Consider the following 141,165-nt stretch of genomic DNA (forward strand, 5'->3'; position numbering starts at 1 on the left):
ACCTGCAACAAGCGTAAACAACTGGCATTAGTGACTGGGGCTGCGAGTACGATGCGAACAAACAATCCACATACCGTATTCCACTGCTGGAAGTAATCCTCGCCAACGACTTTCTCCTTCTCAAAGAACTCAACCGTATGCCAGAGACCCATGGCGCCGGCGGCCAGCAGACAGGTGACCAGCAATAGTATCGATGTGGCCGTTATGGCGCCCGAGGAGCGCTTCCAGCAGCCGGATAGCCCGGTCCAGAATGCACAAAATATGGTCACGAAACTAATTATGAACAGCGCAATGCAGGAGCGTGCCAAATGCAGACGTGATTGCGCATCCTCATTGGATATCTTGTCGTCCTCCACTTGCGGAAAATAATCAATGTTCGAGCAGTGCGTCTCAATTGGCGACAAGTACGTGGGCACTGCACAAAGAACACGCAATTCAAGTAGTTTAGCTCAAGGCATTTTTCTGGACTTATTTTGGTTTAGTTACCTGCTGTTACCGGCGGACGCTCCTTGGGATAGCATATTCTGAACAGGCCGCGGGTTCTCGTATAATAATAATACTTGACATTCAAATTGTGCAGCAGCGACTCCGCATCCGAGTGCTTGGCGGCAAAAGCCTGCGAAAATCAATTAAAATCAAATTATATTATTGAATTAACCTTCTCAAGGGATTAGCTGTGTGTGTGTGTGTGTGTGTGTGTAAACTTCCAACACCTGAGCTGGTCTTCAGGAGAGACACCTCGCAGAACCAGTTCCGAGTTTCGTGTTCAAATATATAAAAACTAAACTGCTCGACTAGCAGATACCCTGCGCCCAATATTCTAACCCCCCCTCTTTTATACACATGTGTATACTCGGTGCCTATTGTCCGATCTGTTTGAAATTCAATAAATATCGCAACGCAAGGCTCTTACTTTAAGAAATGATTCGTATTAATTATATTACATACTCTACTATATACTCTTATATACTCTTTTTCCAGCTCTTGCAATTCTCGAACCATGCCTCAAAATCGATATTTATCGATATTATGTATATGAGTTATGGAGATATCGAAGCATAATTCAAGATTTCTAGCTTCCGATATCAACTAAGCCAAACGCAAAAAATACAATTACCCTTATAGAGGGTATTATGATAAAGTCATTCAATGTGTAACGCAGCCTCGAAGATTATTAGATCAGAATCCTATATGCAATAATATTTCTATAATAGATTTCAATTCTTCTATTTCTAGAGAAAAAAACAAGTTTTTTGCTAAACGATTTTCTCTGGTATCCAAAGTATTCTGTTAGACCCTTCAGTCATATCGCTGGAAAGGGTATCAAAACTTCGGTATGCTGCGCATTCCGTCTGTTTCTTGTCATTGTTATGGCTGATGTGTTATGTCTCGATCATCATCCGGTCATCTTCCGTTTTATTTCGTAATGACACGCAAATGTATATAAATATCTGTATATAGATCTGACAATGGGCGTCATGCTATTATCGTGGGAGTCTCCCTCTCTCTCTCCCTCTCCCTCTCTCTCTCTGTGTGTGTGTGTATATTTATCAGATCAAGTGTTGCCGTTAAACACGTTCCGCAGTTCCCATACGTCATTAGTACATGCGATTCATTGCGAATCGAGCCAAGACTCGGCTCTTACAACTGAAGGTCTCCCATTGTCAACTTGTGCTAATCATGATTCGAGGCCAAGTACTCAGTTGGGTCTTGAGAATGTGAGTTCTGATTTATGAAAACTAACTAAATCGACATGAAATCTAAAGCAAAACACAATCTTGAGCTTAAACAGAAACGGGAACCTTTTATGCGACTAGCTTTCTTTATTCCCATATTTCGATATCGATTTTTATCGATTGCTGACAGACGGCTCAAGTTATCGACTATCGATAACAAATAATTGTAACTAAATATTACAAGCGATATCAAATATCGAACATTGTTTCGTTGAACACAAAATCCAAGAACTTTGCAGCTGTCACCAAGTCTGCCCCGCCCCGAAAACGAGTTGGAAGCCCCATAGGGGCTTGTAGATTTGGCCACTTTCTCGTTGACCCACGTTCGACCTTCGCTCGTCGCTTTCTTCGCTCTATTCGACTTGCCCAGTTGGGCGTAACTGAACAATTAGCTTGGCCAATTGATGCTCTCATTTCCAGGAGCTTGGCACATGACTGATTTCTCGAGGCGTTTTATAGCTGAATGATTTGCCAATGCACTCCCGAGAGCAACTCAATCCCCCCCCCCCTTTTTTTTCAACCGAGCTATGCTATAAATTAAACGACTCGAACTGCACAGCTGGTTGGGCGGGGGATGGCTGGTCAAGGGGAAAGCCCTTAATTGCTCCGCTCGCGACTTTCATAAGAAAGTTACAAAATAAATCCGAGGGCCGAAACGAAGCGAAAACATTTCGTAAGACAAAACTGGGCGGGCGGCACCTTCCCAGTTTCCATTGAGTTTGTGGCGTTGCGTAAGCGAAAAGCTTTTTTCACAAGCATCCAAATTTACATAAGTCCAGTTCTTCAGTATGAACAGATACCGCCCCGCCCCGCCCCGCCTCGCACCCCACTCTCCTTCTCTATTTCTGTTTCTCTGTCTTGTCAATAAAAATTTGTTAAGTTTTCTTTTGGGCCGTCGCGTTGTTATTTAAGTACCGGACATCAGGTAAAACACGTTTGGTGGTTTTTTCTTTCTTTCTTTTTCGGGCAGCGAACAAAACGCTTTTCTCTTTTTTTTATTTTTTTTCTTATTTTTTTTTTTTAGAGGGGTGAGCTGCTTCTTGGCTAACATAATGCTTATTGTTTAGCTGATTAACATTTTAACCAAATATGTAGAATTTCATGTGGCAAACGTGCGGAACGTGATGCCATTCCAAATTTTCGGATATAGACACATTTGTGTTGTGATCCAGGAACGCTGCATCTATATACGGTACGTCTCGGTTGCATGAGAGTTTAGCATGTGAGACATGACATGTCCGAATGTCTCGAATTACTCGCAGATCGCAGTTGATCGAGCTGATCTTTGTGCAAATGATCAGGCAGCTTAATCGAGAGATAAGCTGTGCAGTGTGCCACAGTAGCTAGCACGATCTTCGGGATAAGAGTATATTAATCCAACTGATCTGTATTACAACCGATCTCTCATAACAATAGAAATCATTTAGAAAGCTAAAACTTGATCGATCTCCAGTTAAAAAAAGGAGTCAAAGTGATCTGCAACCAACCAAACTCTATTCCATTAAGTTGCTCTAAGGGATCATTGAGCGATCGATCTTCAGTTATAAAAGCAGCTCTTTTCAGTTCTGGCGAGCTAAGAGTCTATTAATCCAATTGATCTCTATGAAGGTAAGAGCTCACAACAGTCGAAAACATATTAAGATCTACAACTCGCTCTGAACGATCTTTGAACGATCAAATGGAGTCAAGGTGATCGTAGAGTCTTTTGATCCAACTGATCTCTAATATAGTAGGTGGTTTTAACAGTAGAAAACAGTTCAAGATCTACAACTCGATCTAAGGGATCGAGCCTTAGATTTACTACAAGAGAATCTATCTGATCTCTATTACTATAAAACTTATCGAGCTGCATCCAACCGATCTGTGGTCAATAGAAAACCAGACAAGCTATGAAATCTTTTCAGCTAATACACAGTCGAGTCGTCTATTAGCTGATCGTTCGACTGGAACTAACAGAACTTCTGATAAACGGATCTGTTCATCTTTGTGGAGATAATCTTAAAGAAACTTTTTGTTTAAATCCTGCCGATTACCGCACAAAATTCAAGCGAAGATCGCTAATTTTGGAATGAAAGATGGTCTCAGTTAAAGCTACAGATCAATTTGGCTTGCTTTGCATATACTGAGAGTTTAATAGCTGATCTTCGTAGACGCACTTTCAGAGCTCAATCAATCAATTATGTTGCTTTCAATCAAAGTGATCTCTCAGCATAGAACTCCTGGTTTATCTGCATGACCTGGCCACAAAACAACAGATCTCCAGAGAGCCTTCAACAAAGATCGCGTGAAATCGTGCAGAGTAAATATGTTCTAACAAAAGTGAACTTCGGGGAGGGGATCAATGCGAGGACTGCAGCAATGCGAACTGATCTCAGCAGCAGCAGAATCTGCGATCGCAACCAAAACGAAAACAAAAGCTTACTTAAACGATCGATCGATCCATTTGATATCTAGACAAATTGATATATTTGAGCTTAAACTGAACTTGGCACATGCTGATTGATCACAGCTACGCAGTCTATGCCGACTGTGGATCAGCTTACAGTTTGTGCGATCAGGAAGCAATAGCCAAAGCCTGTTCCAGACATGCAGTGCACATAGTTTGGCTATGCCGATCGAGTACTGTACATGGAGAGCAACAGCAACAAAAACAACAACAACAACGATATATCAGACCCTTGGCTTGGGTTTTCTATAATATCCAGTTTTCAGTTACTAGAGCATAGAGACACACAGATGGCGCCCGGTTGGCTTTGCGCTGGGCAGCTGCGCGTTGTTCAACAGATATTAATAAGGCGCAAGTATTTTTATGATACAGCCAAACGGGTTTCGCTGTACGCGGCCAGCGGATGTTGTTGATTAGCCAATCGTCAACTAAATCCAAGATAGACTGCAAACAGCACACGGTGCTACGTGTCCAGGATGCCAAAGAGCTGAACATTGTACATAGCTCCAAGGCCGCGTGCGAGCTCTTCGAAAGATACATATGTCAGTCAACTACAGAAAAGGCACCAGACTTTAGCTTTAAGCTCGACAACAAAAAAAAAGCTGTCAAAGTGCAGGCGACGTTTAATTTGGGTGCGGTTAATTAGAAAAACGCGAACGCAGATCTGAGCGTGCGACTAGCTCGACTAGCTGGTTATCCTGCACAGATCTTGCTTGTGCATATACCCAAGCGCCAGGCTTTCAAGGGGTATGCGTAAGTTATGCCAGGAGAAAACTATTTCTTGTCTATATATAATAATATAGTATAGAATGCCGTAAGAGTTCTAGTTCCTAGTTTCTATAAGCTCTGAGCTATGCTCAATCGTTTTGATCGATCGCTATCGATATTTATCGATAACACAGCTTTTAAAGATATTACAGGGCATTGCATGCGCTTTCGTAAAGCGTTTCTAGCACCCTTTTTATAGTTACAGGGTATAAAAAGCGCTATCCAGCCGTTCTAGGTGATTAAAAAAATAATAAAAAAAAAAAAAATAAAACAACAACTTTGGAATGTACAAAAAATGTTGTGGTGACAATTTGTTGTTGTTAGTGTTGGAAATACTTTAGCCGGTTTGCTCAATTCTGGTTGCGGACCTGACGTTGTTTTATAGCCAAACGTATTTCTAGTTTTTGCTTTGTGCTGCCCAAAAAGGTCGTGGGAGCACGACATTGACAACAGACAACAGATCTTCAGACGTTGTTGTACTTTAAGACAAATCGAAGCAATAATAACTATAATCAAGACAAGTTCAAATGCGGCGCAAAGTACGCGGAAGTCTAGTTCCACAAAAAAAAATTAAACCACCAAAAGCAAATTTGAGTTGAGCAAAAAACGATTCAACTTCAACTTGAACGATTCAATTTCAATTATTTGTTTACCCGCACACGAAGAAGCACAGAGAAACAAATACATAAATTCATACATATATGCTTATCGAGTTTGTAGGAAGCGAAAGCGTTTCAAATCGCACGCTCAACTGGCCAAAATAATTGCAATTTAACTGGGCTGCAAATTCGTGTGAGAAAGATTTGGAATCTGTGCTCCAAGAACCTCACAAACTTATGATAATCAGCGTGGCGAAAGCGCGCAAATTAACGCCAAAATTGTTCAAGAATCTTGTTATAATTTGTTTTTTTCTTCTTTCTTTTTTTCAATTAAATCAACAAGCGAATTTGCTAACAAAAAAAAGGGGAGTTTTCTTGGCCAGCAATTGAATATTAAATTGAAAATTTATTGCATTCCCTAACATTTTTGAAGGTTTGCCGAATTTTAGCAAGGAACATGACAAAGAGCAACAGAGAAAACTTCTTTTATTTAAGATTTTTTGTCATCTGGCAACGCCATGGATTTGCAGTGTGCCAGTTGACAAGCAGTTAAACTAGCAGTCACATGAACGCACGTTATTTTGCAGCTCTTTGGCATCTGTTTTGGTTTAACAACCACATTGACAAGCACTTGTCTAATTTGACAGTAGCATTTCACGGGTAGCTCACAAAGCCTATGAAACATGTTCACAGTCTTTTGACAGCTTCAACTAAACTGGCGTTTGGCTGAACTGACAACTGATTGTCAACTTTGACAGCGACATTTAAAAGTAAGTAGAAATAGTTGGTGCTCAACTCATTCGGTCTAAAGTACTTGGAGATGCTGGAGATTGCCGAAGACTGACAACCGATTGTCAACTTTAACAGCGACTTTCAAGAGTTGGCTCTCGGTCAATGCAATGCTTAACTTTAGTTCCTATTTATGCTCATTTGGTTTCAAGTTCTTTGAGATTCTCGAATACTGACAACTGGTTGTCAACTTTGACAGCGACATTTAAAAATGAGCTTATGGAAAATGCAGTGCTCAGCTGTAGAAACAGTTTATGCGCAATTCATTCGCTATAAAGTTCTTTGACATGCCTGAGATTGTCGAATACTGACAACTGGTTGTCAACTTTGACAGCGGCAGTCAAAATGCAGTAACTGTAGTAACAGTTGACGGTCAATTCAATCGGTGTAAAGTTCTGTAGAGTTCAGTTACGACACACTTTAAGAGTGTCAATCCGGTTGTCAACTTTTAACAGGAGCATGCGAAAATATATACTTTGCAAAACTGCACACTTGACTGTTGAATCATTTCTATAATCAGCTCGCATTCACAACTGTTTTTTGCTGTTTACTTTTTTGTGATCAGTTACAACACTCGTGAAGAACTCAAGATGTATTTGTACACACATTATCCGGCCCAACGCCCGCCTCTGCCCGCTTGGACACCTGTAAACAAGAAGTAATCGCCACACACGAGCTGCTGAATAAGCCAGTTGGCAGTTGGCATTGTTGCGCGGTAACCCGACGCCAAAATGCAATTCACTTTATGCAAATGGATTTGAGTTCTCGCCACGGCGAGACTACATTACGGTAGTTGGGAGAGGCAGGTGATAAACCAATTTGGAATTTCACATGATGTCAGCAAATAAAATACAAATTAGCCAAACTAATGATGAACACAGCGGACAGCAGACAGTCTCCGTTGCGCTATATTAGTCTGATGACGCCTCAATAAATGATATACGAGCTAGAAATATGTAAACAGCTCGTAATGCTCGGCTAAAAGATGGCAAAAAGCAAAAAGCTTTCTATGTCGACTGGCAAATATCCTGTATAAAGAACCAAATAGATGCGTGCTCCTATAGCTTCAATCTGTTTGAAACATAAATGTGAGCTGTAAGAAGAAGCTGGTGATGGAGCTGCAGATACTATGCAAAAAACTATTACTCAACTAAACTAAATACAACAAAAATCCAAGCTGTAGCTCAGCTAAGGCCACAATTCAATTGTCAATGCTTCGATAACTGAAGTCGAACATGTCAAAAAAAATTAATGAAGCTATAATTCCAAAAGCTCAAACAGCAGATTTTGCTTTCGACTTAAGGCCTTTCATGCTTTAACTTGTTGAGAATTACAAGCAACGAAAATTACAGCGAAAATTATGCCAAAAAAGGCCACTTGAAAGCAATTGTCAAGATCTTCTAGACACTTTTGACAACTTGATGCATTTAACCTGATGTTAAATCTAAAGTTAGTTGACAGCAAAAGCGAAACTTCACAACAAAATTATGCTGAGTCTTCAAGAAGTCTGATATACCCTATCAGTATAAGCATATATACTCAAAATAATATACACATATGTAGAAAACATATAAATAAGGGCAACACAATGGAAATCGAATGTGCTGCTGCTGGTCACACATGGCGTATGAGTAATTTGGCAAGAGCCTAATTAATAATTGCAGTCTGAAATTAACATGTGTTTCGCCTTTGCAAGTTGACAAATCAAAGCGCTTACTGAGCGTAAAATCAAGCTATAAAATGAAATTCATACATTGACGAAAGTAAGGAAAGAAAAGAAAATAATTAAGCAATGATATGATGAAAATGAAGAGCCAAAACTTCAGAAACAACATGTGGAAAATAAATGAAAAATTTATGGTAAAAACAACGGGCAAGTTTTCAGCTTTTCATTTCATTTTTGCTGTACAAGAAACGTTGACGTCTATTGCAGTTGGCTGGCCGTAAAGAAACGCCAGACTGTGGCCAAAACAAGGCAAATGCAGCAAAACGAAACGAAGCGAAAGAAATGAAAAACAAGCGAAGAAAACAACAACAACAACAACAACAACAGCAGCAACATCAACAACAAAGGCAAATGCATTGGCTGATAGGAAGGGTTTTCTCTTTTGGCCAAGCCAAGCGAAGCTGGCAAAGTTTCATCAATTGGATTGGCAATCGGTTGAAATCGTGGGGATCGGGATCGTGCATTCGAATCTGGCGACAATAAAAAGCACCAACAACAACAACAACAACAACAGCAGCAGCAACAATGCCGACTTAGGGCTGCCGGCGATCTGGCAACCCGGCGGGCGGCCGGTCGGAGGAGGGGGGCTGTGAGGCGGGCCATGGGTATCGCATACCAATTTTGAGAGACTTGAAAACGTGAAACGAGTGAAAACTCAAAACAGGTTCCCCACACACACACGAACACACCGCCCGCAAGCCCCGCTGCTCCGCTGCGTTGCCGCCCCCTTTGGCCAAATGGCTTTGGCTTTGGCTAAGGCAACAAAAAAAAAGAAACAAAAACAATTTTTGCTTTGGCACGCAGACAGGTACTGGAAACCAGAAGAAGCTGAGAAGCGTTAAAATAGTTGGAAGTAGTTGCAAGTAGAAGAAGAAGAATAAGCAGCAACAGTTGTTGCTGTAGCTCTTGTTCTTACTCTTGCTCTTGTTGCTGTTGTTGTTGTTGCGGTGCTTGTTCTCTATGAAGCGCTTAAGCTTTGTTTGGCCGCAGAACAAAGAATTGAGCCAGAGAGCAAGAGAGTGGAAGGAGGGGAGAGAGAGAGAGAGAGAGAGAGAGCAAGCGAACAACAAAGACAAGTACACATAATGCTGATAACAGTAATCCGCCCAGCGTAAGTTCTAAGAAAAAGGGTAGAAAGCAAGCATAGCAATAAATATAATGTGTAAAGAATTGAAAAATTGTAAGTGTTGTAAAGTGTAAGCAAATCGGATTACTTTAAGAAGAGAACAAGACAAAAAAGCAATTTTCTAGCTAAACCTTGGCTACCTTCAGAGCTGCTCAGCCGGAAATAGTTAAAATTTGAAACCAATTTAGCCTATTTCTTAGCAACACAACAGTGTTTAGCTATTTTAACATTGACTTGCTTAAAACGGCAGTTGGCAACACTGGTTATCGCTAGATGCTAGCAAAATTGTAGCACTTGTGCCTGTGGCCAGCTAATTAGAAGCCATTAGACACGCCAGCTGCCAGCTGCCAGCTGTGGCCCATTTCATAATGCCGTTTAAGGTGCTGTCGTGTGGTATCGGTCATCTCAAGCGCATTTCGGGGCATTCACATTGATTCGCCATGGCCAAATTCAAATGCAACAGCGCGGCGTTGCCAATTGTGATGTTAAGGCAAGCAAAACAGCAGAAAACAAAACCTAATTACCCTGTTCTAATGTCTTTATAAAGGAAGCAATATACATACATATGCACATTGGCGAGGCTATGTGTGTGTGTGTGTTGTCACTCTCTCTCTCTCTATGTACATATGTCTCTTTCTAACACTGCTGCTGCATTTGACTTTCGACTTTAGCTGTGCGGCGAATTGGCAACGCTGTTAGGATTAACCTTTAAGCGAGCGCAAGTAACAACGCCAATCTTCAAGCGCCAATGTTAAAAACGTGCAAATATGTTCAGCACACGCTGCTATTAGCTTGCTTTGGTATGCGAGGTATGCGCGCACACACACAAACTAACCAACACACATTCAATTGCATGTACAGTTTTGGCGCTCCTTCTCTCTCTCTCTCTCTGTCTCTGTACGCTCTGCCTAAGCTGCACCTATAAGCCCCACTTGTTGTTTTTTTCGTGTGTATTACATGCAAAATGAGAAATTACTGCTGCTGCTTCTTCGTCTCCTTTATCGTCTTCTTCATTGCTCCCCCACCCTCCCTTTCCCCTTAGCCAACAGCTAGCGTCGCAGTCGCGTCGCTTGGCTTGGCTAAGCGCTCGCGTAGAAAGTTTTAGCGTTAACGGCCAAACAACCGCCCAGCCGCTTGGTCGCCCCTTTGATCATGCGCTGCCGTTGTCGCTGCGCCTGCCTGTTGCTGTTCGCTTTCGACCTTTCTTCTTTTCATATGCCTCACACGCTGCGCCATGCCCTTATTTCTTCTGCTGTACGCTAAGCAACAACACAAGAGTCTGTTACTGTTAACGCTGCTGCTGTCGACGTCGACGTCGACGTCGGTTGCCGGCAGCGAGCAGCAGGCACAGGCACAGTGGAACACAATTATGTGTTTTTATAGTTGTTCTATGGAAAAATATGTTTTCTTAATACCAGCATTTTCTTAACGCTGTGTTACTTATATTTTCTTGTTTACAGTTTGCAATAAGAAAAAGCTATGAACAGCTTTTATTGCAAATTGCGTGATTATTTTTTCATAGTTATAAATACTAAAATGTATATAGTTTTGTTAATTGCTAATCGACAAAATGAAATCATCTCCATTCAATCAATTATAAGAATAGCTGTGGGTGAGCTTGTGCGTTAATTCTTCATTATGATTATTGTCATTGAATTATTATTTTCTATATGTGACGAAATTCAGTATCTATTCTATTTTTCAATAGTCTGTTTTTGGTTTTCTAGCTGGTTCTTGAGTTTTCTTTCTTCTCTTTTTATCAGACATTTTACTAGCATCTGGACACTGTCCATGTGTTCTGTTCTTCAAGTGCCTGCCCATTGTGACTTATTTGCTGCCCTCCATTTTGACTTCGGCTATGAAAACTTCTTCGGTTTCTGTTTGGGCAACGGCTTCTGCTTTAATTGTGACCTGTGCATTTGTTTTTTTTTTTTTTTTATTCTTTGACAAGACCTTGGCTAGATTTGAGCCGATTGTTTGTCGACTCGGCGGGGGTGTGAGATACACACACACACACACACACACATGAACGTAATATACTTTGAATGCATGCGAAGATCGTAGATGGAGATATGAGAGACGATATGAGAGCTGCGTCTGCCGTCATTTTGTTAACGCTTTTTACACTAACCTGTATCTGATTACGTCTGACGTCATAGTGCAGCCAATTGTCTGTGGAGAAGGCGATCGCGAGCAGCGCTGTGGCGATAATCGCACAGATAGTCGCTATCGATAGCGTTACGGCCGAGCAGGGCATTTTATTCAATTAGCTGTGTGTGTATATACTGACAACAGCTACTGTTAACGCGCCAGCTACTGTTAGTTGCCGCTGTTACTGTTACTGTTACTGAGCTCCTTTTGCTGCCGCTAGACGGTTACTTTTTTTTTTGTGGAACCACAAACAAAAAATACGGTTGTTTTTTTGTTGCTATTATTATTATTATTTTTATTATTGTTGCTGTTGTTACTTCTACTGCTGCCTCTTCTGTTCACAGCTAGCTTCTGCTTCTTATGCCAGCAACCAGTTTGTGCTGCTGCGGCGACACAGAAAAAAATAACTCGAAAAAAAAAAAATCAACGTGTATAATAATTTAGCAAGCGACTGCGGCAAACGGGAACAAACGGGCCAGCAAGTAACACAGGCACAGTAACCGATACACGCACAACACGCACACACACACACAATCGCACACTAGCACACACGCGCACGTTGAGACGTTGCTAATGCGACTAACGACAACGACAAACTGCGCTCAAGACAACGTTCGCCAGCGGACTGAACGCCAAAACTCTGAGCCCAGTTTCAGCAGCTTAGCTCAAAACGAAACAGGCGACGACAGCGACGCCAGCCGAGACTGAGGCAGCGGCAGCAGCAGCAGCAGCAACGCTGAAAATGCAACCGACCCGGCTCGTCTACCTGCTGGATAAGACCACCACCAACAACAACAGCAACAACAACAACAACATACGCGACAACGTCGGCTGCGGCTGGCAAGCAAGAAGAAAATCACAAAAACAAAAACTTCAACGATCGTCGTCGACGTCGTCGTCGTTGTTGTTGTTGTTTTTGTCTCTGTCGTTTTTGGACTCGTGCATGTGTGTGTGTGTGTTTTGCGTTGTTGTTGTAGCAGCCTGTTGATATTTTTTCTTGTATTTGCTGCTATGGTATTTTGAAGACGTTGACTGACAGGAACAGGGGCTGGGGCAAGCAGTATGTACACTGCAACAAATTTGGGAACGAAACTTCTTTTCCTTACATTTTCTACCATTTAGGCATTATTTTTAGACTTAAATGGATTGAGCTAATATTTGTTTGGTTGTTTCTGAAAATCTTCACTTAAGTCCGGTAACCTTTTTATTAATAATAACTAATGCTAACCTGGAATTTATAAGCAATAGAAATTCTATGTTCTTTATAAAATTAAAAAAAAAATAAGTAAAATTTTCAAATAAAAAATGTATTATCTCCAAATGTAATCAAGCTCTAAGTCTGCTGTTAAGCAATATTTTTCATCAATTAAGGCATAGCTATATACATACATACGTAATTCTTTCAGTGTACTGCCGAATAATGCAATGGCGTTGCAGCTGTGTGCAGCGAATGATGCTGCGACTGCGCTGTTAACGTTAACGTCGCTGCCAGTCGGCGCAGGTAAGCAACAACACACAGCACAGCAAGTGGTATGCGTTTGCTTGTGTGTGTGTGTGTGTGTTGGTTTGGCATTGGCATGCCGTTTCGTTGTTGTTTTCATCAGTTTTATAGTTGTCTTCTATTTTGGGTTTTTGTTATTGCGTGGGTTTTTTTCTCAATTGCATTTTTGGGCGCGCTCTCGACGACGACGGGTGACTGAAATGTGTGCGTATGTGTGTGTGTGTGTGTGTGTGTGTGTGTGACCAAATACCAGAATTGCCTAGATAAGTAACAACAAATACGACTGACAACAGGATAGGCAATTCTCGATTAGTATTATTGTTGTTGTTGGCTGGCTGGCTGCTGGCCAAACATGTCGCTGCCTGCCTGTCAGTCAGTCAGTCAGTCAATTTGTCCACTATTTCGTTTTCTTTTCGCATGCCGTTTGCATTCCACAGCGTCAACTTTGTTGGTGTTGGTGTTGCTTTTGTTGCTGTTGTTGCGAGTGCTGCCACTTATGGCGTGTTGTTGTCGTTGCCACTAGGTTATTATGTATGCGATGGGGGGCATTTAATTCACATTTTAGCACAAATTATTAAATATTTGACAGCAACTACAACAACAGCAACGGCAACGGCAATGAAAGTGAGAGCGCCGCCAAGTGAAAAGACTTCCGCTGTCCGCTGCCGAAAGAATTGCTAATTTATGCGATTATTGGTAAGGCCAAGCCATACACTCAAAAAAAAAAACTATATATATGTATATAATAAAGAGCAAAAAAAAAAAAAAACATCGCTACAGGCTGCCCTGTCGCCGTAGAAGCGTTTTTGTAATTTTAATAACTATGCATTGTTTGGCCAATGGACAAACACAGAAAACGTGTTCGTTGTTGTGCTTGCCGCAGTGAAAGTAACAGGTGACCGCAGCGGTCAACGCCGAAAACGTCGCGTCGCTGTCAACGCCTCCAACAGCAGCGCATCCAACACATACACACATAGGGTAGATACGATGTGTGTGTATGTATGTGTGCGTTGTTGACCCACAGCTGAGACCCTTGCGCATGAAAGTCGCCGCGACGCGTGTGAAAGAGAGAACGTCTACGTCAGCTGTGCTGCACAGTTAAATTTCTACAACTTTTGGGTTATCACTGCCAACATCAACATACATATACATACATTGTCTATGTGTTAATGATTAATTGGCATGATATGGCAGCTTTGAGGTAAAGGGTAAAGGCAACACAACTTGGCGTTTAAACCTGCTAAGCCATAGTATTTTTTATTGATAATTAAGTTTTGCTTCATTAGCCAGCATCGTATCGTTGGGGACAATGTCAGTTACACAAATTTAAATTCAAACAGTATTGCAAATAGCCGCGAGCAGTGCTCAAACAGTGTTGCACAGTGCGATAGTTAGAGCGGCTGGGCATAGCATACTTTTCAGCATTGCGATGTATATCGATATATTTGTGCTGCAAATATCGAATTTTAACCGTAGCAAAAACTCGCACTTGAAACCATAACAAGAATAGATTTTTCACATGCAACAGAATGACGCCACAATATGAACGTTGTGGCGACATTGTGTGGCTGAGCAAGGGTGAGGCGCGCATCTTTGCCTTCAAATGCCTCCACTGCGAGCATCAGACAACGGTCTTTCGCAGCTTCAAGGAGCATTTGATTGCCGCACACTCGGAAGAGCTGCGCAAGCTTGATGCAAAAGAGGAGTCCGTCGAGACAAAAACTGTATGCAACACAATTGACACGACATTGGAATGCCAACAGGAGATGCACAAGCAGGAGGCGCACAGGGAGGAGGCGCACAAGCAGGAGGCGCACAGGGAGGAGGCGCACAAGCAGGAGGCGCACATGCAGGAGGCGCACATGCAGGAGGCGCACAAGCAGGAGGCGCACATGCAGGAGGCGCACAAGCAGGAGACGCTTGTTGAAGTGGAAGTGCAGCGAACATCTAGCCAGAGCAAGCCAGCTGTAATCGAGTCGGAGCTGGACCTGGATGCTGCCTGGCAAGCGCAATTCGATGCGTCCAGCAACAGCAGCAGCAACAGTGACAGCGACAGCGACAGCGATGTGCTGGACACAGTGGTAAGTCAATACATTCTCTGTTTGCCCTCCGACTCAATCTCATTCTTGGCACAGGCCACCGATATGCCAGAGTTTTGGCTGCAGGAGCAGCCCGTCATGTTGTCGCTCATCGAGCAGCTGGAGAGCGCCCGCCCGCTGTGGGACAACACAATGCTGGAGTATCGCAACTACAAGCGACGCGGCGAGCTGTGCGACCAAATTGCACACCAGCTGAACGAACAATACCAGCTGCAGCTCAAGTGCCAGGAGATTGCGGACTATGCCAAAAAGCTGCGCGCTGCCTATGCACAGGAGCAGCGCCGCCTCCAGCAGCAGTTGGGCGACCCTGAAGCTGTGGCCGTGTCTGCGACACCAGCAGCCTGGTATTACCAACGCCTGAGTTTTCTGGCCAACAGCGTGAGGCAGCGGCGCAGCAGCAACCGGGCTGCTGCCGATGATGCGGCGGCCGCTGCGTTGCCAGTGCCACAGCTGACGCATGAGCAGAACATCAAGTTCATAGAGCTGTATCGACGCAGTCAGCCCATCTGGGACATGCAGGATCTGAGCTGTCGGCTGCGGCATGCACGTTTGGCGGCCAAGCAGCAGCTGCTGCAGCTGTGCCGCAGCGAGCTGCCGCAGGCACAAAAACTGGAGCCGGCACAGCTGCAGCGCTACATCAAGCATTTGCGCAAAACCTATGCGCAGGAGAAGCTGCGTCGCCTGGAGTGCGAACGCGGCGGATCGGCATATACGCCAAACATACAATGCTATCAGCAGCTGCAGTTTCTGGACGCGCATCTGGCGCCGTTCCGCTGCACCGAGTGCGACCAAATGCTGCACAGTGTGGATGGCTACAAGATGCATTGTGCCCAGCATAAGGGCCGTTTGCCGTTCATCTGTCCGGTCTGTCAGCGCGGCTTTGCGCGCAGCGACAACTGCACCATACATCTGAGACGGCACACACAGAACTATCAGCTGGAGTGCGCGGAGTGCGGCAAGCGCTTCGCCAATACCACGGATCTGCATGTGCATCGGCGGCAGCATACGGGCGAGAAGCCCTATTGCTGTGATGTCTGTGGGCAGCGCTTTGCCACGTGCTCGTTCTTTGTGCGGCATCGGCGCAGGCACCAGCAGCGACCCAAGGGCAAGTGCCATCTGTGCGGCAAGACCTTCTACGAGGTGTCCGTGCTGAACGATCACATCAAGGGCCATCTCAATGTGCGCGACAAGCAGTGCGATGTGTGCCGCAAGTGCTTCACCAGCGCCAAATATTTGCGCCAGCACAAGGAGATCCATGCGGCGAACAAGCGCTATGTTTGTAAAATCTGCAGCAAGGGCTTTGCCCAATATGCCGGCCTCAGCGGGCACATGAAGTCGCATGGAACGATTGTGCGCGGCAGACCCAAGGCACAGCCCAGCCCCAGCCCAACCGACAACAATCCCGGCACATTTCCAGACGACTTGACGCACTGGGACAGTCTGTCGGAAAGTCTCTAAGCCAACCGAAGAGCAGGAATCGGACTAGTCGTATCAGTCGTATGAGTATTATTATGGATACATTTATTTAAATTATTATATATATACATATAAATTGTTGATCTAAGAGATGTAAAGTTCCAGTCAATAAATTAAAGCTGGGCCCGCTTTTTGTTATTTAAGCGCAACATGCCGAAATTATTCGAGATCCCTATATATCGATATACAGCTGTCTAACTATCGATATGAAACATTGAAACAATCGCCTCTTTTGCACATATCTATCAACAAAACCCCAGTTAAACTGACGCAATTGCTAAACGAAATGCTCCAACAATAAATTCAAGCAACTGTTCTTTGCAAAAATCCAGAAAATAGCGAAAATAGTTTAGAAAAAATGTCCGTTCAGGCCCGAGCCAACTTTCAAGTGCCTATTTCTTGCTTGTGCTGGGAAGAACCTCGCAAATGAGGTCCCGTTTTATTTCAATTGATAATTAATGATAAATTCACGTCTTCGTAGGCTAGAAATTTCATGAATTTGTTGAACCAGGTCAGACGTAGGTCTGCAATCCACACAAAACACAATGATTACAATTTCTCAATTCTAAAACTCGGTCAAACCTCATCTCTCTTTTTGCTTGTGGTAAGGCCGGTCTCTGGATCAAGTTGGCATCTACATTTGGAAACATAATTCTTGGTCAAAATTTATGTTAAAATGGTGCCCTCAATCCTAACCTATTTGGACATAGGTCCAAATTGCCCACCCCCATAGTTGGATATTTCCCATACATTAATCATAACCTCAAAAAATGTATTCCAAATATGCCGAAAAAGCTTTTAAAAATGTGATATTTCATATAATCTTCAGGCGTGAAAAGTATGCTACACATATTTCTGTGAAATCAATACGAATTCGTAACTTGGAACACGTTTGAGAGCGTTGCCGTTGAATACTTTATCTGTATGGCAACGCTGGCCATATCGTTAGCCTGGACACAAGGAAAAAATATATAAATAAAATATAACATGAGTAAATAATTAATAGATCAAAAGAATTCACACATGTCTTGTATATACATAAATAGAGCAAACCAAAACCAAGATGTTCAGATAGGATGGGCTTATGTGTTGCAAGAGATTAAAGGGCGAGCAAAAGGCTTCTGCTTATCAATTTGATTAGCACACTTTAGAAGATATGACCGAGTGATAAGTCGGCCTATTAACCCAAAAAAAAAAAAGAAGCTCATTGCTCAGACTAGCTCCATGTACCCATTGAAAATGGCTTAAACGGGTATTTTGGACTTGTGGAAATGTGTGTAACGGACGGAAGGATATATATTCTTGCTCAGCTTCAACAGCCGAATCGATCTAGTCGAGCGCGTGTGTACGAATGTTATCGATAGCTTGTACTATTTTCATGTAATCGATATAAATCGATGACAAAATTCAGAAGAAACCGAAAAAGAAAGCGGGACTAGTTGTAACGACAGGGCATCTGCTAGTCGAGCATACCCGATTAGAGCTGTGCTGATTGTTTTGGTTAGCTGCCAGTGTAAACATAGATATGGCTGAAAATGGATACGGTTTAGTCGTTGGAGGTAGGGGAAAAGGGGATGGGGCGAATGCCAGCGAGAGGCGATCGTCGGTCAACTGTTTAGCGCATTATCGCCAATTTGTTGGGACTGCCCACACGTACTCGTACTCGTACTCGTACTCGATACCCCGTCCAGTCGCGTTGTATGGGATTTATTTCAGCATTTGTTTTGGTGCGCTTTTATCTTATCGGACAGCCGGTTGCGCCTGGCGGGCGAGCGAAGCGAACCAACCGTTGCCGATAAGAGGCCACACAGCACTAAGAATTTCAATAGTTCGATTCGGGGCGAGAGCGTGAGGAAATCGGAAATTCGAGCTGCATGTGAATTGAAATCATGACCGATCCCACTGCGTCATAGTTTCGCATCGTTTTCTCGCAACGGACGAACGGCATCTGCTCGAAAAAGAGAGAGCGCAACAGTTAGAGTGGTGGAAGAGAGCCAGCGAGCGAGCGAGAACGAGTGTAAGGACAGCGCAGCTTGCGGTTAACGGAACAAGCCACAATACAAAAAAAAAAAAAGGAACAACTACAACAACAAGAAGAGAGCACAGTGGTGCACAGGCTGCCGGAAATAAGCCCTTGACTGAAGCAGCAGAGGTAGGCATTTGCTTATAGGGCTTACAGTGATGCCTGCCTGGGTTGAACCACTCGAAAACTATTCACAAAATAGTGTGTGTTTTTTTCAAACAACTCGAACAATACAAACTCTGAGTTCGTAAAACATTTCTTTAGTATGGGTGAGATATGAGTTTTTTTTTTTTTTGTTAAATTTACAATCTGTTAAGAGTAGTTTTGTCAAGTTTAAACATCTGGTAATTGTTTGATTTGTTTTTTGAAAGAAATTAATTTATCAAAATAAGAAACAGCAACCGTTGCAAAAGAGAGCAAACAAATCGCTGGGCACATATAACCAGGCATGACTGTAGCAGCTGGAAACTACAATGAAGTACTTTATAAGCATATTGTATATACTTATTTATATGGCTGACATTTTCCGCATAGCTCGCACCACGGCGCAACGATAAGTCGTTCGCTACGCTGACGTCATCGACGCGCTTGCAGCAAAGGCAAAGTCAAAGCTGCGGAAGGAGTGCAAGAGGCGGCGACGGCGGACGGGGCGAGAGCATGCGCAGGCGCTGTTACACATGCACGCACATGCACGCACAACAACAACAACAACAAGAAGAAGAGTGCATTCGATAAGCTGAGCCTCGAGTCGAACTCGAACTCGAAGTCGCAGTCGCAGTCGAAGTCGAAGTCGAATCGGATAAGACAGCGCAGTGCAATGCAGGCTGGTGCCAGCAATGGGCCAGTGACGCCTGGCACGCCGGACTCGGCGCACATAATCATTGGCGCAGCTGGCTACGTGGCCCATGAGCGTCGGCAGCCACACCCGCCCAAGCGACTGATGAACTGTTTTCGCGATCGTTCGACAACAACAACCTCCTCGAGTGCGCATTATGCGCGCTCGCACAGCTCAACGGCGGCGGCGGCGGCGGCGACGACAGCGCTGCTGCGTCTGGAGAGCAGCGCCGGCTCCAGCCAGGCGCTAGATCAGGCTGGCATTGCGGCCGCCGGCAGCGGCGCTGGCCGCCCGGAGGCGGTGGTGCTGTTGCGCGAGCTGCGCACCAAGCCAAACAAATTGACGCTGCTGAAGAGCAGCAGCAGCAGAGATTTGACGCGGCTGCTGCTGGACGAATCGTCGACAGCATTGCTGGTATCCAATGGCAGCCTGGACATGTGCTCGTCGAATGCCGCATCGGCGGGCAGTCCGGCGCAGGTGCGGGATCGCAACGGCAGCCGGGAGTGCTGCACGGTGTGCGGCAGGCGCTGGCACAATCTAAAGCAGCGCATGCATACGCTGGAGCAGGATCTGCAGGCGCAGGTCAGCTACAGTCAGGAGCTGGAGCAGAAGCTGGCCGACCTGAGCCGCCAGCTGGCTGAACTTGTGCAGGAGAAGCGTCAACCTGTCGCCGCCTTTACCGCCGGAGCTGGCAAACGTCATGGCGTTGGCGGGGGCGGGGGCGGTGGCGGTGGCATCACGCCCGTACGCCCCTCCAGATTGGTCGCCTGGATGAACTTGGCCAACTGGTGGAAGAGCCGTCCCAGCGTTGAGACGTTGCGCGAGCAGCGCATCTTCTTTGACGAGCCCTGCTTCGACACGGAACTGGAGCTGGTCCTCAAGCACGAACAGCACCGGACTGTGCCGCGCATTGTCATCGATTGCTGTGATCTGATCGAGCAAAAGTATCGACGCTCCTCGCAGCCGGTGGAGGGCATATATCGCCAGTGCGGCGATTACAATAAAATCCAAACGCTGCGCTTCAACATCGATGCCAACGACTATGATGCACTGCGTCGACCCGGCGTCGATATACACACACTAACCGGCGTGCTCAAGCTATTTCTGCGCGAGATTAAGAGCCCGCTGATCAGCGTTAACGAGGCCAAAACCTTCATTGGCCCGTCCAATCAATGGCGTAAGTCGCAACAGCTCCCACTTCACATCGATCTCTAATCCAACCCGCCACCCACCCTCTGCCCCATCCTTACGAATTACAGTACTCACCGAGCAAAACCAGAAGCTGGACACACTCAAGAGACTGATACGCTCGCTGCCAGAGATTAACCGCGACACCATGGATTATCTGTTTGGCCACTTCAATCGGTGAGTTTAGCTATATAGTCCATGTGAGCTCCAGGCATGTGGCCTAATTCTGTAATACTTAGATCACTCTCTTTCACTCTCTCTGTCTCTCTCGTGTAGACTCACCAAGGTACCGTTGCAACAGATTAGCGCCGAAACTTTATCGATATCGATAACACCATCGATATTTCACACTGTTGCCCAGGGTGTGCACATGAATGACATACAGGAGCTGCTGCGCGAGGGCGAAACCCTGGCCGATTGTGTGAGGCTCATGATCGAGTACCAGGGTCGCATATTCGAGTAAGTGGAGCGAGCGCCCCCCACCCCCACCCCCCTTCAATCACGCAAAAAAAAAAAAAAGAAGCTTTTGTACCTGTGGTGCTGGTATCATTGGTGTTGGCTCGTAAAGATCGTTGTTTCCCGGCTCTAAGATGCTTCCGATATGTATAAAGTTGTCTCGAACTTGTTTGCTAATTATTCACTTCGAACAATACCAAAAATTCCCCAATGAAATCAAATCCCAACCGTATCCAATCCGTACTGCTCCCACATCATCTTCACACAGATGCACGGCCGATCGTCGACTGAAGCGTCTGAGTGTGCGCAACTTGAAGAAGACGCTTTCCCAACCGGATTTACTATTTCATAACTTATTCTGATAACGCGATGACACAAGAGCTTAACGTGACCCGATACGCTATACGTATTAGGATTATTGTACATATTGCATTAACGATTTTATATACTGTACATACTACCTATGAATACACTTATGCATAAATATTCTGATATTTGATAATCATTTTTGTTTGGAAAGATGTTCTGAGATTAACGTTCATCTAATATACATTCTCGATGTGCTAGGATATCAAAATCCGACGCTGTTGACGAAGTTAGTCTGTGGCCTATGCTTATCGATAACATGCTAGCGATAACAGTTAATCACAATAGACGCTAGAGATGGCCATCCTTAACTTAGCTATCGATAATTCTACACAAGGATATTCAAATTATCGATAAGTTTTTAATGGACAATTTTGATAGCTTTGTTAAATTTGCGATTCATTTTTCTTTACATATAAAATTGGCTTAAGAACAAATGTTTTATATAGCGAGCGAGTCACGAGAGAGAGAGAGAGAGAGAGAGAGAGAGAGAGAGAGAGAGATGGCGATGCACAGTGCCTGGTTTTAAAGAAATATCATGAAATACAGTTGCTATATATGTATATATAATTATGTATATTTAGATATAAATTTTTGTTTATTTCGAACAGCTGCATAACATTCATTATACGATTTGCGAGTGTGCATTAAAGGGTGTGCTTCAAGTGCAGATTTTAGGTAAGAGCCTATGATTTGTTTACCCTTTTTTTTTTTTTTTTTTTTTTTCGTACAGTCTACATGTCTCTAGAACTAAGTACCATACAATACAGTGCTTAGCCAAATATGTATGGTATATGTATATGTATTTCTATATATTATGCACATATATATATATATATCTATATAATGTGTGTATGCTTGCTTGTTTAGCAATACATTTGCTGGCTTTCATTTTGACTGTTCAGCCTTAACATTAGACTAAGTAATTAATAAATATTCTTGTTCATATATATATATATATATATGTGTGTGTGTATATATAAATATTTGTTTTATCAGAGGGTTGTACATGGTATTGTATTGTGTGTACACAGATGCATATATATATATATATATATAATCTATTGATTTCTGGTATTCAATTTAAAAAATAATAATAATAATGACAAACATTCGTTACACGATCACAATGTTGGGTCTAATATATATATATATATATATGTGTGTGTGTGTGTTTGTGATGTATACATATATATATATATATACTGGTTTATGTTAATGTATGTATGCTTACATGACTCAGAATAAACAACTGAATGCATATATGATAAATATACATACACGAAATTAGATACATATATTAAAGGCACAGGAATCGATACACACATATGGGTCTGAGGTCTTTTTAGAAATTATAATATAATTATTATCATATTGCATTGAATTGGAACTGAATGCAAATGGAAACTGAATATACAAATTGTGAGTGCCATTCATTTTGTTATTCATTCACATACACGTAAGTACATTTGTTGTATGCCAATTTGAACAGTTGAATCAATTTCATTTTCATTTGCCAATGCCCTATTTGAAGAAGGGATTCTTGGAGGCCGACGATTTCATGGTGCACAAAATCTGACGCTCCAGCTGAAAGTCATAGTCGAGTGTTTTCAGCAACGATGAGATTTCGGGCAGTGTAGGCAACTGTTGTTAAAGAAATACATTTCATTATTTTCATCATATGCATACAACTAGAAAACAGGACTCACTTCAGTCATTAGCTGGCTGCGCTGCAGCATTGCATGCATGGCAAATGGCACGCCCTCCAGTTCGGTGTAGGTGCCCAGCGTGCCGATGCCGAAGTGGCCAGCACGGCCAGCTGTTTCAGTTCCAGTTGCTGCTCCTGTTGTCGACGCCGGACGCGGCGGCGCTGGCCGCTGTGGCGAATTGATTTGATAGTGCGCCTGTATCTCCTCATAGTCATGATGTTCCGTCGTCGCAGGCACCTGCGGCAGCTGCCAACAAAAGGGATTCGTATTAACAAACTGGATGAGGCTATCCTCCATTTCGTTCACAAAACAAAGCCCTATTACAATTCCTGTATAGTAAAGAGCAGTCCTTCACTTCTTCTACAAAACGGCAGCTCTTTGCCCTCTCAACAATTCTTAGTTATATCCTAACACAATATATATTACTGACAAGACGAAGGACGAAGGAGCTACTGTCAAGACATCTATAGGAATCGCTATATACGGACTCACCGGTCCACGTGAGTTGCGCTGGCCATGCAAATTGAGACGATTCAGTGCCAGCTCCACTTCACAGCCGTTGCCTGGCACGGGCGGAGGCAGGCGCACCGGAATGGCGCCCGTTTTATAACAGATTAGGACACCATTGATATCGCCGGCAAGCTTAAAGCCATCGGGCGCTATCTTAAGCTTGGAGCAGAGTATTATGTCGGTAACGGCCTGGACAACAGTGCCGCGCTTCGACAGCTTGTAGGCGATCTGACGTTTGCGCCACGCCTTCTGATCGGTGTCCGCGGTGCGAGAGAGCAGCGAGAATTCCTTGGGCGGTGGCACCTTCTCGGCAATGACTCTGCAGGTAATTGCTTAGGTTCAGTTTTGTGTACATATTTTATTGGGCACACTTACTTGAGCGTCTCCACAACGTATTCGGGCAGGCCCTCGGATTTGGATAGGCACAAATAGCGTGTGGTTTGTCGTCCAAAGAGTATGTTATTTTCACGCCAAAGATCCGCATCTGCATCCTGATCATATGTCCGATGTATGGCATTAAAGTTCTTTGGGCAGCTATAAATATAAAATGTAATTGCATATAATTGAGGCTTGATTAATGGCTCATTTATAAGAGGTCACGGAACTAGTTCAATTAGCATAAGTGCAAATTGCTCAAGCGACCCTTAGACAATCTATGGACAAGACAGAGCAGTTCAGTGAACTAGTTCAGCTAGTTCTTAAGACAGTTTAAGGCAACGAATTGAATTTGAGAGTGGCAAAGTTCACGGAACTAGTTCAATTAGCATAAATGCTAATTGCTCAAGCGACCCTTAGACAATCTGTGTAAAAGCTCATCTTAGAGCGAGACAGAGCAGTTCATTGAACTAGTTCAGCTAGGTCTTAAGACTGAAGTAAATGGCTCGCGTTTGGAAGAGGTCACAGAACTAGTTCAATTAGCATAAGGGGAATCGCTCGAGCGGCCAGTTCATTGAACTAGTTCAGCTAGTTCTCTAGACTATTTAAGGCAATAAAGTGAACGACTCGGGAATTAGTTAGGTTAGATCGAAAGTTCGTACAACTACAACTGCCGACTGAAAAAAAAACGTAGTTAGAGTGCAATGAAAGCCCACGCATCAAATTTGATCTATCTAGCATTATAATTTTTGCACTCAGCTTCTCTCGATTGTTGCCTTAACTTATTGAGAAGCGCAAGCAATGTGCCTTGTACTCAGTCGAGAGCCAAAACCACTTGAGAATTATAAGCTGGCAAAGCGAATTGGAAGACAGAGAAACTTTGCTAGGCATCCAGCAAATTATATATATATATATATACTTTATGGTTATAGTCTATGGCAGGACAGTCTAGACAAAGAGAGAGAGAGAGAGAGAGAGAAAATGATTCCACTTACCGATCAAAGTCCTCGACAATGTGCAGTGAGGTAATTGGACGATTGTCTGGCAGAAAGTTCCTGATCGAATTGAACACATTCATGGGGCTGGTCGCCGAGCCGTTTGTTGACGCCGCCGTCTGCGCTGCGGCCGGGCCGAGCAGGCCGTTGGGCGGCAGAGCCGTGTTGACGGCCAGAGCCGTGCTGCCGCTCTGGATGTGCTTGCCGGCCTTGTTCATGTCCAGGCGGCGACTATTGGCCAGCTGTGTGTGTGTGTGTGTGTGTGTGTGTGTGGGAGAGAAAGTCGTGCTTATCGCCGGCTGCCGGATGCGCTGCTTGCGTTCGCTTCGAGCTGCTTGAATAGAACAAAGACACGTGAGCATAGGCACAAATATGTTAGTTATGTATGTATATATATATTTATTTGGAGTCTCAAGTTGTTGACACATTACTCATACGCCTCGTTGCCGACTTCGCTAAAGCCACTTTCAATGACATTTCCAATAAGGCAGCGCGTTCAATATTTTCTGAATGGGCATTTCCCCAGCTCTGATTCATAATCGAGCGGCGCTGCACTCTGTGGCCACTTTCTGGCTATCATAATAAACCAATAAATACAAAAACAAATCTAAAGGCAAACGAATTGTTATTTTTATTGTTAACGCCAAAAGTTTCTCTTTTGCACTTAGCAGAACAAAAACAAACAAATGCGCCATCGGGCTCAAGTGCGCACATTTTTATACCCTGCAAATGGTTAAGAGAGGGTATCATGTTGCTGGGCAAGCGTTTGTAACAGGCAGCTGGCATTATCTCATCTCGATCGAGAAACGATCCAATCGATATTAAGCCGTGCATTTTGTATACATATACATATATCGAGCTTATCGTTAATCGATAATATCTATTTTCTTACTATCGATAAATATCGATGTGAAGAATTTGTTTTTCTCAACAGCAAACTTGTTGAGAAAGCATATTAAACCTTTTGCATAACTTCCGTCACTTGGTCCAGGGTATCTTCTGACCGTGCACGCCCAGCTAGCGCACTCTTGCTATACCCTACCACATGGAGCGGCTGCACCAACTTGCCTATCAAGCAGACCCCTGAAAGAAATTAGTTGTGTTTGATAGGCCAAAATTTGCGTAAACCCCAAAAATAAAAATAATAAAACGTAGAAAGTGCATGTAAATAAACCAAATATGAGAACTGAAGCTTCAATTGTTAAAACAAATCTAAAAAAATATGACTTAAGAGTGCAGAAAAGTGTTATGACAGAGTTCACGGAAAGAAGCTGATGTCATATTTGTAGCACGTTTAGGAATACGATTTCATGTCAAAGTCTCGACAAACACGCACGCCAAATTTGAACGTGATTTGTTGTGCAGTGTATTGACCCCAAAACTATCGAAACCTACAAGAACTGTACCTGATTTTGTTATATAGTTACCTAAGATACATATTTCTTTCAGCAACTAAATAATGCTCATTCAGCAGTAAATATTTAATTATAAACCGATCAATTAACTTATTTAATTTATATTATAGGCATTATCTTTAAAGGGTGTTTAAGCTTCGGTGTGCTGTTTTGTTTGTGTTATCATTGACAAATTGAATATGCAGAAGCGATTTGCTTAGGCAAGCAACAGCGCTGAAACTTGATCAAGTACTATATAAACATAATTAAATTATGCGAATAGCTTGCACATGCATGTTTGTTTACGTTTATTCTGTCTGTGTGTATGCGGCCAGTGCTGCCCAGCAAGAAAAACCCAATTACATATGTGTGTGTGTCGAGCAAAGCTAACAGCACGATTAACTTAACTGTTTTCAGTACTTGAAATGAATGTACATACATATATATCCCAACATATCCCAATAAACCGCACTATTTAACACTATATGTATTTATTATATTTTCAAAGATGACTTTCAGTTGCCAAAACTGCGACTCTAAAGCCATATAATGCGTATTTTATGGCTTTGATAATGAGTAAAACAGGAATGTCTAGCACAGCGTATAGATAAGTATTGATAATTTACCAAGATACATACATATATGCATCATCATTTCGCATTATATTTATTGTGCCACAAGAAAGCCAAAATTCCAATTGCCGCTATTTCTAGCCAGACTTGACGAGATATCCGGTGCATTTGGCAGCACTGGTTTACAGTAACAAGCTAAATGCGAATGCAACGCAGCACAATCTTAAAAGGTCGCAGCTGGACAGCGCAATGAAGAAACCACCAAATATGAGTAAGGTTTAAGTAGATGGACGGCCATGGCGGGGGCCGGGTGGGGGCAAGTGCAAGACAAAGAACAATAAACTGCAGTACGTGACAAGGGCCAAAAGCGTGGTGTAAGACAAGCAGACAGACAGAGAGCAAAAACAGCAGCCGTTAACTAACACTCGCTCGCACTTATGTACATACATACATAAGCTTACCCGTTCACCCGCGCTTGCTTCCACTTCAGCGTACACACACACACACACACACACGCACACGCACAGGCACTAAATAAAAATTACGAGTTTTGAGTGAAAACAAGAATTTTTCGGGCGCATTTCGCAATTTGAATAACACAAAAATAGAAACGTTTTATATAGTTGAGAGTTTTTAGTGTTGTTTCTTGCGCACACAAATCAAATTTGAAGCGTAAATTGCAGGGCAACTAATTGAAAATGAAAGGCAGCAGCGACAGTAGCAGCAGCAGCGACAGCGACAGCAGCAGTCGGCATTGTTGGCGGCAGCATCAGTATGCCGCTGCACACATACATACACATATACACACACAGCATACATAGATAGCTGCACATAATTAGCATTCACTGCTGCTGCAGCAGTTCATTCTTATAAGATTGAATTTTGAGTGAATGCAGACAAAGCTTTGCGCTGCTGCGCTGACAACAACAACCGTAACAGCAGCAGTTGCAGCGGCAGCGGCTGCGGTCGCCAGCAGCACCAATACCAATTAATAAATGAATTTGTGTTGCTCATTGGTTACGTACCTTTTGCACTGTTTGCTTCAGGTATATGAATTGCATTTAATTGTACATTTATTGTTAGCCTTGTTGCTATTTTTAATACACAATTGCACTTTTTTTCGTAGACATAAAACAAATAACAAAAAAAATACACTGCGATTGTTTAGCGCCCGCCGCCCGCACACTCCGTCAGCTGTGGTTAATTAAAATCAACTAATGCCAGTGTGGCCGTATTCAAATCTCTGCACTTTGCTCTGGTTCGATAAAGAACATTTTACTAAGTCCATAAGAACGAACTTGTTCAATGCTGTACGATCTATTGAACTAAAAGAACTTTTTGTTCAAAAGCTCACGAAGTATTTTTATTTTCATTCAATTTCTTTAGCGCATAAAATGTTTAGTTTGCTTTCTTTTAAAACATATCGCGGCTCTAGTTTACCATATATAATAAAGTAAAATAATGCCCGGCTGCGACTTGACCACCCTAAACGATATTTGTACGCCCGCATTGAGTATATCGATATTCTAATTAATCAGCGATTTGTATGCAAAAATCGATACAAAATCAACAAACTCACTTTAACCAGATGCTTTATACGCGGATCTTAAGCAAACAAATTTAAACCAGATGGAAAAGGCCATGGAAGCGATTGCCATACCCAACATTGATGCATATCGGCGTCTGCTGAACAAGGCTGTCTCCCAGCTGCTGCTGGACAAAGGCGCCGCCCTGGCCAGCAATCAATGCCTTGAGACGCTGACCCAAATGATGCAGGCGCGTAAGTGTGAATTATTTTATTATACACCAATGTGTGTATTAAAATATTCCATTTGCAGTGATCGTTGAGATTGGCAATTCGGCGCACAACTACTGCGAGCTAGGCGGCCGCACCATGCCCACCGTGGGCGACGTTAGCTTGGCGCTCATCAACATGGGCATCAACATAAGCAGCCTGGAGCCGTATGTGCGCCGTGTCAGTCATGTGCCGATACCGCTGCCATCACAACAAACCCAACAGCGTCAGTTGAGTCTGCTGCAGGCGGGCAGCAAGGCGTCCCATCCGCATTACGTGCCCAGCTATTTGCCAGCTATGCCCGATCCTCATGCCTATATTCGAACGCCCACGCACAAGCAGCCCGTAACCGAATACGAGGCAATAAGGGAAAAGGCAGCCAGTCAGAAGCGTGACGTTGAGAAGGCGCTGACCAAATTTCTGTGCAAAACAACAGAAACAAACAATCTCTTTCCCACCGAGGACAACATGTTTCCGTGTAAGTAAGCGCTGCGATTAATGGTTCTTGGTTCTTTATTCAAATGTTTCGACTTCTTTTTCTGAATGCAACAGTAATCGCCTGTAAGCCCGCCTTTCCGGCGTATGCAGCTGCCTTGAATCCCACAGATCAGGTATTTGACTTCGAGGAGCTGGAGTACCACTACTTGGTGGCCAATCGTACGGAAGATGTGCCCAGTAAAGGTAGGTCCAAATTGTACACAATAGATATTCCAATGAACACAGGCTCTACTTTCATTTGCAGAGGAGGGCGAGGAGGGTGACAGTGAGAATGAGGAACTGGATGGCGACAAGTCCAAGGAGGAGAAGCCCGAGCTGGAGATCAAGCCCAATTCAACAACAAATAAAGCTATTTTAGAGAATCCCAATATAGACAATCCCTACTTGCGTGCCGCTACACTGCCAAAGCGTTCCAAGCTGCACAGTGAGTGCACTACACCACGCATGGTGCCCTCACGAAGTATACACTCGGCTTCACCCACGACACCGACGCCCTCAACTCTAGAGATAACCAAAAGTAGTGCTTAGTTATAATTATAAATAGATGCATTGTAATTGTGTATAGTTTTTTAAAAAAAAAATATTGGATAAACAAACTCTTTTCTTCTTATCGATAGTTCGTGCTTTTGCTTAAAATGGTGTGCGATGGCAGCGCTGCGGCAACAAACAGCTGTTTCGATATAAAAGTACATTTTACTTATCGATAGCTCGTGCTATTGCATAAAATGATGTTAGGTGGCAACGCTGCGGCAACAATCAGCTGTTTACCAGGCCGCAGCAACGTTACAGTGCATTTTACATTTTACCAAGTTGAATTAATAAAATTGCTTTTTAAAAGTGTTTACTAAATTAAAAAGCCAACAAATTGTTGTTGTTTTCGTTGCTTACAAGCGGCTGCTGTACATAAATTATACATATTAGCGCTAAACGTGCTCAACATGAATTTCCTGCGCCAAACATTCAACGTTACGAAACAATTGACGGCACAAGGTAAGTTTTAACAAAAATCCCTATTTAAAACATTGCGTTGCGGCTATTTATTCAACTTCGAGTCCCGTGTTCTATATACATACGCGCCCACGCGCCTAATTGCCAACCATGTGAGGCAGCCGGTAGCCGCTTGCGCACATCCATTTCCAATTGGTGACTGTGCGCATTTTGTGTTTATCCAAGGATCCTGCGTTCCATTGTGTGCACACAATGATTTGTATTGTCTGTTGTTTGCCTGCGATCTCAACTCTTTTACATGGGCGCGTGGCCGGCTTGCGAGCCTGTCGCCCGTCTGCCAGTTCTCTAGTTGTCGTCGTACCCCCCTTCCCCCTGCCCAGCCCCTTATCGTGTGTCTAGTCTGTGAATATTTTTATAAGCATTTTCTCATGTGTGTTTCCTGTTTGTGTGTTTTAATGTGTCCTCAAAACTGTTCACGGAGCCTACAAAGTGTGTATTGAGAATATATATATATATATATAGTCCATCTGTCCATCTTGGATATTTGTCATTGGAACGGGCGAGCGAAAAAAGGGTTTGTCAATGAAAAACTTATCATTTTCATTATGTGCAACATTTACTAACCAAATCTATTCAATACATAGGTTGGACAAACTTGCCTTCTGTTCTTCGAGATAACTTCAGCAAAGTCTGCCAATGCGATCTGAAGTCCATTCAATTTTTGGCCTAGCAAAAAACGCATTCGTTTTTCTGCTTGTTTTAATTAAAATTCACAACAAAATCCGCATAACATGAGGCCCACCCTCAACAATAGGAATTTGCATGACATGCACACAATAAGGAAAAAACAACACAAGAAAAAAAAATTATGAGAAAAGGACACACACACACACACAGGTGCGTTCGGATCGCGGCAGACAATGCACGGAGCTGTGATTGGCATAGTTCTTGCTGTGCGCCTGCTCCCATTGTAAGCGATTGTCCAGCGTTATGGTAATTATTACCTGTGTGTACGTGTGTGTGTGTGTGTGTGGCATTTAATTAAAAATTGTTGTCGTTTGCGATTTTGGCTGCAGTACAGTCGAGTCCAGTCGGGAGTCCAGCTGAACAGAAATCTGAGCATCAGACAGTCAACCCCCGTGCATGGCTAAAGGTTCTCAATGCTTAAAAGGCTTGAGAACTGCAGTTGCCGCTGACCCACAGCCGCGTCATTTGGCTGCAATTATTTGTGAAAATAACCTTATATATGGATGATATATGGATGGATATGGATGGATATATGGATGTGCGCAGCATAACAATTATTTTGCGATTTTCACAGAGATTAGCCACAACAAAAGGCGAATGGCCATTGTTGCTTGGGCATTTGGAACTGGCCAACTGTTTCTGACCCTTTTGTCATGTTGTGTCCGTTCTCTCGTTTGTGTCAAATGTTTTTAGCCGCTCGCTGCGGCTGCGCTCACACATGCGGCAGCAGCTACCATATACAATTTATATACCAATATATGTACACATATTTAATTGGTACAGTTGTGTCCACTTGCATTGTATGTGTACACTTAACGCACTCTTGCAATTCCGGACAAGTCAAGAGGAGACAACTAGACGTTGGCAATCGGAAATTGGAAGCCTTACAGAAACACTGCGTTTATAACTTGTTCTCAGCTGTTTCTCTCTCTCATCTTGATTACATTGCAGCGCTGCAGAGCAATTATTTGTGTGCCGCATTGCGCGGCATGGCATCGTTGAATCAAATGCATCGCACTGGGCCGCATATAAAGAAGCGTCCGCCACGTCAGCCGCTGGATGGTAAACCGTTTGCCAAGGGCGTTGTGCTCAAGACACTGATCAAGAAGCCAAAGAAACCAAACTCGGCGAATCGTAAATGCGCGCTGGTGCGCTTATCCACCGGCAAGGAGATGGTCGCCTATATACCCGGCATTGGACATAATCTGCAGGAGCATAATATTGTACTGTGTCGCGTCGGACGACTGCAGGATGTGCCCGGCGTCAAGCTGAAGGCGGTGCGCGGTGTCTACGATCTGGCGCACGTTATCAAGAAGGGCCAATGACAACCAACTACCATGTAATTCTCTTCCATAAAAAAACAAAAAAAAAATAAGAAAAGAAAACAAGCCAAATCTTTGAGTACTCTGCTATTCTTGTGCAGCATATATTATTATGATTTTTTTAATGGAAAATTATGCAGCTCAGCGGGATTAGTGTAAGTAGCCAACACACAACAAGTGAGCTCTGGCCTCGCCTCATCCCAACTTGTCTTGCCGTAATCTTAAGTCAACAGGCCAAATTGCGAGCCAAACAATTGGCCAGTGTTGCCAACGACGCTGCCGAAAAAGGAGCTAAATCCCATTGGAAAATAGCTAAAAAATAGCCAGAGCATGAATTGGACGACTGAAGACAGCTGAAATTGGCCAGAATTTGGCCAGAATATAGCTGATATCGCAACACTGCACATTTGTTGCCCACTCGAAATATGATTTTAACGGCATTTTTACGCTTTAGCAGGCAAATCCCTTTTTGAAGAAACGGCCCGTCTTTACTTTTTAACAGAATTTGCTTGCACAAATTTTATGCCAAATAATCGTTAAGCGAAATGGGCGTCGACAGGCCACGCCACATTTTCACAGTACGCAGAGCCTCGCCACGCCTTTGCAACAGGATACAACAAATTTTGAATAGGCACCGACCAGGTTGTCGTGCATCTGGGCTGAACGATAACATCTGTATTAAATCAATCCCATATTCAAGCTTCCAAAGGATTTCGGCAACATGCCAATTCCGCTATTAATCTTTCGGGTTATCCTGAATATCTGGGTAGTCCTAGGTGTGGAGCTGGTGTCGCTTATGGCAGAGCAGCTGAATGCTAACATATACGAGCATAAAAAGTTTCATCAGGAATCCATATGCAACTTGAGGTCCGACCCACTGACGAGGGGTAGTTGAGGATTCTCAGATGTGATTATTATATGTTACTCATTAATTGATGTGGCGGGTAAGTCAAGTTCTCACATAATACATTTTAATATAACGCCAGCTGCTGCTTTATTTCGCGCTATTTATATTTGTTCCTTCGGGTCAAATAACCAAAGATCTCTACTTCATATTTAATGTACTTTATTTTCTGGTGCCGTACGAACTTCTGGGGCTTGCGATTACGTTGAGCTTGTGGGTCTGCTGGGATAAATTGAATTATTCTAAACGCTGGCGTTTTATCAACAATTAAACTTTGCCCTTACCTTACCTTTATCTATCTTTAATTGTGTTTAACTGGCAACGCCATTCCTGAGGCTCACTAACTAGATGGCAACTACGAGAAAATGGCCGCCGTTATACGCTTAAGTATGTACATATGTATGCATATTGATATGGACGTGCGTTGAACGTTGTATCCAACACGTTACGCAACAGATGCAACAGCAGTTAAGACAAACGATCATGATGTCCGCCATGACGAAGTAGCCACTGTGGTATATGCATGTATGTTAGTTACTTCGGTTGTGCACAAAATATAAGCGATCAAGCTTATCTTATTAAGTAGCACTATACATAGTTGCCTTTAAATGCTATCAACTTGTTGTGCAACAGTTGTTTAGCCACGCTCAGGGTGGCAGCCCTGACAAAATGGCCGCCCTGATGTACAAAATTTACAAAGCGCATCTGTGAACACGATATGCAACGGTTATAAATCAGCGATATATAATCAACATGGCAGCCTTACAAGCATAATTATGTTCCGCAAACAAACAATCTGTTACGCAACTGTTGCGTAGCGGATATATACGATCAAGATGGCATCTATCTAAATGTGGCCACCACATTTAATTAATCAGCGACATTTAATCAACATGGCAACCTTACAAGCATCAATATGTTCCGCTAACAAGCAACCTGTTACGCAACTGTTGTGCAGCGGATATATGCGATCAAGATGGCATCCATGTGAATGTGGCCACCACGTTTTTTCTGAATTGTGCGGGTGCGTGTGTAAAATAAAAATTATATATGTATTCCTGTAAATAACGCATTTAAATAACGAAATATCAAACGCTTATACATAACTGTGGGAAGCTCTTCGTCTACTATAACAACTCTTTTCAGAGTAGCGCTGGTAAGTGAATTTTTAGACCCTTTTTTTGTCGGTACCCATCAAAGCCACGGTAAACGGTTAACTGTTAACCAGCTACACGGAAACAGTTAAACAAACACACGTCCAGCGATCGTTTTATGAAAGCCGACGGACATTGCAGTCCCACGATGACATTTCAGCGTTGACCACGAAAAATCCTTTTGGGCCAAAAGTCTAGGCGACACTCGCCTAACAATGGCCAGCAGCGTTACCGTTAACCGTTAGAACAACAGTGTCTGCCTGATTGAGCCATTATGACGAAGCCGAAGACGCAGACGAAGACGCAGACGAGGCGAACGACAGTTTTTGTCGCTTCTTTTGCGCTGCCGTTCTTTGTTTTAGCGTCGTTCGCTGATTTTATGCTGAGTCAAGTTGGCTAACATGCAGCCAAATCCCTTTGTACTTAAGCGTGCATAATTTTTATCAATAAAAATGCCATTGTGCACACACACACACACACATACGCACACACACATAGGGAGAGGCTAGCCACATAGTATATATGCGATAAGCACTAATCATCCTGTTGGCACTTCCGTTGAAATCGTACCGCAACGGTTCTTTGTTTTTTTTTTTTTCAGTAATAACTGTAAAATTTGGCAAAATGACAAATGATTAGCTGGCCAAGGCAGACTCATGCAAATGTTCACACATTCCGAACCTTGAGATTCGGTTCGTAAACCTGATTTTTCACATAATAAGTGTTTTTTTCTATTTCATTATAATCTAGAGAATCTTAATTCATAGCTTATACCCTGCACCCGTTAAAAATGGGCAAATGGGGTATAACGTATTTGTGCAAATGTATGTAACAGGCAGAAGAAAGCTTCTCCGACCCCATAAAGTATATTATATTCTTGATCAGCATCAATAGTCGTGTCGGTCTAGCCAGGTCCGTCTGTCTATCCGTCTGTTTGTCCGTCCGCCCTAGTGCCTGCGCAGATCGAGTTTTTTTTCTTCTGATAATCGAAAACTGACTCCGTTTTCAAGCAATCAATAAAAATCGATATCGACATACTGTATTTTTTTAGTTGGGTAAATACTAAGAACTAGAGGCACCAAACTTAATATTTAAACTCTAGAGTAGTATATATATATATATAAAGTATCTTGAAACGAGCGTGTTGCGCGAGGGTATTCTCCTAGTCTATATGTAATACTTACTTTGTATTCTAAACGCTTGAATCACAAAACTTGGATAAGATATAAGGAAAACGTCTTTGTTTCTGCTAACTATGCGAAAGCGAGTACATTTTCGTTTATTATTTTAAGTCGAGAATAGTTAGAAACCATTTACTAGGGCTTTCGGCTAAGACAGTATTACATGCAGTCACTAACCCCAGACTCGAGCCCAGATTCACCTAAATAAATGACTTATTTGAAGAGCTAAGCTTCTTTGAACCAAACGTACTTAAAGTCCACCTTAAGTTAAAAGCTAAAAACTAACGAATTCCGTTAAGGTTATCATATAACTAAATGCTAGTATAAATCGTTGCCGTGGACAGCGTTTAATGAAAGTCGACTGACCCTTCTGGGAACTTTAATTGCGGTTGTTCTGACATTTTGCTAAAGGGTTGGCAAAAGGATTGCTTTGTAGATTGTCAAACGGTTTGTTTAATTTTCGACACGTGTTCTGGACTTTGGGGTTGATTTCGGTTGCATGAATATGAACATAAAATTGCAACCCCGTTGGTCGTGCGGCAATTTCAACCCCCATTCGTTGCTTGTACAACCCTTGCTCAACCACAAAATGGAGTTGCGCTCGGTAATTTAATTCCTGAGCACAAATGGCGTTTGATATGTGTTTCTTTTTTTTTTTTTGTTGCCGGGTTTGTTTGGCCCGACTAAGCTCCAGAGTCCATGGGGAACGATCGTTATAAGGAAAAGAATGAAGACAACACAAACCCAAAACAACAGCAGAGAGATCTAATTGCCAAATACTTTGTATTCTTTTAACCATTTAACAAGAATAGATTGGCAAGTCAAATAATGATGCATAACCCTTGAGAGGCAAGTGGCAAAAAATAAAACAAAAAAAAAAAAAATAGATGCGGCAACACAGATAATCCACAACGAACAACATCATTTTCTTCTAATCAATTTGCTAAAGAATGGCACGGCACAAGAGCAGAGTCTTAAAAAAAGAGATCAGACTGGCATTCAGTTGAAATGTCAAGAGATCTCCGAGATGCCAACAAACAACGGGCGGGCGTTAACCGCACAAAAGGTCGATCGTGTGCCTTTGGCAGCACAAGCAGCCAATTGTGTGTGCGTGTGTGTGCCTTGTGTGTTTGTGTGTGTGTATATTGTTGGCCACGTGCAGCGCACACTCCAATGGCAACGCATCGATCGTTGGCCAGGTGAGAATTCTGGCATTGGCATTTGATTTCAACCCCTTTTGGCTTGATGCTCGTGGTGATCGTGCAGTTTGATACCCAACGATTCGCCACCTTTATCAATGTTGACATATCACAAAATATGTTAACTGCGAATCGCAGATTTCAATTTGTGTTTACTCATCGCCATAATCCTTATGAGGCGGCACGATCCTTCGTTTGATCGCATGCCAAACGTTTGCTCAGCACGTGTCTTTATTTTGTTCACATTTAGAGTAGTTTGCCTCTTATTAAAGAGGTGCCTCGATCTACTAAAGTGTTTGATAGTTGATAGTTGAGCAGTGATCATAGTATGGCTGGATCAGGCTAGATCTGCGTGCATTGTCGATCTTGTTAACCTTGTTTTAAGAGCACTTTTTCCGTGATCGTTACCTTATATCATTTGTTCATCTGATGCTCGAACTTATCCTTAAATGTACTTGATTGTTCACGCTCTCAACGATCTTGTAGACTATTTTTATTTTAGTAACTGTTGACTAGCTTAATAATAATCCAACTGCTTGGTGAGTTATGCTGATCAGCGAAAGCTATGCAAAAACAGATCTTTCTAATCTAGTCAACTCCAAGTGGGCTTGATGACTGCTTGATCGGCGATAGTTGCGTTAAGTTTGAAGTATTAAGCTGAGAACTAAGCCTAACGGTTGGTGGTTTGATCAGTGCTTGATCAGTGATCGTTGCTTAGACCAATTTGTTGATCTGCTAATCTGAGCTGATCTAGTTGAGTGGTTGGAGGCAAGATCGCGCCCGAAGCCTAGGCATAAGTTTCTGGCTTAAGGGGGGCTTGATCGGCGAATGTTACCTAGCCCAAAAACCTAGAGCTGATAATCTGGCGGATCTAAATGAGTGTCACAGGCTGTTCAACTAATTATTCAATTGACCTAAAAATTTGCATTGGCAAATGGGCAAATGGGATTGAATGCCGAGCCGGTACGGCAGTCGGTACGGCAGTGGGTACTGTTACTGTTACTGGTAATCTACGGATTTACGTGAAACTTTTGCAATAGTTTCAGTGCATAACAATAAATTAGAACTTATTTTGCGTGTATTTGGCAATATACGAGCAAAACTGGTGGCCTAATCTTAAGTACGGCCCTGATCCGGGCCTCGCTCCCCGGTGCGTCTTGAGCGTAATCTGAGATTAAATTAAAATGTCGCAGGCGCGCATTCATAATCGGGGCCATGAAAAACTGCTTTCTGCTGCATAATCCGCCCTCGACATCGTCGTCGTTGTAGTTGTCGTTGTCGTTCTCGTTGTCGTTGTCGTCGCCTGGCCTAATCCTTTCGCCGACTCAATTGACTAGCGCTACCTGCGCACGCCTGTCGGTACCTTGACCAGGACCAGGACCAGAGAGAGGCCATGCAACAGGCGCGCTACACACGAATTAACCTGATTAAAATTGTATTTTTCCCAAATTTATGGGATTAAGTTCCGTTCAAGTTCCTTTAACTCGTTTAAGCTACCGGATTTAGTTCAAGTGCGCGACCTGAGAGCGAACCACATATGAGGCTCACAAAAACTTGGCTTGAACACTTGCATTGAGCCGCCTGTGAGCCGATTTTTATTGGGCTGGCTTAATTAGCACAATTGTTTACAAAATTTACCTTTCGTCATGCTGACGGCCCATTCGCCTTCTCTCTCTCTCTCTCGTCGGACCTCTGCGCTGTGTGAAATCCATGGCACGCACACGCCCACAGCACAGGGAACAGGCCACAGGCCACAGGGCACAGGCCAAAACGTGTGAACCGAGCAGCTTGAAATTCGATTTAAAAATTAGTCTAATCCACAGCCAGATACTACCGAAAATGGGCCAAGAGCATGCGACTCTCTGTCTCTCTTTGGCCATCCTCTTGCTACCATTTGCCTTTGCTCTTTCCATTCCCCTTAAATGCAATTAGCTTATGCAAATGTCTCTGAACCACAGAACCCGCAGCACAGACAAAAGACATTCGCTCCACAAAAGGCGCGGTGCGGTTTTTTTTTTTTAATGACCCTCAGCATTTCTTTTTTATTGTGCCCAGTTACATAATTGTCGGGCTTTGTTCGATCTGAAATTAATGGTATACCTAGGTAGGCTTCAACTCGTCTCTATTCCATTTTCCTTTTGGCAATATAGGCATTTCACTATTCAGCAATGTTGCAATTAATCAAGAATGTATATAAATACACTTGAGGCTGATTCTGGAAGATTCCGTCACTTCTTTCGGATATGTAGGAGGCATATTATCCTGCCGCATCTGTTGTTTTGACTAAGAGCAGGACCCAGCGTTGTTTCTGTTTCCTATATAGAGCTTCACATATTTTTGATAACCTTTTTATTATATGAGCTATAATGAGCTAAAGGAAAAAAGAGACAGAAAGAGGATTAGACCTCTGGAGAGCTACAAAAGCTGGCAACTTTGAATTTCAAATATATATAATCTTTTAAATCATATCGAAAACGAACTTATTCATTTTTGCGCTATCTTTTAATATTTTCCTTTATGGCAAAGCTTAACCCAAAAACTAAAAGAGGTAGATATACGAAGCATGTAGGTTCTCTTAGAATATGCACATGCTATAAATATTTCGCAAATTGGATACTTCATCGATTCTTCCCCAAAGAATGGTAGAACCTTGCGCTTTAGTACACGTGCTCACATGCGATAGTTAAGTACCGAAAATCGTATAAGGATCGGACCATTAAAAGTGATCTTAATCAAACAAAGTGTGGGCTAAAGAGTAGAAAAAGCAGCCAGGCTGGGTAACTGCTAGTCGGATACGCTCTCACTTAACTAGCTTTTAGTCCTTTTTAAGGGCTAACTTGAAACCTTAGCTTGGCCTGAGATCGACTTGAGATGAACTTAGATCATCTAGGGCATACCGCAATGATCTGCACACATGCAAGGCCTTACAACTAATAATAATAATAATAATAATAACAATAATAATATGAATGATAATAATGGGTATTTGGAAAGCCAGACCAGAACCACTTCCGTTGCGCAGCTGTAAAGGCTTAAGAGGCTGCGTCTGTGCCACAAGGGGCATGCTGTCGATTGGCGCCTGCTTTTGAGGCAGTGGCATGTGTGTGTGTGTGTGTGTGTTCCCAGCGAAGACGACGACACAAATTTTGCGCTTAAGCAAATAATAACATATATTTATTTAGAAAAACAAACGCAAACGATGCCCAAAGGGCCAGGCATAGGAAAACAAATCGCTTTGAGCGAAGGCCCCTGGACCTGGACCTGGGCCCAAAAGAAACACGTGCCCACTTAATAGCTGTGCTCGTTCTCTCAATTTTGAAATATATGTGTTTGGTTTTTGGGCACAAGTCGAAGAGTAATGTTTCATTCATGTTAGAAAAACACAACGCAAATCAGTTGCTGTGCTGTCAATTCGTTTCTTCGTTTTCCCCTACATAAAGTTGCAATATGTTGTGTATTAGTGCCCAAAAGACCGAATCCATATACCAATCGTTCAGCCCGGAGACGAGCGCGTGCGGAATATGGAATAGGGAATACGCCCCCTTGAGATTAATGAGGAATGTGTGCGGCATTTGTTTATTCTAGATGCCCAAGCGTTCACGAATCCTTTCGCAGGACACACTGTAGACTCGGCTTTCAGCTGCTGACCACACTGGACATTGGGCACATTAAGCTGCATTCCACTTAAGCATGAGTTGGCCCTTTTCCGTTTTGCCGCATGATAAATGAGCCGAGCTCTCAAATAACCGAACACAGACTCTGGTCCATAATATATGTGATACAAATTGCAGCGATCGCCACACTGAGCATTAAAGTGAAGAGCTTGCGTTTGCATTTCCCTCGAAACGGTGCCAACAATTAGTGACCATGTCCCTGGCTCGTGGACTGCCAAAAAGGAGAGAAAAAGACAAAACAATAACACAGCAAGTGGTCCATTGGCACATTTGAAAGACAGACTTGCTACACTAATTATGCCACGTTGAGCGCCTCGCTCCACATGAAACGCTTAGGTTCGGTTGCCAAATGCAAATGCAAATGCCCAATGAAAGTTCATTAATCAAAGAGTAGCCAATGCCGGGAATCCTGAGACCGGAACCGGACTGATCATTAGTGGAGTGCGTTGTACAGTCGCGCTTTTGTCGCATAATTTGCTGGAAAACCCAGCACTAATTATCTCTGCTGACATGCTGACACAATGGGCCCGAAAATAGTCTCTGATTTCGCTAAGGCGACTCGTTTTCCCATTTGGCAACCCTTGGTCCAACATCGTCTAATATCTTGAATGGACCAAATTGAAACTCTTTCTTCGGCCAGCTGATGCTGTTACGCCTCACTGCTCTATTTGGGAAACAACAAATGCATTTGCTCTCGATACTGACAGCCAGATAAGAACCACAAAAAAAAAGAACCCAAAAAAAGGGCGCAAAGAGCAGGAAGTGCGGATCCAGGTCCGGCCAAAGAAACTCGAATGTCCCGTCCCAACCGCATCAATTCCACTTGTTTGGCCACAATATTAAGACAGCTCCGCATCGATTATCTTATAATATTTGCCGGCTACAAAAACCGTGCTCGAATTTCCAGCTTATTGACAAATATCTCAATATATCTATACCTATATACGCTGTGGCTATCCCTGTCTACTATCAATGTAGATTGCGGCTACACACAGGTGTGTTCATCAATTGTGGAGCACAACTGCGACTGCCTCAAGGGGGCAACTCTCTAATATATTCCTATATGGTACTCGAGTCGGAAGTGACCGCCTAGGAGATATTCTGCATCCAATGCCAAGTCCAATGCTGTCTTTGCAAACAACCCACAATAGAACTGTCCATCTTCATGGTCTAGACCCTTAAATAAACTTGGTCTTTATTGTCTGATTAGTCTGAAAATGTTCAGGAATAAAAGAGACAGAATAAGTTTCTAACTCTTCAAGTTTCCGAGTGCGAACCGTCTAGATAGAATTAGGAATATATATATATATGTATTTATGCTATGGTTCCTGTTCCTACGCGCATAGATTTGCACACAACTAGAAGCCCTTTGCTAGGCGTTCTGGGTATAAAGATATCAATAGTAATAAATATATTTTCTAAAGAGCTTGCTTATGGCAGCGCCTGCTTAGCCCCAAAGCAGACATGTCTGCGCCTCAAATCGATTGGCCCCAAGACGAGAGTCTCTGCTGCTGGTTTGGGGGTTGGGATACCCGGCTGTCCGACTGTCCGGCTATGTGTCTTGTGTTGTGTTGGAGGCAACCTGATTTTGGGCAAACTAATTCGTTGGATTCGTCTGCGCTATAAATGTGTCAACGCGTCAAATTGATGAATGTGTCCGCGCAGACAACAAAAGGTCAACCGCAAGACCTTACCCCATGTCCGCATGTCCGCATGTCCGCACAATATTGGTGAGTTGCCTCTAACCCCAAACTCTTTCATTTATGGACATGGGCACGCTGCGGGCTTAATGTATGAAGGGGTTGCGGCTGGGAATTGACAACACAATTGTTTGGGAAATTGGCAAAAGTGACCAAAACAGCGGTCAGCATTGCGAGCAGCGCGCTCGGCCCCTTTCCCAATCATGACACGGCCATCCGGTTTGTTATCATTAAGCAACAGCCAAATCAGTCGCAACCCTTTCAGCTACGGGATTTGGGCAACTGGGTCGTCCCTGGCCATGGATCTGGAACAGCGTCTGAGTCTGTCTAATAATGAAAATGCCTGCGTTCTGATGCGTTGTCGCTGTCGCTGTCGCTGTCTATTTATTTATTAAATGCGAGCCCCCAGACCAGCACACAATATGAGGGAGAGGGCCGTGCAACAGAAAGCGAGAAAGAGAGAGAGAGAGAGAGAGAGAGAGAGAGAGAGCTGCCGCCCACACCGAGGGTCAGCTGGCACAGCTGTCACATTTTTCCTTAAGCCCCCGTCCGAACAACCATCCATCCATCCGTCTGTCCGTCCGCTCGCATCTTTAATGAGGTTCCAGCGGCTGCTCCTGAAACTCGTTTTCACTCTTTCCATTTTTGCACAAAATGAAGTTAAAGTGGCGACTGCTCTGGCTGCGACTGCTGCTGCTGCTGCTGCTGGTGGTGGTTCTGCCTGCTCACGCTGATTGGCTGGCCTTGGGCCTGTTTGTACAACTTCATTTGATATTACGATATTCCATTTACGATCAAATTTCATTGAACGCAACACGCAAAATGGCGCAACATTCAGAGACTCCATTTTTCAATGTGCTGCAACATGGCGCACTCTTTAAGACATTTGCGGTAAATGCTTGTATCTGGAATATATATGAGGCTTCCAATTTCCTTGAGGCTGGAGTTCCAGGTTCTTGCTTGGAAGCAGGCAATGTCTTAGCTTAAGGCCTAACCGCTCGTAGAGTTCATGTTAAATGCATAACATTTATTGATAATAATAAATAAGAAATATAATGGTTGCAAGGTCTTGCTTGCATCGTAAGGCTGATGAATCGTGAATTAAACGCCGATTTTGGTTCACAGCAAATATTTCAAACAAATCGTTTTTTTTTTTCAATAATATTTTCTATTACCAATATGTTGTAAGGCTCAATTCATAGTAAATCAAATGTTGCGATTCCGATTTGTTTCAAAAAACTCAATAGTCATAAGAAAGATATGCATACGTATTTATATACATACATATATATTGCATTCACATATTGTGTATGTGTGGATTTTTGAGTCCAAACATGTTCTCTTGGGCCAAATTTACCAACCATTGCGCTTAAGCTATCGCCTTACTATGCGATTCTCATGAATTCACATAGGACCTGTCAGTTTTTATGCTTTGCTTATAAGCAATAACTCTGCTTTTGCTCTTATAATCTCTCTTTCCTGTTACTTCCTCACGCTCTTCCGTACGTACTAGAGCTTTTACATGCATGCGACTCATGCTCGTAACGAAAAGGCTTTTGTGGGCGGCCAAGGCAAAAGCTCACTAATACATGCGCAATGCCTGTAAATTACACACACACACATATACAAAAACAAACTAGATTGTGAGATGGTACGCAATTGTGTTGTTGGCTTTGTCACACACAAACACCTAAGCGTCGGAGGGCTTAAAAAGATGCTTAAGTCGGGGACTAAGACCAGAGTCTGGCCATGGATTTGGATCTAGCTGTGGCTCTAACGGATCGCTGCACTTGTGCGCAGATTACGCGGCACGTTCACGTAATATTATGCGAGATTAACTTGCCACAGTCGAAAGTCGCACCTAGAGCTAAGGCTCAAACTTCGCCCAAATATTTGCATTGGACTTCCACGAAGAGCGGGAGAGGGAGAGCGCGTGAGAGCTAGAGGGAGACGGCAAACGAAGGAGTAGCAAAGTGAATGGAAAATATTATCAAATGATATTTTTTTTTTTTTTTCATAATTTTTGCCAAGAATTTTGTGGCCCTAACAATGCTGAACAGTTGTTGATACTGACGCACATTTTGCCACCTACAAAACTGGTGTGACAAAAGGCTTAAATCGCTTAAAGACCATTTAATCTGATGGATTTCAGTTACACGCAGTGTCCCGTTTTTAGTTTCATGTGAAAAAAAAAAAAATAAAATAAAATAACGAAAACGAAAACGACAACGGAACTCGGAACTCATGGGACAAAGCAGGGCAAAGAAGAAGTTAGGGCCAAGCCGGCTTTAGAGGGTTAAATATGCTCATATTACGCTGCCTGGGCCAAGAGTCAGCCAAAAATGGCCAAAAAGAGTTATGCGGAACGGTAAAAACCCGGACTTAACGCCTTAACCTCACTTGATTCTATCGTGCGCTTCCGTTTGGAGAATAGATCCTGTCTAAGATGCAGATCGTGCGAATTGACAATTGACACAATTACCAAAAAAGGACCAAAAGGAACACGGCCAAACGCTGCTATCCCTCTCTCTATCTCTCTAACTCTCTCTTTGATTTTGACAGCAATTGTGTGGGCCAACAAAAAGGCACTCACCCAGATATATGAACTTCTATGCCAATGTCTCCTACTCCTTTTCCTAACGGGGTTTTGTAGGCGGCTTTGCGCTGACAACAATGCGTCGCAAATAATAAAAAAAAAAAAAAAAAAGAAAAGGTGTTAAAGGTTTTGCGGAACCGCTTGATAGATTGACCGGGAGCATACCCGGTCTCAGTATACGGATTTCGTTTCACCAAACTACTTCATAACTCGGTTTATGTGGGCCTGCTTTGATTAACTCACACGGTCTTTCAATCAGGCGCCCTCTCACTCTAACCGCAGCTAAGCCTATCCTCCGCTCTCTTTCTCTCTCTCGCACGGTGCGCTAGCTAACGGTTCGGGCCCCCTGACAATGGCTGCTGGCAGCTAATCAACTCCAAAATGCATAAAATTAAGTGAGCTATGAACAAAAGGGCCTCGCAAAAGGGTAGACCATAGAGGGTCTCTCGCTTCTGACACTGACATGCGTCTGTCTCTAGCTCTCTCTCTCTCTCTCTATCTCTCTCTTGATCTCTCGCTCGCTCTGCCTCAGTTCTGTGCTGATGAGTTATTAGAAATATTTCACATTTGATTTGAAGTTACAGTTGCAATTGTTATACGACATAGCTGTAGCATCTACCCATAACTGTACCCGCTCGATCCCACACTCCCTTTTAATTCTCTCTCTCTCCTTCTCTATCTCTGTGTCTCTTTGAACGGTTCTCACACATTTGGCAACAGACAATGCCTCTAAACGTTGACAGTTCATCAAAACGAATGATGCATGCAAAATTAACGCTGCTCATACAAATCCAACTGCAAATACCCTACAATGTGTGTCTATTATGTTGCGAGACACAGGCTGTCTACAATGTCAATCGTAGATGAGGTATGGGGTCAATAGGTAGTTCATAGTTTCTTATAGACGCTTTATCTAAATAAAATCTCTTTAAATATCGTCTTAAAACGTAATATTCTTCATTTTCTTTTCATTACACATTCTTCCACATTTTACAGTCTTCGCTTTATGTACAGCAACAGATTATGCAAGTAGCATTAGGGTCTATTGCAACTCTAATGCTCTCTAATAATCCAAAAATATCTAATATGGGAGACCTATTTTAAGTGCTATTTATTTTACACTACACTCGATACAAATTTGATTTATCATTGTTTCTATTTGGTATTAGTATTAGTATATTTTTTATAATTATTATTAATATCATTATTATTATCAATATCATTATTATCATCATTATCTTTATCATTATCATTATCATTATTATTATCATTATTATTAGTAATATTATTATTATTAATTATTATTATTTTAATTATTATTATTATTATTACTGTTATATTTATTAGCATTTTTTATGACATAAATCTTAAAACATATTGTTCAGCTATCTTTTTCAGCAGTTTCTTCAGCTGTAGCGCACTCTGTCTGTCGTCTAAGCCGCATCGAACCCGTTTTTTGCTCGTTCTCAGTCTTTGACTTTGTCTCTGATGCACCATGAAATGTTGCATTTTCCTTGTGTCGCCTTTGTCCTAGCATCATTTCCAACAATTTTGTGCGAATGGGCGTTGACGTACACAAACTGCTACTCCTACGCCGTGTTTCTGGTCCTTGGGCAGCGTCTCAGGTCCCGGGGCGTTGCCGTTGCCAAACAACAGTTACAATGCGCCCGGCGTAAGGAAGTAGCTAGTTAGCTGTGCCTATTTAAATAATACTCTCTCTATTCTCTCTATTCCGGCTCTTGTACAACAATTTGACTTGACTTCCCATTTTTTCCGGGTGGCCACCGGGGCATCCATCATATTATTGTTTGTAGTTTAATCTTAGATCATGCCAAGTACAAATTGCAATGAGCTCTTCCTATCGCTGAAAATTTCAACTCTTCTTCGCTATCTATGCAATTTGAACAATATTTGTGTTACGTTTGCCTAACATTGTTTGTCGCTTTTGTTTGGATTGTACTCGGATTGTCTAAACTTGATTTTGATTGTGACAATCAGGCATTAGGCATTAGGCTTAAATAATGATATGCCACCCATTGAAAATGAAGCTCACATCATCATAAAAGTTTATTCACGTTCTTTTTTTTTTGTATTTTTTTATTGAATTGCTTAGGCAATTACTTACACATTCCTTTAAAATATGCCTAAGCTGGAAGATCAATAACTAAGTCAATAACTATTGTTGTTCTTGAATAATCATTGCACAGCATTTAGCTATAATATTTGATAGAAATTAATTTATATTTAAGCAAATGCCTTTTATTTATAAGTCATAAGAAATTGCCTGGCTTTGTCCAAAGCTAAGAAACTAAGTTGAAATTGAAAGTTGAACCGTTGATATCTCGTTTGCTAGTCCGACGCTCAGACAGCTTAACCGCGCAGATTCTCATTAATATATTATTAATAATATATAATATATATTTACATATCTGTGAAATGTCAAATCGTAAAGATATAGAAAGTTAATTAATGGGCAGACTTGCAATTGTTTTTGCGATGTATAGAGAGAGTTAAACTAAGAGATGGATTATCATATTGATGTCTAGACCCAAAATAGAGACTCGATCTGCATTGTGATGTGTCGACCGTCTGTGGCTGCGGCAGCAAATGACATTTTCGAGGGTAATCAAAACCTCACTAATTGGCCTTGTAACGCAATACTTGGGTCAGCGCACAGCGACTGTCATTAGGCCGGATCTCGGATCTGTGCATATCTATATATACATATTTATTTTTTTTGGGATCGGTGCGCTTCACTGGCTGTCCATGAATGAGCTGAAAGTGCAAGGACTCGAGCACTGTCTGCTCTCAATTAAAAAACAGCAGCAACAACAACAGCCAAATGCCATAATTGAGCAGCATTTGGTGGGGATGGGATTATGCATACCAGAGGATGGGCACACATAATGGTGCGGCACGGACTCGAGTATAGGATAACAATTATTTAAAGGATTTGACCAGAACGGAAGCTAACGCTGCACCGTACTTAACTTGTGTCTTTTTTTTTGTTTTGTTTTTAGTCTGCCCATTCTCGGCCCATTTGCCATTTTTACAGATACTTCCGTCACGGAAGTGTCTCGGCCTGAAGACCACTCGCACTCGCACTCATCCTTTGCCCTTTGCCTGCGCCCGTTTGTATCTCTTTTTTGGCCATTATCTCGGCGGGCAAGTGTCTATCTGTTTGTGTGTGCATTTTGCATATGAAAACAAACAAGTGAACGAAACGCTGCATAAATATATATATACATATTTCTGTCTATATGTTGGACTGAAGAACTGTCTAGCAATCGGTCCGGTTCGGTTAGTCTTTTGCTTTTGTGTCCTGTCAAGCGGCACACGTGTAATCCTTGGTCAATTCTTAAACACTGGTCATCACCTGTACCGCTTCCTCTGCCTCAGCCTGATCCATTCGCCTTCCTCTTCAGCTGCTGTCTGGATCTAACTACTTCCTCATTAGCCTGTGCAAGCTGTGCACTTCAGCTGAATTGGCTTGAATTGGCTTATGGAACCAAAATACAACTAAATACACAAAAAAAATGCATAAACATTTTTAAGTCCCAATCTCTGCCTCTCTATCTCTCTCTCTCTCTCTCTCTCTCTCTGAGACATGTGCAATCCTTTGTTTCGTAACTTTGAGTTAAATCCATTTCCGTTGCGAACATTTTGCTGTATACTGAATGTGGCATAAACTTTATGCTACTTTTAGGGATTTACTATATGATACATAGAATTATGATTAAATGATGCTTAACTTTTGGATATTTGGGCTACTAAATAGAGTTTTTAATCGATTGTCGCCATATTAGTATATTCTTTATATAGAGTCCCTAATGTTTTATCATAATGATGTCTTCTATCGATGATCGAAAACGATAAATACGGGTTTTCAGATTGGACTTTTTGCCATATCTCGAAGCTTATACGAGCTACAGATGCCACATCTAGGATGTAGTTACCGTTAGAGTATATTTACTCGAATGCGAATCGGGCTCGCAATTGATTTGTCCATTACGATGGCAAATTTCAGGTACGGCTGATAGTGCTGCTACCCTCTATCAAAGCCGAGGCCTGTTGGCATAGAAAGTCAACCCATTCTCATGACTTGGCTGTGGGATATAATAATAAAAATGTTGTCAAACTATTTGGCGTATGACGCTGACAAAAGCCAAGGAGTTAAATTGAATTCCGCGAACTTTGACCAGCACCCGCAGCCGTACCCGCAGCCGTACCCGAACTGGGAATAGGAACAGGACCAAATAACCAAAAAACCCCTTTTAGTCAATTAGTCGCTGATTTTCTTTGTCCCGTTTTGCAGATTTTTATTTATTTATTTATTTTTTTTCATTTTGGGTGGCATAATAAAAACGTATTCACAATGAAAAGGTCGCAAGGCGGCGAACCCTTTGCTTTATCGACAGTACCAGGACGGCGTACCGCTACGCAGTATGGTAAAAAACAAAGAAACGCTACCATAATTTTGACCTGTGCGTGTTCATATTTTCCGCCGAAGCGTCCATTATGCAATAAAAAAAAAAAAAAAAAACATTTCCAAGTTCTGTTTTGGGCAATAGAGGCTAATGCTTAAAGGGATATGTATAGCAACCCGTTCGGAGCGCCTTACCTGGCCATTTTCTTGTATATATTTTATTACAGTTGGCATAAAAAACACGCTCAAGGCCGTCACACGGGTAAAGGATTGCACAAATATTGCATCTTTGTTGGCCCGGCCAAAAAAAAAAAAAAAAAACGGCGGCCAGCTCATTATATTATCAACAACAACAACAACAACAACTACAACAACAGCAGCGAGCACTTTTTTATGGCATCTGCCAGTTTTTTACGGTGCGGCCGGCCACGGTACGGCCGGGTAGAGCCCGGTACGGTTACATTTATTTTTTCTCTGAATCTGGTTTTTACTGCGAAATTGGCAACTCTTTGGCAACGGACGCGACTTTTTATGGCCCACAGGTAAATGGCCAACTCAATGAGCAATATTTCCTTTCTCCTCCTCTCTGGGTGTGCATATGCCTGTCTCGCTCTCTCTCTGACTGTGTGTTTGTGTGTGTGAGTGTGTGCGTTTTAGTTTAATCCACTATTTTTACGGTTGGATTAGCGTTGGATTAGCATAAGCTCGCGGTTTTTTAGAGATAATTAAGTGGAAAGTTGTTGCCTTCATTTCTTTTTTGTCAATGGAACACGCAAAAGTGAATGAGCTGTGAAGGAGGGCATATACATATATATAGACGACTGGGCTGATCACAAAATAATATAGGGCTAAACAGAGCTGGAGTTTCGCATGCAATCAGGTCGTTAACAAGTTTTGCTGAAAATCAATTTCCCAAAATTATATGATTGCCATATTTTATTTACACACACTTGAGGCTGGCCACTTCCGCTTGTCGCGACATTGTAGATTTTGAAATATATTTGCAATCCCAGCGCCGTTACAAGGGCCAAACAGTTAAGTAAAGTTAAACAAAGGCTTAGGCGCTGCCATTGCCATTGCTATCCCACGCTCTGGAGCGGCACGGCGACGAGCCGATCCAAGAGGATGTGTGTGTGTGCCTGATTGCCGGATGGGTAAACATGTGCGCCGCACAATGGCGGCGGCACTTGTTGGCGGCATGAATCAAAACTGGCAGCGAGCACGGCAATTGGCGACAAAGACAGAAAGAAAGAATGGACAAGAAAAAACCCTTGATCATGGCCTTGGCGCGAGCTGCTGGCTTCCAGGAAGGCTTTTTGGGTCGCAGCAGGAAAGCCGCCAGCAAATGGAACGTCGAGTGCAATGCCTGGTTAAAAGGATGCGCTAACCCGCGAAAGGCTCGCCAGCCCAATTTCCATAATTTGTCACGCACAATCATTTGTGTAAGATGTGCACAAAATTCGCAAACACACGCACACACCAGCACACACACACGCACACACACACACAGATACACACTGTGCCCAAGTCTGGGCTGGTCGGCAAAAGGATTCCGCAGACAAATGCGCAAAACAAACGGATTTAACTATTCGTAACCCTTGGCCTTAGCAGCAGATCTCCCACTCCCACTCTTTCTCTCTCTCGCTCTCTCTGTCCTTCTCTGTCTCTCTCTCTCTCTCACTCTCTCTACGCACCTCGTTTGCATACCCTTTCTGCTGCCCGCTGTGGCAGCATCGCCTAAGCCAGCAAAATAATTTACCCTAATTGCTTCTAGATTTACTTCTAATGTCGCGCCTCGTCTGGCCTTAACTAGCTCCACAATTGTTCTAACTTACAAATGTGTCTTTTTAAAGCACAACTGATTATATCTTGGGTTAGTGTAAAAATGTAGGTTTGATTACAAGACACAAAAGAATTGCACAAACTTCTATTTCATTCATGTCCAACTTAAATATGTTTAATATAATTGTGCCCTTTCGAACACTCAAAACCTGAACTTAACCTCAAATTAAACATTAATTCGATCCTTACTTTATATATATTTGACACAAGTTTGCTTGCTTTCGAAATTATGACAAAATCTATTAATAATTTCACTATTTATGACTATAGAATAATATATTTATTTATATTCCTAATAAGTCTGGCGTAGATTGTAAAACTTCTTTCTAGAAAAAATTAGTTTAATAATTTTTGTACCAAATTCTAAAATCTCTATTCAAACACCAAAATGAACTCTTTTTGACCAGAAGCTAGTATTTTTTTAAGATTATTATGAAGATCTTATAACTTTTACTAGAGTCTAGTTAGTCTAGTCTGGTCTAGTTACTAGACATATGCATAGTTTTTTTTCTTTCAAAAAGAGCATTCAAAAAGAAAAACTAACCTTTTTTGCCTTAAAAGAAATAAGAATATAAAATCAACTTGCAAGAAATCGTAATACGCGAAATAAAATACAGAAAAAAAGGAAAAACAAACAATTCAAGCAAAATAAATACAACAATTTTTCGCGATAACTGCATAAAACTAATGCAAAAAAAAACAAGACGGGACGACAAATATTGAATATATATATATATATATATATATATATATATATGTATATATATATGTAAACAGAAGAAACTCGAAAAAAGGGTCAAGCGAAAGCAAACCTCAACAACCCTCGTAAAACCCTTTGAGGCTGAGCGCAAGAGAGCGCGAGTGCGTAAATGAGAGAGAGCGAGCGAGCAAGCCTGCGAATGAGCGAGCGAGAGAGTAAGCGAGCGAGTGTGAGTGTGTGCGACTCACCCCTTTGCCTTTGCGCTAGCCACTGTTGTTGTTGCGTGCGTGCCTTGGCTACCTGCGCCAGCCGCCATTTTCTTGCTGAGCGGGGTGCGAGTGCAACGGTAAATGAATGAAGCGAGCAGCGGGCCGCTGCGTCGGCGTATATAAGGCGGCCGGAATGTCAACTCGAAATCAGTTAACGTTCGACAACGTCAGAGCACAGACAGACCGAACAACAACAACAGCAACAGCAACAACATCAGCAGCAACAACATATACTTTGAGCAACATTTTTGGATTAGCAGCAACATGTTGATGCACGAGAAACTTTTGACTGGACAGTTCTTTGATTTGAAGACTGGTAAGTGTAGCCACGCCCACACAACAAATGCCCAGACACGCCTCTTTAACACGCTCGCTCTCCCGCTCGCTCTCTCAATAGATCGCAAGCCCCTGCTGCATCATCATCATCATCATCATCATCTGCAGCAATATCAGCTGCCGCACAGCCAATTGCAACAGCCGCATCATCTACACCAACACCAACAACAACACCAACAACAACAACAACAGCAACAGCAGCAACAACAGCAGCAGCAGCAGCCTTCGCACTTGACTTTGCCCAAAATGGATTTGTATGCCGCCTACGCCTATCAGCAACAGTTGCTGTCGCTCAGCCAGCAGCAGCAGCAACAGCAGCAGCAGCAGCCAGTTGCTGTTGCCGCCGAGGTGCTGGATTTGTCGCGTCGCTGCGACAGCGTGGAGACGCCACGGAAAACACCTTCGCCGTATCAGACCAATTACAGCTATGGCAGCGGCTCACCCGCCGCCTCGCCCACAGCCATACCCAGCAATCTGTTGTACTCCACACAGGCAGCCGCCGCCGCCGTCCAACAGCAGCAGCAGCATCAACTGGCCACGCTTTATCCGGCGCTTTACTACGGTGGCGGCAGCAACAGCATCAAGCAGGAGCCAAGTCCGGCTGCCAAGACGGGCAACAATTGCAGCGCCACCGCCAGCCTGTTGCAGACATTTGCCGCTGCCTCGGCCGCGGCAGCGGCTGCCGCTGCCGTCTCTGCCAGCGCGGCGGAGCACTTATCGCGCCCGGCTAGCAATGCCAGCACCATGCAGATCGATGTGCTGGAGGCGCCGCAGTCGCCGCCAGCGCCTGCAAGCGCAACGGCGAACGCCGGCGAGAGTCAGTCATGCAGCAGTGCCACGACCACGCCCACCAGCAGCACAGCAGCACTGGCCACGGATGCCAGCAGCAAGACAACGCGTCCGTTTAAGGCGTTTCCGCGCGATCCGCTGGTCATAGCGGCCAATTTTGCGGCCACCGATGTGCTGCTCGATAATCCGCGCGTGGAGCGCTACACAGAGTACCGGAAGCGTGTGCTCGAGCAGATACGCAGCTCGAATGGAGGCGCACGGACCGTAACCAATCCGAAAATGCGACGCACCAATTCGCGCAGCGGCAGCGTCAACGAGGGCAGCAGCTCGAACAACAACAGCGAGAGCGAGGATCGCGCCGCCGCCGAGGAGTCCAGCGATTGTGATTCGCATGCCGGCAATTTCGAGAAGCTGTCCGGCTCAGGCAATGCCGGCAACAGATCGACATCGGGCGCTGCCGCAGCAGCTGCCGCTGCCTCCGGCACAGGCGGCAGCCAGGTGAAGGATGCCGCCTACTATGAGCGTCGGCGCAAAAACAATGCGGCGGCCAAGAAGTCGCGCGATCGCCGACGCATCAAGGAGGACGAGATCGCCATCCGGGCGGCCTATCTGGAGCGTCAGAATATTGAGCTGTTGTGCCAGATTGATGCGCTCAAGGCGCAGCTGGCCGCGTTTACGGCCAAGGTGGCTGTTTAGGCAGCGATAACACATTGTCACATTGTTATCGAAAACATATTGCCTGTTATCGATAACAAATCGATCGCCAATCGCTGCTTGTTGCGTTGAACGCGTGCGAGTCTCAGTTCCGTTTGGTTTCCACACAAAACACTAGTTAGGCATTTTTCGGTTAAACTTTCCGTTCGTTTTCTTTTCTCTCTTTTCTTTTTTTTTTTTTTTTGTTCAAGGAGGGGCAGCTTATCTGTGAATACTTTCATTCGGTTTCTTCTATGCCACACACACACACACACACCCACCCACACACACATTACCATCATTACCAACTGCATATTTTTGATTTAAGTCCTATTATTTTTTTTTTTATGTCTCAATTCAAGTATTTTAAGTACTTTAAGTTCTTGGGCTTTTAGCGCAAAATCTCACCAGTTAATTAATATACAAAATATCTAATAATTAGTCTGTATAGTACAAGGTTAATTTATAAGCGACATTTTTTTGCATATCTTTAAGTAATAAAATATCTTTTTAAAAATAACGGTTCAAGTTTTACAATCGAGCTGCGCTCTCATAGCATGCAACTTTTGTCAACGAACACCCGTAAGCCGGGAAAAACACAATCTTAAAAAGTTTAAATGTCCACAGCTCGGCTAATTGAAGTCAGATCTTGAAAAGCTATGGCATTCTGGGCTCGTAAAACTGTATAGAACAGATTTGAAGTGAAAACAATTCAATTCCGAACAAACCCCTTTTTGGCGAAAATTGTGATGTTACCCCTTGCCATTTTTGTTGAATTTGATAAAACTCTAGATTCGAATTTTCTGCATGCCAATCGGTAGTCTTGGTCCGTACGAATTCGAAGTGGGATATCGTTCCGAAATCGGACTTTATTTACCCGAGATATTCGAACTATTTCAAATTTTTTCAAAAATTTCCCATGTTCATAACTCGGCCAATTGAAGTCAGATCTTGAAAAGATACTGCATTCTGGACTCGTGAAACTCTATAGAACAGATTTGAATCAAAAGCTAATCATTTCAGAATAAACTCGATTTATGCGAAAATTGTCATTATTGTTGTTGGATTTTCAAAATACCAATCGAGTTCAAAAAGTTCTAATTCTAAATCGGCTCAAAATATCGATCTAAAAAATCGAAATCCAGTTGTAACGTGGCGCCATCTGTTGCACGAGACACTGAATGTGCAAGCGGTTACGTGGCAAGCAGCTTTTGCTAAGCTGCAAAACGCTGAACAGGGGAATCACAAAACTCGTGCAATTTTTTTATATTTTTATCAGTTTTTATTTTCAATTTTTTTTTTCTTTTTTTTTTTGTTGCTTTTGTTTTGTTTTGTTTTGTTTTTTTTTTTTTTGCGTTCGTTTTTGTTTTTCATTAATACTAAGTGTACGCATTAAAGGTAATATATGTGTTAATTGTTAATTCATTCATTAATCGTAGGCTTACTAAAAATTGTAATTGTTTTTGTTTTAATGTTGCTTTTCTCATAATGTTGCATTTGTTGAATTATATAATTACGACTACAGGCTACATACAGCCCGGGGCAGGGCTAAATGAACAACAGCTTCACTTTTGCTTTTGTTGATCGTCTTCCATTTTGCTTTTGTGGTTTTCTCTTTTCATTATTGTTATTATTAGTTTAGTTTTAGTTAGTTTTCATTTATAGTATGTGTGGTTCCGTTTCTCATTAGATATTAGCATTAAGTTTTTGCTTTGTATAAGGCTAAGTCGTTTGCTTAACTGATCCTATTCGTTCAATTGTTTACTCTTTTAATATGTTACATGGATTTTTGTTTTTTTTTAGCACTCCCTCAAGTTATTTAACAAAGTGTTGACAACAATTAATTGCTAAAATGCCAGCGCCTGGTTTAAGGCTACAATTTAATATAGTTTCATGTATGGGATCCATATGTGGGCGGAGGGGGCACTGTTAAAATGTTATAATTATGCATATGTATATGTATATATGGTATCATTCATATATATATATTCATATATATATATATATATATAGATAGTAAGGAAAACTGTTTTCATTTATTTGCTTTTGTTCTTGTATCTTTATTTATTTTATTTTTTTTTTTCATTATTATATATATATGTATATATATATATATATTCCTTTTATTGATATTTTTCTTTCATTTTCAATTAAATGCTAAAAATTAATTATACAAAAAAAAAGTTATATTGTAATATATATATATATATATGTGTATATGTATATACGTGTGTATACATATATATTCATATATAGATAGTGTGTATAGTTAAAAAAAAGCTAATTTACACAAATATAAGTGACATCTTAGGAGGGGGTGATTGGATTTGGGGTATAACAACATAGATTTAAGGATGTGTACCTTGTGGTTGGAGAAGGGAGGTGGGGGAGGCTGGTTTCTCGGGTATTTGTGTGTGTTGTTATATAACTTGTTTGTGTAAAAACGTTTATGTATAGAATAAGTATGCATTATAATAACTTTAATATAACTCTTTCACACACACACACACACACAAGCACACACGCTCGCTTACAGACACACATTTATGTTTATTTACTGTCCGTATATATATATATATATAATATATATACAAAACAAACACATGGATTTTTAGCAAAGATTAAAAAAAATGTTAAATGGTGAAGACAACAAACACAGCAAAGCAGCCAAAAGTACAGTGCACTCAAAACATGTGCACAACACACACGCACACACACACACGCGCTCAGACACACACACTCACGCCCAACTCGTGGAAGCCAATGTTGAATGTTAGACAACACTAAAAACTAAGTTGTACAATTTTAAAATTTTCACTAAACATCATGGTTTTGCATTTAACAACGGAGCGGCAAAGTGCAACGCAGTTTTTTCTTTCTTTCTTTCTTTTGTTTTGTTTTAATTTTTTATTTTTATTAACTTCTTGAGTGTTTGCTTCGATTTTCGTCAGTTCTATTTATATTTTCTTTGTTTATATTTAATTGTTTTTGTTTTTTGTCATTAAGCCACACTGGTTGGAAATAGTTCGACGAACTAAATTGCAAAATGTTATCATTAATTTTATGGAGCTTGTGTGGTCTGTTTGGTCTGATAATGAGTTGTGCCTAGATATTGAATCGTGCACACCACCGTATCTATTCTATATACATACATATGCTAGTCACATTTAACTGAAGATCGTATTGGAAGTACATCGTTACGATATTTATTAAGAACAAAAAGACGCCGAGGCTTTTTGATGCTACGTTCATGCCGGAGCCTTATGTCAAGTGTAGAAAAATAAATATTTGCTTTTGTTTCACTGCCCGCTTGCATGAATTTGTTGTTTCACTATAAATATATATATATATATAAATACATATCTGTATATATATATATATATGTATGTATATGTATATATAAATTGATATTATGGATTCGAGTTTTAGTTAAGCTAAGACAATAAAAACTCCATATATCGTCTCAACGATTTGGGCTTCAATCATATTACTATGGCAGCTCTAGGCTATAAGCTATATATGCATGTGTATGTGTTTGTTTGTGTCTCTCTCACTGCTCTCTCTCTCTCTCTCTCTCTCTGTGTGTGTGTGTGTGTGTGCTTACTAGTTTAATTTGGAATTACGCTTTTATATGTATTACGTAGCATTGCGAGTACAAAACAATGTTGAAAACAACTACACACAGACATATACATGTTTATATGTTGTATACACATATTTTTATCGCTTTGAACGTAACGTACAAAAACAAACATTTAACATTTATCTAAGGCTCTCGCGCAGAATTGCTCTCTGAATTTACATAAAAGACAATAGTTTCGAACACGCCAATTCGAATTCGAATACGTGCCCGAATTCGAACTCGTGCTCGATTTGTATATTTTTGTATATTACACATATAAGTATATATATATATATATATGTTGTGTTGGGCTGGAGAGGTATAGTAAAAAAAATATGTTGTTTTTTTTTATGCTATTTTCTATACAATTTTATGTTTTATGTTTTTTTTTTTTGCTTTTGTTTTTGTTTTGTTGCGTGCTGCACTCTTGTGATGTTGTTTTAGCGTATGTTTTTGTGTTTTGTCAATTTCTAGTATTTTCTATGTGGGCACACACACACACACACGAAGAACGTTGCGTGTAAATTTATGAAATGTTTTTTGTTTGTTTGTTTTTTTTTTCTTTCTGCTTTTAGGCGCGTTACATAAAAAATTTCGTTGCTACTTAAAAACTAATTTTGCACTTAAATATATATATATATATATATATATATGTGTGTGTGTGTGTGTATATATATTTATAGTATATATGTTGTGTGTGTGTGCGGGTGTGTGTGTGTGTGTATTTACCTATGCATGGGTATGCGTGAGTGTGTGTGTGTGTGTGTGTTGGTATATATATATATATATAAATTACAAGTGTTAAATTACATGTTTTTAACAATGTTTTTACTTTGTTTTGCTTTGTTTTTTTTTAATTCTCTATTATTGTTTTTCGCACACACGCACGCACAAACACACACACTCGCACACACACACACACACACACACACACACACACACACACACACAATCTGTGTATGCACGTAAACTAAATCATAATGTAAAATCTAATTGGATGCTCTCTTGTTTTTGTTTCTTGTTTTTGCGCTTAATAGTTTTAAATTAGTTAACAAGTATATATATATATATATAAAAAAAAAAAAACTGATTGTTCTTCTGTATCATAGAATTAGAACCTTAACGCCTATATAGATCGATAATCAATATTACAATGCATGGGGCATATCAATATAATAATAAGAGTAATAATAATAATATTAATATTGTTTAAAAAAAAAAAAATGATATATATATATATATATATGTATATATATATTTTTTTATTGTTTTGTTTTTATATAACCAAAGGAAATGTGCCTTTTTCTTCTTGTTGTTGTTGTTGTTGTTGTCTCTCGCTGTGTGTGTGTGTGTGTGTGTTTATGTTAAGTGCGTGTGTGTGTGTGTGTGCGCGAGTGTATGCTACACTCTATACAAAATACAAACACACATGCATACACTCTTACGTATATGTACATCAGTATTGTTTTATACCCTCTAATTGCATGTACACTTAATGCATTCCTATGTTTGTTAATTGTAGTTGTAAACGTAATTATAATTACTTCGAACATTGCTTATGTTTTAACAATTGTTGTTACATTGTCGTTGTTGTGTGTTGCTTTTGTTGTTGCTCGTCCAATATGAATTGTGTGATTGATTTCAAAAATTGTTGCTTTTAGTTGCTTTCATTGTTGCGCTGCTGGGGCTGGTGTTGTTGCTCTGTGCCAGCCAGCCAAGCCTTGCTGTTGTCAACGCCCCCATTCTTGGTATTGTATTTTTATAATATTGCTGTTTTGTTTTTTGTTTTGTTTTTTTTTTTTGTTGTCTTCATTTTCTTCATTTTTTTTTTTTTTTTTGTATGCTGCTACCATTAATGTTGCTCATGTCTCGCTGATGATGATAATGTTGTTGTTGTTGCTGTTGTTGTTGTTGGGTGGTGGTGGTGGTGGTGGTGCTGCTGTTGCTGCTGCAACTGTTGGTGTTGTTATGCTGCTACCGTTGTTGTATGTCATTCCTTGATGTTGTTGTTGCTGCTGCTGCTGCTGCTGCTGCTGCTGCTGCTGCTGCCAAACTTATTCACGCTGCCTTCTGTGATGCGAACGACGTTTGTGCGCGTGCGATCTGCTGGCAGCGCTGCTCGATTTGGAGGAGTTGCTTTTGCTTTTCGTTTTGGTGTTAGTTGTCGACGACGCAGCCGTCGCGGCCGTTACCTACAGCGTCTCCTCAAAGGCAGCCATCAGATCGCTCTGCATGTTCATGTCAATTTGGCCGGCCATCTGTGCACAATAACAATAACAATAACAATAATAATAATAATTATTATATTAGATGTATATTAGTTATGAATTTCATTAAAAAATACTGTTCGCTTAAATTGATGAGCCTTCAATGTGACTGCAACTGCTGCAGTTAACAGCAAACTGTAAAATATACATTTTAAGTCAATGTTAACCGCAACAGTATCGATACCTGCTGCTTGGCGCTGCGGCTGTTAATCGCTGCCAGTGTGGATCCTAATTCTGTTACAATAGCAGATCAAATTATCCGCTCTCTGTTAACTCTCTGTTGCAGTTTTTATAGACTTGTATTGACATGATATTTTTATGAAAGGTGTAACGTACCAAAGAGTACACATCACATTTCAAAGAGTACATATATATCTGAACACTATCAATGTCAATGTCCATGTCCGTTTGTCCGGAAACTTTACATAGGTCTATCTTGTTTGTATACCCTTGCAGAGGATATTAAAATTTTGCCGTCATCTAACAAGATATCTTGACCAAACTCGGCATTAACTATTTTCCCTGTGCTTCTAAGGGTTGCGTCTGCAAGAGTATTAAATTCCTTTTCGTTTCCCTTCACCATGCTCTCTACAGATGTCGGAATTCAATCAAAATCGGAACACTATCTCATCTCAGCATTTGTCAGCTTATCGCACATATTTTCACAAGGGTATTTAGTTCTCGGCATGCCGAGGTTAGCTGTTTCTTTTCGTTGAGTTTAGTTTTTGATTCATTTACCGCCTCGCGTCTGCGCCTCTCCTGCTCGGCTCGCCGCTGCTCTGCACGTTTGGCAGCGGCACGATCCTGCGGCGATTGCTGTGCCGGCGAATTCTGTCCCTGGCCCGGCGATGCTTTAATGTCATCCATACGTGATATTTGCGGCTGTGCATCGTGCACGCTTTTCCTGTTAAACAACAAAACGGTGTGTTAGGCAACTCTCTTTCTCTCTCTCTTTCTCTCTCTCTCTCGCTCTCGCTCTCGCTCTCTCTCGCATGACCACTTACCGTCCGCTTTCCATGGCGCCCAGTGGCGAGGCAGCCAGCACCGCAGCGTTGGCCGCCGCAGTCGCTTGTGCCGCTGCAGCTGCTGCTGCTGCTGCCGCCGTTGCATGTTGCGACTGGGCATTGCTGGCCGACTGGTGGCCATTGCCGGGCGCAGGGCCACCAATAATGCCGCCACCACCAATGCCCACGCTGCTGCCGCTGCCGCTGCCGCCGCCGCCGCCGCCGCCAGTGCTGCCGCTGTTGCCGCCGCCTTGGCTGTTCGAGCCGCTGGTTGCAATGTTGCCGCCCAGGCTGCTGTTGCTGTTGCTGCTGGCTGCACCGCTGCCGCTGCCTATGCCGAGGACGCCGCCGACGCCGCCGCCGCTGTTGCTGTTGCTGCCGGCATTGAGCAGTGGGCCGCCACTGGCGCTGCCGCTGCCGCCGCCACTGGCGCTGCCGCCGCCGCCACCAAGAGCGCCGCCGCTGCCGCTGCCAGCACTGCCAGGTCCATTGCTGTTGGCCGAATTGCTGCTGTTGTTGCCGCCGCTGCCGCTGCCGCTGCCAATGCTGATGCCGATGCCGATGCCAATGCCGCTGCCGATGCGTGAGGCATCTGTGGCGCTGCTGCCGCGCTCGCGTTCGCCGCTGCTCTGCGACGCAGACTGACCGCCAGCATTGTTGTTGTTGTTGTTGCTGCTGCCGCCATTGTTGTTGTTGCTGTTGTTGCCGCTATTGTTGCCGCTATTGTTGCCGCTGCTGCTGTTATTGTTGTTGTTATTGTTGTTATTGTTGTTGCTGCTGCTATTACTGTTGCTGCCGGCACTAATTGGATTAACAGCCGTTGCATTGGCAGCAGCAGCCGCAGCAACAGCTGCCGCAGCAGCCGCTTGCGTCGCGGCCACCGCCGAAGCAGCAGCAGCAGCAGCGGATGAGGCCGCCGCCGCTGATGAGGATGAGGAGGAGGATGATGACTTGTGATGCTTGCGCTGCTGCTCCTTTTCGGCAGCCTCCTTTTGGTGCTTCTTCTCCTTCTCGGCTGCCTCGAGCAGCTTGAGGCGATCGCGTTCTTTGGCTTTGTTGCGGAATTGCTGAAACGAATCCATCGCCGGCTTGGCCTTGCTCGACGTGGTCGCCGTATTCTGCGGCGAACTGGCCGATGCCAGCGACGACCACGAGCTGGCATTCTTCAGATTCTGCTCGACAGCGCTCTTGAACACCTGATAGCTAGCGTGCGTATTGCCGGCGTGCAGCTTTAGATCGGAGGGCGATTGCTGCGGCGGCAGCACCTTTTGATGCTGCTGCTGTTGCTGCAGCTGCATCTGTTGTTTGTCGGGCGGACTTGGCATCATCGACTCAATAGGCTTCGGTATGATTAGCATTTTGTTGTTGGCCTGATTGCCATGCTGCTGCTGTTGGGCCAGCTGCTGCTGCTGCTGCTGTTGTTGTTGCTGTTGATGATGATGTTGTTGTTGCTGTTGATGATGATGTTGTTGCTGCTGCTGCTGCTGCTGCTGCAGCTGTTGTTGTTGCAATTGCTGTTGTAGCTGTTGTTGCTGTTGCTGCAACTGTTGCTGATCACCATCTTTAAGCTTGCCGCCACCCGTACTGCCCATCATGGCCGCCATGGGCATCACATGGTCCAGCAGGCCAGCCGAAGCCATATTGAGATTATCAAAGCCCGGCATGCCGCTAAAGTCGGCCACATTGTAGCCATTGTTGTGTGCCTGCTGCTGCTGTTGCTGCTGTTGCGTTTGATGGCCGTGTTGCCCGTGGGGCTGCTGCTGCTGCTTCTGCTGATAGGGAGCCGTCGCCATGTCCAGATTGAATATGCTATTGTTTAGCAAATGGTTGCCATTCATGCCAGCCACATTCTCCACGCTCTTTGACAGCAGCTCTGTCATGTAGTCCATGCGCTGCTGTTGCTGCTGCTGCTGTTGTTGCTGCTGTTGTTGTTGCTGCTGCTGCTGTTGCTGCATTCCGAACTGTTGCTGCTGCATCATATGCGCCTGGTGGGCCATTAAAAAGTTTTCCGTCAGCGATGATTTGCCCGTGGAACTGGCGCTAAACTCAAGCGAGGCCAGCGACTGTTCCACGGGATCATCGAATTGGGGTATCTGCTTGAGGCCAGCGGCCAGTGAGGCGCTGGACAAAGCATCATTAACGCCCACGCCCACGCCCATGCCTAGTGTGCCCGTGTTATTGTTGTTACTGTTGTTGTTGTTGTTGCCGGCAGCACCTGTGGAGGCGAGCGCAGCGGTCAGCGCCGCATGATGATCGGCCAGCTCGGGCTGCTTATGCAAATTGCTGGCAATGCGTATGCCGCCAATGCTGCCCGCCTGTCCAGCGCCCGCTGCTGCCGCCGCTCCGCCATAGCCGTGCGGCGGCAAAGCACCAGCAGACGCAGCGGACAATTTGCCAGCAGCGCTGCCCAACAATTCGTTGACGCCCGTTGCGAGTCCGTTTTTATGATGGCCAGAAGCATGCAACACATTGCCAGCATAACCGCCGCCGCCGCCGCCGCCGCCACCCGGCGCTGTCTTGTTGTTGTTGTTCAGCATGGCCGCTGCGGCCAATGGATTGGCATTGCCCATGAGGTTGGCTGCACGTATACAAAGGTATTGGTACCGAGGAGGTGGGCAGGTGAACAGGTGAACAGGTGAACAGGTGGGGTGTTGCGGAAAAGAACATTTAATTAGTTCAGTTAGTCACAACATATCAATCGTAGGGCCTTTCTCTCAATTGGTACTCACTCATTTGTGCAGCTGACGCGTTGGCGCCCACAGAGGACAGCATATGATCCACCTGATCCAGCTGGCGCTGCAAGTCCGATTGCATTTGCTGCACCGTCGGCGCCGGCGCCAGATTGCCGAGCAAGCTGCCAGCCAGGCTGGGATTGTTATTTACCTGCATTGCCGCCAATGGGGTCAAGATCGGGTAGTACAATAGATTGGATAGAGAGGGTAACGCACACTGATTAGGTTAAATGAATATTATGTTTGGCACGCACTCGAATTCTTGCTAGTTCTAGTTTTAAATCCACCTTCCTAACGAGTTCAATAGCAAAACATTTGTCAACTGTCAAAGAAATTGTATTTTGTAAAATATGGCAACGCCCTGATTAAATACTGTTAAGCTGGCAGCACTCTATAACACTTGACAGATTGGCTAGCTATGCTGGAATATTCAACGATCACACAGTGTTGCCACAAGCGCATCGCATTTACAACACTGCTAAATATTTACCTTGAAGCTAAACTTCCTGTCAAATTGTGTGCAATGCATTTAGAGCACTAGGAGTTATTTATATCGAAGCTAAACTTCCTGTCAGATTATGTGCAATGCATTTACAGCACTGGCAAATATATACCTTGATGCTAAACCACCTATCAAATTTAACCAACAACTTAAGTAGCAAAAAAACCTTTAACTAAATGTTAAACTAGTTTTAGTAAATATTAGATGAAATATTAGACTTGCACAGAAACTAACTACGGCATTTGCTAACGATTAAAAGGCTTCAGTTTCGAACTATTATTGAACAAATATTATTAGCAGCTAATTATTTATTTTATATATATACTTTCTATAGGGAAAAATATGACTGAAAAATTAGATTAGAATTAGAAACTCAGACTTAACTACACTTGATATGATCTAGAGTTATGCGAAGATAATCTAACTCTGCGTATCTGAGACCTCTTGTCACGCCTTTACTATAGCAAAACATAAATAATTTCTATGCAACTGTTAATGGAATATCGAATAGTAGACATCATGTTAATAACACTCAAGAGACCAAGGGAAGCCCAAGCATTTGTCTTTGATCAAACCAATTTTGAATAAAAATACGCTTCGGACATGAATGTTATTTGTCCAAATGGTTTAGGCTCAGTTCAAGGCTCGGTTCGCACTAAAGAAAATCAAATGGAATTACGGGCTCGATACGATTCGATGTCAAACTAGTTGACAGTCTTTCTTACAATGAGGTGCAGAAGATGGGCGCATGAGATGCCAAACAATCGAAGTATGTGTGCATTTTGTGTTAAGAGGTTTGGTTTTCCATATGGGTTCCCAGTTAAGAAATATTGAAGGACTTTCAATTGCAGCTACTTACATTGCTTCCATTTGAATCACGTGATTTTTTCTTGCGTGGTGGCCGATCGTCGGCATCGCCTGAAAGATTACGAAATCAAATATTAGAAAATTTAATAAAAACAACATTTTTATTTGATTCAAGTGGGGGGAAAGTTGGTTTAGTTCGAGCACCAAAAGAAACCAAAAAACAAAAAAAAAAAGAAGGTGATTGTGAGTGTTAAAAGAGTAAATCAAGAAAGCATGGAATGCTACGGGAAAATATTAATTGCAAATTAATTTGATATGTGTGTGTGTTGGGATTGGGAGGGACTTATATAGAGGATATATGGTATGGTATATAAAAGAGTGTGTGTGTGTGTGCGTGTGTTTTGTGTGAAAGAAAAATACCTCGATACAATTGTGGAACGCTGAAACCAATGTGAAGCAATTGTTGTACCCGGTGTGCGGTGAGGCGAGGAGGGCGGGTTCCGGCATAATGGGGCTTTAGGTATATTTAACTGCCTCATAACTCTGCCTCGCCCTCATTTTCTTTCTCTCCCTCTCTCTCTCTCTCTCGCTCTCACTCTCTCTCTGTTTTTCACTCTCCCTTCCTCTCTCTCTCTCTCTCTCTCATTAATTTTCTTTCTCTCTCTCTCTCCCACTTCTAAAGTCTGTAAGTAAGAAAACCTGCACGAGAAAAACGAGGGAAAAACAACCAAAGAGGGCACCAACCAACCTGCTCTTTATATATATAATTATTATTATTATTTTCATTTTTTTTCTCTCTCTCTGTTTTCGCTCGAATTCATCGAAATTGATCGTCATTTTTATTTTGGATTAATGATTTATGGGCTTTACTTTTGTTTATGTGCAATTTATTGGTTTATAGTTTTTTTTTTCGTTTTTGTTATTATTTTTATTTTTTTTTAAAGAGAATTGGGAGAAAATGTTGTGGAAAGAATGCAGAAAGACAAGTTGTTCATTTTTTTTTTTGTTTCTTTTTAATAAACTTTTTCTTTGTTGTTTGTTGTTGTTGTTGTTGTTATATTCATTGCCTTTTGTTGTGCGCTGCATTTTGTTGTTGTTGTTTTCTTCTTCTTCTTCTCTTTTCTTAAACATATTATTTATTGTTTGTTGTTGTTTTATATATATATATATAATATATATATATTAAATATTACTTTTACTACAAATATTTTTAAATATAGGTATAATGTGTGCGTGCGTGTGTGTGTGTGTGTGTGTGTGTGTCAAATCTTCGTATAATTCAAAATGCATCTTTATGCCAAGTGTGTGTGTGTGTGTGCGTTTGTTGTTGTTGTATTTTTTCTGCCTAGCGTTGCCTTTAACTAAGATTTTTACTAAGTTATTTTTTTTGTTGCTTTGTTGTTATGTTATTTTATATTTGTTTTTATAATTTGGCTTTGCGTGTGTGTGCGTGTGTGTGTGTGTGTGTGTGTGTACGTGAAAAAAAAACCTAAGTTCTTCGCTGCTTTTGTTGAAACCAAAAATGCATTATTTATTTTTTTTTAAATATTTTTAAAGTTTTTTCTTTTTTATTTTTACAAGACTTTGAGCGTGTTTACATGTGAGTGTGTGTGTGTGTGAGTTTCTCTCTCTCTCTCTCTCTCTTCTTCGTCGTGTTTCGTTTTGTTGTTGTTTTAGTCTTCTGCTTTTAACTAAAGATCTTACATAGGTTACTAAAGAAAACTGCTTTTGATGCTTGGGGCAATTTTTAGGAAGGCTTTTCACAAAACCAAAATAAAAAAATATTAAAAAAAAAAAAAAAAAATTGTCGTTTTTAAAAAATTGTTTGCGCATTTTTTCGGCATTTTTGGAATAATTGTTGTTGTTTTTTTTTGTTTTTTTTTTTTTTTTTGGGTAATAAAAAAACAGCAAATTTTACAAAAAATCATAAATAATTGTTCACAATTTTCTGTATGTGTGTGTGTTGGTGTGTGTGTGTGTTGTCTGTCAGCAAAATACAAAGCACACGCTCAAAAAAATTAACAAAAAAAAAACTCGATTTAAATAATTTTGCTCGCTTTTTTTCTTTAATGTTGATTTGTTGTTGTTGTTGTTTGTTGTGTTTAAAATAATGTTGAAACATGTTGTTTAATGTTTTTTTTTATATATTATTATTGTTGTTCTTTCTTTTCTTTTTGTTTTTCTTCTTTTTTTTTTTTTTTTTTTTGCTGTTTAGTTTAATATTAAAAATTGTTATATTTATAAATTTATTTAATGCAATTTGTTTTGTTTAAGTTTTAATTCATTTCTATATTTTTGCGTTTTCATTTTGCTCTTTTTTGTTGTTGTTGTTTCTTCTTTTTTTTTTTTTATTTACTCTTTTTTTTTTTTTTTTTTTTTTTTTTTTTTGAAAAAACGTGCAAACAATGTGTAAAGGGGAAAGCCGACAGCCGAAAAATAAATAATAAAATGCTTTCAAAATACATTAAATTATTTGTTTTCAAAATAACCTTCGCTATGCATATGTATGCACACATGTTTCCATATATATATATATATATATATATATATATATACACATATATATATATGTACATGTGTGCCGATGTGAATACATGCATATGCATCTATATATATACACTAGATGTGCGTTTGCATGGAGTCCAAAAACAAACTCCATGTCCGACATTTTGCCTAGAACTTGTTTCGGGCTCTTCATCAGAGAACTCGCTCTGTTTATCTTTATAGATAATATATATAGTTAATATATATATATAATATATATATTACTTGATTACAGTCTGTCTGTGCGGTCTGTCATCTGTATTTGCTTTTTGAATATATATATATATATATAATTTTTTTTTTTTTTTTTTTTTAATTATTTTTTTTGTTTTTTTTTTTTGCTTTGTTAAAGTTTGTTTGGTTCTGGAGAGTTTTCGCTCCCTTGAGACACATCGACTTTTAAATATTAACGTAGTTGGTGTTCTTCTTCTTCTTCGGTTGCTTCTTATTTGCTTGTTTGTTGGTGTTGAATTGTTTATTAAATATTTATTGCTTGATATATATATATACACACACATATATATATATAAATTTATACATATATATATATATATATGTGCATAGTACATAAGTAGATAATTACAGCTCTTTTGTCCTGCTAACCCTACAAATTATTTAAATATTAACTAACTTACGAGTTGCTTGATTTACTTTTTACTAATTTCCGTTTTCTTATTTCTTCTTTTTGTTTTTATTTGTATCTCAAAAGTCTTCTGCTTCTTTAAGTATTTACTCGTACTTCTTGTAGCCTGTCTGTGTGTGTGTGTGTGTGTGTGTGTGTGTGTGTGTGTAATTTGTGCTTGTTTCAGTAAGGTTCTGCTGGAAGTACTGTTCAGTTGAAATTGGAAGCGTTTACATAACATTTTGTACATAATTTACGAAAAAAAATTCGTTGCAAAAACGATGGCGAATGGGCACAAAGAAAAGAGCGGAAAAGCAAGCGCAGTTAACGGTAAACAGTTAACGGTAAATTGAGTATGCGATCGATAATTGTGTAATCGTTTTATTTCAAATCGTTCCCCCCACCCCCACCCCCCTCGTCCACCCAGAGCCCACACCCATAACACTTTAATCGGAACAATTTGGCGCACTGCTTGCATTTAACAAAAAGCAAGCAGTGCACAGTGGGCGCGGTTCATAAATCAAGCAGCATATTCAAATTTGTGTATTGAGTAGGTAAAATAAACACTCATTGCTACGTATGTGTGCGTGTGTGTGTGTGTGTATATGTGTGTGTATTTATTTGTTGTGTGGAGTTCTTGTTTTCGTTTCGATTTGTTTTGTTTTTGCTTTGTTTTCTAGCTAACTACTTAAATACCAGCCCCCGAATCCCACCCTAGACCCAAACGTCCCCACTTCAACTACTATTGCTGTTGTGCTTCTTCTTCTTCTTCTTCATATTTTAATTCTTTAAATATTAATATACGTATTTGCTACTCGTTGATAATTGGTGTTTGTTGTTGCTTTTTTGTATACATTTTCTTTTTTAAACTTTCTTAATTTTACACATTGTCTGCAAGTGTATTTTTAATATCAATTTCAATTTCAATTGTTTTTCATTTTTTTGTTTTTCGCATAATTCTTAGTTTGTTTTTTTTTTTTTTATTGCTATTGTTTAAATAATGCACATATGAATTGTGTGTGTTTGTGTTTTGCATTTTATCATTGTTTCATAATTTTGTTTTATAAAATTGGGGTTTCTTTTGACTCTCGCTTTTGTTATGAGATATATATATATATACATATATGCATATATATATTTATATATGTATGTGTATAAACACATATATAAAAACTGTTTATGTTTACATTCAAATATATATATACACAATATATGTATGTACATGTGCTGAATTCACTTCCTAACGTCTGTCCGTATGGCGAATGCGCGAGTGTGTGCGTGTGCATGTGTTTGTGTGTGTGTGGGTGTGTGTGAGAGAGAGCGCTGTTGGCGCCCAAAAAAGTAGGCAGCAATTGCGCAGGCTGTCGCGTGTTAGAAGCTAACTGATGTAAAGAACGTACGCATTGAACGACAAAAGGCTGACTAATAGGGCAAACAAGGCAACTCAATATTATTGCAAACAGTGTTGTACAATGCGCGAAAGAGAGATAATGAATGAGTGTTAATTTAAATAAATCATTGAGAGCGTATACGAAATAATATTCTTTTTATTTATTTGTTCAGTTTTTGCTGAGTATGAAAAAATAAAAAAAAAAATGTACGCGTTAAATAAATAAAATTAAAAAAAAAAACCGCTTGATATTTAGATTAAAGAGTATACAATACAGCGATTGAGAGACAATCAGAATACAAAAACAAATATGTTTAGAGAATGTTAAAAAGCGAACTGTTTCAACACAGTGCCAGACACAATTCAATAAAGAATCTATTTAGTTTGTTGTCGAACTTAGCAGAGAGGCGACATTGATGGAATTCGGTGGAGTTGGGCAAATGATTGATGTGAAAAACTATGCTATACACAAACATACACCACAAACTAACTAACAGACAGTTTTGTGTTAAAACAGAGCTAGGGCTTAACTAGATAATATGTGGCTGTTTATTTTGATGCATCACTGATCAGTGCTGTTACGATAAAATGGAAGGACTGGGCTCGTAAAATGCTGTCATTGATTGACTGATTGATGGCTGTAATTGCTGATAAAGCACATTGTTTACAATACAGAACACAAAAAAAAAAAAATAAACTCTACATGATATACACATTGTATATAAGTTGAAATATGTGGTTAGGCAAGCGCGCTAGCCTAAATATCACATACATTAAAGGTTTTTTTTTTTGGGAAAGTAGTAGAAAATGTGCGCTACATGTGTGTGTGTGTGTGTGTGCGTGTGTGTTGCTTAAAGTTTGTAGAACTATGCACTACTGATGGATTGAATGATCGTATAGCTATATACATATACATGTATATGCATAAATGTATTTATGCATATACATATATAATTAGTACGTTCATAGATTGCTTTTTATACATGCATTTTTTGTTTTTTTTTTTTTTGTTCTGAGGTTCCTTTGATGTTACTCTCTCTCTCTCTCTCTCCTTTTTTTTACATATATATATAAATCGACGCTACTCTTTGATTTTCAAGTTTTTGATGAGTTTTTTGTTTTTTTTTTTCTAATTTTTTTTTTTTTTTTTTTTTAAATCGATTGATTGATTGCTTGGTTGGTTGGTTGGTTGGTTGATTGGTTGGTTTGGTTGAGTGGTTGGTTCATTACTTTCTTTTTCAGATTGGCTGCCCCCAATACACAATTGCTTCACGATTTTTTTCAGCATATTCTCATAATAATCATAATAATAATAATAATATTGGTAATAATAATGGTTTCTTTTGTTTTTTTGTTTTCTTTTTTTTTTTAATGTTTTGTTTTGTTTTTTTTTTCAAGACTTAAAAATTAGTAGAGCTTGCATACGTAAGCTTCTATTTCATTAACTTTCTTTGCGTTTCTTTAAGATAAACTTGTTGGTTTCTTGTTGTTCAACTTTTTACTTTTTTTTTTCTTCTCTGTTTTGTGTTTGTTGTTGAATTTGTATATATGTATATATACACAGATATATATATACATATATATATATTAAAGAGTTGCTGTATGTTCAGACACACACAACTACATACATATATACACATATATGTGCATACATACACACACACACATATATATAGATATATATACATATATATATATATATATATATATATATACATGTGCATGTGTATTTATATAAACAAGATTTGTTTTGTTTTTTTGTTTTACTATCGTTTTTCATTAAAAAATACAATTCGTTAATACCTAAGAAATGCTTAAATACAATATCTATATGCATATACATATAAAATAAAGTATATATATATACACATATATATATACACACATATATATGTATATATATATATGTATATACATATATACGTATAACTAGACCTAAATAGTATTTATATGTATTTATATAAATATGTATATATATATCTATATATATGTATGTATATTATATCTCGAAAGAGAATATATCAATTTTGCAGCTCTATGTGTGGGTGTATATCTGTTAGTGTGTGTGTGTGTGTGTGTGTGTCCGTTTGTGAGTATGTGTTGAATTTTTACCAGTTGAAATAAATTAAAACATTTTGTAACAAACTGTTAGCCAGGAATTTTGCATTTACGCTGCCATTTTTCTGCTCATAACCTCAAAAATTGTTTAAAAATGTACAAAAAAAAATTTAAAACAAAAAAAAACCGGACGCAGCAACAATTTGTTTAACAAATTCAAATGCTGCTTAAATTAATTCGTTGGCTTCTGGATATGAATTATTTATTTAATTATTTACGTGGAAAAATGGAAAAATCAGATTTGAGGCTTGGAATAAAATATGAAGCGTTTTATATTTTTGTTAAAAAAAAAAAAAATATATATATATATATGTATGTATATATATATATATATATATTTGAGCAAACGCATATTGCACTTTGTCATGAACTTTGTTCTGGGCATCAAAAAAAAAAAACAAAAAAAAAAGAGTTTTGAATATAGAAAAAAAATGTCTAATTTATTTTTTGTGGCTGGTCACACAGAAAATGGCAGCAGAATGGGGGAGGGCCTAGGGGGTTGGCTAAGTGGCTAAGCAGCACACCCACACACACATCCACACACACACACACACACACACATGTTTTAATCCATGTAACTTGGCATTGCGCGCGTGGTTGTGTGTGTGTGCGCGCGTTGTTAGTGTCTGCATGTGCATATTGTGTGTGTGTGTGTGTGTGTTGTGTTGTGAACGTGTGTGTGTGTGTAAAAAAGTGTTAATCAATTTTAATATGTGTACAAAAAAACATACAACAAAACAACACTGTTCGCTCCTAAGCGCGATCTGTCTCTTTCTATCGCCCGCTCTAACTGTCTCTCTCTCTCGCTCGCTCGCTAGCTCTCTTCTTTCTCTCTCTCTCTCTCTCTCTCTCTCTGTCTCATCCATTCACAAGTTACACGCTCAACTTTGTATTAGATGCTTAAAACTCTTTATTTTTTATCTAGACCTTAGCAAAAAATAAGTATCAACTAAAATAAACACAATGTATGCCTAAATATATATATATATATTATTATATAACTTTATACATATGTATAATGTATTTATATGCCTAACGAGAATTTAATTAAGCCAAAAAAAAAAGGTTACTAAGCTTTAAACTCTGTTCAATTCGTTCGCTTTCCCATTATACAATTCTCCTGAATTATTCATTTGTTAATTATGCATAATATATATATATATATATTATATATATATATTAAATAGTTGAATATAATGTGTGTGTGTGTGTTGGCCCAAACGCTTCATAACACTGCCTACAGGCTACAACACTGGCTCATAGCTAAAGCGCTCTCTCTCTCTCTCTCTATGTCTCTCTTTTTTCCCCCTTTCATCCCAGATTACACTCTCTCATCTTTAAGCTAATTTCTGTTCATTTTAGTCTCGATGTGTGCTGCTGTATGTGTGTGTGTGTGTGTGTGTGTGTGTGTGTGTGTGTTTGTGTGTGTGCGTGTGTCTGTGTGTGTGTGCCTTTCCACTTTGTTCCGTTACGTTTCGTACTGTTCTTTTAATTCTTTTCTTTTAGCGAGCTTGGCTTACAGAGAACTTTGGACTTACAACTGATTTCTTTTCATAATAGAATTTTTGTTTCGACTAACTTTTTCAGCTTAATTTTAAAAATTATCATAATCAAATTCAATGATAAACATAATAATATAAACATAATCGTATTAAAAAATTAAAAAAAAAAATAATAATAATAAAATAAAATATTTGCTTGTAAATATGATAAATGTAGTTGTTGTTGTTTTTAGTTTGTTACACATATGTATATGTAATACATATACGCGTGTGTGTGTGTGTGTGTGTGTGTGTGCGAGTATGTGTTCTGTATTGTGTGTGCGTGTGTGTGTGTGTGTGTATTGTGTTTTTGTATCTTTCTGTGAGTTGCTTTTCTTTTCTTTTTTTTTTCTTTCCGCTTTTTCAATCAATTAAGCATTTCGTTTCATATATAGATATATGTATATATATATACATAAATGTTTTTGGGGGTCTTATATAAAAAAAAAAAAAAAAAAAAAAAAACAAACAAACAAACAAACAAAACGCGTCCTAACCTGCTTCACTGTCGCTCGAGTCACTCGAACTGCTATCACTCGAACTCGAAGACGATGAATCGCTGGAACTTGAACTAGACGAGACAGGATTCGCTGGCTGCACAGCCTCCACTTTGCTGGACGTGGTCTCATCTGCAAAACAAGCGATAAAATTGGGAATTAATTAGAAATCCATGCGAACATTATCCGTATTGTTGCTCACCTTTCTTGGCTGTTTTCTTGCTAGCGCCCAATTGGCCAGTTACATCCTGTAACCGTTTCTCCAGTTCCTGTTTCTTTTCGGCCATTTGCTCGTCCTTTGATTTACCGGAAGGCTTTTTATCTGCAATAACAAAATTTGGGAATTTTTTTAATTACCGTGTCAAAACATTTGACAGCTCAACACTGAATCTATCTCTCTCTCTCTCTCTCTCTCTCTCTCTTTCTCCCTCTCTCTTTCTCTCATTCGCTCGCTCTGTCTCAATGCGATTAGTGAATTGAGTATTTACTTAAGAGAGAGAGATAGCAATAATTACGGAGCGAGTGCGAGAGAGAGGGAGATGGAGGGGGGATAGAGAAAGATAGAAAGTATTTTAAGAGCTCAACAATGAGAATTTATCGAAAATTAGAAAAAGAGAAAAGAAATTACAGTAATGCATGCTTTCGAGCGAATTTTTTTTCTTCTTTTTGGTTTTGTTTGTTGTTTTTATATGGAACAATCATCCGTGTCAATCAGTCAATCAATCAATCAATCAAACACAAAAATACAAGAGTTCTAGGCGCATGCAATGTTATTAATATGGCTTTACATAAATACATATATATACATATATACAAACATATATATATATATATATATATACATATATTTGGACTAATTTGAACAAACATTCCATTTAATTAAAATTTACACCCTTGCAGTAGATTTTGTTATCTTGATATACATATATATATATATGCTTATATATACTATTTTAATCAGATCAACAACTATATCTCGATCTGGCTACATATATGCCCGAATAGTCGGATCACATAGCTTTCATACGAACTATTGGCATTTCTTGTACTTTCTTCAAATACTTGAACCAAATTTCGGACTACTTTGTCTTAAGAAAATGAAGCTTTTGCATGGAAAACAAGTAATTCGTAAGTAATTCAAGTAATTCAACAAACTTATTGACTATCGGACACATTTGAAATAAATTGAAGGGATCGATGGCTAATCGCGTTGTTGTATGAACAACTTTTGCTAGTTTTTCCCTGCAAAACGTATCAATTGGGCATAAGACTCTTGATATCGGATATATGGGCACCATTTAAAAAAAAAAACTAAACCGAACTGCAAAGGTATATTTGATCTTCGGTAGTCCGAGAATAAATGTGATCTTGTACTTTTTAGACACTTAGAAAGTGAAAAGAAAATTGCAAGAAATGAATGGAGAAAAAAAACGTTATTAAGAAAAAAAAAAAACAAATTAATTTTAAAATAAAGCTGGAAACTTGGTTAATTCTATGGGTTTTTTTCTTTTTAGTTTTTTTTTTTTTTTTTTTTTTGGTTTTTTTGAGAGTTTAGCTAACTAAACATGTGACCACTAAAGTAACTTGCACAAACTCAATAAATTGTGCGCATTGTTCTTGTTCTTAGTTTTTCTTTTGAAAATTTGGAAAATTCTTGTAGCTTTGCTATTGTTATCTTTGTTTTTTTTTTTTTTTTTAAGCTTGGATTGAATATAAAATTGTTGGGACCAAACAAAAGTCTCAAATGCAAACAGCAAAACGCAACGCCACCCAACAAAATGATTTGCATTATATTATTTTTATAAATACAATAAACAATTTTTATAAAAATTTTAGCTTTGCTTCTATTTGTTGTTGTTCTTGTTGTTGTTGTTGTTGTTGCTGTGCTTGTTGTTGCAGTTGCAGTTGCAGTTGCAGTTGTTGTTGCTGTTCTTGTTCTTGTTGTTGTTGTTGTTGTTGTTGTTCTTGTTCTTGTTGTTTGTGGTCTCGGTTTAGTTACAAACTTACAATATGGCTTACGTGTTTTTTTGCGCAAACACGACGCCACATAGCTTTCTAGCTCGCGCAGCGTCGACGGCTTCAGCGTCTCGAAATCGATCTCAATCTCATCCGGATTCGAGTCGCGCAGCGATGGCTCCCGATTTTGTATAATATGAACCACACGTCCCAGTTTATCGCCTACAGAGACAGAGAGACAGAGAGAGAGAGAGAGAGAGAGTTAAATATGTTTATTTGTATCAGAATCGAGTATTATTATTATCCACAAGACTCGCTTACTATTTCCTTTGTAGAGCTTTCTACTATAACTAGAAAACTGACACGCTATCTTAACTATATAATATATATGTCATCTTTCTGCTAATCAACAGCTTTTCATAGGTGTCCTTTGTCTATCTTGAATTTGTCTATGGCTTATAATTCGCAACCAATTCAAGCAACGCTAAGCAAACAATTCTAGACTCTTTCTAGACAATCTGTGTTGGGTTCCTTAAAAGGTTTAGTCTTCATCTAACGAAAGCTCTCTATGTCTTTGGAGTTTCTTTCAGCTGGGGTTTAGCATTCCTTTTGTTTTACATTTTGGCTACATTTTTCAGAAACATTTCTTGTCCTTGTGGACAGCCTTCTATTCTATGCTCAGCTCCTCAACAAAAACCCTAAATTTAAGAGCAAGTTTGGGCTGCCTTTACTAATATACATGAGATTCTGGTTGAGAACTATATAGATAGAAAAATCCATCGATTAGATCATCGTGATTGGACATCTTGATCTTCATGTTATTCCCAACATCTAGAGTTCATAGCAATCTATAGCATCTTGTGGATTTATTTTCGAATTGGAGCCAAGCATCTCCAGTTGCTGGCAAGTTAGTTGAGGCAATGTTATTTGAATGCGACTCACCTGGCAATTTGTTAATGTCAAGGGAGAGCTGTCGCTTTTCATCGTAGGACATGGGCTTGGCGGTGTCCTCCTCCTCGGAATCGAAGTTCATCACCTGGCTGGGCTTCTTTTTGCTGCTGCCGCGTGCAGCGGCACCTCCGCCAGCATTGGCACCAGCAGCTCCAGCTCCAGCGCCGGCATTGCTGCTGCCCTTGGTGCGTTTCGCATTGGTGGCACCGCTGCCACCGCCACCACCGCCGCCACCGCCACCGCCGGCTCCACCGCCACCGGAGGCAGCACCACCTGGACCCAGACCGGCTGCACCAGCAGCCGTACCGCCTGCTGCACCACCGGCAGCAACGCCCGCACCACCCTTGGCGCCGCGCTGTCCCTTGACCTTAGCACCTTTACTGCCACCGCCACCGCCGCCGCCGCCAGCACCGCCGGCTCCGGCAGCCGCACCGGCTGCCAAAGCGCCAGCCAATGCACCGGCTGCCGCCTTGCCACCGCCAGCTGACATGCCCGCTGCATTCACGCCGGCCGCATAGCCCGCTCCGGCGGCGGCTCCGCTGTCCGTTAGCTGCCTCATCGCCATGTCGTGGACATGCTGTAGCATCGCCGCGCCGGGCACGCCGCCAGCGACGCCGGCAGCACCGGCGCCCACCAGCGAGCCGCTCAACAGCGCCGACAAATTGGCGCTGGCTGCGCCGCCAGCATTGAGTGCGGCCACATTGGCGGGCAATGTGACGCCGCCGTGTGTGGCATTGCTGGCGCTGGGCGCGTGCTGCTGATGATGGGCACCGCCGCCGCCGCCGCCGCCGCCACCGCCACCGGAACCGCCGCCGGCACCGCTGCCGCTGCTCGGTCCGAGTGACTTTTTCTTTTCTTTGAGTTTTTTCTTGGCCTTCTTTTTGGCGGACGCCTCCTCGACGAGCTTGCGTATCTCCTCCTGGAGGCCCAACAGCTTTGATTCGAGCATTTTAAGCTTGGCGCTGCGCTCCTCATCCGAATTGGACTCGTTTTCGGTATCGCTGGAATCCTCGCTAGATGAATCGCTTGCATCGTGCTTGGATGTACTCGAATATCCATGATGATGATGATGGGCCGCATTCGCAACGGGCTCGTCGGGTATATTCGCGTAGCGCATCTCGAAGACATCCTGAAGCTTACGTCCCATGGCAACAACATCATGATCTGGCGGATTGTATTTGTAGCAGTTGGTGAATATTAATCGAACATCGGCCGCAAATTCCGGCGCGCTCTTATATTCGCGATTGTCCATTTTACGCTTAACGGTGCCCAGATCCATTGGCTTCTTAATGATATCGTGATAGTCGTGCAGGCCCAACAGTTCAGCGTCCACCGGTTTGTAGAAGGGCCAGGCATAGCCGGAGTGCTTCTTTGAGAACAGCTCCTTGAGTATCTCATTGCATGACTTTAGTGCATCCGATAGTTTCTCCTTGGACTTGGCACCCGGTACGCCACCAACGGCGCCGCCGGCAACCAGACCAGGCACACCAGCGACACCCAATGGTGACATTGGATAGCCCGAGCCCTGGAATGTAAGATCCTGGGTTTTTTCAAATTGATCGATTGTCAATTGTTCGATTGTTCAATTGTTCGATTGTTCAATTGTTCGATTGTTCGATTGTTCGATTGGTGCGTGATGTGTGTGCAATGACAATATAACGATAACGATGATGAACAAAACGAATTTCGAAAAATCAAAAAGAAAAATAAGAGAGAAAAGAAGAAGAAAACAAAGCGGCAATGGGTTAGAGCGTTACAAAATTCAAAGTTGTACAATTATGGTTTATCGATTTGTCAGTTTGACATTCAAGTACACACACACACACACATATATACATACATACATATATATATATATAGGTGTGTGTGTGTGTGTATGTGTAAATACATATTTGTATATATAGTCTGGTTGAGCATATTTCGAGCTGAATAACAATATTAAATGTGAATAAACAATCAATTGCAATATCGCAGCAAGGTGCCTAGTTTTTATCGATACGAATGCGTTATCGATATCGATATATGCATTGATCGAACAATCGTAATCGTTTTCAGCTCCAATACGCATCATCGCGTCAATCTCAAATCATAAGTGTAAAAGGCAAAGGCAGCGTTTAATACATGAGCTTATATACTTATTTCTGTTGTGTTGTGTTGTGTGTTGTGTGTGTGTGTGTGTGTGTGTTGTGTGTATTGGGTGTGTGTATTATTAGTAAAGTATTATTGTGTGTGCGTGCTTGTATTTTTTTGTGTGTGCATTAAACTCGCCGAGCTGCATTTCTACTTAAGCTAAGTCTGAGTTAATTTGTGCTTAAAAGTAAATAATTTCCCTTATGCCTAATACATGTAATTTCTAACTGCACTGAAATGCCAGTCAACAAATTGATTACAACGATTATCTTCGTATTTTTATACTCTTTTTGAAGTGGCGCCCGAGCAGGGCGTAGTTTTGATATTAGTGTCAAATGTAATTGTTAGATTTTTCGTTCAAATTTTCAATTCAGTTCGTCTCAAAGTCTCAAAAATTGAAACTCATTTTATTACGGGCATAAATTTTGAAATATTCTTCTACAAGCAAACAAAACTAAAAAAATAATAATAATAAAAACGTTATCTGATATATATATATGTATAAAAATATATGTATATATATATATATATCGGCAAACGAGAGAGAGAGCCCAGTGTTAAGGTGTGCAGCATTTGAGGTATTTAATATACATATATTTATATACAAATATAAAACTCTAAGCGAGCTGCATGGCGCCCGCTCCATATTGCTTGTCTGAAGGTATTATCAGGGATTTATATACCGGTCTCGTGTTTGCCAGATCAAGTCCCAAGTACATGTATATAACTTCTACACATTGGTCGATCTAGTTCGATCTCCAAATATATATATATATATATATACTTGATTTGCGGAGCAATCTGAACTGTGAGCGAGTATTAGGCAGTCGGCTGCATCCGACTGCAAGCACTTGAGGTGCTCTGCGTGGCTTGTATTTAATGCCAAGCTATCGAGTTTGTGGTATATACATTGGTGTACTAATATTAAGTATATACGAACACACACACACACAGCCACACACACATACACACACATACACACACATACGCAAGCAAAGCCGCACACAATTTACACAAGTTGTTTTAAGGAAACGTCTGACTATTGCCTCTTACCTTTTTGCCAATTACCTGACGATTCGATTCCCGCCGCGTCGCTATTTTGGCCGCTTTGGAGTCCATTTGGGCGTAGGGCGATTCGAATGCGTTCGCCGTTGGCGTTGTCGTGTCCGCCTTCCGTTTGACGCCCTTCTTCATTTTGGCCGGCTGCTGTGGTGGTATGACAGCATCGACAACACCGACTCCAACGCCCGCCGTGCTGTTCACATAGGCCTGGACCGCATTGGCGGCGTTAACGGCAGCCGTTGGTATTGTTACGCCGCCGCCGCCGCCGCCGGTGCCATCTAGGGCGGCAGCTGCGACAGCGGCGGCTGCTGCCGCTTGGGCTTGGGCAACCGCCGCTGCCGCCGCATTGCCGTCGAGCAGGGAGCTGTTGTTGAGCGAGGTCTGTTGGCCGCCAACACCATAGCTGGCGGCGCCGCTCTGCGCAGGATTTAAAAGGCTGGCCATTGCCGCATTTAGTGCAGCCGCATTTGTTGCGCCGGGCCCACCACCCGCCGCCGCCGCTGCCGCTGCCGCTGCCATTGCAGTGGTCGTTGTATTCGTGCTGCCCGGCACCGTATGCGGCGGCATTGTGCTAATCGGTGGTATGGACGGTGTAACGCCTCCGCCGGCCGTTGATGAAACCGTACCGCCCATGGCGGAAACTGGTCGGGCGTTTGCTGCCGCTGCTGCTGCTGCTGCGGCTGCTGCCGCCGCTGCTGCTGCTGCTGCTGCTTGTGCTTGGGCTGCTGCTGATGTTGGCGTTGATACCGCTGACGCTGATTGTGGCAGGCCCATGTTTGTTGGCAGCTGTGAGGATTGTGCCGCCTTGCCGCCAGCTGTTGGTGTACTTGTCGCTGAGGCTGTTGTCGCATTGCTGCTGCCAATACCGGCGCCGGCGCTGCTGCTGCTGGTCGCTTTGGGTGTGGTCGGTGCGCGTTGTTTCTTTTTGCCACCCTTTGCCGTAACCGGCTCCAGTTCGAGCTCTTCCTTGGGCATCGATTCGATCTTCTGTAGAAATACCTTTTCAAGCGTTTGGGCCATAACAACAACATCCTCGCCGGGCTTATTGTATACATAACAATTGGTGAACATTGTATTAAAATCGTGTATGGCCTCCTTGGCCGACCAATAGTAATTGTTCTCCAAACGCTTCTTGATCGTACCCATGTCCATTGGCTGTTTGATAATCTTATGATAGTCGGGCAGGTTCAGTTTCTTGGCATCGACGGGCTGTTGAAATGGCCAAGAGAAATGATGCTTCCATATGACCTTCATCACGGTTTTAATCAAATATTGCAATTGATTTGTATTGCGTCCCGGTCGCTCCTGCGGCGGCACAACCGGTGGCTGTACAATACCATTGATGGGCTCCACAGCGGGCTCATAACGTGGCGGTGGTTCGTTGGATGACATTGTTATTCTTATGTTTTTGCTGCTGATGCTGCTGCTGCTTGTTTAATGAATCAAATCAATCAGCTTATTGTGCTGCTATTGTTATTGTTGCTCTCCTCAAGTTGACTGAGACGGCCGACGCACACACACCACAACGCACACACGCCCGGGGCCGTCTCGTCCTGCTCTCGCGTCCTGTTTTGTACGCCCCGCTGCTCAAAGCAGCCAACGATGCACTGCTCGATCGCAGCTCCTTCTGCGTGTGTTGCGTGTGCAGCAACCTCTGCTCCCCCAATTGCTTCTGCTACTGCTACTGCTTCTGCTACTGCTACCGCTTCTGCTTCTGCTACGGCTGTTCCTTTTCCTGCTACAATTGCTGCGGATCTGCTTCAATCTTTTGACGGCTATTGCTGCTGCTGCTATTGCTGCTGCTGCTGCTGCTTCTTCGACGGCTGCTGTTGGCTTTTGTTTCCGTTGCATGCTCAGCAAATTGTTGTCAACTAAGGGAGAATGAATTAAAGATTCAGATTAGCCAAATTAATTCTTATCAAACGAAATTCAAATTCAATGCCACTATTTACCACCACTTGCCGGTGTCTTGGCGCGGCTCCTCCAGATGTCAGTTTTTAATATTTCTGCTGCTGTTTTGCATTCAGTTCAGTTGGCATTTTGCTGGCCAATTTCTATGTTTGCAGCTGCAATGTTATTGTTGATTTAATTATTTGGTGTATAGTTTATATCTTTCAGTTGTTGGTAGTTGGTTTTATTGGTCGGGTCGTCGCTCTGCTCTGCCAAACAGCGAGACTGCAATTGGAATAAGCAAAACATAAAGTTAGTTCAAATTGTTTTTAATTGTATTAAGTCTCGCTATTTCAATTCACAATCAATAATACAAAACATCGGCAGTTGAAAAGTTAAGCAAAAATGTAAACACACATTCTTTGATTTTGATTTGTATTCTTTAATACCGGCCGGGTTTGCCGGCTTGTCTTCGGCTTTTTACATGTTTTAATTTGAATCAGTTATTGGAATATACACACACACACGTACACACACACACATAAATTACAGACACACACACACACACGCATGCATGCAGCCGTGGCAGAGCGCGAAAATTAAATTTTGGTTTTCATTACATAAACAACAAAATGCCATACGATAAGCAGTTAAAATAAACAAAATACAAACACAAATGCACATACGCGCAGGCACACACATCCATCAGCATTGCTGCACACACACACACACACACACACACACACAGACGCACACTCACTCACACACAAGCGCGATAATTCTCCCGCGTTCGGCGAATGCGAAAATGCAACAAACACTCGAAGCAAAGTCGAAATAATATAAATACAAAAACAAAATTTTTTGGTTTTTGCTTGTTTTTTTTTCTTTAACAATTTTTTTTTTTTTTTACATACACACGCACACACACACACACGCTGCTGGTGCTGCTGCAGCTGCTGTTGCTTCTTCTTTGGGTTTTTTCTATTACGCTTTGGCTTGGCCTTTATTTTTCTTTTTGTTTTTTCGTATCTGTGCGTGTTTTTTTTTTTTCTTTTTTTTTTGTGTGTGTGTCAGTTACTTTGCCGCCGTTTTGGCACTCACGGCAACAGCGCGAACAGCACTAGTCGAAAAGAGCGGCGAGACAACTTTCGAAATTCGAAAATGACAGACAGACATACAGAGAGAGGGAGAGAGAGCGTCACACACACACGAGACACAATATGCTCATATAGAGCTGTCCCGTTTGCACACATGTCTGGCTTTGAAATGGTGCTGAGCAGCGCAATAAAATACAAATAGTTTTAGATACAAAATTTGAAAACATCATCTATTGTTGAATATATTTTGCTAATAGAATTCAATAAAACATTATAAAATGCGTAAGCGCACCGGTTAAACACAACCAGGTGAATACCGAACGAAAAACGCGGACGCATACACATGTATGCAACATATGCCTGCGTATTGGTGTTGATGGCAGAAATTCACCACACCGCCAACTTAACTTGGTTATGTTCCGTTCCAGCAGTAACAGGCAACATGATTCATGCCAAATAAAGTCTCTTTGTTTGTTGTTGATGCACTTTACAAGCGCACACACATACGCATACACAAGCACATGAAAATAAAAAGGCATACGTAATTTTGGTCCTAACACCCTCACCATCAATTCAGACGATATTGGTGAGCAGAAAAAAAACCAATGGGCTCTGACGGCCGCTACAAACAACAGGCGCACACAAACACGCGACACACACACCACACATACACACACACAAACGACAATCTCACACCACGCAAAAGTTCTCTCCCACAGTGTGTTGGCTGCACAGTGGTTTTGCGCTCACATAAATGCCATCCAAAGTGTAAACAATGGAGCCCAAAATTATATTGCAACTCGTCACATTACCACCCGCATATATACATATATATATTTAAATATATATGTAAATACACACACTCATACATATGTATGGTCATATATTAGCACTAACTGTATTTACATATTGTATATGCCGCCGGCCGGCAAATATATATTTCAGATTTTGCTTTCACTTTGCAACTCATTTTTGTTACATACAAACATAAATAGATACACATGTTTGCATACAAATAAATCAATCACGTAAAATTATCAATTTAAACCACTGTAGACATGACTGCTATGTGTGTATTTCGTACTCTTCACTGCTGACTGTAAATTTGCGGTTACGGTTTGTTGCCGACCGCTAAAAAAAAGAAAAATTCAGTGACGCGAAATTCAAGTCGGAAGAACTTCGAAAAAAAAAAAAAAAACGACAGTAAGTCAACAAATGACGTAGTCATTTCGTTCGTCGGGAGCGCCGATTGAATATTTTTATAACGCGCAATTATTTGTATTATTTAAAAACAAAAAGGAACGAAAGAAAATATACGCCAACGCGAACTGCAGCAGCAGACTTAAATCCCTCTCTCTCTCTCTCTCTCTTCTGATTTCCACTCTCTCGCTTATTCTCACAACAAAACAAAACATTAACTGCACACACACATTAACACGCGCACACAAGCACACACACACACACACACACACACACACACACACACATACGCATATACACGGACACCAAACGTGCTGATGTCCGCTGCGCTGTTGTAATTATGTAGTACAGTAGACGACTTTGAGTTTTCAACAAAAATTTTACGTAGAACGCAACAACAACAACAACGGCAGCAGCAGCAGCAACGTAGCGCGAACGTGCGCTCGGCTCGTACTTCGTGTTGAGAGCAGCGCGAGCGTACGTTCGTCTTGCTTCGTGTTTGCATTTGTGTATGTAACGGACCGCGCCATACAACACACCATATATATATATATATAAATATATATATATATATATGTGTGTTTGTATGTGTATGTGTACGTGTGAATATGAATTCAAGGCAAACACGATGACGTCTAGCTAGAAGAAGAAGAAAAGCAACAGCAGCAGCAGTGGAGCAGCAATGGCATGCATTTAACACTGTGGGCGGGTGATGGGGGCGAGTGTTCGGCATGAAAAAAAAAAAAAAAAAACAAATTTAAAATAAAAAAAAAAAACCAACAATTACCGCTGCTAACAGATCAATTAAATATATGCATGCTAGGCTATTCAATCGAAATTTATTTTGTACAGGCAAGGAAAAAGAGAAAATCACGTTGCAAAGTTCGTTTATCAACAAAGGTCAACAAAAGTTTTCGTCACTTTGTGCAAAATGTGCTCTAAAAATTCATGATTCTCTCTGTGCGAACGATATGTACACATACATAGAAAAGATTCATTCAAACTGAAGAAGCAGTACGCACGCACACATTCATTAATTGTTATTTATTTTATTTTTATTTTTGCCTGCATGCACTTGAACTACGCGTAAAAAAACAAAATTTATTTAAATAAATAAAATACAAGTGATCCACACAGACAGACACAAACACACATCGTACAACGCACAGTGCTGTGACTGAGCACTTGGGGCCAAATGCATGAGTTAGAGTGAGACAACAATTCGCTACGTAATATATATTCGAAATGCAAATATGGCGGCAGCGGCACGAGACACAAGCCCCAGCAACGACCAAAGAGAGCGAGAGAGTGACTTCTGCGTTTGTATATGTCACAGTATATGAGCGAGCGTGAGGCTCTCGTCTGCTCGTTTTTTTTTTTGATGCCAGAGTTCGAAAGTGAAAAAAGGCTGGCGGCGGCAACTGTTGTTGTTGCTGTTGTTGTTTTTGTTGTCGTTGCTGATGCCGCCGCCGCTGCTATTGTTTGCTGTTTCGCTGTATCTGCAAGTATGTGCCGACTACCGTAACGATACGGAGCGACGACTACGTCACGAACGTACAAATGTCGAATCGAATGTCGCGCCGAAGAGCGCGGAATGTTGACTGCCTGCCTCCTGCCAGCCTGCCTGCCTGCCTCTGCGCGCCTCTAGGTTAATAAATCGTGCTAATAGTGGCACGAATTTAAAGCCGGTTTACTTGCAGCAGCAGCAGCGGCAGCAGCAGCAACAACAGAAGCTGCAGTCGCCGTCGCAGTCGCCGACGCAGTCGATGTTGACAGCAAAAGCATCAATGAAATTGCGTGACGCCCAACTCCTACCGACCTTTCTATTTCAAGACCAACAACACATGACAATAAGCTGTCATATTTAATTCTAAGCAGTGTCCATACACACATACACACATGCTTAAAATAGCGAAAAGGTAAACAAGAAATTCTAGAGACTTTTGATTTTGCGCGCCAAAATGCAATTGTCACACACACTCACTCACACACACATACAGATACAAGCACAAAGAGATACAAGCAGATGCAGAGGTGAGATGACAAATTAAACGGTACATGCACAAAATGCCGGCCACATTTTGTTTACATTATTTTTGTGGTTTTTTTTTTTTTGTGGATGACAAAAACTGAATTCTCGATAAATTGATTTTATTAAGTGCCATCGTTAACAGAAAGCAACAAATTTCTAATTGAATACGAGTTAAATTTACATTTCATAGTAGAATTTGAAATTTTTGGAATTGTTTATTCCGCGGGGTAGCAAAAAATGGCAATGCAGCTGCCCTTTTGGGCAAACAGAAGCGAAGGGTTGCTCGAGGAAAGTCGCGGAACGTGTCATTCCAGCATAGAATTAACAGTAAGCCAACTAGCAACAGTTCATAGCGAGTAATCGAAAGCTCGATCGATAAATTCGCACTGGCATTGCCTGCGTGTGTGTGTGTGTGTGTGTGTGTGTGTGTGGGCGGTAGAGGCGCGCAATTCTTCATTTTGTGGGGCATGCGCCACGTGCAGCGGACTTTGCTTCAAATTGAAGCAACTTGTTTTAAGCAATTAGTTGACTTTACTTACATTTTCTTGTTTTATTTTGTATTTTTCAATAATTTGCTGTTTTGTTTTGGTGTGTAGTTAATATCCAAACAATTCGAACGAATTGTATTTATAGTTGTTGTTGTTGTATGGGGATATCCGAAATTGTGTTTTATTGTTGTTGTTTTTGTTGCGGTTTCCTTATTGTTGTTTGTTTTATGTGTAGCTTATCGATTTGCTTTGATTTGTTGCTGTCGCTTTGACTTGATTATTATTATTATTATTATTTTTGTTGTATGTATATAAATATATATAGATTTTTAACAAATACAACACGCAAATTCTAAATTTCTACACAATTGTTAAGTGTGTAACTGTAAAAAAATACAAATATACATTATATATTTATATATATCGAGGCACCACAGATTGTTGATGCGTGAGAGAACATCAACAAAAAAAAAAAAAAAAAAAATGCGCACATGACGTAGCGGCTACGTTATTAATGACGGGACGAACACAGCAGCGGCGACGGCGACGACGACGACAGCGACGGTTGCGAACACGACAAACTACGAGACGTCATTACGTTACGTTAAAAACAGCGGCGGCAAAACAGCGCGATACACTATCGCAGACACACACACACGCACATATATATATATATATATATATATGTATATGTATATATGTATTCAGGCGCACATGCATAAGGCTACATTACGTTAATGTATTTACGTGCATACACGTAATAATAAAATAATAAAAAGAATAAGTATATTTTTATTTGTCGCTATGCATATATTTTACTGCAATTTATTTTGCAGCTAATTACATTTTTTTTTGCGCGTTTGCGATTTTGATTTTGTGCGTGTTTTTTTTTTTGCTTTATTATTTATATGTATATTTTTCATAAATTTATTTTGTTAATATTCACTGCCTATTGCTGCTAAGCGCACGTACACACACTTAAACACAGACACACGCTACGATACTCACATACAGACACACACACACACTCGCACACACACACACACACAGCGACGACAGATAGCTTCTTCTTCTTCTACAGTGCTGGTTGGTTGCGCTGTTCGTTGCCACCACCAAAAAAAAAAAAAAAAAAAAAAAAAAGTAAAACGAAAAAAATTGTCATGTCCATTGAAGTCTCACATTTTCAAATTCATTTTTGGCGCAAAATTCATTGTATTTGTAAAAATTATTATTTACAATCACAACGCGTTACAATAAATTATCACATTTTGCACAATTTATATAATTTTAGCTAGTTTTTACCACAATTTAAAAGCAATTTCTACACACCGATATACGTACGCGCTACAATTTTCGACATACGCGCGTTTCTTGTGAGTAAAGCAGCCGTCGTTGTCGCCATCAAATATACAAAAATTTTTCGAAATTACTCAAACCGCGAATACACACACACACATACACAGCGAAAGGCGAGCGCACGCGTACACCAACTGCTCTATAGCGGCACTGCTCACATTCAATGCCGATGGGCGTGCGTGCAAGTGCAACCGACATATTATCGCTGCATTAGCTACGGAGAGCGCGAGAGCGGACACTGTGCATGAGAGACATGTCGAAAGCGTCTGTGTCGCTCAATGTCCGTTGGTGGTGGCAATGGTAAATGCTGCTACTCTTGGTGGTGGTGGTGAATTTTCGATTGTGTGTGCGTGTGTGTGTGTGTGTACAAAAGCAACGAGCAGCGCGCATGAAAAAATGCACGATGAACAAACGTAACGAGGAAACAAAATGGCTGTCTCACAATATTTTTATAGCATCGGTTATGTTGTTATACGCCTTTTCTCAGTCTAAGCACCAATGCGCCCCTAATGCCCAAACAACAATCAGGTGAATATCCATTCGGTTTGTTTTGTTTGCGCCGCTTGTACCATTTTTTAGCATTTACATATATTATCTACATTTTAGCATTGACTAGCACATTTTTTCGTGTTCATTTCAGCACGTAGCGACGCGAGTACTATCGATTCGGATTCTTAGCTCGATACATCGATATACGTGCAAATTGGCGATAACAAACAACATAATTAATCGAACAATCGATGTCAACTAGCAACTAACAGAACATATCAACGTGTGTCATCACAAACCAGCTGCTAACGCACAGCAGCTGTTAGCGTCGCAAGTCGATAAGTGCACATTTAGTTGAGACGATAAATATAAGTCAGAGCTTGCGAAAAGGGTAAGTACAAAATTAATTGTAGAAAAACTTAAAACCGTGTCCAGTATGTGCAACGAAAAACTTAAACATCAATAACAATAGCTAACAGTGTTTAAATATAATAAAAAGCACGACGCCATTTCTGCTTGTTGGGGCCAGCGGCGATACACACACGCGTGCGCATGCACACAGACAGAAACACATGCACACACACACACGCACACCGAGAGAGAGACAAATATCTATACCAACACAAATACCAATACCAATACCAATACCAATACCGATACGCATTACAGAAGCAGCCGCAGGTCGTCATGCCACGAGGAAAATACGTTAACCACAAAGGCCGCAGCCGCCACTTTACGTCGCCCGAGGAGCTGCAACAGGAGTCGGAGGAGGAGAGCGATCAGTCGACTGGCAGCGAAACCGAGGAGCAGGCCGGCTCGGCCGGCACATCCAAACAGCCGGCCGGAACGGGCGGCAGCGCCGCGGCGCGCAAATCAAGCAGGCCCGCCGCACAGCGACAGAAGCAACAGCAGCAACAGCGTCGCAGCTCCACCGACGAGGAGTCCGACGATGATGACAGCGATGATGATTCGGAGGCGGATCAACGTGATGCCAAAAAGGGTGTGGCCGCACTTATCGAAATCGAGAATCCCAATCGTGTGACCAAAAAGGCCACACAAAAATTGTCTCAAATCAAAATTGATGATGTGGCCGGCGGCGGCAGCGGCGGAAGCGGCGGCGGCGGCGGCGGCTCAAACACCAGCAACACCAAGCCGGAGCTGTCCCGTCGCGAACGCGAACAAATTGAGAAGCAGAAGGCGCGACAGCGCTACGAGAAACTGCATGCCGCTGGCAAAACCACCGAGGCGAAGGCGGATCTCGCCCGGCTGGCGCTCATCCGGCAGCAGCGAGAGGAGGCGGCTGCCAAGCGAGAGGCCGAAAAGAAATCTGTCGCCGATCTGTCCAAGAAGCCGCTAACCAAGTAGTTAACCATAGCCGAGTAGTAGTTAGTCGGGCCAGACGAACGGGATTATGGCAATCGCATTCAAATAATAGTTCCAATTTTCGTATATTAACAAATTTGTTGCATTTTCGACAGCAACAGCAACAACAACAACAGCAACAAATTGTGAGAAACACACTTATGAATACCCTATAAAATGCAATTGCTATACATAAATGTTTATGATGTCATATTCAACGTTTGATTTTGCCGCTTTCCGCATTCAACAACAATTTCACTTCCTTCTTTTTTTTTTTTACACTCTAAATCTAACGCAAATCCTTTTGTAATTGAACTATATACAAATATATATATATATATTCGTATATATATATATATATGTGTGTGTATGTTGCATATAAAGCATAATTAAGCTCCAGTTACGACTGTAGCTCATTTCTTTTAAGCTCTAGTTAGAGCTGGCCGCGTGTCGTGTTTGCCGCACCACGTGCTCGTGCTCGTGTTCGTGCTCGTGCTTTTAGTGGCAACTGGAGTTGGTTGCACGGCGTGTTCGTGCCTCAAATTTTTGTGGCTTAAGCACTCAAATTAGACAAAATTGAAGCTGAAAAAATAATGTTTAAAAAAAAATTGTTTTTTTTTTTTTTTTCTCGATAAATATGCAATAATTTGTAGTTATTTATTAACTTTTAAGCAGCAATCGCCCAACATCTCGTTAGGTTAATAAAACATAAGCACACGAAAATTGAGCAAAATTATGTAACAACAACAACAACAACAAAACAAAAACGAATTCAAAATAATAAACAAAAACAAAACGAATTGTTTCGTGTTCGTGTTCGTGTTGAACAAAATCGGACACGCACGTTCATATATTGAGCTGCCTTTCAAAAGTATGCAAGATTTAGCTTTTCAAATTTTTATATTTTGTTCGCCCTAGGCTAGTTTATTTTCCGACCAAATACCTTTTCCTCTTGCTCAATCTTAGCGATTGGTTTTCACCAATTTTCCACACTTGCGTGTGGAATTTTATCCACATATTTTAGACTTCAAATGAAACGTGTTCAAATGTAAATATAAGAAACTAATTTCTTTTGTATTGACATTTGCACTTAAGCGCATAATCTTATCAAGATCGATGTGTACTATATATTATTGGGACAATCGCTTGCAAATGAAAAGTTTGTCTTGGGAAACATCTAAGCTATGTATAGAAAGTGTGAGGGTATTTAGTCGTCGTTTTGTAGCTGTTTCGGGAGAATTGCAAAGCTTATCCATATAGAAACTTATTGTAATTGCCGAGCGATTGTACAGCTTTATATGATATAGTAAAACGATCTTGTTAGGATTTTGTACGTACATATAAGGAGCATCATGGTAAAAGACAATTCGTGCCTTGACTCACATATTTGCTCGATTTATAATATAATATAGTATCTATGTATTATCTAGTCAAAAACAAATGAAAGCTAGTTGTACGCTTAGAACTATTAGACGACGCCCCAGACCTCCTCGAAGGCGGTGCAGAGCTTGGAGCAGGCAATGGCCGCTGACAGTGGATAGTTGCTAATGGAGAACAGCTCCTCGGTGTAGTCCGTCTTGAGTGCGCCGTGGGCGAAGGCGCCAATTACCATGACAACGGGCTGGTCGTAGGCATCGCTGCCCTCCGGGCCGTGCGGCACCAAATCGCGGCAATTGCTAACCAGCTTGCCGGTGAAGGACATCGCATACTTTTTACAGCCGACAGGCAAATGATCCGTAATGGGATTCTTGATGACGCTCATCAGGCGGCGCGATGAATCGCTGGCGCGTATTTGAAACTTGTGCAGCAGCTGGACCATCAGGCCGGCGAAACGCTTAAATGTGCGCGGTATACGTGTCTGTGGATTGATCTCAATCAGCACATTGTGCTCGGTGCGAACAAACACCTGCAGCAAACCGGCACGATTTAGCGGCGAGTCGAACAGCATCAGCAGGCATTGGTGTGTGATGTCCGGGCGGCAGCTGCCCGGATCTCGTTGATTTTTGCGCATTATGCCCGCATGATCGTCACAGTTGAGCAGCTCGAATGTGTTGTGCACCTGTATGCAAAGCATTGCTGATTAATATCATTTAAAATTAAATTAAATATTGAATCGAAATGGGTTGGCACCTTCACCGTCTCCAGCTGCGCACCCTCGAGCACAATAATTAGGCGTTTCTCGCTGGCATTCAAATGGAGCACCTTGAAGTGCTTCTTGTCCAAATCGAATTCCGGATCGTCCGCTTTGCGGCCCACAAATTTACGCTTGCGATTTATTGTTTTGCCCTGGCCGCCCATTTTTGTTATAGTCTTAACGTTGCTTGTACAAAAACAAAGGCCATGTGCACGCGGCGATGGCCACAATAGAGATGAGCCGATAGCAGCTCAACAGCAGCTCAGTTATCGATAGTGCGACAGCTGATGCTGTTAACTCGCTGCAATACGAAAATCTATCAAGCTAATCGATAACATTGCCGCTGACTGATTTTGCGCTTTGTCATCACTAAAGTGAATCTGGCATATTTTGATTGCATTGCCTTTGTTGACAAAGCCGAGGCTAGATTTTAAATATTTAAAACATTAATATTTGACATGGCTGCCGCCCGTCGTGACATAGCGCCGTTCTTGCAACGTGTGCGCGCTTTTCTGCTGGGCGTAAGTATGCAGCAGCTGCCCTGCAAATTGGCCTCTTTTTCGCGCACGTTATGTAAGCCCCGAACATTTTCTTTGGGCATTTCCTTTCCTTTATAGCGCGAACATACCGTTGCGCTGCGCTTTGAGGATGCCCTGGCCGATCGCACACAGCCCCAGCCAGAGCTGCCGGACGGCCCCTCGCACATCTTATCGGCCAATTACTATTGCACGCGCGATGGACGACACGAGGTCCAGCCGCCCATTGACCTGGTGCAGCAGCAGAAGCTGCTCGATGCGACTGGCGATGCAGCTCCCAAAGCTAAAGCTAAGCTGCCCACGCCCGGCAAAGTCTATGCCTGGGACTGAAGCACTGAGAGGATCAACTGTAGAAACCGCAATCTGTGTTTAATTTAACTTTTTTTTTTTTTTCTTTGAGGAAGACCTTAAAATAGAGACATTGTTAAACCATGGAGCATTTCGCACTTACTTGCCAGGGAAGGCGCACAATATTGTCTCTTACAAAATGCGTTGCTATAACATACATAAATAGGTTATAGTTGTTAACTAATAACTCTTGTAAACCCTTGCAGAGGGTATTCCAATTTCTGCCTGAAACAGGAGATGTCTCCGACTTCAAGTAGGGTACATACTATGTATACCCTTGCAGAGGTTATTCCATATTATGCCTGAAACAGGAGATGTCTTCGACTCCATATAGTGTATACACTATGTATTATAGATCAGGCCGACTAAGCATATGAGACATGCAGCCACATGGATGGACATGCCAGCATCTACTTGGATATCCAAACTGATAAGGAATATATATATGTACTTGATGGTGCTGGATACGACACCTTCTATGCATAAGGAAAGGTCATTCCATGAATCTAATTGGAACATGCAAAAGGTACACAGCTCCCCCATAAAGACCCCATAAAGTATATATATATATGCTCGATCAGTCGATGTGGCCATTGCCCGTCTGTCTGTTTCCATGCGAACTGGTTTCCCCATTTTAAAGATATCTTCGTAATACTCTGCAGAAGTGTCTCCGGCTGGATCGAACTACTATATTGTATAGCTGTCATAGGAACGATCGGTCGAAAAGTAATATTTCTTTTCAAGATATCTTGACCATACTCGCAGAGCACTATGAGAGGCCTGGGTCTGCAAAGTCTCCTTCATTCTCGCTAAGAATAAGATGGAGTTCGGAATTTGAATTGAGTTGAGATATTTCTCATTGAGTGCATCGAGTTTATTACACATTTTGCTTTAAAGTGAAGCCTTGAACCAGTCCAGCTGCATCTAGATGCCAGTTAATGAATCGCTGCAAATTGCACGAAGCCGGGATCTATGGAGGCGCATGTCCCGCACCTGGGCGACTTAATTATGCGCAACATGCCGGACAACGCATTGCAGAATTCAATGGAAACAAACCGTAAGCTGCCTGCTCTCGGCTACTTCACGTAGTGTTTGTCAATTTGATGCGGCAATACTTTGCTCCGTACTCGGACAGCGTGCCACAAAGCTCTCAAAGAGAGGGCAACTAAAGAGTTCACTCGATTATGTGGTCGGTTAGAATGAAAAAGAGTTGTTTTTTCTGCCATCAAAGGCACTTTTCAACTGACATAAGCTGGCCAACATCATAATACCCTTCTTTGGGGCATGCGCATTTTGTCACGGATTGTGTAACGCATTTTGAAGAAGGTATCCCATCAAGTACGTATATCGATTTCATATATCTTTATCTTTCCCTTACATCTCTATATATATTCTTATAGATTCTCGATCTTTCTTCTATATGTATTCTTAGTCCTATATATCTTGTGTATATCTTTTTCTCTTATACATATGTATAATCTTATTTCTGTTTCTGTTGTTTGAAAAACTTCTTCTCTTTCAAGCTAGCTTCTCCTTCTCGCTTCCTTCGAGCTCTTTAAGACTTTTAATATCTTCCCCTATCTACTCTATATATATTCTTAGTTCTATATGTCTTATTCTTTCTCCTATTTCTATACACTTGTATAAAGAACTTCTTCTCTTTCAAGCTAGCTTCCTCTTCTCTCTTCCTTCGAACTACTCTTTCATATAAGTAGCTCCGTAAGACCTCTTGCCCTAACTTCGCTTCGAGTGAGAAACATTCGTGAAAGAAAGCCAGGTCTTGCAAACAGATGTCCATAAGGGTATTCAGTGTTCGTCATGGCGTAGATGGGATGTCGCTGGCTCGCATTATGTTGATTTTGCTCAGTGTATGCACACATTGGCTAGCGCATGTGTACATTGTCTATGTGGGCAGTGGGCATGGCCCAGAGTCTGACACAGTAAGCTTTATCTGCTTTACAGTCCCTAGTTGGCTACTTAATTGCATTAAGCCGGCGACATTGGCGTTGCCAACGACAACGACAACGACGGGGGACGAGGGACGAGGGACGATGATGTTGGCATTGATTCAGATTATATTGCTGCATTATAAATGAAAAATTCTGCGAATGCGCTGCGTCCTGCTCGGTATAAAAGCATGCTTTTAAGGCTTTCAATTAAAAGTTGCACACAACAAATGCAAAAAAAAAAACAAAAAAAGAAAAAGCTGAGAGAAAAAAAAAAGTTTATCAAAGCGTTAACGAACCATTTTTTGTTCTCCCTGGGTACAGGGTGAGCGTGGGTGAATATGGTAATATGGTCATGGCTTCAAGGCCTTGTAGCCCCGCCCCCTGACAGGACATTCTGCACAGATCAGAGAACAGCTCAAAACATTTCAAAGGCGAAACGTTTGTATGGCGTTTTTTTCTTTTTGAAAATTCACTAAAAAAAACCTCATTTAATAACCTGGTATATAGAGCTGGGAAAACCAGTTCCAAGAAAAAAGGGGAAAGAACGGCAAAAAAAAGAAAATGTTGCCTCATTTTTCACACGGGCTAGAGATTCCTTGAAACATTGCCGACGTCATTTCAAATATGTTTTTCCAAAGATCTGTGAATAATAACTAATAACTCGTTTTTGCAAAATATTGCTTGCGGTTTTTGCTCAATCATGCTTCAATCATTCAATCAATTGGGCTGTCAATCAGCGAGGCAGGCAAACAGGCTTAAATTCAGTTCGATTTCATCAATCAATCATATTCATGCTCAGTCAAACAATCAGTCAGTCAGATTAAAAGGCAGTCAATCTGTCAATCAGGCAGTCAATCAATTCTTTTAACTTTTATGGCTTCTTTGAGTATTCAGTTATTTAGTTAGTCAATCAATTAGTCAGTCAATCAGGCCGTTAATCGGTCAATCAGTTAATCAGTAGATTATGAGGCTAATAGTTCAGTCAATCAGGCACTCCGTGCTACAGTAAATAAGTTGTTCAGCTTGTGATTTAAAACGTGATTTCAATCAATCAGGCCGTCAATTCGTCAATAGGGCTGTCAAAAAGTCTAGCTGACACTAGCTGACGAGTGAGTAAATCATGCTGTCAATAGTTCTGCCAATCAATCAGTCCGTCAGATTAAATGGTAGCCATCCTGTCAGTCAATCAATCAGTCAGTCTGTCAATCAATCAGTCAGTCAATCAGTCACTCAAATATTCATTCAGTTAGTTAGAAATTAAAGAAGCTTATGATTATGCAATCATTTAGTCTGTTAATAAGCCAAAGAGCCAGTCAGTCAGTCAATCAGTCAGTCAGGCAATCAGACACTCAAATATTCGTTCAGTTAGTCAATCAGTCAGTCACTAAAATTAATTGACAGTCATTAAAAAAGGAGCTTTGAAGCTTATGATTATGCAGTTATTTAGTCTGTAAATTAGTCAGTGGGCTAAAGAGCCAGTCAGTCAGTTCGTCAGTCAATCAGTCAATCAGTCAGTCAATCAGTTACTCAAATTGACTGACTGTTAGTCATTAATAAGAGGGGCTTTCAAGTTTAAGATTATGCAGTTATTTAGTCTGCGAGTCAGTCGGCCAAAAAGCCAGTCAGCCAGTTTGTCAGTCAATCAATCATTCAATCAGTCAGTCAATCAATCACTAAAATTGACTGACAGTCATTAATAAAAGGAGCTTTCAAGTTTATGATTATGCAGTTATTTAGTCTGTTAGTCAGTCGGCTAAAAAGCCAGTCAATCAGGCAGTCATTCAATCAATCAGTCCGTTCTTTTTCTTCATTCTCAGAATGCGCTTTGTACTGCAGGTAGTAAGGTAGTTCTGCACTTAAACAGAATACTAGATCAGAGCACTTGAATGCATAATGCGCACCGACGTGTCCGCTGGTCCATTTTGCCACCCTGCTTGTGAGAGAGAGATGGTGAGATAGATAGAAATGGAATGGAATGGGAGGGAGAGCTGTCACAATGCGTTTGTTGTGCCGTGTGTGGGGCCTGTCACATTAAAGTGCAGCTTTAAAAACTGATGTGTGGCAACTCTAGCACTCAGACTCGACCCATCATTCATGCGACCGATCCACTGAACGTTACTTTTTCTGTCAGCCTGCGAATGTGCTTATCTGTGTGCATGTGTGTGTGTGTGTGTGTGTGTGTGCGTGTGTGCATCCACTCCCAATTGCCCAACGTCGTTTAGTGTTGTGTGCGCTAGAGTGCCACTCCCCGTTAAGGGGCATAGTTGGGGGCGGGCGATGCGATACAATTGCATGGTAATCGAATTATGTGGCAACTCTGCTTTGCTTTTCAGTTTTCTTCTTCGTGTCTTGTTGTTGTTGCTGTTGTTGTTGGGCCGCACACACACACACACACACACACACACGCACACGCCCGTAAAATGGGGCAGTCGAGCGTCCAGCCATGCAACGGCCTGTGGAATTGTGTGGGCGGCATTGGGCGACTGACCCCAAATGCGGTGCCAGGCAATGCTGCAATTGCACCCTACACTTGATCAATGGGGCACATCAGTTGTGGCCAATGCATTTTGTTGATTTATCGCAGCGATGGCCGCATGAACAGGTCAAGCAGGCACCAAAGGGCACACGAGAGATGGCTCAAGTCGAGAGTGCTCGACTACAAGATACCCTAAGCTGCTGTTACCAGCATGCCGGCTGCCTGTTGCACACATATGCATGCGTGTAGCGCATAGCGCTATCGCCACGGCCCAAACCTACTTTTGGACACTTGCGGCATTATGACAGGCGAATGTGTAACACAATTAAGGCGTACCAAATGGAGCTGATGGCCGAGGCGACGGCATGGACAGCCTAGTGCATGGGCATGGGAGCGGTACAGCAATGTGCATACGCTGTGCTGTATATTATATTTGCCCCCAGACACGCCCACAAATGTGCTGTCGTGTGTGTGTGTGTGTGTGTGTGTGTGAAGGGATGACGCCCAATTTGATCAATTTTTGCATTTACCACAACATTCGGTAGGAGCGCATAATGCTGGGCGGTGCGGTCGACCCAATTTAAATGCAGTCAAAAACTTGCTCAGCACTTTGACTTCGAATTTGAGGTTAAAAACTAACAGCAGCAGCAGCAGCAGCAGCAGCAGAAGTAAGCAAACAGTTAGAAAGAGCAACAACAAGCAAAATGTGCAGTTAACAATGGCCACACACACACAGCTTTGTCGTGCACAAAGCACACGCACGCACACAGTGACACAATAGTTTTCGAGCAGCTTTGCTGTCGCCAGTCGCTGCCGCTGCCGCTGCCGCTGCCGCTGCTGCTGCTGCTGCTGCTGCTGCTGCTCAGCTGAGTGAGTGATAAGTTCAGTTGGCGTTTGGCAGGCGCCGTGAATGGTTTTAAGTGCGCTTCGTATGGGAATCGCGGCGAATTCGAGCATCGAACTAGCTCAAAGCGAAAGCGAATTGCGATCTAGTTTAGTATTGTTTTTGCTTCCATTTTTTTTTTTTTTTTTGCATGTGCTAGCGAGGGTGTGTTAGTGTGTGTGCGTGTTATTTTACTTAACAAACGCGCGCCAATTCAAACAAATTTTCGTGTTGTTTGTCTTGCCGTTATTTCTGGCTGTTTATTCTCATACATATATGCAACATAGCTCTCAGCTGTTTGGGTATGTGTTTACTATTGCTGTTGTTGTTGTTGTTGTTGTAAGTAGCTAACGCTTAAAGGCCTGCCTGATTTATGATGAATTTGCTGTCAAATCCCGTTAGCCGCCGTTTTTAGCGAGTGCTTGCCATTATGTAAGTAATGTAGCCGCAGGCCCTGCGCCTGTTACCAGGCACTAAATTCCGTTAGTGACATCAATAGGGTTTTTTGTTCTGCTTTTTTTTTTGTTTTTCTTTTATGTTTGCTCATGTTCCCAATTCCGGTCCCGTTACGCGTCTCAAGCCGAAGCACTTTTAAAGCATCAGCTAAGTCAAAAGTTTGTGCATTTAAAGCGAATGCGTATTTGAGAAAAATAAGTTCCGGCTAATCCTTGGCCATGCTTGGATAACAACAATAAAAAAAAAAAACTATTTTTAGTGTCGAAACTTTTGTTGAAAAAAAATGATTAGTCCCAAATCGAAATTTTGTTTTTCAGCTTCAGTTTTTTTTTTTTTAATTTAAAAAGTTTTGTTATTTTTTTTAACTAAAACTCCTCTGATATATATGTATACACGTTATATATTAAGAATATATAGCTAAGCCCAGCGAGCAGTAAAACTAAACAGAATTCCAGCTGCAATTCCTTAAGAATTTCAATAACTTTTTAAAGCATACTTTTCAGGGCAATGCAGGCAAATTGCTCTAGATCAAGTTAAGGCTAATTAATTGAAATTTCCAATTGACGTTGATGTCAAAGAAGTTTTGACCTTACTCCGTAAATCACCAATTGAACTAATATACCCTTCTCTGCGGCATTTGCAGGCAGAGTATACACTTTAAAGTTGAGAAAACTTGCGACTTCAATGACATCATTGAAGCTCAGTTTATCTGCTAGCTTGGAGTTAATTTTTGAAACAGCTTCTGGTGTTGTCATTGCGAACACTTGCCCCCAACACTACACCCCTCACACCCCTTACACTTTTAGCCCAGTTTTTTTCAACATTTTTCATGCTGTTTCCTATTAGCAAATGAGGCGCAAACGAGACGAGCGAATGCAGTGAATAAATTCAATGTGTGCAGGTGTGTGTGTGCAGGTGTGTTTGCCATTACTTAACACCTACAAGCTGGCATCCGTCTGCACGCTATTACACGATTACAGCAACAACTGGCGGCTGGAACAACCCCCAAAAGACGTTGGCCAGGTCAACGGGTTTGAGTCCTCCGCTTTTGGTATTAGTCATGGCTCACTGTTTGCCTTTTGTTATTGCATGCTAATTTCTTTCTATTTCTATTAGCCTGCTATCTCCCTCTCGCATACCCGCACACACACACACACACACCCTTTCGCTCTAGTTGCCTCAAAGTATGCAGTAAAATGTGTAATCGCATTTAACTTTACTACTATCAGCCAGGCCAAAGGAAATAAAACGAAAGTGTTGCCACAGTGCACACCGGCTAACGTGGCCAGTTCTGTGTGCCAATTGATGGCCCAGACAAGGGTCCCAGCAACAGCAGCCTTCGGCAGGCCGACGTTTGAATACCCATTGCATCGACTAGAGACAATTGCGCTCTGCAAGGCAAGCTGGAGCTTTTTGGCTTCTTCATAAATGCCTGACACAATACGTGACGGCATTTGAATACCCTTCGTTAGGGCATTGCAACGAGAAGCGAACAGCGACGGCAAGGCCTGAGCACCTGCCCGCAAGTTGGCCTAAATCGGCAGACGAACGACTCGGCTACAATGTACAATGCATAATGAAAGCACACTCACACACACACACACACACACACACACACACACACAGAAAGCAAGAGTAACTGATTTACTCGACACTGCAAGCTGTGCCCGCTTATCAAAAGCTGACGATCAAAGGCAACGCCAACCATTTTTTTTGTTCCATTCTGCTTTCTGTCTGTCTGTCTGTTTGTCTCTTCCTTTTGCTCTGACTGGAGCACCGACTATCTCCTACAGCCAGCCTGTCAACCCTTCTATCTACAATGGGCACAAAGTGCTGCTCTTATAACATTCGAAATAAGTATAGCTGTCGTCTGGTGGTTCCGTTTCTGGAACTATTACAAAGCATTTTATTCAAATGATTGCCGAGACTCTTTAATTGCAATATCGTATTTGATATCGTACTCGATATTGTTTTCGATGTCGTATTCGGTCATATTCGATACGATAACGTATTCAATATCGTGTTCATAATCGTATTCGATGTCGTATTTAATATCGTATTCAATAACGTATTCAATAACGTATCGTATTCGATAACGTTTTCAATATCGTATCCAATAACGTATTCAATATCGTTTTTATATTGTATCCAATAACGTTTTCAATATCGTTAACAATATCCTTTTTAATATCGTATTCAATATCGTATTCAATATCATTGATCCGCTAACTATCAAGTTATTTCTACCGAGCTGAAGATCTGAATCACATTTATATTTGTCTATGTTTTCAAACACATTGATTTATGCTCGTACGGGCTAATTAAATGCATTTCATACATAAATTGTGCGGCTGGATTTGATCTGTAGCCAAAATCTAGCGAAGATGTTTAGAACAGATCGAATGCTTGGGTCAAATGTTGTTCATGCCTTGGGGCTGAGTTTTACCCAAAAAAGTCTTCCCATTTTCAACAAGTGTTCATTATTATGGATAAATATAATTTCGACTTGGCTTTCGGCTTTCAAATTTAACTGAAGTTCCGGCTTCCAACCGCCGCCAAACCTGTGCTCAGCTGCTGTCAGCCAAAGGACTTCATTTCCCACATTTCCTTCAATTTTCCTTATACAAATTTGACATTGAGGGTTAATTTTTTATTTTATTTAATTTCATTTCATTTCTTTTTTTTTTTTTTTTTTTGGGCATACTGCATTTTTGCATATGCGCTTCCGTTTCCGTTTGGCTTATTTAACTAAGCCATACGAAAGTAAGGTCAGGCCCTCAGCCTTGCCTTTGCCTTGGACTTTCGCTGGCTCCCAACGGCCACGCCTCTGCACTTCCGCCCCTAGCCCTATCCCCATCTGAAGCGTTTGTATTCTCGTAGTTTGTGCCCCATACAACAGCAACAACAACAAGGAAAACCCGAGCAGCTATTAATATTCTGCCGTTTGTTTCTTATTGTTTTTTCTTCCCATTTTGGGGGGGGTGGGGGTTAGCTTGGGGTTTTTGGCGTGTTGGTTATGGGCGGGACGGGGCAGGCACGTTTGTTGCGTTAAAAGGCCGCAAGTTTTGTGGCTGCCATTTTGGCCGCGGGAGTTCGTTTCGCCTTGGCCAGCTAAATGGGTGCGGGAGGCAACGGGAAGTGTGTGTGTGGGAGGGGGGTGGGGGGGGGGGGGGGGTTGGCCCTGCCGAGTTCCTTGGCCCAGCACAATTTATGAGCTCAATGAAATTTTTGCTCCGCAGCCCATCGCCTGCGCCTAAAAAGTAAAAGCAATTGGGAGCAGCGACGACGGCGGCGACGTCGCCCAATAAACCGCGCCACAACTTATTCCAGTTAACCCCCCTACCCCCACCCTGACAGCACCCTCCCCCTAACCCCTCACCGTCAGTCCGTCTGAGCGCGTTTTGCCAATGTCATTGAGGCCAATATTCTTTCATTGTACCCTGTACCCATTGAACGGGGGTTTGATAGGGCATCAAGGCCTCAAAGGTGTCTACATATATTTCTGATCAGCCTCAATTGGGCGACACGATTTCGATATATGCCAGTAATTATACGCTACATTTTTGAAATTATCGATAAATATCGATTTTGACAACGATTTCTATACATATCTGGTATATTATAAGAGCTATAGATCGGGAATATCTGTGAGCTTCATTAGATTTTGATTAGATTAGATTTAAGTTTGATATAATCCTATGACATTTTTTTCATAATATCGATAAATATCGATTTGAGGTAAAGGCGCATACCTGGGATATAGTAAGGGCTTGAGAGAGAGATTATGCATACTCAGCTATCGTTTTCATAATATCGATATATATCGCATTTAAAACAATATTTTTACGCATTTCTTGTATATTAAGTCAGCTAGAGATATTCATATTATCGGGCATGTAGAGAAGAGGAAGTGCTGCCGCTGTCGGAAATATGTTGCTAAAATCTGTGAAACGGTAACTCAGCGTTAGTTACAGGGTATCTCCTTGTCGTGCACTTGCAAATCGTTTCCTTTCTCGTTAGTTTTGGCGCACTAGAAAGTTATTTTTTAATGGCATAGAGGCTACTGGGGGAGTGGCAGAGGGCAAGGCGGATCAATGTGTGGCGTTTCTTAAAGCTGCTTGCCGCTTATGATGACTGAGCAATCGCAGTCCGCGCCCACTCCCCTTCTGCTGCCCCCCCTTGCTGCTGCTCCTGCTGGCCAGCTTGTTATCGATTTTCAATGCAATCGCTAAAGTTGGGGTCAGAGGGCAACGGAGCTCTGTGGAAGCTGCGCATGTTCGCCGTATTTAAACGGGGCTAAACAGTTTAAAGCAGCTGTCATCGATTAAACCAACTTGCCCGGAGCCGTAGCCGTGCCGTAGCCGTAACCGGAGCAGCAGCAGGACCACGGCTGAAACGTTACGGTAGGATAGTTTGACTACTTAGCCAGGATTTACCGGTATTGAAGTGGGCGTGTTAAGCCTGACTTTGATAGAGCCAACTGCGGGCTGAGTCGATAAGCTATGCGAGAAATACGGATATTCATTCATTCCTTAAGTAGATTCGTAAAGCTGTGAGCACATTCCAGAGCAAACTCACGACTGCATTCATCATCTATTGAAGAATGTGTATTTAGGCTTACGTACATAAGTATGCATTTATCAACTCTGATGCCAAAAGCAACAAAAGTTTTTTTTAAATACCGCCTTACTCTGCGATTCTCATAAATTCATTTAGCTCGTGCATGTTTCCATGCTGTGTGATTCTAAGAATTAGCTTTACCTCTTCTTGCACGGTCGCATTAGATAATTCTCTTGCACGCTCGCTCTTTCGCTCTCTCTCTCTCTCTCTTTCTCTCACTCATACGTTTATTTCACTGTCTCCCTCTCTCTCTCTCTCTCTCTCTCTCTCGCCTCCTTCTCGCCTTTCTCATGACTTTCAATCTGTCTCCTTCTCGCTGTGTTGCTTTTCTCTGCCTTTCTCTTTCTCCCTCTCTGTACTTATCTCTTTTTCTGTCTAATTTTTTTTGTCTCTGTTTTTACTTAAACTCTGCTCTTTATTTTTTTTTCAGTGACTTTTATACATATTTATAAGAAAGCCTGTCTCGCCTCCACGAATAGATGGCAATAAAAAAGTCGCCAGCGTCTATGTGAATTTTCGGGTGAGTACATACTTACACATATAGATTTATAAATAAATATAAAGATTATGTGCCAAGACAAGCAGAGCGGGATGTGGGTTATCTTGTAGCATAAATATATGCTTATCTGACTAATTGCGTTTATATTTGGGATCCATAGATTCATGAAATATATTTACATTTATGTAGCCTCCATATTTCGTTCCAAGTGTTAGTATATTCATGAGTGTATTCATGAGTGTGTTCTTATACAGCTTTATGTTTGTGCATAAAGTTGCCATATATTTATTTATTTATTTATACACGGCGACACAAATACACAGATACGCGAACTGACACACACACATTGGCATAAACTAAATCTGCAGCGAAGTTGACAAGTTTATCATTTAACTACATCAATATTGGGGAGGGGTGCGGCGGCAGCAAGTGTGTGTGTGTGTGTGTGTGTGTGTGTGTGTGTGTGTGTGTGTGTGTGTGTGTGTGTGTGTGTGTGTGTGTGTGTGTGCTCGCCATGGCAAGCTAAACGGCAATGCCAGATGCTGTTACGAGCTTGAATGGCGAAGCTTGGGCCCAGGTGCCAGCGACTAAATTGCCAAACACCTCTATAAATACAATGCCAAACGCACACACACCTGTATACATATTTGCTATGTATAAATCAAGGTTAGAGCTGCGATTATTTAGTTAGTTGTGTCGATTCAATATTGGAAATGAAAGCAGTTTAACCAAATGTCAATCAAAAAAGCACCTCAATTAGGTGCAGGTAGGGAACGCAGGACGTGGGACGTGGGACGTAGGACGTAGGACGTAGGACGTAGGACGTAGGACGTAGGACGTAGGACGTAGGACGTAGGACGTAGGACGTGGGACGTAGGACGTAGGACGTGGGACATAGGACGTAGGACGTAGGACGTAGGACGTAGGACGTGGGACGTAGGACGTGGGACATAGGACGTAGGACGTAGGACGTAGGACGTAGGACGTAGGACGTAGGACGTAGGACGTAGGACGTCGGACGTAGGACGTGATCACCTTGCTGCTCAACAATAGATGTACTTATGTACACATATTTGAGAACAATGCAATGGACTATTCTCTAGGCGGAAGAGTTCTCTAGGCAGTTCTTGGGCTTCTTCTTCGCCTGCTCTACACTGTTTCTGATATTTATGGAACTTGCAGGACTTTAATATGGCAAACTGCAAAAAGTGAAATATTCGACATCTGTATACACTATACCATAGCCCATTAATCAGGTTTATATATATATATATATATACATAGATCAGGCTTATTACATATACAAATAAGGGTTCTGGCAATGATTTCTTCTGCCTCCACAAAACCAATATACACTCTCCAAGCAATAGATTTTTTGTTGCTGCTTACGTAAGATTGTCGTGTTTGCTGGAGTTTGGCATTCAATTCGATTTGTAGCATATTCACGAATAAAATGAATAAATATGCTCGCATGCCCCAAAAAGTATGCAAGCAAATCGATGCATGCGAGCCATGCCGAAAATGTGCCCGAGGCAAAAGCTTTTTGCTCGCATTGAAGTTGAACAACAACAACAACAACAGAAAACTGCAAAATAAAAATGTTTTTGAGCAAATGTTTTATTATGTTTTGCGCTGCCAACCGAGTGAATGGGGTATATTAGTTGATTGCCATTGAATAATTAAAGAGTTATTGTACTTTCAAAATTGGGCTAAAATTACAAGACAAACATTTATTTATATGATCTTTTGGCTTTGGCCAGTTTAAGTACACCCAGTTGACCCATTTGCGCCGCGTGTACAGGGTATCGCAAGGCACTTTTCCAACTGTTTTGAGGTCGGCAAAGTGCAGTTGAGAGCATTCGACTGAAAAGATTTTGTTTCTCTCGCATTACTGCAGTCAACTGCAATAATGATATGTGCCAGTGTGTTTGCATACCCTGTGCCATTTGAAAGTGGGTCGATTGGTGGCCAAAGAAGGCATCAGCCACATTTGCATGAGCCCAATGACGAGCCGAGACGAGCTGATCCATCTGTTGGTCTGGCTGTCTATCTTCGAGTATTTCCCATATGCAAGCAAGAGGCCATATCAAAGGCTTAAGATCTTGCGATAGGGGCATTTGTTTGGCCTAAGCAAAGCTCTAGTTATTGTCACGCTGTTTACAGGGTAACTGGCAGTCGTGCTATCACCGTTAAGCTAGAATATCAACCAATTTCCAGTTACGCTTCACAGTTTGTGGCACAGTTAACTGTGTCGATTCGAACGAGTATTCAATTTGCGGCAATGACGTCATGCCTGCCACAGAATGTTGCATCCAAGTGCGACCAACCCTGTTTACTTAGCATACATCATACATCCTTGTGATTGACCGCAATTCGTCATCAGATTTTAATGAAACAACTTTTGCCAGCTTCAATTCCACAACATGTCCTGTCACATTGCTGCAGCGAAAAGTTGTGAAAGTAAGCTGGGAAAGGCTTTCACCTGGCTACCTGAGTAGATATGGCCAGGTGCATCTGTCGCAAACTACGCATGCGAGCGTTTAATTTGCAAATATATATATTCGTGTATAGACGGAACGGCATTATAATGCGTCTCTTGACTCTTGCATATACTCTCGTACAAGCACAACGAGTCGATAAATTCCTTTATCGATATATATCGATCAAATGGGATTTTGAGACCTGGTTCTTTAAGCTCAAATGAAACGACTACTAGATATGTAGGTTCACGTTTAGAGATGCAATCTGTTGCTACTCTTCCACTCCCAATCTGGATTTTATGAATCCTTTTATCGATATGTTATCCCAACTCCAAAATATCGATCCAAATCGATGTTGAGTGCTTTACTGAAAAGTGAGTTATGTAGGTGCTCGTTTAGAGATGCAGCCTTGTGCAATCTTTTGCTACTTTTCCCCGCCCAATCGCCCATTTAATTGGTTTACTAACACCTCAAGATGCCATATATGAGCATAGGAAACTTTACAAGGAATGGACATCTCATAGAGTATAGATACTCTAGATCAGCATCAATAGACGAGTTCATACCAAGCTAACTATATAATTTAGCTGATTTATGATCCCTTCAAGATGTATATATTTGTTACTCAACACTGGTAGACCTCTTTCAGGACTTCAGCTATATATATGATGAGAAGTTGAGGCTTGGATCGATCTGTTTCTAAGCAAATCAGTTTAGCATTAACTAAGAGTCAGCCGGATCGAGCTTCTATATGGTATACCTCTCATCGAAGTACTCGATACCTATTCGATACCTCGATTTTCGCCCAGTTGGACTTAATCCGAGCTCATCACATAGTTCCCATTGCATGCGTAATATAGTTAATTATATAAAATATATGGCTAATTAATTGGTTTGCGTATAATCAATGAAAACTTTGATTTCTTTTCTGAAAATTGAATTGCAAATTTTCTTTAATTGCGCACTGATTAAATATTGATAAAAGGACAACAAATATGCTTTGTTGTGGGCCCTGGCTCTTATTGCAATTATTATTGTTTGTTGTTATTGTTGTTGTTGTCGCTGTTGATATTTCATTTCAGCCAGTTCAACGAACTGCAGACACGAATTGTCTGGCAATTTGCTAGTTACGGTTATTACGCCAATAATTTCTTGCTATTCCCAGCAATGTGGACTACGTTTTTTTTTTTTATTTCGTAATACTTGTATACATGTTTTGTTTTTGTTTCTGCAAAGTTATTCGCCAGTGATTGATAGCATGTATTTAAGTTATTGTTGTTGTGCTAATACCCTGTAACTAGAGCGGCCGGAATGGGTACTCCCGTTCAGTCTCTCTGAAATCTAAGTTGCCTTTGGATCTAAGTACGAGAAATACATACAGTGCTTTCTAAAGTTCCAATTGGAAAGCGGTTCGTGTCTTCTGCGTTCCTGCCCCGAGCTGAGAGAAGCATGGGCAGCTCTCCATCTGGAACATAGCTCCTTCTATTGCCGCTGCTGCTCGTCATCAAATCAGCAACAGTATTTCTATATCAAATATCATAGCATACTTATGAGCGCTAAAAAACATGAGAGGAAATTGCATTGCAGGTGTAGCCTGGAACAAGGAGAAGTGCAAATTTCATTAAGATCGGACTTTAAGCACCGAAGTTATTGAAGAATGCAGAACAAGAGTGTGTGTGATGTGATCCCTCGCTGCTGATTACAGGGTATTTTCTTGTTTATTTAAGCTACAGGGTGTGCACAACTTAGGCTTGTGTTTTTTTGTATTTGTTGTTGCCTGCGGCAATTATGAAAAGCCAAGAAAAGGAAGCGTGCCAATAGCCGTCTAATGTGTTTCCTTCTCCCTCCCTCTCTCTCTCTCTCTCTCTTACGGAACGCCTGCAGAAGAAGGAAGACGGCAAATTGTGTCTATGTGCATGTGTGATTCCTAGTTGTGCATGCTGAACCGGGATGGATGCGCGCCGACAGAAGCGACTTGGCCCAGCGCCAATTGCATCGTTCGAAAAGTCATTTGAGGACAATACCACGATGGCAACAACAGCAACAACAACAGCAACAACAGCAACAACAGCAACAACAACAACAACAGCAACAACAACAGCAACACAGCAGCAACAGCGAATTGCGGTAAGTTTCACATACACGCACATATGCACTTATACACACACACACACACATATATATAATTTGTGACAGGAGACAAAAATTAATTAACCCAAACATAAAATCACCTAAAGCAACGAACTCTGTAAGCTTGCAAAGAGCTTTGCTCTAGTGGTTGGGTAAAGTGGGCGAAGAGGGGGAGGCGTGCGGCGAGTTTTATAGGCACAGCAAGCCGGGTGAATGCTCTCGGCTCTGGGTGAATGCCAAAAACATGCAAATGGCCACTTAAAAGGCAGGCGAACAAAACGCCTTTGGCCAATCAACAAAACGAAGCTTAAGCGTTGCCCACAAATATCATAACAAAAAGAAAACAACAACAACAACAACAGCAGCAGCAGCAGCAGCAGCGGCATTAAAAGCCAGCAACCAGTAAAAAGAACTTGAACAGGCACAATTGCGAAAATATTTTGACACGCGCCAAATCAAATGTGAAGTGCTCTAAATAATGTCATTTAACAATGGCCAAAGATTGAGAGCAGGAATTGGAAAGAGCTTGTAAAGCATGCATGCGCAACTGTGTGTGTGTGTGTGTGGAGCGGGGCAGCGGGGGTGGTCAGAGCAAATACAGCCAAAAAAAAAAAAAAATAAAATAAAAAAATTCAGCATGCAAAATCATCAGGAGTCTCCTGTGGAACAGCGCAGAGAAGAGAGTAAGAGAGCATGAGGGCAAGCCGAGCTTGCACAGTGCGCAGCACACATTTAGAAACACACAAACGTATTAAATATATATGCACGAGTATGTGTGCTTTGATATCGCCACATGCCAATTGATTATCAAAATGAAAGTTAAAACTTTCTACTAACTAAACTCTAACAGATTCAATTCATAAGTACACGCAAAAGCTACACTATTTGTATGCGCAGCGCTGTGACCAAAGCTTAGCCAGCTGAGCGTGCGGCGGCACTTAGTGAAGCTTTTGCTAAAACGCCTGCTGCGAAGCTTTTAGTAGCAGCAGCAGCAGCAGCAGCAACTGGCAGCTTTTTGAAATTGCTTACCCTCTGCTAGCAGCGCTGCCAGGCAATAGCCACAAACAGCATAGCATGCTTTTCGGCTGCGGCTCAGTATGACGCTGGCGCTGCGTGCGTGCAGTCTAACAGCATAAACGGAACGAACGAAACATATAGCGACAGAGTGAGAAGAGACTGAGCAAGGAGCGCGAGTGTGGAGTGTGGTGAAGCGCTGAGCGCGCGCGCTACGTACGACCAGACCAAAACGAACCAAAAAGCAAGCAACGAGCAAAAGTGAACCAACAAATTTGACTTTCCGTTTGTTTCCCTTGCGCCTCGCTGCGTCGCTGACAATTCTCATATTTTTTTGTCGGTTGCTTTTTTTTTTTTTTCGGTGGCAAGTTAAGGCAAGAGAAATTAATGAAAAATTAATAAGGACAAGTGGGGAAGCCAGGCAGCAACAATAAAACAAAAAATACAAAAAAGCAACACACACTAAGGCACAGGGCCACAGAGCAATAACGGCAAGTTTTGGCACACGGTGAGTAGCAAGACGCGCACATAACGGCAAGATGCCATGTGTATGCGCGTCTGTATGCATGTGTATGTGTGTGTACGCGAGCAAACATTAACAATAAACACAGAAACAGGAGCACGCAGATAGGCAGCGGCAGCGGCAGCGGCAGCGGCAGCGCCTCTTCGCATGCTGCGTTCTATACAATACATATACACAAACGTACATTTGTGTTTGTGTGCTATGTGTGCTGCTGCTTCTTATTAAAAATTATAATTGTAATTAATATGTTGAGGCATTTGTGAACGCGCAACTTCCAGCAGTTAACAGTATGCAATACCACAAAATATTACGGTTGCTCTTTTTTGACTGGCCCCATTTGCGTTTTATTCCTTTTGCTTTAATTTTTTTTTTTTTTCTTATCTGCTTTTTCAAATTGTTGGTGTCCCTTTCGGTACACCACAAAATATAACCGAAATAACGGCGAACCATAACAATTGGAAGAATACCGTTACCAAGCCGGCTCTCTTGTTTATTCGAATTAATTACAATTTTTATGTATGCGCCACGGCATGCGGCGGCTTTCAATGAGCGCACAAGGCGTGTGGGGAGAGTGACTGAGACTGAGACTGAGTCTGAAACAGAGACTGAGACGGAGACACGAGAGCGAGCGGGTGAGTGACTCGCATTGAATGAGTGAGACTGGGTGAGTGAGAGCGCAATAGTGAGCGCTAGCTAGCACGTGAAAAGCATTGCATAGTTTCTTTTATTTTTTTTTATATATTTTTTCCAGCATCAGTTTTAAATTAAATTTGTTGATGTGTGCGTGTGCACGTGTGTGTGTGCGTGTGTGTGTGTTTGGCATGTCCAAGGTTTATGCTGCGCCTCCGCAACACACACGCCCACACACAGACAATAAACGCATGCTTTTCGCCCTTAGCACCCGCCCCAGCCCTCCATCCACCCCCACCGCTAGGCTCTGGCAGCGTCAGTCGCAAGCTTTCAAGCGCAATGTGTCAATCAGCGCATTCGAGTGACAAACGCGAACGCTGCATGTGTCCATGTGTGTGTGTGTGTGTGGGTGGGTGTAAGGACTTCTCCTTGAACGCATCTAATGCGGCTGCATATGCATTTATGAGAGTGTACTGTTGAATGGCATGGGCGGGGTAGGGGGTGTGCACTCAACATGCCTGTTTGCTGCTCCACTAAACTATTGCGTGAATGTGCGGCTAGGTTTTGAGGCGGGCGTCAGGAGGAGGAGGAGGTTTTCCAGCTGCGCTTGTTCTAAGTTAAAATTGGATAATTGCATTGACATTGCGTTTAGGGCTGGGCCACAATGGATGCGTGTCTGTCTGTGTCTGTGTGTGTGTGTGTTGGGCTGAGCTTAACTGAAGATGAGGTTAACTTAGTGCGTAGCCCCGCACGGCACTCTGGGGGCAGCGCCAAGGTTGAGCTGTGGCAATTGAAATGCTTGAATGCGCATATTTCATGTTATTAGAATATTCATATGCAGAGCTCGCGTCCTCCATGCTCACTTTGTGCTTTAATTAAAGAACAGTGTTCAAAAGCGCACCAGAATTGAGGTTAGCTTCAAGTATAATTGCACTTCTTAGTGTTGGGCACTTCAGCAGAAGTTAATTATGTCCTTCTGACGAACGACTTATGAATGCACAAAATAATCCAAAAACTAGAAATCTATTTTCCTTGTTGTCTCTCCTCACCTCCCCCTCTTTCATTCTTTCATGACTTTATGCATTTTACGCTCAGATAGTTGTTTTATATTATGGAAACATGCGGGCTTTAATTCAGAATTGGAAGCCAAGCCTCGCTTTAACAGCAGATGTTTTCTTTCTCTTAATTATAAAGTTGAATTAAATTATCAAAAAGATTTAAGTAACTTTTTGGCGTATTTCTCTTTGTGAAGAGCGTATAGAAAGTAAAGCATATTGAATATAACAAAATGAGGGCTCGATTCGCAAGTCTTAAATAAAATGTAGAAAAAGTTATTTCTGAAAGAAACCAAAACAAAGCCAAAGCAGCCAAAAATCTGGTACAGGTCATAAAAACTCTGCTTGATTAAAAAACAGGGTATTTGCTGAGTGTAAACTTGTTACTTGTTTTTTTTTTTTTTTTTTTTTGTCAAATTCAGTTTGGAAGCCCCGCAGCATTCTAAGAAAATTCAATTATAAAACGTGCTGACATTTTTGGGCGCCAGGTGAATTCATTGGAAAAAGGTCCTGTTAGTTCGCGAATAGTGTGGGAAAGCGGACAAAGATAAAATGGACAACGAGTATCAAAGGATGATATTAATTAAAAATCACATGCTATGAAAACCATAAAGGAATTAAAGCTAATTGTGATTGGATTTTGTGAATGTCGGTCGGCGGTAGGTGGGCGCGAGGGAGAGAGGAGCATGTGACTGCTTTCATTTGCAGCAGAGGCACGAGGCAGGCAACCAGTGTTGCCAAGCGACGCATACGACTGCATGGTTTTGGTTTCAATTTGCGAACCGTATATCAGATTCATGTGTGTGCGTAATTGAAATGCATTTCTTTGAGCCAAGCTTTCTATCCATTGCAGATGATGGAACAAACGTTGCGCAAACAACAAACAACGACAACTCGCAATCCCAATCCCAATCCGAATCCCAGTACCAATGCCAACGCAACCGAAGCGCCAAGCATATCGGGTGCATTGGCCAGCAGCAGCTCCTCGTCCTCATCCTCCACGTCCACCGTCTCGTCGGCCACCTGCTCCGCCAATGCCAGCATCGTTGCCAAGCAACGTCCGCCGCCGCTCAAAACGGCAACGACCACCGTCACCACGACCCTGGTTAGCAGCAACGAGGGCGGACAGCCGCTGCCAATCGGTGCAGCTGGCGGTGCAGCGGTTGGTGCTGCTGGCGGTGCTGCCAGCTATCGCGGCACTGCTACATTGACCACGCCCTCAACGCCACGCATCGAACTGAGCCGCGCCTCCAGTTCGTCCCATCACGAGGAGGACAGTCGCGAGAGCAGTCCGGAGAACGTGTTCGAGCAGGTAAGCGTTTTGGCCAATTGTCACAGTTGCCCCGCCGGCGGCAACTAGTCCGCTTAGTGGCTAGTAGCTTGGCTTCTAGAGCAGCGTCTACACCCAGCAGCAACAACAACATCAACAACAACAACAACAACAACAACAGCAACAACAACACACAATTGACTTTGGCTAGCCGAAGCCTGAATACCCTTGCAGCTAAACGGGCATCGTCTCTGTCTCTCTCTCTCTCTCTCTCTCTCTAAGCCATAGTTGTCCGATTTGACACGGCTGCATTTCGTGCACCTGGCCAAGCTTCGAGTCCAAGCGATCTTATGACCCTATATCCGTAATACCCTCTGCAAGGGTATCAAACGTAGAGCAGCAACAGCTCAAACATGTCGGCTTTGCAGTCGCAGTCGCGGTCGCAGTCGCGGTCGCAGTCGCGGTCGCAGTTGCAGTCGACGTCGCTTTTAAAGACACATTTTATGCTAATTATTTGTACTTTGTTCTTGTTGTTTTCATTTCTATTTTACTCTCTTACTGTGTCTCTCTCTCTCTCTCTCTCTCTCTCTCTCTCTCTTTCTCTCTGTCGCTCCTTCTCGCTCCGTTTCTGCCCACACTAAACTGTGCACACACACTTACACACACACGCACACACCCAACTACCAATGCACAAATATTGGCTGTCGATTTCTTAATTTGCCTTTTCATTTTTTTTGTATTTATCTTTGCCCAAACCTCCCACCCCCCCACTCCCCCTTACCATTGCTTCTTGCCACCGCATGCTTTCTTCCATAAACTTAACTTGCAAAAATATGAAATTGTGTATGTGTGCGTGTGTGTGTGTGTGTGTGTGTGTGTGTGTGCTGGGTGGTAACTGTGTTTAACTAATGCTATGAAGGTCGGCACTGGCACCCTACAGGAAACCATTGGCCTCGGTTTTCGGGAGGAGGGGGCCTTAGAGTTGCGCAGCTCCACCGAAGAGCTCTTCTTTATGGATCCAGAGCAGAAGAAAGAGGAGCAGGAACGCCTGCAGCAACAGCAGCAGCAGCAGCAGCAACAACAACAACAACAGCAGCAGCAACAGGTAAGTGTCTTCAAGTTAGCGTCCAGATTTGGCATCGGGAGGAAAGCTAATTATGGTCATGTAAGATCGTAATTTATATTGCTTTGGTATGTCGTTTCTAGTTGATCGTATCAAGTTGTCAGCTTTATCGCAAACGATCTAAAATATCATCGCAGGATTTCGGCTTTGTTCTTCTCGCAGACGAATTGTGCATTTTCCTAATCGCATCTCTTTTATCGATTTATTGTCTTTAGTCTTGATGACAATCCTTTCAAGAATATCCCGATTTACTGTATAATGAAAGACGCTTGATCTGCATATACTTTTCTGTCTTTGGGCATTAAAACAAGATGTTGATATCGATTCTTATCGATTGCCTGGACGAGGCGAGTTATCGATTATCGATAACAAGCTCGTAGGAGAAACTACGCTCAAGTTTCAAATCTCTAGGTCTTAAAGGTTCTCAGATCGATGGGCTTATTTTCAATTTTCAGGGTATAAAAATAGAGGAACCCGCTACCTTAAGGTTTTGTGCGTCCCTGAACCGAGACTTAGGTTAACACCTTGAATTGTTTTTATTATTTAAAAACGCCCGTTCTGCTGAAAATATTGCATCTCGTGCATATTTTCATATAGAAATTGCGGGCTACATTTCAACTTTAGCCAAAATTGGCATCTACCGAAGCTATTTAAGCTGAGTCTTTCGCAAAAGTTGCTAACCTTAAGCCCAAAATATAAGGTTCATTTCTGATTTCGGTTGCGGTTCGAGCCTGCTCAACTACAGTTGTCATGAAAGGTGTATGAAGGAGCAGGGTATCTCGCAGTCGAGCACAAACTATTCCTGTTTAAATATTATCTAGTGCTCGCACTAGCGACTTCCTTCTCCAACAACAAGTTGCAGCAGGACAGTTTCAGGTTTGCCAGATTTTAAAAGAGAACCAGAAACGCGAACGAGAAAAAATGACAGAAAAGAAATTGAAATACTTAGCATGGCATTGATGTGTCCAAAGAATGCCAGCAACAGCAGCAACGGCAGCGCCGGAAACGAACTTAAATTAATAATTTAAAATTACAAGCCAGGGAAAGTGCAACAGCTAACGGAAGTCACAAAAGTGGGTGGCCATGGGCGGACAATTGACTGACAGCTGACAACTCCTGGCTAGAGTAGCTGGCAAGCACCTGACCGAACTGACTGTAACGACTGCAATCTGAACAGGCAGCAGCGAGCGAAGGGCAAACTTTCAAAATATCAGTAGCCAAGTGCAGCCACGACAACAACAGCGGCAATAACAGCGGCACGCACGACGCGCAAATGCCCTATAACCAGATCTTAAATGTATTAAATTAATTTCTTGAATGAGTCTATTTGAGTATACCTATCACACAGATGAGTACTCAATAGTACTTACATCCGAAATGCTAGGAGCGTCCTTGAGTATTCGTCTGTTGAACAAATATTTAGTACTCAGTGTTACATTTATGAGTATCCTTGAGTATACCTTTCACACAACTCAGTACTCAGTTGTACTTACATCCAAAATTATAGGAGTATCTTTTAGTAAGCGTCTGTTGAATGTAGTATGTTGTACTCAGTGTTACTCTTATGAGTATTTTGAGTATAGCTATCAAACAAATGAGTACTCAGTACAAATGTCTAGTACTCAATGATACATTTATGAGTATCCTTGAGTATACCTATTAGGCCAATTAGTACTCAGTAGTACTTACATCCAAAATGTTCGAAGTATCTTTGAGTATGCGTCTGTTAAACAAATATCTAGTACTCAGTGTTACATTAACGAGTATTTTGACTGTACTTAAGTATGGGTATATTTTTCACATGAGTAATAAACTGGCAATGCCCAAGCTAATATGAGTAGCTTACGGTAAGCGAATCTCAAGCAAATGGTTAGGACTGATATATAAGTTCCAAATCAATGTGAGTAGCTGTGAGTAAGTTAGTGAGTAGTATTTTGTACGATACATAAAAAGTGTACGGTATAAAAAAAAAAAAACGAATTAAAATAGGAAATAAAAAAAAGTGTTGTAATTGGCGAAATGTGCAAATGTTGCCTAGCGATAACTTTTTAAACAACTCCAATTAACAGTCGTAGCTGCTGCATTTAATATAAAAAAAAAAATTGTACACAGCCTTCAAATAGAGAATGTGAGTTAGAACTCTGCAGGCAGACAAAACATTATTGTACCGAGCGGAAAACGGAGAGCGGTCAAATGAAGGCAAGTCCATTAATTGAAATTGCAGTAAAGGGGCAGCCCTGGCACCATCCGCTGCTGCTGCTGCCGTGCTTCTTGTTGGGGCAAAAGTTCGTGTGAAAATAATCAAAACAAAATGTTGCGCCAACTGCCACAGCCGTTCCGAGAAAAACTTATTAATAAAGCTGCCACCAGAAGTTATCTATACCCATCCACATCTACCCATCTGCCGACCTCTTACACCAGAAGCTTTGCTATGCATCGCCAAGTTTTCAATTTGTCAGGATCCACTATTCAAAAGTACTTTAGAAGTTTAATATAGCGAATCAACTAAACTTCGCTTTATAAAAAAACTTGGCACGAAATAGGGACAATTGAAAAGCTAGTTGAGATGATTATATTAATGATTTTTCCAGTTGGGAAAAGAAAGAAAGTCAATAAGTTGCCGTGCATTAAAAAGTTTCGCAAAGTATAAATTCCTTTAAATTAAATAACGTTAAATGATTGGTTATAAGGAAGATTCAATCTGTGCCAAAATACAATATGAAAGAGATGAGGACACTCTACCGAAGGCGAAGTTCTTCTTAATGACAATGACAATGACAATGACAATGACAATGACAATGACATGACAATGACAATGACAATGACAATGACAATGACAATGACAATGACAATGACAATGACAATGACAATGACAATGACAATGACAATGACAATGACAATGACAATGACAATGAAATGACAATGACAATGACAATGACAATGACAATGACAATGACAATGACAATGACAATGACAATGACAATGACAATGACAATGACAATGACAATGCAATGACAATGACAATGACAATGACAATGACAATGACAATGACAATGACAATGACAATGACAATGACAATGACAATGACAATGACAATGACAATGACAATGACATGACAATGACAATGACAATGACAATGACAATGACAATGACAATGACAATGACAATGACAATGACAATGACAATGACAATGACAATGACAATGACAATGACAATGACAATGACAATGACAATGACAATGACAATGACAATGACAATGATAATGACAATGACAATGATGATAGTGACAGTGATAGTCAGAGCAATAATATTGATGATATTGATTATACCAATAGAAATAGTTAACAGCATCTAATCCTGCGGCACAGAGACCACAAAGCAGAAAACTTTTGACCTGACCGCTCTTTGCCAGGTTAATTAAATTCTTGTCGGCAACAGATACGCTAACTACGGGCTCGTAGCGACTTGATGGATTAGCAAGTGGCTGGAAATTAATTTTTTTCAAAGCACGCCAGCCACAGCAAAGCGCAAAACGGACAGCCTTGACCAGCTCGACGTTGTTCACAACTTTTGCAAAATAGTCTATGGTTGGGAGGCCACGCGAAACTCGAATTTATTGGCCATGCCAAAGCCATTATGGCTTGTTTAAAGCTAACATTTGCGCATTGCAATGCATATTCAATGCATTGATTGCAATAACCAATGACATCTGATTCGCTAAAAACATTATAAATTCGTTCGTTAGTGGCTCGTTAGTTTCAATGTCAATCAGTTGCGAACTTTGATGAGTGGCTAAAAACATTGTGGGCTGTGTAGCCCCGCCCACGCATAAACCAATTCTGCAACTTTTTCTGCTCTAATTAAATATTAACATTCGAATCGTATAACTGCAGCTGACATTTCACCCAACTGTGAACCGCCAATTTTTGACGCAGTTACTAATTCATTTATACAACATTGGGTCACATTGTTTTTGTTTCTGTATCTACTTTTTTTACCACATTTCGAACAGCTCTTTCGAGTGCTTTGCATGTTTTGAATTCCCATCGAGTTCACTATTCTAACAATTATATCAGCCTGCTTGCATGTTTTTTTTTATGGCCCTCTTCTCTCTCTCTCTCAGCTCTCTATTTCTCTCTCTCTCTCTCTCTCTCCCCTTTCTCTCTGTATCTCTCTCTGTCACACTTTCGCTTTGACTGTCGCAGTGCAATTGACATGCGATTGAATGAAAATCTGAGATTGTGTTTTGGGTGCTCCGTTTTTTTTCTTGTTATACCCTGCAATCGATGCAGTCATGTCCGTCCGACTATAGAAGCACGAAAGTCAAGTTATCGATAACGCGAGATAAAAATACCCAACGCTTAGACAAAATGTTGCGAAAGTTATTTAGGAGTAAAACTGTTGGAAATGTTGAGAGAGAAAGCTGCGTATACATAAAATATATATAGGGTATCTTTTAGTTGCTCAGTTTCGACTAGAGCGAAACTCTTGTGTGTAGGGTATCTTTAAGTCGAGCAGTTTCGACTAGAGTGCACCTTCAGAGCTTTCAGCTGGCCAATGTGTTCCTTTGTGTATATATCAAATATATATAGGGTATCTTTTAGTTGGTCAGTTTCGACTAAAGCGCAACTCTTCAGGCTTTTCCATATTGCCTTTATTATATATATAATGTTTATAATGTGTGCAGGGTATCTTTAAGTCGAGCAGTTTCGACTAGAGCGCATCTCTTTAGGGCTTTCAGATGGCCAATGTGTGCGTTTGTGTATATATCTAATATATATAGGGTATCGTTTAGTCGGGCTGCTTCGACTAGAGCGCATCTCTTCAGACCTTTGTGTGCGTTGTCCTCCTGAACGTCGCCTCAAGCGACAATAAACCCGGTCGAGCTGTCGTCTGGCTTGTTAAACATTGACTGATGACTCTTCCTTCTTCCTTCTTCTGTTTCGCCTTTTGGATTCTGCTTGTTGGCCGACAGGCGAAGCGCACGTCGCCGCACATCTTCAAGTTCGACGAGCACCAGAGCTATCTGCAACAGCATCAGCGCAAGGACTCGGCCAGCTCCGAGGTGGCCGCCCTGCTGTGCATCTCCGGCCGCACCAGTCGCATCTCGAGCGTGGGCAGCCAGGGCTCGGCCGTCAGCCGCCTGTCGGCGGTCTCCTGCGTCTCGCGGTCACCGTCGCCGCATCGCATGCTGCTGGAGACATCCTTTTGCGGACCAAAGCCCGTTGAGGGCACGGCAGACGGCGCCGTTAGCACCGGTGGCAGCAATGCCTCAACAGCGCCCAGCTCCGCCCAGAGCCTGGGCGAGGCGACGCTGGCTGTCGAACAGCTGCTGCTGGCACGCACCAGGCATGATCCCACCCAGGCGGTGCTGGCCGAGGGCATACAGCTGCAGCCGCCCAGCACAGCGGCACGCCGCAACAAGCCCACCAGCCTGGCCAATGGCAATGACAGCATGCCCAGCACCAGCACCAGCACCAACTCAGCCAGGCCCAGCGCCGGCGTCGGAGTCGGCGGTGTCATGGGCGCCCAACGGCGCAGCACCAAGAGTCCCGGCCAGATGGTCGTGGGCAAGACGGCAAGCGGCACCGAATACATACGCATCAATTTGCGTCCGGATCACATGTACAGCGACAAGGGCATTGCGGCTAACGAGCGCGTCGTGGAGGCGCCCAATCAGCTGGCGCCCGTCTATTCGAAGAGCTCGCAGTCGCAGTCGAAGCCCGCCTCGCTAAGCCTACAGGGCAGCGGGCTGGACGAGCATCGTCTAACGCCAACGGCCAGTCCGAAGCCGTCGCGGCATGTAATGCGCCTGACCAGTCGCTCACCCTCGCCGGCGGCGCCCGGCTTGGCCTCAGTCTCCCGGAAGAGTTCGTTTAGCTCGCTATTCCGGCTCGGCAAGGACTCGCCGGATTCGCCGCGTGAGGCCAGCCGTTCGCGCAGCAAGAGCAAAGAACGTCCATCGACAGCGATGGCCCTGACCCACGGCCCCAGCGCCGGCGCCGGCGCCGGACCCGGCACCGGCTCGCAGAATGTGACGCCCAGCAAACAGAAATCGGTGCTGGCCATTTTTAAGCCGGGCAAACGGGGCAGTAGCGCCGGCACCGATGCCACCAAAAGCTCCAAGAGCTCCTCGCCCATCGATTGTGCTGAACCGCCGCCACCGCCGCCGCCAGCGCCCGGCTCCGGCTCCGGCGGACGCAATCGCACGCCAGCCGGATCACGGCCCAACAGCCGGCTAAGGTACTATGATGAGCCCGTCGAGGGCTACATACACATACCGCTGCATACGCCGCCCGAGGAGCGGGAGGCACGCACTCTACTCCAGGGCATACAGCAGCTGGTGGCGCCATCGCCGCCGCCCATGGAACGGCCGAGAATCCTTGGTGCCGTCACATCAGCCACCATGCCGGCACCAGCTGGTGCCGGTGCGCCCATCACGGCCAGCCAGCTGGCCGCAGCGGCTGCTGCACTGCGTCCGGTGGGCCAGCGTAAGCCGGAGGTCGCACGGCCACGCGCCGATCTGGACGCGATACAAACGCTGCCATCGCAGGAGGAACTGGAAGCCAGAGAGACGCTGCACTCGGTCAGCGCCGTGTTGAGCGCACGAGCGGCCAATCTGGGCCAGGTTGCGGAGCACAGAGCCGGAAATGGTGTGCGCGAAAATGGACTGGCTGAAATGCAGCGGCTGCCCTCGGTGGACAGCACGCAGAGCGCCTGCGAGCCGCGTCTGGTGCAGACGGTGGCCACCGTCAATGCGCCCACGGAGGATGCCGCCGCCGCCAAGGAGCGGCGGCGTCTGCTGTTCGCAACGAGGCTCGGCTCCGGCAGCCAGGAGCAGCTCTTCTCCACACAGTTCAGCATCTCGAAGACGGAGAGCCAGTCCAGCCAGCTGTCCGAGCAGGTGCAGCCGCCCGACTCCGGCTCGACGGCCTCCGATTGCACCACGGACGGACTGCAGCGCCAGGGCACCGTCATCCGGCGCACGGATGCCACAGCCCAGCCGACGGCGCCCTCCAGCTCCGAGGAGGAGCAGCCGCCCGCTGCCATTGTTGTCAGCGCCGCCGTTGTCATGCGCTCCAAGCACAAGTCCTGCTCCAACTCCGAGGAGGAAGCAGCTCCAGCAACAACAACAACAACTCCGACTCCGACTCCGACTCCGATTGCACCAGCTGCTGCCCCGGCCGCCGATGTGCGACATTCACGCTACCTCGAAAGCTTCGATGTGCGCAAAAAGTATCACGAGAACGTGACTGAGAACGTGACTGGGAACGTGACCGGAAGTGTGACGGGAACTGTGCCGCGCAAACCCAAGCGACAGAGCGTGCCGGAAGCGAAGCGTAAGTACATGTACTCAACCTCTCATTCATGCATGCAAAACAATTCCGCCCGTCTGGGTGAAAACAGGGCGGAATTATGTGAAACACGAAGTTCACGAAGTGAAAACGAGCTAATGCGAGACACCTAAGGAATATAGCTTGAGGGCGTGGCAAGTCGGGCGAGTTCTTTATATAATCCAACAACTTTGAGCACATTTTCTATGCAAGACTCGTCGCCAAAGATCGCTAAGAAATCTGAAAATTCGATGACTCTTTGAGAGAGTCTCATGAGAAAGTTAGGCTGGAAAATATGGAAAACATAAACAAATAGCGAGTATATTCCAAGCTTTATTGCTGAAAGCCAATACGCTCGTTTTCAGCTTCTGAACAGAGTATAATTATGCGCATTTTTACAAATAAGGAGGCATTTATTGAAATTCAATTTCCCACAAATTCATGAATATTTATTTTTAATTAATTCGCTTCAATAATTATAATTTGTGGGTAAAACGAATGCATTAAATGATTTTTAAAATAAGGCAAGCAGCTACTCAGACTTGGTAGAGTCAGCCCACGTTTCACAATTATGCGTGAAACATGCGTGAATTAAAAGTTGTTCAGTGAAATATGCTCGAATTAAGAGACGATTGGATTAAGACCCCAAACTATCGGGCTTCACTCGGCTGAACGAGCTTGATTTATTTGTTTGAAGACTTCAATTTTCGATCCACCTCTCGACCGTGAAAGTGAATTTGCTAAAAATTAAACCTACTACTAAGTCGTGCAAAAATTTAGGTTAGGAAATTAATTTATATTAGTTTATTTGTATTCTATAAAATATTAAGTAAATTTCGCGTCGATTCCAATAATTACGTCAGTTTCCTGCAACGATTTTTCACGCATTTTTCACGCCTATGCGTGGAATTTCTTCAAAGCCAGCTGTGCATCGATTCCAAATGAAGAATATTTATTGATCAAGCTGTGGAAATTAAAAAAGAAATAACATACAAATCAAAGAACTGTTTGTAAATTCGGAATACACTTGGAAAGTGAATTCAGCAGGCTTTGAATTTGAAGAACTTTCGTTAAAGTCAAATCATAATCATTTTTGAGGCATTCTCGCAGTGAACGAACGCTGTGCATTGTATTTTCCTTTGGAACTCAGAGATCAAATTTATTTTATAATTTTTTTTCCGTCAGTCGAAACAGCGCAGAATTATACGATTGAACAGATTGTAGCGAGCCATGTCTTATATCCGGGTGCTGTCTAACTCCGAGTCTCCGTATTCCAATTTTCTAGCAAGCGCCGCCGCATTGCCAGAGCCAGAGCCGGAACCAGAGCCGGAGCTGAAGACGGAACCGAAGCCGGAGCTAAAGCCTGAGCTGGAGATGAAGCCCGAGCCGCGGGAGCTGTACGAGCTGGAGGCCTTGTCGCCACCGCCGCCCGGCGAACACTCGGAGCGGCATTCGACGGACGAGCACGAGCCGATCGAGTCGTCGGAGAGCGAACGCGACTCGGATATGGCGGGCAGCTCGTCGATGGCGACGGCGGTGCCGATGGGCGCGGATGCCAAGCGTCATCATTTTCCGCGCAACGTGTGCGTGATCGAGGAGCACGAGAGCACCGGCCTGGTCTCGCAGGAGTCCTTCGACGACGAGCTGCCGTATGTGCCAACCACGCTGCCCGAGGAGCGGGCCCAGGGCGTGCCGCTAATCCCGATGAAGGAGCGCGCCAACATGGAGCTCAAAACCTGTCCCGTTGATCGACCGCGCTCGACCACACCGCTGAATCCCTCCCATTTGGAGGAGTACTGCACGGGCATTATGACGCCACAGGAGCCGCCGCATGCTGGCCACGAGCTGGATCCGGGCTATGCCGGGCCCGTGCGCGGCGAGAAGCTGCGTATTAGCCTGCCGCGCAAGGACACGGCCGTCAAGGACAAGGCACAAAGCACAAAGTCACCGCGCCGCATCTCAAATGCCAGCGGCAAGTCCTGGTTCGAGTTCGCCGAGGAGGGTCTGCGCGCCAATCACAATCTGGAGCGCAAGGATTCCAACAAACAGCTGCTCCCGGCCACACCACCTGCCCAGGGCCAGGGCCAGTGCCAGAGCCAGAGCCAAGCGCCTAGCATGCCCGCCAGTCTGGAGGAGCCCAAGCCAAAGGCATCGACACAGCGCAAGCTCTCCGGCCACTGGATTGACTTTGAGAACATACCCGAGAAACGTAAGACGGCCAAGCGCATCACCACGCTGCCCAAGGAGACAATAACCACCACAACCACAACGGCCATAACGAGCGCATCCTCGGCCTCCGGCTGTGCCAGCGCACATCGCAGCTCGTCCGGCCATCCGCATGCCCATCATGGCCACGGCCATGGCCATCACCATCATCATCATCAGCAGCAGCAGCAGCAGCCGCCGCGCCAGGATGCGGCATCTGGGGACAAGCTGCACTACAATTATGTCAAGCCAGAGGACTGCCAGTGCGAGTGCCACGAGGCGGAGCGTGGCGAATCCTCAGCAGCCACAGCCACAACAACCACCAACACGGCCGACAAGGACAAGGATGTTAGCACCGGGACGGGTACGGGCACGGGCACGGGCAGCGATTCGCTGGCTTCCGTTGAGCTGCTGCAGCAGGGCGAGGATATGTTGCCGCTGCTCGAGCCCGAAGCATCCGCGGAGACCAGGTAATAGACGCACATACAAGTGGTAGGCACTTCCATTTAACATTTGCCCCAATCTCTTCCAAAGAGTCTACACGAATGAGCCGCTGCCACCGCCAGCCCGTCACGGCAGCAAGAGCACAGGTCAAAGGGTAAGTCGATGACTCGATGGGCTCAATTAGGGCGCTCGTGAGATTTGAAAACATTTGTGTACGAACTGTCCAGCGAACCAACTGCAAGACGCTCTACATGACATGTCCGCAACGTTGTCTGTTACCCCTCTCTCTCTCTCTCTTTGTCACACGAGAACAGTTGGTTGATGTGTGTTACGCGTATCGTAATATTGGGCTAAGAGAGGGGAAACAAATTTTAAACAGGACCGATATTTCACTCTCTCTCTCAAGCTGACAGATACGAAATTTACACGACTTACTAGTCACTCGTATCCACGCAAAAGCCATAAGCACATGCTGCTCTCTTCCTTTCGCTCACTCTCCACCTGCCTCATTGCTATGACACTCTTTATTGGCATACCACTCGCTCTCTCTGCTATATCACTTCTCTTTACACGCACAAAGATTGCGTTTACATCTGAACTCTCTTTGCTATATAATCCACACTTCCTCGTACGCGCACGCACACGCAATGCAAAACTCATTGATATGACACTCAAGTTGTTTTATTCTCTCTTTCACTCTTCTTATCTGCCATTCTCTCTCTCTCTATTTCTCTCTCTCTCTAATATATCCACTCAGATGGAGGAGTTTCCACGTCGCGACGCTGCATCCAGTTCCAGAAATCGCAAGTTTCCCGATAGAAAGTAAATTGGTTTTCCTCGTTCTAGTTCATTCAACTTATTTATTTTCGTACTTACCTAACTATTGCATCTTCAGGGTAGCTAAAAAATTCGTTCAATAAGCTAAAGGCCAACAAAAAAAAAAAAAAACAAAAACAAAAACAAAAAGTCCTTGGCTCGGATATCCTTAATGTATGTACCTCAAGCAGTGCGGTTGTTACAAGCAAAACAAAGTGAAACAAAAAAGAAAAAGTCGAGAAAACAGAAAAAAAAAAACAAAACAAAAGAAGAAAACCCAGAACAAATTGAACGGACATCATCGATCTTCAGATGAAACGAGTATATCCTTTCGATTCTATTAGCTAAATATATATACACTTACCTACGATTACTCGAATGCATATACAAAAAAAAAAAACAAAAACAAAAAGACAAACAAAAAAAACAAAAGTAAGCAAAATAAATGATTATACTTATATAGGATAACTTTTTGATAGCAGCAATTAACTCAATACTTAACTAATACCTAGACCGACTATGTATACACTATACATATACACGATAAGCCCCTCCCGCGCTAGACCCTAATGAATATGATTATACGGCATATACCAATTGCTTTCGGGAGTTATACGCTGGCAAATTTGATGTGATCTTGATAATGTTATGATTTATAGTCTACTTTATGTCTATATATCTATTACTATATATCTGTATCTATATCTATATCTATATATGGTATGATGATAATCGGATAACTGAAAATCTGTTGTAACTACTTATAACTGTAACTGTAACTGCAACTGTCAGATCCTAAGTATTGTGTATTGCATAGTTGTTGCCCATATTTAGCTCAGATCAAATATCTCAATTCTGTTAAAGCTCAACAGTCAAACAAGGCGGGTGGGTGTGGCACTCGCACAGCATATATGCAGCACACACACACACGTGTGTGTGTGTGTGTGTGTTGATTTATGTGTGCGTATAATACTTATTATGAAACTTTAAAACAAGTCCGAAGACTGACAACTGGTAACCTTGGTAGCATCTCTATATGTACTTTATAACCACCCACCAATGCAAAGAACTATGCCCAAACTGTACGCCTAAGCCTAGTCTATTGCTTGCATTCACTAGCAGCCTGGCAACCCTGGCAAGCCTAGCATAACTAGCTAACTAGCAGTGCAGCCCTGGCCAGCTTACGATTCAAGAATATTATGTACAATTAAATAGCCACTGCCAGCATTTTGTTGATTTTAATTTACTATTTTTATTTTTATTATTATTATTGTGCTTTTTATTTTTATTGTTTTATTTTTTATTGTTTTTTTGGCTACATTTTTGTATTCAATATTTTTTTATTGCTTATATAAAAATAAGCATCATTTTGTTTAATTTATTTATTTATTGCTTTATTATTTTTGGTCTTTTATTATTACTTTTATTTAATTTTGTTTAGTTATTTATATTCGTTTTTTTTTTTATTTTTTTTTTTTATTATTTATGTTTAGTTGTTGAGTATATTCTTATTCATATTGGACTATTTTTTTTTTTTTTTTTTTTGTTTTTGTATGATACCTATTTTTTTTTTAATGTTATTGTTGATAACATTATAATTGAACTTCGATTAACTGATGGATTGCTCATCTGTCAAATCGTAACCAGTTTTCCTTGAACACAATTCCAGCGGCGGGTTCATGCGCAGTCGACTGCGACTTATCACGTAAACCGCATGCCACGGCAGATTGTCATTAAAAAAAAAAAAACATACTTTATAAATGAAAACTAACAAATAATTAACGAAAACAAAAATCTTTAGCTAGTATTTAAATACAAAATTGATATTAGCGCAACGGACATTCATTTAATGGAAACAGAATAGGAGAAAGAAGCGAAAACGGAAACGGAAAAGAAAAGCATAATAATAATTTAGGTAAATTATACAAATACGAAATAAATACGCATACAAAAAAAAATACTACTTTAAAATGTACTAAAAACAAAAACAGTGCAAAAATGAGGAGCTTTTTTTTTGGCACTGAAATACTCAAATACAATATTTGTATGGATCTTATGAGAAAATTGGAAAAACTTAAGGAAAAGTGTTTGTTTGATTGTTTGTTTTTTTTTTTTGTAGAATCTAAACTCGTAAAACAAGCACAAAATGCACTTGAAATGAAATGAAAATAAATAAAAATTAATAATAATAAAAATGTTAGAAATTTGTACAATAATGTAAACAATATATATATATATATATATATATGTATATTGTATTGTATAACTATAAACATTTATATAGATTCCTTTCCACTTTTTGACTCTTCTTTTTTCGGCATACGGTTATTAATGCTTCACACGTTTATATACCTATATATATATATACCTATATATATATATATGTTTGTGTATAAGTTATGTTTTTTATAAGCTATTGTATTACCTTAAACGGAACTAAAAAGAGAGAACTTTAAACGCTGATAAATTAATGGGTTAGGGAAGCCCCGAAATACGAATGCGCAGAGCAAAACTGTTGTTAAAAAAAAATGCATTTAAATAGAGAACAAATATTTCAAATCGAATAAACAAAACCAAAAATCAACTTAAATTGTTACGAAATAAACAAAAACAACAATTTCAACCTTCATCTATGCAAAAGAGAAAAACGTTTGAAGTCAAAGGTCAAAAATACGAGTTTATGCACTTTCATTATTTAACAATTCATATAGATATACTTAAGTACGTGAACAAGAAAATCAGCAGAAACCAAAAATGGAAAAAAAAAACCAAAGTAAAAAACCAAAAATCAAAAAACCCAAAAAAAAAACAAACATTAATTGAAAATTATTCATTAAAGTGACCGAAAAAAAAAAAAGAAAACAATTTCAAAAAACAATAGTTTGATTTACTTAAACTGGGCGGGCCATAAGTCCAGATACCAAATGCAAATAACACTGGCAAAGGTATTCATTCCGGTAAGTCGCATGCGGTAAAACTGATAAGCAATGATATCTATAGGCCATGTAATTAGCATGTTTGCATTTGACTCTGATACTCGTCTTGCCGTTGTCAATTTGTCATGATTATAATTGTTAAGCACACACATTCGTATAAGCGCTGCATATTTCACCTGCAATTATGCCATCAGGCGAAATTTTATTTCTCTGGAGCTTACAACACTTGATGCGTATCGCTTATCGTTAAACGCACTGTGTAAACATTCACATGGCACAACTGACTTGCACAACGGCGCACGCGCGCTCTCACGCTCTTTCTCTCTCTCCCTCTCTCTCTCTCTCTCCCTCTCACGTGCTGGCACAGACACGCTCTCCGCAACAATGGCGCTCAAAAAATTAGAAGCGCTTAAATTGTGCATTGCCAAATTTAGGCAGCAGCATCTACAGTTTGTTGTGTCCGCTAATTAAAAATCTTAACTGCACTTTGTAATATTTTACAAATAAAAAGTAAACAATAAAAACTTAAAAAAGCTGTCGCTCGTTCTCGTTCGTACTTTGCATAAGCCTACAAACTGCATTCCTTTAGTTGACCTATTCAAAGGATACGTAAAATATACAACAGATAAACGCGTATGTGTATGCGTGTGTTTGTGTGTGTGTGTGTGTCGCCTGTGAATTGTACACCGTAAAAACGTAACGAATGATCGCGCATAAGAGAAATTTGGTAAATATCGTAAGTATGAAATATCGTATATATACCTAAATATTTATATTATTCCTAAAAATGCTTAGAAATTATAAACATTTCGGCAAGTTTTCTATATGTAGACACGTACATTTTCAAAAATGAATAATATTAATGTGCCAGAAAGTGCATTAAATTCACAATATCAAGTATGTATGTATGTGTAAATAGATACATATATATAAATATGTGTATAAAATTATTTCACTTAATCATGCTTTTGACGAATTCATTAATGAAACGATATTGATAATCAATATCGTCAGCTTCAAAATATAAACAACCCCAATTGCATGTGGAAACCCACTCCCCCTCCGATCCCTTCCCAAGCAACGACACCACCACACAAAGTTAAGTCCAACAGTTGAGAGTTCTCAACCCCATACACACACACACACACACACACACACACATAAGCAATGCTATATGATGACGTAGCAAGAGAGCGCATGCTGCTCTCTTTCGTTCTCTCGCTTCCTATGTTGGTCACGCTCTCCGACAGCGGACCGCGTCAAATCTGCAGCGTTCATTTTGAATACGATTCAAATACAATACAGCAGTCGCACCGAACGGACGTACAGCGCACGCTACAAAAGTTTCTAATCGAGCAAAAAGAATAATACAAACAGAAGAGAGACCGAAAGTCGAGTTGAGTTGCATGTGAAATGCATTTTTGAATCGCAGCAAACAGTTCAGTGAACGTAAGCAAACGGTAAAGAACAACTGTGCGCACACAAATAGAAACGTCTAGAAAACAGAAGAAGCGAAAGCGAATTGTTTTGATTGGCAATCCGATTTTTGTTGCAATTTTTTTTTGGGTTCACGATTTGTGGCTGTGTACGTACATATATATATATATATATATATATATTTGATTGTGCTTGAAAAACGTAAACAACAAGAACAACGAAATGGCTTTCATGATGCCGGTTATGAAGAACAACTATGATATCTATAAGGACACGCGCTCCCGTAGCCGCAAAACGTCCGAGTGCTCCAATGTGAGCAGCGGCAACGGGACCACAGCGCTGGCCAGCGCTTTGGGCACACCGGGTCAGCAGGCGCCGCAGCAACAGCAGCAGCAGCAACGTCGACGCAAGGTGTCCGAATGCAAGTCGGAGAGTTTTGCGACGTCGCCGTCGCACGGCCAATTGGGCGCCCATCGCATGCAGATGCAGCGCTGTCACAGCTCTCGCGGCTTCACGCGCAACACTTCCCGCAGCTCCCACGGCGGCTCCATGGTGCAAATGTCGCAGGGCATTATGATGTCGCCGACGCGTTCGAGTCCGCCCAGCCGCACGCAGACCGCCTCGGCGCTGGAGCGTCAAGCGGCTGCACAGGCCGCCGCGCAGTCGGCAGCGACAGCGGCAGCAGCGCAGGCCGCAACGGCAGCGGCCGCAGTGCAGCAGCATCGGACGGAGCAGAGCAACAACGATTATACTAAATTCCATTTGCGTTTGGTTGACAAGCTGCGCAAGTCCTTTCGCAAGGACAGCGGCAAGCGGTCATGAGAACGCGTCTCACACACAAACAGCAGCAGCAGCAACAACAACCAAAACAGCAACAACAACAACAACAACAACCACAATGGCAGCGGCAGCAGCGTCGGCGGCAATAACAACAACAATAGCTCGCAGCTTGACAGCGACGCTGGCAGCACAACGCAGCGTTCCGGTTTCGTCAGCCGTTTGGGCCGACGATTTAGGCGCTGCTGCCAAGCATTTGGCACAGGCGCAGCCGCTGTCACTGCTGGTGGCGGCGCCGGCGGAGGCGGCGACGTCGGCGCAGGCGCAGCTGCCCTTGAGCTGGACTTTGATGATGTCGATGCACAGGACGGCAGCGGCGGCAGCGCTGAGCATCTAACCGCCAGCAGTCCGTATACAATACGTCGCAGTCGTCGTCGCTGCAGCAGCGGCGGCAGCGGCAGCATTAATCGCCTAAAGCTGCGACTGCGCCGCTCCACCTCGTCGCCGGGCTAAGCGCGCAGCGTTCTGCATACGGGCAATGGAAACGATCAAATTCGAAAACGATATTCGAATGCTGGAAATGCTAGGAATGCTTGGAATGCAGTTGCGGCGGCGACCGCACTGGCGTGCAGTGGCGTTGCCAGATGTGCCAAATAATCAAATTGGGTGGCGACAGCCAAAGGCATTGGAAAACAGGTAGCGAGAAGGCCTTGGCGTGTTGAATGAGTTGCCAGCTGTTTGCAAATGTTTTGTTAAACTATTTTTTTTTTTTCAACTTTATTTTTTTTTTTTGAGTTTTATTTAAAAAAAAAAAAAAAAACAAAAGAAAAAACCAAACAAAAAGTAAAGATGGATTTTAGACAAGTTTTCCTTCAATATAAATATACATAAACAAATTGATTTATATATATATATATATATATATATATCTTAGTTAACTAATTATATTTACATGCATATATACACAAATATATTTATATGTATTTACATGTGCTTAAAGTTCGTGAAACAGTGAAAAAAAAGGCTTCCACACAAACAGACATGCACACACACACAGAGAGACAAACACGCGCATACACACACCGACACACACACACACAACCTACATATACAACAAGAGAAACCATAGAGGAAAACACGCAGCTTAGCATTAAGCATAACGGTTTCGCTAGAAAGAGACAAAGAACCATTTAAATGAGACAAATTTGCAACTGCCAATTGCATTGTACAACAACAACAACAACAAGAAACACACACACACACACACAAAACGAGTAGCAAAAGACACTAAAAATAGAAACAAAGAATTTGCTAAAAAAAAAAAAAAAAAAAAAGAAAGAGGAACAGTTGAAAACAAAATTAAAATGTTAAATTTAAGCGCAATTTAATGACAATATATGTATACATGCATATTTATATATCAAGTTATATAAATACATATACATATTTATTTACTGTTGCGAGCAAAATACAAAACAAAACGAAACAAAACAGAGCTGATGATAAACAAAATATGAAACAGACTTGACAAAAATACATTATATAATTCTATATATACATACATACATACATATACATATATATATATATATATACATATAATATTTGGTATATTATAAATACCGCAACATTTGTACCTATACACATATTATTAATTATCAAACTTTTTTTTTATTGTTGTTTATACACATATATAAAATATATATATAAATATATAAATGTTTAGCGCTTTATTTTATAACAGCAACAACAACAACAACAGCAAAAACAAAAAATGATTAAAACACAATTTGAATAATATACATATGTAATCAGTAGAACAATGTTTTAGCTCTATAATTTGACTGGGTTTTCCTTGTGTTGCACGCCACCGAGCTCAACACACAGCAGCACACAGGTGGGTAGAGGGAAGGGGGGGGGGCGGGGGTGTACGGATATAAAGGTTGACTGAATGCATGCCAAATGCGCAGCATATGCGTTGGGCGCCAGCCACATAATATACCCCACTTCCCCACCCCTCTTCTCATGCGATCAGCCGCTTTCTTTGACTATTGCGGCATGCGGAAAAGCAAAGGCGCCCAAACAACATCAATACGTATGACAAAAACATGTGAGTTAGAGCGACCGACTGGCAGGATACCCTCTAGGATACCCTCCAGCTTCAGCTAAATGCATGGAAGTGCATTCTTCAAGAATTTCGGTGCTTGAAGTCCGATTTTTGTGAAGCTTTCACTTAAATAAGTTCGCGCTCTCTCTCTCGCTGATACTTTATTGAATTGCCAACTGAATGAGATACCCTGTAAATTAGTTATAAGCAAAGTCCACTAGGCTGTTAGCACTTTTGTTTGAGCGATGCCCTGTAGAACTTGTCTTTGTGTATGAATGTATGTATATTTGCTTCTATGAGATACCCTGTAAAATTTGTCTTTGTATATGAATGTTGTATATTTGGGTCAATGAGATACCCTGTAAACTAGTTATAAGCAAAGTCCACTAGGCTGTTAGCGCTTTTGTTTGAGCGATGCCCTGTAGAACTTGTCTTTGTGTATGAATGTATGTATATTTGCTTATTGAAGCAAATGAGATACCCTGTAAATTAGTTGTAAGCAAAGTCCACTAGGCTGTTAGCGCTTCTGTTTGCGCGATGCCCTGTAAAACTTGTCCAAGCGGTGTATTATACGCTTTGCAGTCGTTAGTAAGGTTTTTTGGACTCTGCATCAAATATTGAAGTGTGCCTATTATTGTTCTTCAGCGAATACCCTGTAAAATGGGTAAAAAAAAAACTGCGCTTAGCGTATTAACCAATAAATCAAGCTTGTTTGTCCGATTCTTGTGCATTAATTGGAGCAAAAATTGTATTGCTCGAGTGGTTTGAGCACAGCAGATACCCTGTAAAATATTTATACGACGAATGTGCACCCTGAAAGCTCTGCAGGTGGAGTATTCTTTTTCTGGTATTATTTCAGCACACTGAAGCGCCTTGGAAAGCAACAAATTGTCAATATATGCTAACTGAAATACCCTAGAAAACGTGTGTGTGGCTTGAAGTACTTTCATTGTATTGGCGGGCAAGCCAATGCAAACTGTGACTATTTGTCTGAGGAAAACCAAATCGTTGAACTAAAGACCAAAATAGTTCACATACAACAGCTGAGTATGCAAATTTACAGGGTATTTACAAATACCTATTTACTATGTGCTTAAGGCTTAAGTAATTTATTGTACGGTTTGTTAAGCATACAAGAACTTGGGCCAGACATTTTTCCCCACATATCTATATATATATTATCTATATAGTTTGAAATACTTTATATGGAAATCAATATGGATTGAGTACGAAAATATTATCATAAAAACTAAAGATTCTCGATTGTTGTTTGAAAACTTTCTAGAAATAAAATCTGTCCAATTTTCTAGGGCCGACATAGGGCATACAACAAGCCAAACCTAGTCGACGCTTAAATATTTCAATTTCAATTCGGTGCCAAAAAAAAAAAAAAATAAATAAACAGCAGCAGCAATAAAAATTGTCGCGAAATGAGTCGAAAGTCTAAAAATAGATGCGCCGAGAGGCATAAATGATCCGAGAAATGGACTTTGGGCTGGGGGCTACGAGATTTCTCGCGACTCTACAAATAACGTAACAATCTTAACTGCGTTTGTTGTTGTTGTTGTTGTTGTTGTTGTTGTTGTTGTCATTCAATTAGTCATATCAAGAAATTGGAATTGAATTGTTTTTTTTTTATTTTCTATAAACAAGTGCAAGTGCAAGGCATTTGTAGATAAAAAAAAAAAAACAATAGATATTTCGAATATTTGTTCTGTGTGCGTGTGTGTGTGTGTGTGTGTGTGTGTGTGTGTTTATCAGTGCTTTCTTATCGATTGTCATGGACATGGCGCGCGAAACCGGTTCGATCCAGTTTTGGTTTTGGCATATTTCAAGTTCACATGACAGTAAAATAACATGCAAGAGATTCTGGTCGGGTGCTCTCGACTAGGGGAACACCCTGAACCCGCTGCTTCCAGCAACGAATGCAAATCTATATACTATTCGGGAAGCTACAGGTTAAGTTTCGCTAGCTAGATCGATTGCTATCGATTACTTGTAGGCGGGACAAGTTATCGATTATCGATTATCTAGAAGGACCTACAGCTAACACGTCAAGTCGCTAGCTCTTATAGGCTCTGAGATCTGACGGACAGGCAGCAGACGAACCTGGCTAGATCGACTCGACTCTTGATGCTGATCAGGTATATATATACTTCATAGTGTCGTCGATGCTTTCTTCTGCCTGTTACATACATTTGCACAAACACATTATACCCCATTTGGACATTTTCCACGGGTGCAGGGTATGAAAATAAAGACTTATGTGAAATATATAGCAGATAGCGCCATATACCATCTGACTGCCATACACATATGCCATGTTCTGCACTCATAAATGTCAGCTTTTGATTTATATGCCGTATTTTTCGACTCCATAAATTGAATAATGGAAAGCGCTTCGATACATTTGGCGAATACTTGTTAGAAAAAGTACATTTATTAAAATACGACATGTCGTATACGTAATATTTTATTGATTAAATATATTTGATATATTAAAGCATTTAAGGTTTGCATATAAATATGCATTCAAACGTTTCGGTTAGGGTTTCCAGTTAATTGTAAGCAAGAGAATTTGCGAGTTAGAACCAGCACGGTTCAAACCCGCTTTGCAGTCGCATTCAATGTTAATGCTCTTCTGTGTTGTTCGACAATTCAGATGCATTTTGAAGGCAGTAAAAAAAAAAACACTAAGACTCTCCAAGCTGGCGCAATCCTAAGGCGCATTCGCTACAGCCACAAAAACTGAGACGTTCATTTACTTAAAAGTTACAAAAATGTAAATAAAATAAATTACGTCAAATAACGAAACGAAAAAAACCATATATATATATACGCAAAATAACTAACGTATAGTCGAAGTTTTGTATACCCTAACAGAGAGTATGGCGCCTTTGTCCTGAACTGCGCCATCTGGAGTTAGGCCAGTCGAAGGCACCCGCATCGAATGACCATATCGTCGTATAGCTGTCCATTAGCAACAGCAACTCAAAACATGAGCACATTCTTATCTATATCGTCGAACTATATATATATAAATATTTAGGCGTTAGGGTATGCCATCTTCGGCTTGCCGCGCCGAAGCGATCAGCTCGATCACAATGAAAGAATTCCGCAGCAGCTTTACTGGCTTGCAACATCTCAATTTGCTGCCATTGAGCAATTCACACACACACACACACACACACATATATATATGTATATATATATATATATATATTTCCGATTGGTTTCATCGGATTGCATTTCATGCTCCATCAAACACTGCCAAATCGAATGCATCTAATGAAATCTGCAATCCATTCGCTGCGAATTAAACTTTATATAACACAGCATGTGTGCGTGTGTGTGTGTGTGTGTGCGTGTGTGTGTGTGTGTGTGGGCGGGCGTGTGCGCTGTCAATATTGTTACGTATGCTTTTGTGAAATTGATGCTGCTTATTGTGCAACGCGTCTTCGTGGCGCTAATTAAAAATGAAATTGCATTTCGCACAGCAGCTTCCCTCCCCCCCCTTCCGCCTTCGCCAGGCTACCCGCCCCCCCCTCCCCCACGCCGGCCGGCACACGCGCATGCAGCGCCACGCCCACACAGAACAGCATAAAAACACGCGTCCATTTCGTAACACCGCCCCCCCCCCTCCTCCACTCCCCCAGCACGGTGTGCCCGTCCATTCATATTTACGCTTTTTCTTGTTTTATTCTTTGTCACTTGCGTTCGCATGCTCCCACTCGCTTGCCCTCTCGCTCGCACACGCTCTGTGTTGCCCGCGCTCTCTCTGACGCTCACAACATGCACAATAACAAATTGGGTTGCCCTTGACACGGGCTAAAGACTTGTTGTTGTTGTTGTTGTTGTTGTTGTTGTTGTTGTTGTGGTTATTGTTACATTTCAGTTGCTTCGATTCTATTCGCTAATTTACGGCGCGGTCGAGGTCGGTTGTCAGTGCTCGCCACTTGCATACCCTGTACTCGACGCGCACGCCTGACAATGGGTATACAGGTTTGCTGCAAATGTATGCAACAGGCTGTGTGAAGCATCTAACCCATATATAGTCCTGTTCTCAATCTAGAGGCATGTCGCATGGTCTGAGAGGGTAGAGGGGGGGTGTGCACAGAAAGGAGTATCGGGAGAAACATTTTGGATGGAAATGAGGCCCGGTGCAGCTGATCGATCCTTGGCCCGTTTTATCTCTACAAATTTGTAATACAAATATTCTATTCATTTGCTGAAAAGGTTCATGTTAATGTTGCGGGTTTGAACCAGCTTGCAGCCTAGTTCGACATTAATAAAGCTTTTGCTGCCAATGAAGCTTTATTTGTTTTGCAATTTTCGATCGATTTGACGAAATGGACAAGATCCAAATGGAAATATTCGGCAACGGGCCATGTGGAGGGTGGCGTGTGTGTGTCTGCTTGCTGCTTGTATGTGCGTGTGTGTGCGTGTGTGTGTGTGTGTGTAGAATGGAGTATAAAAATATAAAAGGAACTCCCTAGAAGAGCTGCTGCTGCTGCTGCTGCAGCTGCTCCTTTAGGAAGGAGACGCCAATGGCCAGCGCATCGTCCAGGCCCGGCACCGTAAGGAGCAGCACGGCATTTGGGACCAGCTTGCAATCGTACAGGGTCTTGTCCATGTCGCCGGCGTTCAGTTTGCCCGCCAAGTCGAACGGAAGGGTCTCATCCGACAGGCAGGATCGCACGAAATCAAAAATAACGGAAACCTTCTCGTTGACATCGAAGGTGCCCTGCAGATACAGTCCATTGGGCAATTTGATGCGTATCAGGGTGTGGCTATAGATGCACTGCCGCATCGTCCCGGTCATCGGCATTTGGCTGCCCTCGATGGTGTCCTTCGCCGACCTGCGATAGAAGTCGTCGGGCAGCTGAACGGGAATCGCCTGCACGGGCTGCAACACCTTGGGTTTGCGATCCAATATTAGTTTGATGGGCTGTGTGTGCTTTAGAGTTTCCACCAGTATGTCCAGATCCAGTTCAATGCGCTCCTTGCTCCAGACCAGAAATGGCTGCCCATTGATGGCGACTTCATCAAAGCCAGCCGCATGGAGCACATCGAGGGCGCCATTCACGTAACGCACCCTGTCATTGAATATGGTATTAGACATGCGGATTTTCGAGAACTGCTCCTGGTCTGGACTCTGGATAATGTTCTCCAAATACTGGACGAGTGCATCTCGACACTCGTCGGCCTGCTCCGTGGGATTGCAATTGCGTATGATTAGGCAGCCGGCCAGGCCACGTTCGTGCTCCAGCTGTCGCTGGAGCATGTTCTTGATCTTCAGCTGCCACGCTTGCTTGGTCAGCACCTCCGTGCTCAGCTCTGGGCAGCGAAAGAACACACCCTCGCAGGCTAGCTCCTGCTGCTCCCCCGTCGAGGACATGGTGGGCAGCACCTTGATAGCTTCACGCTGCGGCCTTGCCGCTGCCTCAGACCAACTATACTTGCGCATCATGCTCAGCAGGACGAGATTCGCGGCGGCGGCGCTCGTCTCAACGTGCTGCTGCTGGCGCTGGGGCGGCACATGGGCAGCCCGGATGCGCCGCAGAATGCTGGGCGTTGCGTACGGCTGGGCCGCGTTCAGCTGTCGTCCCTGGCCCATGCCGCTGCGCAGTCGAAGCCTGAAGGCGACCTCCTCCTTCTTTTTTGTAAAATATCGCTTGATCTTCGACATGCTCGAACGGAATTTTAGCAAACTTTAATTCGTTTGCGTTCAGTAGGCCACATTTGTTCGACTGCAAAGGCAACAAGCTCCTTGATCGATCAAATTACAAACATATATACATATATAGTTTCTAACTTGCCAATTTGCTAGACTTTGCATATTGTCTCACACTTATTTGCGCTTACTTTGCCTGCTTTTGTAAATATTGCCAGATGTCGAAAATTTGGCGTTTTCCAATCCAAAAAAAAAAAATGCGGTCACACACTCAACAACTGCATAAGCGAGACAAGGGCTATGGACGCCTGTCAAAGAAAATGTAAGTTAATATTTTGTTTTAGGCTAGATAGAAAAGTAGCTGCAGTGTATTTATTTTTTACGAGGTAACTGTCAGTCGTGCCAGCATGTCGGGCAGCTGCTTGCTTGATTTTTCGTCGCCTTTTGCGAGACAACAACAAATGGCAACAGGTTTTCATTGGCACAAGCTGCAACACACTAGCCAACGCAACCCACCTCTCCCCCTCGATCCTGCAACATCCCACCGCACGACATTCGCCAATCAATGCTAACCGCATATATATATATATATATATGTATGTGTGTATGTATGTGTTGCGCGTGCTTCGTTCAATTCACCAATTATGAGTTAATAAACAATTTCTCGTTTTATCCCGTTCGATTTGGCCAGCCAAAAGAAATAGCACGCATTCGCACACACACATTCGCACACACACACAGAGAGACGCACATATACGCCTACATATTTTTGCAGCGCTGTGACGTAGTTATGCTAATGCACTTTAAACACGACGACACTGACCCCTACCCCAAATTTGTTCACTTGAGTTGTCTTTCCAGTGTCGTTAAGTTCATGCGTACTCACAGTCGCATTCATGCTCTTTCTCTCTCCCCCCTCTTTGCATGCGACGGCGTCTTTCAGTCGCCGCTTTAAGTTCCATTTTTTTTTTTTGTTGTCTTCCATTTGATGCTGATGTGCGTGTGCATGTATGTGTGAGTGTCGGCAATTGTCTATAATTGCACGCGCTGCAATTTAACGAAAATGAGCAAACCACCAAAAACTAAACGAAACATGTAAATAAATACATATGTACATATGTACGTATGTATGTATGTATAGAAATTGCACTTGGAGCATGCCAATTCCAATGTACAGTTGCCTCCATTAATTGGTTTATTTTCGTCTCTTGCGTTTTGGCATCTTCAACTTGTTGTTTACAGACCGGCCAAAGATCAAGGTGAAGCGGCAGCGGATACAACTGCCTGTTGCCAAAAACTGAATAGAAAAACAAACGCGAGTGCCTGTGTATGTGTATGTGTGTGTGTGTTTATGTTTACGATATTCTTACATATCCCACTTGCCCGCCCTGCTGATTTGCATTGACGTCACAGACGCCACCAGGGCCAGGCGCGACGCGTGCGGGCGGGCGTTGAAGGATGTATCGAGTGGATAGCAGCAGTTGACATGCAGCGCATTGGGCGTGGCCATTTCAAATGAACGGATGCTGCTCGGAATAAGCAAATTAGCCAGCAATAAGGAGTAAGTTATTAAGTACACATAAGTGCATGGCAAATAGAACGGATGGCAGCGAACGCAAAGGATCACGGACGCATTAGGCGGAGCGCTTTTGCACAGTGGCGCAAAATGTGCCAAATGACAGCAAAAAATAATATATATAGTAATGGGTTTTTGTGCAGCGTTAACCGCAACGCAAAACAAATAATGCAATGGAAAATTCCCAAAACAATTGGCCAGAACAGGTTTGTGGCCAGGGGAGGGTGTCGAAGCGAGTGCGAACTAGTTATGAGGTGGTTGCTTTCCTGATATGCCCATCGATTTAACAAAGCCCCGTTATCCTGACCTAGACAAAGTTTCGCCCTATGCGCAACTCTCTCGCTCCGTCTCCAAATCTCTCTCCTTGTGCGTGTGTGTGTGTGTGTGTGTCTGTCTCCCTGCTTACATGCCAAAACTCACGTCAGCCACAGCGGCGACAACATTGACAGGCATTTTCGAGGTTCGCTCGTCTGTGCCGGCAAAGATGACAAGTTGAGGCCCCGCAGCCCACAGCCCGCACCACGCCAAACTTTTCCACTTCCCTGTCATGGTCATGTCCGTGTCCGTGTCCGTGCCCGTGTCCGTGCCCATGTCCGTGTCAAGGACATTTAACTGCGTGTACGCACGTTTCACGGCTCTTGTGCTTATTGATTTTGTGTTTAAACGGATTCCTCTATTGTTCTTAACCAATAGAAAACATTTTCTTTGGGCCATTAAACATGCCCCAACCAATTTGTTGACAGTTTCGAGACAATAAGCTTTGCTAAGCAAGATGAAACAGCCATTGTTCATAGGAATGCAAATAAAGTCTACTTAACGGTAAATACGTATTTAAACCCCAACATTATTTATCGAATAGACGCATTCGATTTACTTTGTTATTTAAAGGACAACAAAGACCTAATTGAGACTAAACTAAGTGCACTTGAATAACTAGATAAGTTAGATAACCCCCTGTTAAATATTTATCTATAAGACTCACTGCGATCCATAAGCCCAACTGCATGACGAATCACTTTTCTGCTGAATTTCCTACACATACACAATTTCGCCAGAAATAGTTATATCCAAGTGTGTCCAACGAACCAAACAGATAATGCTTATTATATTTTTCCAATAGATTCGTTGACTTCAATGCGATTTATTACTAATTAATTTCGAACCCTTGGCCCATGGTAACTCTCCCACAGCCCACATTAGCCACATTCCCCAGTTTCCCGCTATCCGACTGAACATATGGCGTTTCCTTTTAATCGGCTGAACCCTCGTTAGCAATAAGCTGATGGCCCAACTACTTTGGCCAACTTGGGTGCAGTGCACAATTGGGAAATTTTTATAAAAAAAAAAAAAAAAAAAAAAAAGAAAAGATGCGATTGGATTAGCAGCAGCTCTCGTTATCTCATCGAGTACAAATTGAAGGCAGGATTTTATGCTGGAGCTGGTTATTGTACATGATTCATAAGTGCAATTGCAGAAATATTTGTAGTTAACTCAAAAATTATAATGCATTTTTAATGGCACGCATTAATGGTGAAAACTTTACCAGCTGAAAATCATTAGCGCTTCGCATCGCTAAAAATTAGCCTTTTGGGCGGCATATAAAAGACGGCAGCACCTCGAATTCTGGACAGTCCTAATTGAATTCGTGACCTTATAAAGTGGCCAGAGCCAGACTTAGCGCCCAGTAGGCAATCTTTTTAATTATCATTGAATCAATATCAAAGAAAATTCACTTTGAAGGCTAATTCGGTAATTTTCTATTATTTTATATAAATTATGCGCCCACGTTGGGCGCCGACAATAACTAAATAGTCAAACGCTTTTCACATTTTATTCGCAACGCGCTCTTCAGTCATGGAGAAGCTGAATACCACAGTTGGCCACCCAATGCCGTTAACATTCGACCTGGGCATCTGCCTTGAAGACTTCTGGCTGCAATGTGCATTGGCCCTGCTCATCGGAGTGGCCATGGGGTTAGTATTGTGGCTAGTGCGTATGTTTATCCTGGGTCCGATGTACCGCAAACCGAACCGAATCGATGGCAAGGTGGTCATCGTCACCGGCTGCAACACGGGCATTGGCAAGGAGACGGTGCTGGAGCTGGCGCGCCGGGGCGCCAAGATCTACATGGCCTGCCGGGATCCGGTACGCTGCGAGGCAGCCCGCATCGAGATCATGGATCGCACTCAGAACCAGCAGCTGTTCAATCGCAGCTTGGATCTCGGCTCGCTGGAGTCGGTGCGCAACTTTGTGGCACGCTTCAAGGCCGAGGAGACGCGCCTCGATATCCTGATCAACAATGCCGGCGTCATGGCCTGTCCGCGTACTCTCACCGCCGACGGCTATGAGCAGCAGTTGGGCGTCAATCATTTGGGTCACTTTTTGCTTACTTATCTGCTGCTGGATCGGCTCAAGCAGGCGGCGCCCAGCCGCATTGTGGTGGTCACCTCGTTGGCGCATC

General features: G+C 42.3%; 16 protein-coding genes and 1 long non-coding RNA gene across 33 annotated transcripts in view; 11 read left to right on the forward strand and 6 right to left on the reverse strand.

Moving 5' to 3' along the window:
- LOC6633875 (uncharacterized) overlaps positions 1 to 11,975 on the reverse strand; it is a 13,120-nt gene extending 1,145 nt beyond the window's left edge. The window contains exons 1-4 of the mRNA XM_002057350.4: positions 11,322 to 11,975; positions 487 to 616; positions 75 to 415; positions 1 to 2 (exon numbers count right to left, since the gene is read on the reverse strand). The exon at positions 1 to 2 is cut by the window's left edge and continues 164 nt beyond it. Of these exons, the coding sequence (XP_002057386.1) occupies positions 1 to 2; positions 75 to 415; positions 487 to 616; positions 11,322 to 11,447 (599 nt within the window). The 5' untranslated portion in view covers positions 11,448 to 11,975. The remainder of the gene's footprint in view (positions 3 to 74; positions 416 to 486; positions 617 to 11,321) is intronic.
- A 2,308-nt stretch (positions 11,976 to 14,283) lies between these two features.
- Positions 14,284 to 16,560, forward strand: LOC6633876 (uncharacterized). Of its 2 annotated transcripts, none has more exons than XM_032440290.2 (2): positions 14,284 to 14,920; positions 14,978 to 16,560. In XM_032440290.2, exons 1-2 carry the CDS (start codon positions 14,372 to 14,374, stop codon positions 16,397 to 16,399), a joined length of 1,971 nt encoding a protein of 656 aa, XP_032296181.1. In that variant the 5' UTR covers positions 14,284 to 14,371; the 3' UTR covers positions 16,400 to 16,560. The 2 variants fall into 2 exon arrangements, with proteins under 2 accessions (XP_032296181.1, XP_002057387.1); XM_002057351.4 differs by having other exon boundaries at positions 14,286 to 14,923.
- Positions 16,561 to 18,142: 1,582 nt separating this feature from the next.
- RhoGAP16F (Rho GTPase activating protein at 16F) lies at positions 18,143 to 21,413 on the forward strand. Its single transcript, XM_032440292.2, has 5 exons — positions 18,143 to 18,569; positions 18,975 to 20,452; positions 20,535 to 20,640; positions 20,740 to 20,922; positions 21,188 to 21,413. Exons 2-5 carry the CDS (start codon positions 19,258 to 19,260, stop codon positions 21,279 to 21,281), a joined length of 1,578 nt encoding a protein of 525 aa, XP_032296183.1. The 5' UTR covers positions 18,143 to 18,569; positions 18,975 to 19,257; the 3' UTR covers positions 21,282 to 21,413.
- A 416-nt stretch (positions 21,414 to 21,829) lies between these two features.
- Mvb12 (multivesicular body subunit 12-like Mvb12) lies at positions 21,830 to 28,048 on the reverse strand. 2 transcript variants are annotated; one of them, XM_002057353.4, is made up of 6 exons: positions 27,866 to 28,048; positions 24,875 to 25,205; positions 23,880 to 24,038; positions 23,487 to 23,823; positions 22,995 to 23,240; positions 21,830 to 22,929 (listed from the first exon to the last, which is right to left on the reverse strand). In XM_002057353.4, the coding sequence occupies exons 2-6, from the start codon at positions 25,090 to 25,092 to the stop codon at positions 22,810 to 22,812; spliced, it is 1,080 nt and encodes a 359-aa protein (XP_002057389.1). In that variant the 5' UTR covers positions 25,093 to 25,205; positions 27,866 to 28,048; the 3' UTR covers positions 21,830 to 22,809. The 2 variants fall into 2 exon arrangements, with proteins under 2 accessions (XP_002057389.1, XP_015025421.1); XM_015169935.3 differs by having other exon boundaries at positions 24,875 to 25,208.
- A 340-nt stretch (positions 28,049 to 28,388) lies between these two features.
- On the forward strand, positions 28,389 to 29,749 carry Taf8 (TBP-associated factor 8). Its single transcript, XM_032439951.2, has 4 exons — positions 28,389 to 28,620; positions 28,679 to 29,113; positions 29,188 to 29,316; positions 29,378 to 29,749. The coding sequence occupies exons 1-4, from the start codon at positions 28,470 to 28,472 to the stop codon at positions 29,659 to 29,661; spliced, it is 999 nt and encodes a 332-aa protein (XP_032295842.1). The 5' UTR covers positions 28,389 to 28,469; the 3' UTR covers positions 29,662 to 29,749.
- A 132-nt stretch (positions 29,750 to 29,881) lies between these two features.
- Positions 29,882 to 32,255, forward strand: tko (technical knockout). Its single transcript, XM_002057355.4, has 2 exons — positions 29,882 to 30,123; positions 31,780 to 32,255. Exons 1-2 carry the CDS (start codon positions 30,072 to 30,074, stop codon positions 32,151 to 32,153), a joined length of 426 nt encoding a protein of 141 aa, XP_002057391.1. The 5' UTR covers positions 29,882 to 30,071; the 3' UTR covers positions 32,154 to 32,255.
- A 944-nt stretch (positions 32,256 to 33,199) lies between these two features.
- Positions 33,200 to 33,825, reverse strand: LOC116652075 (uncharacterized). The gene is made up of 2 exons (XR_004305072.2): positions 33,344 to 33,825; positions 33,200 to 33,273 (listed from the first exon to the last, which is right to left on the reverse strand). It is a non-coding gene; the product is annotated as an uncharacterized lncRNA (long non-coding RNA).
- Positions 33,826 to 51,930: 18,105 nt separating this feature from the next.
- On the forward strand, positions 51,931 to 53,784 carry gt (transcription factor giant). The gene is made up of 2 exons (XM_032440093.2): positions 51,931 to 52,111; positions 52,193 to 53,784. Exons 1-2 carry the CDS (start codon positions 52,060 to 52,062, stop codon positions 53,614 to 53,616), a joined length of 1,476 nt encoding a protein of 491 aa, XP_032295984.1. The 5' UTR covers positions 51,931 to 52,059; the 3' UTR covers positions 53,617 to 53,784.
- A 13-nt stretch (positions 53,785 to 53,797) lies between these two features.
- On the reverse strand, positions 53,798 to 88,062 carry fs(1)h (female sterile (1) homeotic). Of its 12 annotated transcripts, none has more exons than XM_070211059.1 (13): positions 87,864 to 88,062; positions 86,117 to 86,337; positions 81,311 to 81,533; positions 79,350 to 81,229; positions 76,158 to 77,706; positions 75,267 to 75,437; positions 73,462 to 73,581; positions 73,260 to 73,391; positions 64,600 to 64,658; positions 63,236 to 63,455; positions 60,507 to 63,084; positions 60,241 to 60,406; positions 53,798 to 59,493 (listed from the first exon to the last, which is right to left on the reverse strand). In XM_070211059.1, exons 4-13 carry the CDS (start codon positions 80,748 to 80,750, stop codon positions 59,428 to 59,430), a joined length of 6,462 nt encoding a protein of 2,153 aa, XP_070067160.1. In that variant the 5' UTR covers positions 80,751 to 81,229; positions 81,311 to 81,533; positions 86,117 to 86,337; positions 87,864 to 88,062; the 3' UTR covers positions 53,798 to 59,427. The 12 variants fall into 12 exon arrangements, with proteins under 12 accessions (XP_070067160.1, XP_070067167.1, XP_070067176.1 ...); XM_070211066.1 differs by having other exon boundaries at positions 79,365 to 81,229; positions 86,117 to 86,448; XM_070211075.1 differs by having other exon boundaries at positions 75,279 to 75,437; positions 76,158 to 77,691; positions 86,117 to 86,448.
- A 59-nt stretch (positions 88,063 to 88,121) lies between these two features.
- Positions 88,122 to 90,072, forward strand: LOC6633297 (28 kDa heat- and acid-stable phosphoprotein). Its single transcript, XM_002057360.4, has 2 exons — positions 88,122 to 88,301; positions 88,580 to 90,072. The coding sequence occupies exon 2, from the start codon at positions 88,598 to 88,600 to the stop codon at positions 89,273 to 89,275; it is 678 nt and encodes a 225-aa protein (XP_002057396.1). The 5' UTR covers positions 88,122 to 88,301; positions 88,580 to 88,597; the 3' UTR covers positions 89,276 to 90,072.
- Positions 90,073 to 90,153: 81 nt separating this feature from the next.
- Positions 90,154 to 91,637, reverse strand: LOC6633298 (ribosomal RNA small subunit methyltransferase NEP1). The gene is made up of 2 exons (XM_002057361.4): positions 91,403 to 91,637; positions 90,154 to 91,331 (listed from the first exon to the last, which is right to left on the reverse strand). Exons 1-2 carry the CDS (start codon positions 91,568 to 91,570, stop codon positions 90,741 to 90,743), a joined length of 759 nt encoding a protein of 252 aa, XP_002057397.3. The 5' UTR covers positions 91,571 to 91,637; the 3' UTR covers positions 90,154 to 90,740.
- A 128-nt stretch (positions 91,638 to 91,765) lies between these two features.
- Positions 91,766 to 92,374, forward strand: ND-B14.5A (NADH dehydrogenase (ubiquinone) B14.5 A subunit). The gene is made up of 2 exons (XM_002057362.4): positions 91,766 to 91,927; positions 92,024 to 92,374. Exons 1-2 carry the CDS (start codon positions 91,865 to 91,867, stop codon positions 92,270 to 92,272), a joined length of 312 nt encoding a protein of 103 aa, XP_002057398.1. The 5' UTR covers positions 91,766 to 91,864; the 3' UTR covers positions 92,273 to 92,374.
- A 10,730-nt stretch (positions 92,375 to 103,104) lies between these two features.
- LOC6633301 (uncharacterized) lies at positions 103,105 to 124,629 on the forward strand. Of its 3 annotated transcripts, none has more exons than XM_032440168.2 (9): positions 103,105 to 103,194; positions 107,538 to 107,780; positions 111,859 to 112,317; positions 113,195 to 113,380; positions 118,374 to 120,738; positions 122,018 to 123,407; positions 123,472 to 123,535; positions 124,139 to 124,203; positions 124,277 to 124,629. In XM_032440168.2, the coding sequence occupies exons 2-9, from the start codon at positions 107,604 to 107,606 to the stop codon at positions 124,299 to 124,301; spliced, it is 4,731 nt and encodes a 1,576-aa protein (XP_032296059.1). In that variant the 5' UTR covers positions 103,105 to 103,194; positions 107,538 to 107,603; the 3' UTR covers positions 124,302 to 124,629. The 3 variants fall into 3 exon arrangements, with proteins under 3 accessions (XP_032296059.1, XP_032296060.1, XP_032296061.1); XM_032440169.2 differs by having other exon boundaries at positions 113,216 to 113,380; XM_032440170.2 differs by lacking the exons at positions 103,105 to 103,194; positions 107,538 to 107,780 and adding an exon at positions 108,911 to 109,305.
- Positions 124,630 to 127,851: 3,222 nt separating this feature from the next.
- The window catches only part of LOC6633306 (retinol dehydrogenase 12), a 17,997-nt gene continuing 4,683 nt past the window's right edge, over positions 127,852 to 141,165 (forward strand). The window contains exon 1 of one of the 2 annotated variants that reach the window (XM_015170226.3): positions 127,852 to 127,869. The gene's annotated coding sequence lies outside the window, so the exon portion shown is untranslated. Of the gene's footprint in view, positions 127,870 to 138,558; positions 138,690 to 141,165 lie in introns of those variants that run through there. The other variant, XM_015170225.3, reaches the window with a different exon arrangement.
- On the forward strand, positions 128,417 to 130,685 carry LOC6633302 (uncharacterized). Its single transcript, XM_002057365.4, has one exon. The coding sequence runs from the start codon at positions 128,793 to 128,795 to the stop codon at positions 129,390 to 129,392; it is 600 nt and encodes a 199-aa protein (XP_002057401.3). The 5' UTR covers positions 128,417 to 128,792; the 3' UTR covers positions 129,393 to 130,685.
- Positions 135,750 to 137,209, reverse strand: LOC6633303 (UBX domain-containing protein 6). The gene has a single exon (XM_002057366.4). The coding sequence runs from the start codon at positions 137,141 to 137,143 to the stop codon at positions 135,947 to 135,949; it is 1,197 nt and encodes a 398-aa protein (XP_002057402.1). The 5' UTR covers positions 137,144 to 137,209; the 3' UTR covers positions 135,750 to 135,946.
- The window catches only part of LOC6633305 (retinol dehydrogenase 12), a 2,387-nt gene continuing 1,725 nt past the window's right edge, over positions 140,504 to 141,165 (forward strand). The window contains exon 1 of the mRNA XM_002057368.3: positions 140,504 to 141,165. This exon is cut by the window's right edge and continues 1,725 nt beyond it. Coding sequence (XP_002057404.1) covers positions 140,559 to 141,165 — 607 coding nt within the window. The 5' untranslated portion in view covers positions 140,504 to 140,558.

Source organism: Drosophila virilis, chromosome X, assembly GCF_030788295.1.
Source record: "Drosophila virilis strain 15010-1051.87 chromosome X, Dvir_AGI_RSII-ME, whole genome shotgun sequence".
Lineage (NCBI taxonomy): Eukaryota > Metazoa > Arthropoda > Insecta > Diptera > Drosophilidae > Drosophila > Drosophila virilis.

Coding starts and splice junctions, on each gene's coding strand:
- LOC6633301 (XM_032440168.2), top strand. CDS start 107,604: ATGGATGCGCGCCGACAGAAGCGACTTGGCCCAGCGCCAATTGCATCG. Junction 107,781..111,858: donor AGCAGCAACAGCGAATTGCG/GTAAGTTTCACA, acceptor TATCCATTGCAG/ATGATGGAACAAACGTTGCG. Junction 123,536..124,138: donor GCAAGAGCACAGGTCAAAGG/GTAAGTCGATGA, acceptor ATATCCACTCAG/ATGGAGGAGTTTCCACGTCG.
- ND-B14.5A (XM_002057362.4), top strand. CDS start 91,865: ATGGCTGCCGCCCGTCGTGACATAGCGCCGTTCTTGCAACGTGTGCGC. Junction 91,928..92,023: donor TGCGCGCTTTTCTGCTGGGC/GTAAGTATGCAG, acceptor TTTCCTTTATAG/CGCGAACATACCGTTGCGCT.
- Taf8 (XM_032439951.2), top strand. CDS start 28,470: ATGGAAAAGGCCATGGAAGCGATTGCCATACCCAACATTGATGCATAT. Junction 28,621..28,678: donor GACCCAAATGATGCAGGCGC/GTAAGTGTGAAT, acceptor TTCCATTTGCAG/TGATCGTTGAGATTGGCAAT. Junction 29,317..29,377: donor GGAAGATGTGCCCAGTAAAG/GTAGGTCCAAAT, acceptor TTTCATTTGCAG/AGGAGGGCGAGGAGGGTGAC.
- LOC6633303 (XM_002057366.4), bottom strand. CDS start 137,143: ATGTCGAAGATCAAGCGATATTTTACAAAAAAGAAGGAGGAGGTCGCC.
- gt (XM_032440093.2), top strand. CDS start 52,060: ATGTTGATGCACGAGAAACTTTTGACTGGACAGTTCTTTGATTTGAAG. Junction 52,112..52,192: donor GTTCTTTGATTTGAAGACTG/GTAAGTGTAGCC, acceptor CTCTCTCAATAG/ATCGCAAGCCCCTGCTGCAT.
- LOC6633298 (XM_002057361.4), bottom strand. CDS start 91,570: ATGGGCGGCCAGGGCAAAACAATAAATCGCAAGCGTAAATTTGTGGGC. Junction 91,332..91,402: donor CGCAGCTGGAGACGGTGAAG/GTGCCAACCCAT, acceptor CTTTGCATACAG/GTGCACAACACATTCGAGCT.
- tko (XM_002057355.4), top strand. CDS start 30,072: ATGAATTTCCTGCGCCAAACATTCAACGTTACGAAACAATTGACGGCA. Junction 30,124..31,779: donor GAAACAATTGACGGCACAAG/GTAAGTTTTAAC, acceptor ATTACATTGCAG/CGCTGCAGAGCAATTATTTG.
- LOC6633302 (XM_002057365.4), top strand. CDS start 128,793: ATGGCTTTCATGATGCCGGTTATGAAGAACAACTATGATATCTATAAG.
- LOC6633876 (XM_002057351.4), top strand. CDS start 14,372: ATGACGCCACAATATGAACGTTGTGGCGACATTGTGTGGCTGAGCAAG. Junction 14,924..14,977: donor GCGATGTGCTGGACACAGTG/GTAAGTCAATAC, acceptor TTCTTGGCACAG/GCCACCGATATGCCAGAGTT.
- RhoGAP16F (XM_032440292.2), top strand. CDS start 19,258: ATGCAGGCTGGTGCCAGCAATGGGCCAGTGACGCCTGGCACGCCGGAC. Junction 20,453..20,534: donor TGGCCCGTCCAATCAATGGC/GTAAGTCGCAAC, acceptor TACGAATTACAG/TACTCACCGAGCAAAACCAG. Junction 20,923..21,187: donor TACCAGGGTCGCATATTCGA/GTAAGTGGAGCG, acceptor ATCTTCACACAG/ATGCACGGCCGATCGTCGAC.
- LOC6633297 (XM_002057360.4), top strand. CDS start 88,598: ATGCCACGAGGAAAATACGTTAACCACAAAGGCCGCAGCCGCCACTTT.
- Mvb12 (XM_002057353.4), bottom strand. CDS start 25,092: ATGAACAAGGCCGGCAAGCACATCCAGAGCGGCAGCACGGCTCTGGCC. Junction 23,241..23,486: donor AGCGCAACTCACGTGGACCG/GTGAGTCCGTAT, acceptor TTTTGTTGGCAG/CTGCCGCAGGTGCCTGCGAC. Junction 22,930..22,994: donor GCAGCCAGCTAATGACTGAA/GTGAGTCCTGTT, acceptor CTTTAACAACAG/TTGCCTACACTGCCCGAAAT.